The 134,032-nt window shown below is 40.7% G+C and overlaps 3 protein-coding genes across 4 annotated transcripts; 2 read left to right on the forward strand and 1 right to left on the reverse strand.

Annotated features, from left to right (window-relative positions):
- Positions 1 to 71,837: 71,837 nt before the first annotated feature.
- LOC134209980 (uncharacterized) lies at positions 71,838 to 85,881 on the reverse strand. The gene is made up of 6 exons (XM_062685999.1): positions 85,445 to 85,881; positions 85,192 to 85,358; positions 85,029 to 85,130; positions 72,284 to 72,713; positions 72,052 to 72,218; positions 71,838 to 71,992 (listed from the first exon to the last, which is right to left on the reverse strand). Exons 1-6 carry the CDS (start codon positions 85,824 to 85,826, stop codon positions 71,888 to 71,890), a joined length of 1,353 nt encoding a protein of 450 aa, XP_062541983.1. The 5' UTR covers positions 85,827 to 85,881; the 3' UTR covers positions 71,838 to 71,887.
- Positions 85,882 to 100,227: 14,346 nt separating this feature from the next.
- Positions 100,228 to 102,252, forward strand: LOC134209987 (uncharacterized). The gene has a single exon (XM_062686005.1). The coding sequence runs from the start codon at positions 100,228 to 100,230 to the stop codon at positions 102,250 to 102,252; it is 2,025 nt and encodes a 674-aa protein (XP_062541989.1).
- Positions 102,253 to 114,419: 12,167 nt separating this feature from the next.
- On the forward strand, positions 114,420 to 115,261 carry LOC134216962 (protein G12-like). Of its 2 annotated transcripts, none has more exons than XM_062695719.1 (3): positions 114,420 to 114,812; positions 114,879 to 115,045; positions 115,101 to 115,261. In XM_062695719.1, exons 1-3 carry the CDS (start codon positions 114,449 to 114,451, stop codon positions 115,203 to 115,205), a joined length of 636 nt encoding a protein of 211 aa, XP_062551703.1. In that variant the 5' UTR covers positions 114,420 to 114,448; the 3' UTR covers positions 115,206 to 115,261. The 2 variants fall into 2 exon arrangements, with proteins under 2 accessions (XP_062551703.1, XP_062551704.1); XM_062695720.1 differs by having other exon boundaries at positions 114,420 to 114,809.
- The last annotated feature ends 18,771 nt before the right edge of the window (positions 115,262 to 134,032 follow it).

A 134,032-nucleotide genomic window follows, 5' to 3' on the forward strand; every position in this document is an offset into this window, starting at 1 on the left:
TTAAAATGGTCAATTCGAATTTTCCGTAATCGTAATCGACGGGATTTTTTAAGAACCATTTTCTACCGAATCCTGAGCATGGAAACGAGGCTATGACCTACATACGGACCATTGTGTCCACTGGGTGGTCCATTGGATGATCCGGAACATTCGTAAAAATGGTTATTTCTAATATTCCGTTTCTGAAGAACCCGAAGTATGGAATTGATGCTTTGACCCACATGGTTTTGCAAAAATTTGTTTGATAAAAATGACGTCGCTTCAGTTTGCGAATTGACCATTTTTACGGGAATTCCGGATTATTGAGGGGACCTCCCAAAGGGCACAACGGTCCGTTTTTGAGTCAAAGAATTAATTTCATGCTCAAGGAGTAGCATCCATTGATATGTACAGTCAGTCTAAGCTAAGCTAAGCAAAGAATTAATTTCATGCTCAGGGTTTGGCAACAAATGGTTTAAAATAAAAACCTGACGCATCACGATGAAATTTACTAATTGACCATTTTTACGGATGTTCCGGATCTTCCAGGGGACCACCCAGTGGACACAATGGTCCGTAAGCAGGTTGAAGCATCAATAATTCTAAAAAAATCCCGTCGCTCTACGATGGAATTTACGAATTGACCATTTTTACGAATGTTCCGGATATCCCAGAGACCCAGTGGACACAATGATTCATACTCAGGGTTCTGCAAAAAAATAATTCTAAAAATGTCCCTTCGCTGTACGATGGAATTTACGAATTGACCATTTTTACGGATGTTCCGGATCTTCCAGGGGACCACCCAGTGGACACAATGGTCCGTAAGCAGGTCGAAGCATCAATTCCATACTCAGGGTTGGGAAAAAAATAATTCTAAAAAAATCCCGTCGCTCTACGATGGAATTTACGAATTGACCATTTTTACGAATGTTCCGGATATTCCAGGGGACCACCCAGTGGACACAATGGTACATACTCAGGGTTCTGCAAAAAAATAATTCTAAGAAAGTCCCGTCGCTGTACGATGGAATTTACGGATTGACCATTTTTACGGATGTTACGGATCTTCCAGGGGACCACCCAGTGGACACAATGGTCCGTATGTAGGTCGAAGCATCAATTCCATACTCAGGGTTGGGCAAAAAATAATTCTAAAAAAAATCCCGTCGCTGTACGATGGAATTTACGAATTGACCATTTTTACGGATGTTCCGGATCTTCCAGGGGACCACCCAGTGGACACAATGGTCCGTATGTAGGTCGAAGCATCAATTCCATACTCAGGGTTGGGAAAAAAATAATTCTTAAAAAATCCCGTCACTCTACGATGGAATTTATGAATTGACAATTTTTACGAATGTTACGGATCTTTCAGGGGACCACTCAGTAGACACAATGGTCCGTATGCAGGTCGAAGCATCAATTCCATACTCAGGGTTCAGCAAAAAAATAATTCTAAAAAAAATCCCGTCGCTGTACGATGGAATTTACGAATGTTCCGGATCTTCCAGGGGACCACCCAGTGGACACAATGGTCCATACTCAGGGTTCTGCAAAAAAAATAGTTTTACGGAAATTAAAAAAATAAAATATTTTTTACGGAAGTTCCCGATCTTCCGGGGGACCACACAGTGGACACAATGGTCCGTATGTAGGTCGAAGCATCAATTCCATACTCAGGGCTGGGAAAAAAATAATTCTAAAAAATCCTGTCGCTGTACGATGGAATTTATGAATTGACCATTTTACGGATGTTCCACACAGTGGACACAATGGTCCGTATGTAGGTCGAAGCATCAATTCCATACTCAGGGTTCAGCAAAAAATAATTCTTAAAAAAGTCCCGTCGCTGTACGATGGAATTTACGGATTGACCATTTTTACGGATGTTCCGGATCTTCCAGGGGACCACCCAGTGGACACAAAGGCCGGAAGTGGGTCAAAGCATCAATTCCTTACTCAGGGTTCAGCAAAAAATGGTTCTAAAAAAATCCCGTCGCTGTACGATGGAATTTACGAATTGACCATTTTTACGGATGTCCCGGATCTTCCAGGGGACCACCCAGTGGACACAATGGTCCGTATGTAGGTCTAAGCATCAATTCCATACTCAGGGTTCTGCAAAAAAATAATTCCAAAAAAGTCCCGTCGCTCTACGATGGAATTTACGGATTGACCATTTTTACGGATGTTCCGGATCTTCCAGGGGACCACTCAGTGGACACAATGGTCCATATGTAGGTCGAAGCATCAATTACATACTCAGGGTTGGGCAAAAAATAATTCTAAAAAAATCCCGTCGCTGTACGATGGAATTTACGGATTGACCATTTTTACGAATGTTCCGGATCTTCCAAGGGACCACCCAGTGGACAAAATGGTCCGTATGTAGGTCGGAGCATCAATTCCATACTCAGGGTTCGGCAAAAAATATTTCTAAAAAAATCCCGTCGCTTTACGATAGAATTTACGAATTGACCATTTTTACGGATATTTCGGATCTTCCAAGGGACCACCCAGTGGACACACAGGCCGGAAGTGGGTCAAAGCATCAATTCCTTACTCAGGGTTCAGTAGAAAATGGTTTTTAAAAAAAATCCCGTCGCTTTACGATGGAAATTACGAATTAACCATTTTTACGGATGTTCCGGTGGCCACCCGGTGGCCTCTAAAACAAACATATCTCTAAAAATTCATACATGCACTTGAGCACCCTTTGTCCCAGTGACATACGCAAAGATTCATATAATCAAACACTCATATAAATATACAGGCCCACTGTTATATGGTTGGGTACCCAGGTACCCCGTCACCCGTTTAAGGGGTATAAATAGTTTTCGACCCCTAATAAGCGCTGTAATCGACACCTGGACCTCAAACTTTGCCCATCGCTTCGTCTCAGCATTCTACGAGATGTCAGAAAGTTCCATAGTCCTTGAACCAAACTACAGCAAGTAATTTAACTCTCAATCTCAGAATGGGTAGTCGGGTACCCCGTCACTCGCATAAGGTTTAATCAAGAGAGATAACGTTCTCGGCGTAGCGTAGGGTACGTTGCAGAGTGTGAAATGTGACGTTTTTATCGATCATGCGAAGCACCTTGTTGAATGTTGAATTAATGGAACTGATAAAAATTACATAAAGCTTTACGTTTACTGATTTTATCTATTCAGCATTGTGTCAATCTGCAGGGACAGGTATTCATAAACTACCCTTCGACTACACATTCGTCGACAAATCAGTTAGATTGACTATCGACTAACATATTTTTGTTTATTTTGGAGAAGATTGTAGACCGATACAATACGAAATCAATGGTACACGCTGGGACTAGGTATTGCATAGATACTAAGCTGGGAGACTAAAAAATCTGGTTTGGTAATTAAGTGGAAGATGGGAAATAGGAGTTAACTAGAAAAGGCAAATGTATGTAAAAAATAGAATAAAGGAATTGAAAAAGTGGAGAAGGAGATGTTTATTAGGGGAACTGTTCCGTTTTCCATCTCACTGTACATATATTCATCTCATCGCGAAACAAAGAAATTCCGCACCAATTTCGTCGCTCCTTTTTGCTAACATGCATGCTCACTGCTGAAAAAATCACAAAAATAATAAACAAACAAAATACCTTTTTATTGCTTTGTTTTTCGTGAGACCAATATCGGAGCTATGAGATGAAGTCCAGGAGCAGTAACCCTATATAATGATAATAAAGTTTATTAAAACTAGGCTTATAGTTTGCAGTAATCATTGGACGCAATATGGCGTTTGGTGGATCGTGCGCTCGCTTCAGTCAAGACAATTGCGATGCTCCACAGCTTACAGTAGCTATCGAGAAGGCTATATGAAGTAAATTAATTACATACCCAATATTTTTTTTACACGGTTGGTATTCTTTAATTTCCCAGTTAACCTGATTTTTCACACCTTTTCAAATGCCCTTGTATTTCTTTTGTTTTTTTTATGAATTTTTTCATGGTTGACTCATAGTTTCATTAACACTAAACGTTTTAATCGACTGAAAATCACCAGTGTAAAAAAAGAACTGGGTGTATACTATGCAACAGTTCTTTTCTTGGCCGGTGAAATCCTAGCAGCACACATGTTCCTCATAGGTTACTGCAACTCATATGTGACCAGATTTAGTCACAATCAAGTTACTGCAACCATTTTTGTTCAACTTGTGCTGCTCGGGATACGTTAGGTGCGCGTACGCGTCGACATTGTTGTTTGATAAGCGTGAAAGTCGCAAACAGCAACGGGCCTCTAAGGTCATTTGGCCGAATAAGTAGGTAACTTGGCCGAATGGGTCGAATAGTTTGCAGTCGCCATCGAGCAAGTAAGGACAGTGCGTGTTCTGGTCGTCACGAAAATTGGAAAATATTTATTTGGTGTTTGGTGGCTCATGCGCATGTATTGCGCTTTGCTTCGGTCGAAACAAGCGCGATCTTCAATATTTTGAAATATCCTATGCAACTTACACAATACCACATCCCAAGACAATCGTGGAGATGCAGAGGTGTTCTCGCAACGCTCTGTTCTCTGTAACGCAAAAATAGCACTTTATGCCCCGCTCACTCACATGTCACACTTTTTGTATGAAGTATCTGCTCCTGATGCGATATATATCACAGACAAATTCTGGCTGATGCTTTCTGAAGCCTAATTATCATGCTAAGGATTCGCAACCTCGATTAGAATCGACTCCCAACTATCGGAACGACCATTCAAAATGCATTGGCTATGGAATTTTTTTATTCAATCTCGCAATATCAACTCTCATATATATAAACCTGAAACGACCTGTGCACGGTAAGCCCCTATTCAAACCAGCCCAAACCATCGGAAGACACCCAGAATATGAAACATATTCGACTGAGCGAGGCGGAGCAAAATAATTTTTGAGCCACCCTAAATATTAGTTTGCTGCTGCCGGTGCCGGTGTTTACACTCGCTCCACGATCCGTTTTTAGTGTTTTTTTTTTCGGTCAAAAATAGCAGTTTTTATTAAGTTTTCGCTTCAAACAAGTGACTGATTTCAAAAAGTGATGTTTAATTGGCATTCCATCAACATTTCGGGCTGCTCATGTGCGGAGAAGTGTGTGAAAACTTGTTTTTTTTTCAATGCCCTTTAAGAAGAAGTGAAGTACAGTGATAAGCCCACCAAATCATGAACGGCTATTAAATTGGCACGAAACTTTAAGCCGAAATGCATAGGACTCTTTGAAGAAAAATGTTCATTATCACGGGAATTAAATAAATATGCTGTGAGCAGGTTAGTAATTTGAATATCGAACTTTTGTTTAATGCTGTTCGATGCATTCGAATGGTGGGAGAGGAGTGTGGGAGGTGTGGTATTGACCCGTGGAAGGTCCAGTGCCATATTGAATGCCATTGTGGTACTCTTCCAACTTGGGTCTTGGGTCTTGATGGGCTACAGCTCTTCGATGAACTTACGCCGAATGGAGTATCCTTCTCCGCTGGACTCGATCATGGGCCAATCGCTTCCAGTCGCCCTGAACATTGAGCGCCCTCAGGTCCTTTTCAACTGCAAAAAGCCATCGTGTACGCGGCCTTCCACGAAGCCTGCGGCTTCTTCCAGGTTCTCTACTAAATATTATCTTCGCTTGACGTTCTTCCGGCATACGACAACGTGACCAGCCCACCGTAGTCTGCCGCGTTAAAAAAGCTTAATAATACCCAGCCGTTTATACACCTGGTACAATTCGTGATTCATGCGGCGCCTCCAGATACCGTTCTCCCGTTTACCGCCGAGTATTGTCCGCAGCACCTTACGCTCAAACAGTCCGAAAGCTCTCTGCTCAGCCTACTTTAACGTCCATGTTTCATGGCCGTATAAAGCCACCAGAAGAATCAGAGTAGTATACAGCGCTAGTTTTGTTTTCGTTTGCAGACTACGGGACTTAAGCTGGTTACGAAGTCCGTAATAAGCTCTATTTGCAGCTGCTATACGCCTTTTCGCCTTTCACCTCGCGGGTAACATAATTATCGCACGTCACTAATGTTCCAAGATACACAAATTCTTCTACCACTTCAAACTTTTCACCATCCAGCACCATTCCGCTACCACCACCACTAATGAACCCACGTTGATTGCCAGCGACCATATAGTTCGTTTTGCTTATATTGATCGTGAGTCCAATCCTCGCTGTCTCTCCCTTAAAAGGCTCAAAAGCCTCTTCCACGGCACGGCGATCAATCCTGATAATATCGATATTGTCCACAAATTCCAGGAGCATATGCGATTTTGTGATAATGGTACCGCTTCTTTGCACACCAGCTCTCCTAATCGCTCCCTCGAGCGCTATATTGAACAGTAGATTCGAGAGTGCATCACCCTGCTTTAATCCATCTAAGGTAACAAATGACGTCGATATTTCATCCGGAACCCTTACACTTAATTTCTATCCGTCCAACGTTATACGAATCAGCCGTATCAGTTTCGCCGGAAAACCATGTTCAAGCATAATTTGCCATAATTCATTCCGTTTCACTGAATCGTCTCAGGGTAAACATTTGATCCGTCGTTGATCGGCCCTCACGAAAACCTGCTTGGTATTCGCCGACGAAGGACTCTTCAAGCGGTCTCAATCTGTTGAACAGAATACGGTACATAATTTTGTACGCCGATTAAGGGAGGGTTATTCCTCGGTAATTGACGCACTTCACTCTGTGCCCTCTTCCAACTATATCCTTAAATACATGATCTTCTGAAACATATACATTAAGACTGGATAGCAAATCCCATGCTCCATTCACATGGTTCTCTGTACAATTTCACAAGTTACAGTCAGTCACGGAGTAGCAGCTACGAATTGTAAGACTCAGGCTTATGCTCATGCTCATAGGTCATTTGGTCGTGGAGAAATGTGGAGAGAAAAGTGAGAGCTCTAACTTTTCTTTACTTATTTCCCACTTCTCACGGTGAAAAGTGAGTAGTGCGAAGAGGTAGTGAGACGTCTCACTACTCACTTCGCGATTCTCATTTTCTACAATGAGATATGAGGAGTGAGAAGGGAGACGTCTAACTAATCACTTCTCACTTCTCACTCCTCATTTCTCACTTCTCACGTCCCACTCACTACTCACTTTTCACAGCAAGAAGTGAGAAATGAGGAGTGAAAAATAAGACGTCTCACTCCTCATGTCCCACTTCTCACTGTAAAAAGTGAGTAGTGTGAAATGAGAAGTGCGACGTCTCACTACTCACTTTTCACCGCGAAAAGTAAGAAGTGAGACATCTTACTACTCACTCCACGCTTCACACTTTTTACAGTGCGGAGTGAAAAATGCGGAGTGAGAAGTGAGTTGTTAGACGTCTCACTTCTCATTTCACACTATTCACTTTTTACAGTTGGAAGTGAGAAATAAGAAGTGAGAAGTGAGACGTCTGTAGTGTATAGTGAAAAGTGACTTAATTCGCTTAATTCGCGCTTTTCACTTTTCAGTGTAAGAATTGAGAAATGAAGAATGAGAAGTGAGACCAGGGATTGGAAAAATCTAATTTTCAAAAAATCGAGGATGATCAAAACTCACCCGCGGTCTTGCTTTTAAATTATCAAGTGATGAAAACTCGCCAGCATTTAAGAATTGTTTGAAAATCGTTTCTTGATTTGGAGGATTTACCGTTATATTTTGAACTATTTTTCCCTACTACCACGAAACCATAACGCTAAATAAAAGATACAACGGGACTGTTGACAATTTGCTGATATTAGTAAAGATTAATGTTTGAATGAAAATTCTGTGTTTACTATCGTTTGAGTACAAAATTCGAGAAGTTGTCGCCGGCGACAACTCTCCTACTGTTTTTACGTGAAAAGCTTTCACATGAAATTTCCAACCATTATCGTCTGATTATGATCCAGCATAAGACTGAGTGAGACGTCTCACTTTTTACACTTCATGTCTCACTTTTCAAATGATCTGTTCGGCCAAATAACCTATTCATCAGGTTCAGCCAAATGTCCTATTCGGCCAAATATCGTATTCGGTAATACGTCCTATTCGGCCTAATGGTCTATTCGACCAAATGATCTATTCGGCCAAATGACCTAATCGGCTAAATGTCCTTTTCGGCCCTCCTTAGCCGTGCGGTAAGATGCGCGGCTACAAAGCAAGACCATGCTGAGGTCCACTACGGGGCATCCCCATACAAGCGAGCGGTCAAAAATAAAATTGGACTTTTCAAGTGATTTTCCACTTTGCTTTAGCTGTGTATGGTCGAAATAGCATGAATATATAATTTCTAACACCCCCCCCCCCTTTAGGGATCGTCTATGAATTACGTAATATTTTTTTTCATAAATTCGATTAACGTGACAAAGCAATCCAATTTAGGAAGTTTAATTTTATATGTTTTCTTGAGGAGAAGGAAGGGGTTGTACAAAAACTAAGTACAGCAATTTATGGACATCATGAACCCTCCCCTTCTCCATCCTCATTTGTGGACTGTCGTCTATATATTTTGTATATTTTTTGCGGAAGGTAATCATTTTTGTGGGAAGAAAGTAACAAAACGCCTCCCCTACCAATAAATCTAATAACTTTTCATTGCTCTAAATCTGAAGTTGGCGGCGAGAGAACCGAATTAATGTTAAAAGACATTAATTTCATGACATTCAGTGATATTTTTGTTCTTACTCTCATGCCTCACAATTTGTATTTAGAACAATCTGTTTGACAAAGTACTAGGTTCTGAAGGATCCTAAAGCATTAAATGTTAATCAAAGAATCAGAAGTCAAGAACGAGTAAAGTACGAGACACTGAAGACGTCCTAACAGGTCGAAATACGTATATGTAGAACTAATACGAGTTGGTGGAATAAAATGGAATTTTACTAAACTCGTCTTATGACAGTGAAAACATTCCACTAAAAATAGTTAAACAATTTTCTTAAAGAATCAGAATTGGAAATAACTTTTTGAAAAGGGTATTAGCAAATTAGAAATCGCAATCCCATGACATTTGTACAAGTTATTCAAAAATAAATGAGAATAATATATTCTCAAAAAATGTGAACATTCATTCATTCCACAATGCTCCATTGTTCCGAAAAGCAAATTTCTTTCAATTTGAATAACAACACTATTTAAATTATTTTTGATTTGTTTTCATGATTTCTACAAGTTATATATAGCATCATTCTTTTTCTGTGTGAAGGTTTAAATCTTTAATGATATTTTCTTCAATTCCATCAACGATGGAAGATGACATGAATTCATCTAAAGTATCAGAGGATAAAGAACTTTTAAAAATCTTCAAATATTACAAAATTACGCATGGCATAAGAATAACTAAGTGAATTTTTTTCCAATGTCTCCTCGTTATCCAAATCGAGCTTAAAATAGATCTGATTCATGTAAGGCACGAAGAAAAATGTCAACATTTGCCTCTCTTGATCATTTTCTTGCATTATGAGTTCTAAATTTCTTCTTTTTTTATATTGACTTTCCGCTGGTTGTTCAGCCAGTGAACCTCAAAGTGTAGATGAGTGAATAAATATTTCCCTACCTTTAGCCAGACATTCATGAACACTAGCAAGAATTTCATACTCTCCGTACTAACTAAGATATTGTTCGTCTTTACTTTTGCAATAAACATGTCCAAAATTATTGATTCCATGAGATTTATAAATATTTACATACTATGAAACCTCATATTTAGTTCTCCATCAGTAGCTAATGAATAGCTCAGAAAAATAGGTTTAGGGAAATGACTCAAACCACTCAAGCCCCAAACGCAATTCAGCGGAATGGCGACGGAACCAGTAAAATTTGACAGGAAATATATAAATTCCGTTACCGTTACCGTTGTGCTGCATTGTATTGGGGGTTTTATTCATTCACTCCTTTGAAAAGTTAAAAAAATTGTTATAAATAAAGTCGAAGTTATTACCAATACATGTATTTTGACCATACCCTTTGAGCCCATAGTTCAGTCTGGCCCATTTTCAATAGGAAACGATGGGACTAGATTTCCCGTCGAATGAAACTTGTTGCGAGAAAATCGTACACAAATAAGCGTCTAAATGGCGATTTGCGCACATACATACAGACGCGCATGCACACACATACAGACATCACCTCAATTCTTCGAGCTGAGTTAGTTGATATATACCACTACGGATCTCCGGGCCTTCTATCAAACATTCGTTTTTGGAATGAGCATTAACCTTGGAGTACGAGAGAGGCAAAACACAGTAAAAAAATAAATGAAAAAAATCAAAGTGATTTAACTCTGTTAATTGCAAATACTGGCAAGAAATTATTTCAGGAAATTTTAGTCGAAGCTTCGTCCTTGATGTGCATCATAAAAGAACCCAGGGATTTCTGAGGAAAAAAGTTCTTCACTATCAAAGTTGAAAATAGCGTCGTTTTGGAAAAAATATTGTTTCCGCATTTTTTCATTTTTTTCACAATGTAACCATTAGTTTTTGCATACCATTTTAAAGCTTATACAATTACCTTTGTAGTGATGTATTAACATTAAAGAAAAACATTAAGAAAATATTTCAATAAATAGTTGAAAGTAAAATATTTTTTCAGGAAATTTGTTAACTTTTTACCCATTTCTGACTTTGACACCTTATATCTTTTGGAACTAGTGCACCTAGAGACTTCAAATTCAGAATTTCTCTTAATTAGAGTATTGACAATGGAGAAAATATTTTAAAATAATTCGGAAGACATGACATTTTCGATTAATGACCTTGAAATCCTATAGTGCGGTCTAGGCAATATTCGGTTTGAAAATTGTCTCGACTTTCCTGGACATTCCTCATGATATACGAATGCAGAAATGGTAATTAGGCTTAGAAACCTCGCAGTTAATAACTGTGGAAGTGCTTATTGAACACTAAACGGCGAGCCGGCGATGTCCCTGTGGGGGATGTAATGCCAATGATGAAGAAGAAGAAGTCCTATTCGGTCAAATGTCCTATTCGGCCAAATGTCCTATTCGGCCAAATTACCGATTCGGCCAGATGGGTTTCGGCCTAGTGGCACTCGGCCGAATGGGTTTCGGCCAAACGACCCTTCCCTTTCAGGTGATTTGAACAATCACCCGGCAGAAACATCTATTTTAAGAAAGCGTTACTTCTCCCTGCGCTTTGTACCGGACAGACGCGTTTTTTTTTAAAGAAGGCATTATCAACTCCTGTCGTTTTATACCGGGCAGATGGATCTATTTAAAGGAGGCATTACACCTCCCTTCACTTTATACCGAGAAAACGCATTCTTTTAAAGAAGGCATTATTAACTCCTTTCGATTTAAGCCGGGCAGATGCATCCATTCAAACAAGGCGTTACTCCTCCCTTCGCCTTATACCGGGCAGACGGCTCTTTTAAAGAAGGACTCCTTTAGCTTTATACCGGACAGGAGCAACTATTTGAGAAGGCGTTACTCTGTCATTCGCTTTAAATCGGGCGGACGCGTTCTTTTAAAGATGGCATTATCAACTCCTGCCGTCTTATACAGGGCAGATACATTCATTTAAAGAAGGCGTTACTCCTTCCTACGTCTTATACCGAGAAAACGCGTTCTTTAAGAAGAAAAAGGCTCGGGTCGGGTACGGGTTTATGAAATAAAACACTGAATATTATTTTATTCAGTTTTGTTAATTGTGAGGCTAGTTCGTTATTTGGGCATACATTTTTTTCAATTTAAAAAATAAACCGAAAATATATTTTTTTTGATGTTGTATTGTTTGTTTGAATTTTTGGGCAAAACTTTAGTGCTGGCTTAAATAATTAAATAGTGTCGGGTTTGGGTCGAGTACGGGTTTACGAATGCAAAAATTCTCGGGTACGGGTCGGGTTCGGGTTTGATAAAAACATTTATTCCGGGTTCGGTCGGGTCCGGGTTTGAAGAAAATTTACAAATCGGGTTCGGGTTTGTAAAATACGAAACCCGACCATCTCTAGGGCAGACGCATGCATTCAAAGTAGGCATTATCTTTTCCCTTTACCAGGCAGATGCGTTTATTCATAGAAGGGACTACCTCCTTTCTATTATTTATACCGAGCAAACGTGTTCATCTGAAAAAGCATTGTTCCCTCATTTTGCGTTATAACGACCGGATGCGGTCATTCGAAGAAGGCATTACCCTCTTTCATTGCATTAAATTAAATTACAATGTTTCGGAGAGTTGATACATTACGCGGAATGTCGTACCGCGAAAAAAATTCCGCGAAGTGTTTTTCGGCGGAATAGCATACAACCCTCTTTTCCTCAGCATTCACTAGAACATGGTCAGAATAGATTCTGGCTGTTGCTTGGATCTTGCTTCTATTTAAAAGATAGTGATTTGTTCCAAATCGTGATTTGGACATATGGGCTGGTCGAATTAAAGATTTGTTAAACAAATCAATTTGTTAAAAGCCATGATTTGTTATGATTCGGAATAGTTTTTGCTTCTCCTTTTCGAAAAAAAATTCTTCTAAAAATGTTGTCTCTGGTGGGGGTTTTTATGCCCAAAACCACCCCCGTGGCTACGCCACTGATTCAAAATAACTCAATAGAGCACACCAGAATGTATAATTTCGAAATTACGCCTGGTGAATGTATAGTATACTTTATTTCAATACTTTTCAGAACCATTATTTTATAGAAGAGAATGTTGAGACTAGACAAATTTTGTTCAAAATGTAAATCATAATCACTTGATGACAGCAGAAAGTTGCCGTCGGCAGCAGAATTACATGCGCGCGTCGGAAACAGACATTGTATACTTCCATCATCATAGACAATTCAGCAGAACAAAAATTAGTGTTTACATATTGTTTGAACAGCCAATAATAAAATTTATTTAAAATATATAACTTTTTGTGCAGCCTGTAGCAACCAGAAAATTTGAAAATATAAAGACCAGATCTTTTATGAATGGGGCACATTTGAGGGCAGCAGGGACTATGTCCAAGGGCTTGACGATCCCTCCCAGGCCATCTGCGAGTTGTGGCGCCTGCCTAGGATGTGGTGGGGTTTGACAGTGGGCCCTGTTAAACCTCTATAAAAAGCTGCATGTATCCGCAAGTAGGCTCCGCCAAAGCGACCGTGTGCCGCTCAAAGCGCACAAGCCCAAGTCCTGGTGTTAGGTGGGACGCTAAACAGCCCTGACACGATGGCCCTCCGGCGAGACAGGAGGTTTGCGCAGGCCCAATAAGCCGCCTTTAAAAACAACATATAGACGAACATATAGACAACGAACGACATAGAAGATAATACGACTCGATACAATCGGCAACGACCTAGGCGACGAATAAAGGATCACGATTGGAAGCTTGGAACATTTAAATGTGTGTAAACTTCGTTCAATCGAAAAAATTTCCAAAAATGGAACGAAGCCTATATTATTTTATTCCATATAAATAACTGAATTAAATCATGCATCGTTATTTCGAAGAAAGACTCGCCCTTTTCTGTTGATGCCGCTTGTCAGCCGGCGCACACCTTCTTTAGTCATGATTTTGGCTAGCTGTTTCCATAAATTCTTCATTTGACCAAATGTCACTTTTAACTGTTCCTTTTGTCTTAACTCTTAAGTAACTGAATTAAATCATGCATCGTTAATTCGAAGAAAGTCTCGACCTTTTCTGTTGATGCCGCTTGTCAGCCAGCACACACTTTATTTCAATACCAAATTTTCAAAACGACTCACATATCTGCTTTAGTAAACAAGTATTCAAACGTCGATTTGACGAATTTGAAAGCACTCCCATGTAAAACAACACCATTAATGTGAAGGTGAAGGCTTCTGCTATCTCGACGTTTGAATCCTTGTTTACAAAAGCAGATAAGTCGTTTTGAAAATTTGGTATTGATTTAGTCATGATTTAGGCTAGTTGTTGCCATAAATTCTTCATTTGACCAATGTCACTGATAACTGCTCCTTTTGTCTTAAGTTTCTGCTCAATTATCGTCCAAAATTTCTCTATTGGATAGAACTGAGGACAATTTGATGGATTCAGATTTTTTTTTGGGATGAACTGGACTCTACTGTTGTTTTACCATTGTAGCACTTCCTTGCTATAATGGCAGCTAGCAAAATCTACCCAAACGTAAATGAGCTATCATGGACTGAATGAAGGGTAAAATCTAGTTATTGACGCAGATGGATTTTGCAGGACTGTGCAAAATCATTTTTTTCTCTTCCTGCATAGTGAATATTTTGAAACCACTGATCATAAAACGCTGTGAAAAATTTGCATATCCGACAACTTGGAACGCCACTATCTCTAAAATGAAGTGCCTCATTTCTAAATGATCTTGCCTTTATTTGTACAAACATTTTTGTTAATATTTCAAATGAGTTAGATTGTTGACAATCTACAAATCGCCAATAATTTATGGATCGTACACGAAGGGAGTTGGGAAATAACGTGCTTCCGGTTAAGTCCGAGCCCACCTTCCTTATTTAGAGGATTCACAAATTCGATTATTTCGTCCGTGATTGCTCGAGAAGTTGAAACTGTCCAGTGTCCACTGTTCAGTTAATGTTTATGACGTGCATAAGTGTGTACTAGCCCTTGATGTAACGTTCGCTCATCACGCAAATTAATCAAAAATCAGCAATAAAACATCGTTTTGTATTGAGATATTTACTACTGCTTCTTTAGAAAAGTATATCAAGCATATTTTAGTTGCATTACGCTAGATTCATGTACTACTTCAACTGATGAACACAAAAATCACTTTGACTCATTTTTTTCAGTAACCACAGCAGGCAGGCTATGTAAGAGTTTTTTTTCTTTTGCTCAAAAAAGTAGTTTTCTGAAGCCCTACATATGTATACCTATATATTAAGTAGCTTTGAATCATTTTAGTTTTGGTTCTCAGCTTTGAATCAGATCGACTTTAATTTGGCACAAAAAATACATAAGAAATGCACAAAAGATCGTTTGAAGCACAAACCTTCCAGCCTATTGAGCTAAAGAAAACTTCTGGCTGATGCTGTTTTTGTAAATACATTATTACGAAAAGATGAAATGGCAAGTTTTCCCACTTTTCACCCACCAAAAGTAAACACCGGACAAGTGGTTTCCATCGCTGGTTTTGCGTTGGAGCTGACTAGCGATTCGTTAGAGAGACGGCGGTACTTCAAAGCGCCATCGCTTCGACCGATTCGTCGTCCAACGGCCTGCAGCCGCAGCAGCAGCAGCAGAAACGCGGTATATATTTATCTGGGGGACATCTGCGAACCACCAGGCAGTCCAACCATTTCACAGCTCATAGTGGAATGAGACCATGGTAATTTAATAGAAATTATTTACAAACCATTTGATACTTCTTGTTTCTATTTTTCCGATGGAGAATTTCCTGAAGCTGGGTCTCATGTTTGCGAAGGATGTTGGCGGTCGGAAGTAGCAGTCATCCGGAGACCAGTCGGAACGGGTGGCGCTACTGTCAACACGAGAGCTCGTTTAATGAATTGGTCGTCGAGAATAAATCAATAAAATATGTTGGTGATAAAAAGATGGACCGGAAATTCCGAATTCATCTGACGTGTGGCTGCTGTTTCGACGAGGACGGAGGCGAAGTCAGGGCAAAACCCGATGACAGAAACGAATAAATTGGGTCCGACATTCGATTCGATCAATGGTCAACGCATCCGTCAATTGCAGCCATCTGATTGCTCTAAAATCTACAGTTTTACAGTTGTCAGAACTTAGACTTTTTATCCCTCGAACTGGTTCGTGAGGAAGGGTTCTGTCATTATTCACTGCTTTGGATTTCGAATCAATTTAAGGTCCTATGTTCTTCGTACACTACTGCATAAAATAAATATAAATGAATTCCAACCAACACACCGAGCAAAGATAAAGTGGGGTGTTTATTTTAGGGAAAATTATTTGCTCTCTTATCTGCTGTGCCGTAAATAGACTTTGTCGAAATGGTGCGTCTGGCTATATTGGGAATCATCGGACCGTGTTTAAACCATTATAAAGTTATTGCTTTTATGGCTAATTTAATTTCAATAGAAGTACCGTCATTATAAATATTAGTCGAACCTATCTCATTTGCCCATCACTTTTATCATTTTTACCAGTTATCCTTGGAATAAAAAGTTTTTCAGATTACAAATAACTACTGATCACAGCTCGTCCGTAAATCAATCTGATCTGCATATAAATTCAACTCACAATCCTGGTTCTACAAATAAATCGTTTAATCGTGAACAGAGATTATCCCTTTTTATGTGAGTCCTGTTCTCTGAGTTCTCCGCCCAATTTCGATTTGTTTTAACGAGCATACTTCACCTGTTTGTCACAAACTGAATGTTGCAGTACGCGAATCGCGTCACAACTTCAGCCAACAAAAAATCCAACCAAACAAACTCCCTGCTCCAGCTTTGGGTGCGCTCATGTGGTACCTAGACGATATGGCATGACAGCAGGGAAAAAATCCTGACAATCTTTATTTATGACGACGGATTACAACTTTCCCAACAAGGACGACAACGACGACGACGCGAGATGACAAATTTCGTAATATGATTAAAAATTTCTTTTATTTTTCGGATTCGAAGTTGAAACGAATGACGCCGGCTTGTGCCATACCTCTAAACAGCTTGGTACGATGTGATAAAAATGTTTACTTGAATAAAATTTTCGCGAAATTTTTCGAATGGATGACGATGCCGCGGTAAAAAGTTGGCTGCTGCCGTTTGTCGTCTTCTTGATGCGTTCGAAGAAGAATGTTTGCTGTTGACTAATGTTTGAAAGGGATTTTAAATGAATTCTTTCGAGATAAGGAGCTGTAAACTTGGAGAAGGAGGAGTTGATTCGGAAATGTAAACGAAAGGATTAATTTTCATTCACGATAATTAGTTAAATTAGGTGTATCTGGATAAATCAGCAAACATGTTAGCTAGGAAAGAATGATACTGTATTCAATTTGCAGCCTAATGTATCAGATGGATTTCTGCCTATTTAGATACCAGCACAACCAGTGCCATGGGCAAGATTTGTTTTTGATCTAGCAAAATTTTGTTTGTTCCGTTGAAGATTCTAAAATACCTTCGTACTAGAACAAAACACCACACACAGAAAAAAAATATGAAAAATAAACAGCGCGTAAAACTTGACATGCAAAAATTTACGCCATTCTACGCAAAAATGCTCCTCTTGCTAACAAGATTGCTTACAACTTGCATGCAATATTGACGATTCACGTCGAATATTGTATACATTTAGGCTATATCCCGTATGAAATTACGCTAATAATGGCGTTCCATTTATGTGCATGATTTTTAGCGTAAATTTCAGTGGATTTTTCTATCTGTGCATAATCAAGCAATTTGACATTTAAAATTGCTAATGTCTGTTACTTTCATTTGACTCAGGGGCTGTCAAATGGACACATGGACAGTTAAGGGGAGAGGGGGGTATGGTGAATGTCCAAGATTCATACAAATCTTTGAAAGTATGGAAAGTATGGACAGCCGCTCATATGAATTTCAGAGATCACTTACTGGTAATTTTTTCCGCTCAAAATAATACAAACTTTTTGTGCACCAGGGCGTCGATACATAAATATTGTGTATTGTTGAGCTCCATAATCGTCGGTCTTGGGCGATGTTCCTCTAGTTTCCCCGAACGTTTAGGGTCCCCACCGCGTGCAACAAGCGTGTTCGTGGCTTTCCACGAAGTCGCCGGCCTCTATCTGATTCTCTGTTGAATATTTTTTACGCTTTTCTTTCTTCCGACATTCGCACTAAGTGCGCCCACTGAAGTCTGCCTTATTTTATGCGATTCACAATATTTTCTTATTTGTATACTTGATACAGCTCATGATTCATGCGTATGCGCCACACACCATTTTCTAGTTTCCCTCCAAGTATTGTACGCAGCACTTTTCGCTCGAAAATCCTGAAAGCTCTCCGGTCCGACTCTTTTAACGTCCATGCTTCATGTCCATAAAGGGCCACTGGTAGAATCAGAGTTTTTTATAGAGCAAATTCCGTTTCCGTCTGCATGTTGCGGGACCTAAGCTGGTTCCGTAATCCGTAAAAGGCCTTATTCGCGGCAGCAATACGTCTTTTCACTTCACGGAAAACGTCATCATCAAGCACCAACACCACTAGATGTTCCTCTATCTCTACCTGCCACCATGTATTTTGTCTTGGTAGAGTTAATGTATAAGCCTATCCTCGCCGTCTCCCTCTTCAGTGGGACCTCCACTACTGCTCTGCGATCGATTCCATTGAGGTCGTTGTCGTCCGCAAAGGCCAGGTGCAGATGCGACCGTGCGATGACAGTGTCGTTACTCTGCACGCCAAATCTCCTAATAGCGCCCTCGAGTGCAATGTTGAACAATAAATTTAAAAGTGCATCACTCTGCTTTAATCCGTCTAAGGTCACAAACGAGGTTGACACTTCATCTGCAACCGAATACTAATCAGTCTAATAAGGTTCACCGGAAAACCATGTTCGGACATTATCTGCCACAGCTCATTTTTTTGCACTGAATCGTACTTACTTTACTTATGGATCCTGTACACCTCCGGTGGTGCAAAGGGCCGACTTGAAAGATCTCCATCCTGAGCGTTGCCCGGCTAGATTTCGGTCGACTTCTTTTATTTCTTTATTGAGGCTTCGCCGCCATGAGCCTCTGGGTATGCCTCTGCTGCGATGTCCCGCTGGGTTCCAGTCTAATGCTTGTTTACAGATTTCGTTTCCGCCCTACGTAGAGTGTGGCCAACCCAGCCCCACTTCCGATCCCGAATTTCTGTTGCTATCGGCCTCTGGTGACAACGACGATGGAGCTCGTTGTTTGAGATCCAGTTGTGAGGCCACCAGGCCCGAATTATATACCGCAGGCATCTGTTAATGAACACCTGCAGCCGTTGAGTGTTCTCCACTGATACACACCATGTTTCGCTAGCGTATAACAGCACAGATTTCACGTTAGAGTTGAAAATTCGTATTTTGGTGCGTTCACTTATCTGCCTGTTTTTCCAGATATTTCTTAAACTTGCAAAGGCAGCCCTTGCTTTCTTGATCCGTGCGCCTATGTCGATCTTGGTACCGCCGTCTGACGCCATTTGGCTACCAAGATATTGAAAGCTTTCAACATTCTCCACTGGTTGCCCGGCTACTGTGAAACTGGAAGGAGTCACCGTGTTTACATCCAACGATTTGGTTTTGTTGACGTTGATGACTAAACCTGCCGAGGAGGAGCGCTCGGCAAGGTCGTTGAGCTTACTCTGCATATCAGAGCGCCGTTGCGCGAGGAGTGCAACGTCATCAGTCAATTCGAAGTCGTTTAGGTGCTCCATGGTTATAGGCTGCCATAACAGCCCGCGGTTTGGTTCACGGTCAATCGCATCTACCAGAATCTCATCGATTACGATGAGGAACAGTAACGGTGATAGAATACATCCTTGCCTCACACCAGTTACGACCCGGATAGGGTCGGACAGGACCCCATTGTGCAGCACTCTACACGAAAAGGCCTCGTACTGTGCCTCGATGAGGCCGATGATTTTCTCAGGTACCCCCTTGCGTCTCAGGGCGCCCCACATATTCTCGTGATTGAGACGGTCGAAAGCCTTTTCGTAGTCAATGAATACCAAGTAAAGGGACTCTTGGAATTCGTTGACCTGCTCCAGAATTATGCGGAGCGTGACAATATGGTCCACACAGGATCTTCCGGCACGGAATCCGGCCTGCTGCCGACGGAGAGTCGCATCGATCTTCTCCTGAATCCGGGCTAGGATAATTTTGCACAGAACTTTGAGAACGGTACACAGTAACATAATGCCTCGCCAGTTATCGCATACAGTCAGGTCACCCTTTTTGGGCACCTTCACTAAGATACCTTGCATCCAGTCGACCGGGAAAGTTGCGGTGTCCCAGATATTATGAAGTAAACGATGCAGTAGTTTTGCGGATGTCATGGGGTCAGCTTTGAGCATCTCGGCTGATATGCGGTCGACCCCTGGGGCTTTATTCGATTTCATGCTTTGGATGGCTGTTTGAATCTCTAGCAGTGATGGAGCTTCGGTATTGACGCGTGTTATACGTCGGATCCTAGGCAGATCATGCCGAGGTGGTGATGGCCTGGCTGGCACTTGAAAAAGTTGTTCGAAGTGCTCGAACCAGCGTTTCAGCTGGTCAGTTGGGTCGGTCAATAACTGATCATTCGAGTCTTTCACAGGCATCGTTGCATTCATCTTCGCCCCGCTTAAGCGTCGTGAGATATCGTAGAGGAGGCGAATGTCCCCGGTTGCGGCGGCTCTCTCTCCTTCGTCGGCCAGAGAGTCTGCCCACGCTCGCTTGTCCCGTCGACATGAGCGTTTTACTTCCTTCTCAAGAGCCGCGTATCGTTGACGGGCTAAGACTTTGGCTCCTCTGGTTTTTTATCACTCTATCGCGGCTTTGGCATTGTTTTCTCAGGATGCGCAGTTCGCCCAGATTATTCTCGCTGGTGGCGATGAAGGCATTCTTGATGGCGGTCCATTGGTCTTCCACGCTGCCACCTTCCGGAATATCTGCAGCACGCGTCTCCAGTTCTTCAACGAAGGACCGTTTCACCGTGGCATCTTCCAGTCGGCGTGTGTTGAATCGTCGTCCAACTCTTTCCTCCTGCCGACGAATCCGCGCAATGCGCAGGCGTATTTCGCCGATGAGGAGGTGATGATCAGACGCGATATCGGCACTACGTTTATTCCGTACATCAAGAAGGCTCCGTTTCCATTTTCGGCTGATGCAGATGTGGTCGATTTGATTTCTGTAAAGCCGTCACGGGAGACTCACGTGACCTTGTGAACCGGTCGATGAGGAAGAGCGATACCCCAATCACCATGTCGTTATTACCACAGAATTCTTCGAACAGCTCTCCGTTTTCGCTCATTTCTCCGAGACCATGGCGTCCCATAATACGCTCATGGTTCGAGTTGTCGGATCCGATCTTCGCATTGAAGTCGCCCAAACAGATCTTGATATCACCCTTCGGAATTCTATCTACGACGGCATTGAGTTGACTGTAGAAGTTCTCTTTGTCTTGCAGATCGGCAGCATCGGTTGGCGCATAACATTGGATTATAGTAAGGTTTCGGACCCGTGTTCTAAATCTGGCAACGATTATCCTTTCACTTATAGGTTCCCACTTCATAAGCGCAGAGTGTGCCTGAGCGCTTAGTAGGAAGCCAACTCCGCGATGCCGGGGAGCGTGTTCACCTCGTAAACCAGAGTATAGCAGAACTTGTCCCGACGGTGTTCTGTGTTCTCCAAAGTTTGGCCAACGGACTTCACTCAGTCCCAGGATCTCAAGCTTCATGCGGCGTGCCTCATTGGCAAGTTGTGCCAATTTACCCTGCTGGGCTAGGGTTAAAACGTTCCATGTTCCTATTCGTGTCCGTTGTTTCGCGCTTAGAGTCGTCGCCGTAAAATCAGTCCGTATTCTTTCATTATCGGATTCTCGAACAAATTGATATTTCGGGAACAGTAGGTTGTTGGCCCAAGGTTCCCTATCCACCGGGATGGGGCTGCCATCTTAGGTATAGCTTCCGGGGAATAGCATTTCGTACTCAGCCGCTGGATGCCAGAACAGACGCTATTGGAGCCGCACCTCCTTGGTGAACAGACGCTCGATCAGTCGGGTCAAATTTGTTTAAAGTCCCACCCAACACCAGGACTAGGCTAGTGCGCTTTGACCGGCACACGGTCGCTTTGATAGGGCCTGCTTGGGGACACATGCAGCTTTTTATAGAAGTTCAACAGAGCCCACTGTCGAACCCCACCACATCCTAGGCAGACTCCACAGGACGCACCCTCTCACTCTAGCTGATGTCAGAAGGACAACAGTGCCCAGGCTGCACTACCAGCTAAGTACGCAACCCTTAGCTGGCGGTCAATTGTTATCGGAAGACCCGTGGAAGCGTGAGTATTGGAACTTGTGAGGACCAGAGCTATGTTAGGCGCCCCTTCCCGGATGTCAACTCACCATTTCGCAGCCCAATCGTACGCTGCTTTGAAATCAATGAATAAATGGTGAGTCTACAATTTGTTCTCCCTAAATAAATCAAGGATCATCCGCAATTTCCCCTCTCGGTCATTGCACATGGCGGGAACTGGTGCAGTCTGAAATGGGCTATGACTTTTTTAACAGAAGCTGTGATAAATATCTTTAGACAAAACTGTGCATTATCACTGAATTATTGATTAATTTGTTTGATAAGCCAACTTTACATCTTTGGCTAATATTACCTCCGGTGACCCTATTAACTTTTAAATTTCCTTTTGACGTACGTAGTGTCTGATAGGCAGGCTCGGATACGAGGTGCAAAAAGGAAATTTCAAAATCGGAGACAGTCACGAAACCATGTAAGATTTCAAACGTCAATAGCTCCTTTATCTTTCGATGGATTTTTATGATTTATATGTCAATCGATTTGCAAACTTTCCACCAATTTGCCAATTGTATTAAACCTATTCATCATCAACGTCAAACTACTGAAAATTTTATTTCTTTCACGCACGGTAAACATTTCAGAATCAACCAATCCCGGTCATGCATCCGCAACACGGACATCAGATTGATGTAAGGTACGCACTTTTTTGCTCTCCGCTTTAATTTCTCTGTGCATAAAAATAGTATTGTCTTGTCCGCGTGCACGTCATTTTCGTCCGACATTTCGCGGCGAGCGGACTCGCTCCGTTGAAGCGTGGACCGTCTGGAAGCGGTATCAGTAACAACGCCTCGGACGCGTTGGTGATGTCTATGGCGTCGTGGTAGCAGCAGCAGTGCGTCATTTACGGTCGAAATTTCACGGAGCGTGTACTATCCGGCGTCCGTAGCAACGAATCATCAGATGGATTTTAAAAGGCGTTCCTTGGTCAGAACTATTACTATTCAAAGAAAAGGGTTTGATGTGCCGATTTTGAATTTGATGTTTGAATTTGCGATAATATTTTGACGTAAACTACGTCTAAGGGGAAGACTCGGATACAGGGTGACAAATGAAAATTTCCAAATTCGAGACCGTCTCGAAATTATGTAAGATTTCAAACGTTAATAGCTCCTTTATTTTTCAATGGATTGTCGAGATTTTATTATCAATCGAATCGGAAACTCTCCAGCATTTTTTTAGGCCCGTTGGAACTATTGATTATTAATGTAAAGACATTGAAAATTCCAATAGAGATGAGTGACGTTTAACGCTCGCACACTGATGTGCAATTCGGCATGTGTAAATACATGTTTGTTTTCCTTCTGCTCATAACCTCAAAATTGATCGAGTCATCCCAATGGTCGCGAAGGAGTCAAAAATATATGGAAATATACTCATTTTTAACCAAACTTTGCTGAGCAGCACTATCTAGGAGTGTTTGTTTTCCTTTTATCGCCACTCACACATTCGGACGAGAGAATCTCAATTCTTTACCAACCCAGTAAAATTTCAGAGTTTCGTTACGACCGCCGTTTGGTGCCGTTGGTTCTTGCGCTCTACTTTTGTGCGGTGATTCGCACAAAAAGTACAACAATAGAACCAGAGCAATGACCGCGGTCGCAGCAAAAAAAAAAAGTGTTTATGAAAAAGTGCTACAGATGCTGGACATGTTGATGTAAGCATGAGGTGATCATTAAAATTGATTATTGTATAAGACTATAAGACTATAAGATTATTCTACTATTTAGGCAGCACCCCTTTAAAATAACACTTCAAAAGTTACACAACAGTCGGAGAAAGTAAAGGCATCATCATCACTGCGGAATCATAAATTTGGGGTTTTTAAATGAAAATCTTAAATTTTCATATCCAACCATTTTCATATATTGAGTTACGCTAATTCGAAACACAAATGAATTGGTGTGAGATCGAACATGATTTGCGGAAAAACTACACATTACACGCGGCAGAACGAACCTCGCTACCTCCCGACTCCATATATCTAACATCCCAATTGGAAGTGCAGATGACTCGTCGGCCTCTATTAATAAGAGTATCCTGTCAACATATTCCTAACCATTCATTAATTGGCCCGCATTTGGACGACCGGCGCCGGTATTACTTAAATTTGGGTCACCCGTTTGTACACATTGAAGGTTATATTATTCTCAAATATCATCTGTTGGTTCTCTTTGTAATTACATCTGGCCTGGCAGAAACAGAGTAACAACCGTGGCAGTCAATCATGCTCATAAGAGTGGTTCAAATTTTAACTTTTTCGCTCCCCTATGCTTAAACCACCTTAAACGGTGACATCAGTTGTCTGTATAGAACTTCCCTAATTTTTAGCAGATTTGGTTGTAATTTGACTTAGCACGCGCGGATTGAAGTTTGAGAATTACTATGAAAACAGTAACTTTTTTGGAAAACCGTTTTGCAATGTTGCTCATTGATATATAAAAATATATGAGTACGTTGGCAACATAGGAAATTTAGCGAGCGAATGAATCGTTTTTGTTGCGAAACAATTTGCTGCTTGCAAGAAAAATTATTAAGGAAATACTAAACCGTGGGAAATTCAATTGAGCACGTAAAAGAATAACATATCAATAATGAGCATTTTTGTTTTCATTATAACTTTGCTTACAAAATCGATCGGTTCGCAACAACAACCGTCTTACAGATTAGGAAATATTCTTCGAAGTCTTCGGAACTATCCGGATTATGTTTCCTTTTAAACCTTATACATACAATATGGCCATTGATGATACAAGCTATATTTGATCATTTGAACACGTTTTACGACGATGAATTTTTGAGAAAAATTTCACGGTTCAGAAAAATGTCTTCTAGTACCGGACACTATTGCATCAAATGTTCAATTATTGTTCAAATGTGACTAAGTTCCTGTTACATGAGTAAAGGCATCATTCAGAATGATCTATTCTATTTTTCACGGCTTCAAGCTGTAAATATTAAAAATTGTTTCTGTGGCTTTCTCAGCAAGAAGAAACAATTCAATTGAAGTAAGTGTAACAAAACAGGTGTAAAAAATGGCTATGAAAAATCTCAATGTCCGAACACCACAATTACATGGTACATCTAACAAATCATCATCATCAAAACATCAATATTTTAAGCATTTTTATTCAATTTCAAATTTTGTACAAAGCTTACCACACCAAGATCTGATATCCCATGCCGTTAAAAGCCTTTTCAATAGCTTCTTTTTGTACTTAATAAGTTGAAGGAGGGAGCTCTGCAAGTATTTAATTATTATCTTTACGTAGTTTACGTCGGGCGGTCGTATCTTGTATAAAACCCTTCTGATTTTTTCTTTAGGGTTAGTGAATAGCTACAGATAATAGCGTGGCAACTAATTTTTATTGCAGCATCCACTGTTTCTGTAAAGAATATTCGCACACATCCATTGTCTTCCATTTGAAACGCTGATCCCGAAAAGGATCGGTTTATACGCCTCGATACACATCCGCTGACGATTGTTGCGGATGGCCACTCGATGCTTCACCACGATTTGCAGAAAATTTCACTTGAGTACTGCTGATGAAGGCCACGCGACGATGATTCTGCAGCAACACGCCGACGAGCACCACCGATGCCGATACTGGGACCGCAATCCGCTGGGCACAACGGACTCCGACGAGTGCCATTGATGCCGATACAGGGATCGCTGTCCTTACTTCATTAGAAACAGGAAGCAGTGGCTAGGAAGGGCCATTGAGAGGATTTTTTTTTCAGTGGCAGATGAGGTGCCGGTTGACGTAACAATGGACGGCCCTACTCGACCAAGGTCATACGCTCAGTGTTGACCAACCACGAGGATAGCGGAGGTCAGTCAATGGAAGTGATTACTGACGTTTCAGATGCAATCATGTCCTTTCTGGATACCCGCGTAAACTATAGTAAGGATCTGAAACAGGCCGTACTGACCCTCTGCGCTCTAGTCGTGGACGCGAAGTCGGAGGGGAATACTTTGCTAGATTAGCATTAGCATTAGCAATAGCATTGTTACGGTGTAATTCGTAGATTGGACACTAGTGATACTCATGTTTTACTTTTGAGATCCTTATCTAGAATGCTATCGGATATCAAGAAGGGGAGTAGTCCTTGATTCCATTCCAGAGTCGGAGGGGAATACTTTGCTAGAGGCCAGTAAGATAACGGAGCACAAGATTCGCATTCTTACTGAGGAGAAGGAGTCGACGGTGAGCCAGGCGGTGAAGGCCAGGAAGGAGGCCGAATCGGAGATTCGTCTCCTTACTGAGGGGAAGCTGCTTACTGCTTACTCTCCTTACTGAGGGGAAGGTCCTGAGAAATGGGGTTCAAATTAGAGCCCTGTTCCCAGTTTCGAACATCCAGTGCAAGGGCCTGGATGAGATTACCGAGGCCGGAGACCTGGTAGACGCACTGAGAGATCAGTGAAATGTATAGATCCAGGAATCCGCGATTCGGTTACGCAAAGGCTATGCGGGAATGCTGGTTGCCTCATCCCAAGTACCTGTGGCTGATGCCAAGAAGGTGCTGGATAAGGCAAAACTGAAAGTGGGCTGGTCGGTGTGTTCGTTGAGCACAAGTCAACAAATTCAGGCCTTTTACAGGTGCCTTGGTCACGGTCATAAATCCTATGACTGCAAGGGGCCTGACCGCACTAAGCTATGCCGTAGGTGTGGAGCTGAAACCCACCAAGCTTGCATCTGCCAGGCTGCACCAAGATGTCTGACACAGACAACAGGCATCTTACTGGGCACAGGCCTGTCCGGTCTCTAGAAGGGTCCATACATGCAAGTAACACAGATAAACTACTGCAAGGCAGCTCAACTGCTGCTACAACAGTCGATTATTGAGTGCAAAGCTGCTGTTGCTCTGCTGTCCTACCCATACCGCATCCTTGCTGGAAACAGAAGTTTGATAGCGGACAAGTACGGAATGGTGGGAATCTGGACTTGTGGGCGATACCTTATCCAGTAGATAATATCATCTCCTGACGATGAGTGTTTTATCATAGCAAAGGTAAACGGGGTTTACTTTTGTAGCGGCTACTTTTCTCCTAGATGGAGTATAGAGCAGTACACTAGGGTAGTCGATATTCTTGCGGCGAAACTAACTGGTTTTAAACCAGTAGTTGTAGCAGGTGGTTTTAATGCGTGGGCAGTGAACTGGGTTTCTCGGTTCACTAACGCTAGAGGTCATATCCTGCTAGAGTCTCTAGCGGTATTAAACGTAGTCCTGCTGAACGAAGGCCAAGTGCCAATGTTCAGAGTACCCAACGGTTATTCTGTATCGATGTGACCTTCTGCAGCGCGGGATGGTCGGTGGAGCCACTCTGGAAGGTTCATGAGGGGGATATTTCCAGTGGTCGGTTAAACCCCCAAAGGAACCACAAGGCGGGTCGGTGCTACTGATCCAGGATGGCACACCTCACAGTTTAACCCGGAACTGTTAGAGGAAACACTACAAAGGAAAACTCGGATTACAGGACTAAGCGGCGACGAATTAACCGAGGTACTAACACGTGCCTGCGACATAACGATGCCAAGAAGGACCAAACCTCCCGGTAATCGACAACCAGTGTACTGGTGGTTGAATACGTAGAACCTGTCTTAGAGCTAAAAAAAAGGTTGCGTCGTGCTAGAACAGACGCTGAAAGGGTCGATAGACGCCTGGTTTTCCAGTCAGCGAGCAGAGCTTTAAACTACGAGATAACATGTAGCAAGAGAGCCTGCTTTGAGCAGCTGTGCAGAATGGCCAATGCACTATGGTCCAGGATACAGTTTTACGCGGAAAGATGCGGAAAGAATTACGCCAAACTATATTAAAAAAAAACTGTTGTTTTACAAAATTGTCTGAAATAGTAAGGCCATCAGTATAGTGCTACCAAAAAATAGGGTGGCCCGTCACATAAAAAAAAATTAGAAAATATTTTTTTTATTTCTTGGAATATTGACATGTTATGTTCTACAAAGTTGTAGCGTAGCTTATTCCAATCAATTTTGCTAAAAAACTTTTTCTGTAGCTCTTAAGTTGGCTGATTTAGAGCAATTTTACCTAATTGGATTAGGGTGTACCTCAAAAAACAGTATTTTTGATCTAATTTTTTTGTTTTAGATTTCTCGAAAAAGTCGTCTTCAGGTGACTTTTAGAGCTCAAAAAAATGCAACTTTTGATGGGTAAATATGCACAATATCTTTTTCCGATCAAAAGTTATAATCGTTTTTCTGTCAAAATTACATTTTTTCATAAGTTGATATCTCCGGTTAGGGCAGACCAAAATAATATGTTCACACGGCATTTGAAAGATAAATTAATATTCTTTATTATGTCAAAAAATTGGGGGTATGTTATTTTTTTATCTCAAGTTTAACCAATTTTACTAAAATCATGTTTTTTAAATAAATTAATATAACTCGACAACGGAAAAAGATACAGACGATATTCTTATAGCAAAACACGCGTTTTGAAAAGCCCCAAAAGTCTTCAGAAGGTGATATTCGTGAAAAATGAAAAATAAAAAATCTACAGCTTTAACACTTTTTATAAGTTTTATCATCATCACCCTATTGCAAGATTAACGAGAAAAGATGTATTTTCGGCCTGAAGTATACTTTTAAGAAAAAAAACGTATTCTACAAAATTGTTCTGGATACTTGGGCCCTTGTTATAGAGCTACCAAGAAATAAGGTGGGTCATTTTTATAAAAATGTGATTTTTTTTTATTTTGCGGAATATTGACATAAAATGTTCTACAAAGTTTTAGCGCAGTTTTTTCGAATCAACTTTGCTATATAAACTTTATATGTAGCTCTTGAGCTCACTTGTTTAGAGTAATTTTACTTACCAGAATTAGGGTGTCCCTCGATCATTTCACTTTTTATTTTTCACGGATGTCACTCTCTGAAGACTTTTGGGGCTTTTCAAAATGCGTATTTTGCTATAAGAATATCGTCTGTATCTTCTTCCGTTGTCGAGTTATATCAATTTATTTGAAAAAACATGATTTTAGTAAAATTGGTGAAACTTGAGATAAAAAAATAACATATCCCCAATTTTTTGACATAATGAAGAATATAAATTTCTCTTTTAGATGCCGTGTAAACATATTTTTTTGGTCTGCCCTAACCGGAGAAATCAACTTATGAAAAAAATGTAATTTTGACAGAGAAATGATTATAACTTTTGATCAGAAAAAGATATTGTGCATATTTACCCATCAAAAGTTGCATTTTTTTGAGCTCTAAAAGTCACCTGAAGACGACTTTTTCGAGAAATCTGAAACAAAAAATTAGATCAAAAATACTATTTTTTGAGGTACACCTAATCCAATTAGGTAAAATTGCTCTAAATCAGCCAACTTAAGAGCTACAGAAAAGTTTTTTAGCAAAATTGATTGGAATTAGCTGCGCTATAACTTTGTAGAACATAACATGTCAATATTCTGAGAAATAAAAAAATATTTTCTAATTTTTTTATATGATGGGCCACCCTATTTTTGGTAAAACCATAATGATGGCCTTACTACTTCGAACAATTTTGTAGAACAACATTTTTTTCTAAAAAAATATAGTTTTGACGTAAAATTCATCTTCCCGCGTATAACTGTATCCTGGACCATTTTGCAATGACACCCCATGGGGAGATGCATACAGGTTAGCGATGGTTAGGACCAACAGCACGCCTCCTGAGAGATCCCCAGAGATGTTAGTCAGAATAGTGGAAGGATTGTTTCCGAAACATTGATCATCGAACTGGCCCGCTACACCGTACAAGTCAGTCGACGTGGTACCGCCAGTGACTAACGAGGAGCTTATCGTAGCTGCAAAAAAAACTTAAGCCCAATAAGACCCGGATGGTATTCCAAACCTGGTCCTTAAACACGCCATTATTGCTGATCCAAATATGTTTGAGGGCTGCGTCCAACGATGTCTGGATGAAGGAAACTTCCCAGACCGTTGAAAACGGCAGAAATTGGTGCTTTTGCCGAAGCCCGGCAAACCGCCGGGAGATAAAGTAAAAAGTCTAATAGTTTGAAAAACAATACATACTTCAATGTTCTCCACAAGCATTGAACCTGATTGGTTCTCTCTTAATCTTTTTATCAACTAATTTCTCTAACCTTGCAAAAGCACATCGTTGATTTGAATGTTATAAACTACAATTAGACATCTTTTCGTGAAATTCATAAATTGTTCCAATTTTCCATCATACCAGCATTCTGTTGGAGTCCAGTGACCAACAAACTAAACGACAATAAAATTTTACAATCGCCCCATAAATCATTCAAATCGGGTGCTAGCTACAAATGTACTACTTTCATCAACTTTTGTCCCCGGTATGAATTTCAATCACCATTCTTTGTGGTGCTTGCCGATATCTTCCACAATATGGAATGCATATAAGTCATAAAACGATTTGTAAGTCGACCAGCTCTACGCGAGTACAAATTGAGCTGTAAAATCGTTTTCGTCACTAGCGCCACTTGGTCCATCGATCCAACGTCAACGACGACTTCTCGACGGCTGACAGCCGGCGGTGCAATGCAGTGGTCTATTTTCGAATGACTTCAGCAGAAATGAGGTGCAACAACTGCGCGCTATGTCTAAGTCGTCGTTGCCGTGAAAGTGGATGTGAAAGAAGCGATGATGACAAGTCGTGAACTTTGGAGTAGGTTATGCCCTTAACGTTGCCGTCATTAAGACACATGCTCTTCGGAAGGCATCACCTATCATGTCGCCATCCGTAGCAGCCGTTTTACGGTCGCGAGTGCGCGTGGTCGTAAAAGTGTAAAGGTACATTAGAGTTTTGTCACGCCGCTACACTTTACATACGCATTTGAACTGCTGCAATGCACTGGAGGAGCTGTTCGCGACCTGCACCGGGCTCATGAGGATGAGTCAGGAATGAGCAATTAAGCGCCTCAGCTCGGCGACAAGGATGTATGAGAACTGGTGCATTAGGTAATCATTAATTGATGGCGACGATTACTTCCTAGAAAGCTGCCTCGATACAGCTAATGCAAGTCATGAGTTTGTTTTTACGACTCTGGAAATAGGTTTATGAGGTCTCAAAACCTATCAGTTCGGGTATATTGGTACTAAATAATTGATCGGACAAATCATATGTTTATTGAAAAGAGAAAATCATATTTTTTACTGCTGATGAAACAAACTTTATAATGTGAAAAGGTCGACATTTTATGAACATTGTTACTTGCTATTAGGAAAAGTACAAATCCATAATGCTCTAATTTTATGTAGATAATGTTTGGTAAATAACACACACCCATTACTTTGTATTTTAAACAAGGTGTTTTTCTTTATATAAACATATTTAAAAAATGCTACCATGTTTCATAATTTTCAATATTTCATATTTAACATGTTCGATAAAACTCAACCCTTGACTTACAGCCACGTGTTTGAACGAGTTTGGCAAACACATTCCAGAGCGTTCCCCACGCGCACCCTAGCCTGAGAAAAGGGTTACGGTTCGTCGTCGTGGGTGAATCGTCGATTTCCTTCCCGCCAATAAATCGCCTTCGGAAGTGTGCAATCATCGCGCGCCGACCGTCACCAGCCATAATTTTTGGTTTAATTTCGTTTCTCAACTGGAAGAGTATGATATTTCCGCTTGAACAGATTCGTCTTCCGGGTAGACATAGTTCTGCTGCGTTCGTAATGCGCCATTGGTGAGGGATCACGTACCTTTCTTTCAGTCCTTCGAGAGAAATCATATTCCCCCTTGTCGGCCGAGGTTGAAATATTCGTAGGGAAAATGATGGGTTAGCACATAATGAATTAAGATCGATTGATTTTGATAGGAAGGGATAGATTTGATTTATTGAAGTTTGGTGACTCTTTTAAAATATTGATTTTTTAGCTCAAAATCCCACTAAAACACAAGTGTCATGTACATTCATAACCTTTACTTGACAATTATTTCAAATGAAAACGACCCCTCTTGCTCCATCTCCGAGTAGAAACAAAAGCCCCAGTAGAAACCGATTTCATTCCGCCGAGATTGAATAAAATGAATAATGATCGTAATTATCTCATTCATTCCAGACGCTCGGGATCCGTCGTTGCTTCTGCAGGATAAACTCAGCCAACAGATTTTATTCCATTCTGGTTGGAAAGTCCTGAGAATTTTCCCATCTCCATCGCCGGAAAGAGAAAGGATACCATGAGAAATGACACTCGGTGGAGCAAGGAAGGCGGAAAGAATTAATTTCTATGCCAGCCAGGCCTTTTCTATACTCAGCTCAACATCATCTTATCCACAGCAAGACTCCTCGGCCAGCTGGCTGGTTGATGGTGCTGCAAATGAGGCGATGCGGTGTGATAATGGCGATAATCTTGGGTTGTCTAGAATACCTGACCGGTCGGTTGGTAGGCTGTTTTCCTGTGCCGGGCAACCACACTGCAAGTAGTATTAAAAAAGACCAGGTTTGTGGCCACGCCGGCAGGTAAGACGCCACTAGGATTGCTGAATGGATCATTATGAGGGTGTATCATTAGCATTATGCCACCTGATAAATGGGCTGATAAGGAAGCATAACCACGATGATGTTGGTAGGTGATTACGGATTCTTTTTAAGAGTCGATGAAATAATAAATACCAGATATGTTTTTGAATAGCTGAGATGCTTTACTGCTGTGTAATAGAAATTATAAACATTAAATCCTTGAAAATTGGGTTCGCTTCACTTGTTTTGAAATTTTATTCGCGGGCATTTGAGTGACGCAGGTGCATTTGTTTTCCAAATTTCGACCAAATGTGCTGCAGTTGATAATGATTTAATATGTATTACTGATTCTAACTAAATTTATGGAGTACAAATGGTAACGATATGTTGTATACAATTGCTTAGGAAAGCTAGAAATAACATGAATATCGTCAGGATTCGTCGGAGCCCACGGATACTCGCCGATTTATTTAAAGACCGAGGATTCGGCATCACAGCACTGCAGGAGGTTTAATGGAAGGCATCAATAATAGTAAGCATATGCGGTATTTCGAAAAATTTCGTTCCAGGTGGTTCGAAATTAATTCAATAAAAATTAAGCGGAAAAAAAATTCAAATTTCGTTTCGTTTCGTAAAATTTTGAATTTAATGAACCTTGATTTCGTATCGTTTTGAAGTATCGAAAGTTAAGTCGAAAGTTAATTTTTCGTTTCCTTTCGTTTCGAATCAACAAAGATATTTCTAATTTCGTTTCGTTTTGTTTCGTTAAGAAAAAGTGTGTTATCGCATACCCTTAAATAATAGTGCGCTTAGAGATTTATCAGACAATATATTTCAGGTGATTCGAAACGAATTTCCGCGGAATTTGATCATGGCACATGGTCATTACTACTTCCAAGGTCTCCAAACTCAATGGAATATAGCCCTTTGATCACCATTATCTCTTTACATTTCTTTTATCCATGGACGAATGTACATGTTTATTTTATTTATTACCAGTCTAAGGCCGGAGTGGCCTGTGCAAAACATAAAAGTATTCTCCATTCAGCTCGGTCCGTGACTACACGTCGCCAACCACGCAGTCTACGGATGGTCCGCAAATAATCTTTTACCTTGCCCGCTGCGCACCTCGCCTTCTTCTGCCCGTCGGATCGTTGTCGATAACCATTTTAACCGGGTTACTGGGTTGTAGGACAAAAGGTCGAAGGTCAAAATGTCGAAGGACTAAAGATCGAAGGTCAAAAGGTCGAAAGGACAAAAGGCCGAAGGGTCAAAAGGTCGAAGGGACAAAAGGTCGAAACAAAAAAACTGCGTCAAAAGGTTGAAGGACGAAAGGTCTTTCTTTTTTATTCCTTCTTTCTTATTTCTTCTTCTTTTTCCTTCTACTCTCTTCTTCCTTTTTCCTACTTACTTCATATGTTTATTTTTTTATTTTTTCTTACTTTTTTCTTCCTTCTTCCTTTCATATTTCATTTTCTTTATTTCTAACTTCTTTCTTTTTTCCTTTTTTCTTCCTTCCTTTCTTCATCTTTCTTCCTTAATTCTACTTTTTTTCTTCCTTATTTCTTCCTTCTTTTTCCCTTCTTCCTTCCTACTTGCTTTCTTTTTTCTTTCTTCTTTTTTCCTCCTTTCTTCCTTCTTTCTTCCTTATTTCTTCTCTCTTTCTTCTTTTTTTCCTCACCCTTTTTTCCTCCATTTTGTTTCCTTCATTCTTATTTTTTGCTTCTCTCTTCCTTTTTTTCTTTTTTCTTTCTTCTTTCATCCTTCCTTCTTCCTTTCTTTTCCCTTTCTTCCACATCTCTTCTTTCAGTTTCCTCCTTTTTTCCTTCTTTCTTTTCTCTTCCATCCTTCCTTCTTTTTTCTTCTTTCTTTTTTCTGTCTTCCTTCTTTCTTTCTTCGTTCTTCCTTCTTCCTTTCTTCCTTTTTTCTTCTTTCTTTCTTCCATCTTTATTCCTTCTTTCCACCTTCTTTCTTCCTCCTTTTTTCTTTCTTTTTTCCTACTTTCTTTCTTCTTTTTTTCTCCTTTCTTACTTCTTTCTTCTCTTTTTCTTCCTTATTCCTCCTTTCTTTCTTTCTTCTTCCTTCTTGTTTCCTGTTTTTCTTCCTACTTTCTTTTTTTCTTCTTTCTTTCTTCTGACATCATTTTTTCTTCCTTCTTTCGTCCTTCTTTCTTTCTTCTTTATTTATTTCTTCTTTATTCCTTATTTATTCCATCTTTCTTCTTAATTTCTTCTTTCTTCCTTCTTTCTCCCTTATTCCTCTGTTCTTTTTTCATCATTTCTTCCATCTTTCTTCTCTTTTCCTGTAACTTCTTGCTCCTTCTTTTGCTAAATTGTGTCTTCTCTCCTTCTTCTTCTTCGTTTCTTCTTTCTTCCTTCTTCTATTTTCCTTTTTTTCCTTATTCCTTCTATTTTCCTTTTTCCATCTTCCTTCTTCTTTCTTTCTTTGTTCCTTTTTCCTCTTCTATTCTTTTTCTTTCTTCCTCTCTCTTTCCTACTATATATGTTTCCTCCTTTCTTCTTTTTTTCCTTTTCACCTTTTCACTTCTTACTTCTCCGTTCCTCACTTCTCACATCACATTTTTTACTTGCCACTTTGTACTTCTTATTTCTTCCTTCTACTTCTTTGTACTTCTTTTTCTCACTTCTCACTTTTCACTTTTCACTTCTCACTTCTCATTTATCTATGCTCACTACTTCCATCTTGCATCTCACTCACAACTCCCATCTCATTTCTTGTCTTTTTGTTCTTTCGACCTTTTGTCCTTCGACCTTTTGACCTTCGACGTTATGACACATATTCGACCTTTTGACCCTTCGACCTTTTGTCCATTCGACCCTTTGTCCTTTCGACCTTTTGACCCTTCGACCTTTTGTCCTTTCGACCTTTTGTCCTTTGACCTTTTGACTTTCGACCTTTTGACCTTCGATCTTTTGACACAGATTCGGTTATTATCCGACATTCTGGCTACGTGCCTGGCCCACCGTAGTCGTCCGATTTTCGCGGTGTGAACGATGAATGGTTCTCCCAGCAGCTCATGCAACTCGTGGTTCATTCGCCTCCTCCACGTACCGTCCGCCATCTGCACCCCACCATAGATGGTACGCAGCACTTTCCTTTCGAAAACTCCAAGTGCGGGTTGGTCACCCACGAGCATCGTTCAGATCTCGTGTCCGTAGAGACTACCGGTTTGTAGCGTTTTGTAGATTGTCAGTTTGATGAACTCTATTCGGTCTTGCGGAGTCCAAAGTACGTACGATTTCCTGCCATGATACGTCTTTGAGTTTCTCTGCTGGTATCGTTATCGGAGGTCACCAGTGAGCCCAAGTACACGAATTCTTCAACCATCTTGATTTCGTCACCACCAATGCAAACTCGTGGTGGGTGTCTCACGTTGTCCTCTCTCGAGCCTCTTCCTATCATGTAATTCGTCTTCGAAGTGTTGATGACTAGTCCAATCCGTTTAGATTGGCTTTTCAGTCTGATGTAGGCTTCCTTCATACTCTCAAAGTTACGTGCCATAATATCTATGTCGTCGGCGAAACCAAATAACTGAACGAAAATCGTACCACTCGTGTCGATCCCTGCTCTTCGTATTAGCCCTTCTAAAGCGATGTTGAATAGCAGACACGACAGACCATCACTTTGCCGTAACCCTCTGCGCGTTTCGAAGGGACTCGAGAATGCCCCTGAAACTCGAACTACGCACATCACCCGATCCATCGTCGCCTTGATCAACCGTGTCAGTTTATCAGGAATTCCGTGTTCGTGCATTAGCTGCCATAGCTGGTCCGGATCAATTGCGGCTTTGAAGTCGATGAATAGATGATATGTGGACAAGGTATTTGCAGCATTTCTGCAATACTTGGCGAATGGCGAACACCTGGTCCGTGGTGGAGCGTTCGCCCATAAAACCCGCCCGGTACTGCCCCACGAACTCCCTTGCAATTGGTGCTAGTCAACGGCATAACATTTGGGAGAGTACCTTGTAAGTGGCGTTCAGCAATGTCATTGCGCGGTAGTTGCTACAATCTAGCTTATGGCCCTTTTTGTAGATGGGACACATGACACCTTCCATCCACTCCTGCGGTAAAACTTCCCCTCCCAAATCTTGGCAATGACCCAGTGCAGCGCTCTAGCCAGTGCCTAATCACCGTGTTTAAATAACTCTCCTGGTAGTTGGTCAACTTCAAGGGTTTTGTTGTTCTTCAGCCGGCCAATCTCCTCCTGGATTTCATGACGAGCCGGAGCCGGTAGAATTATGTCCTGCGCGCGTTCTCCCAGGTCCATCACCATAGCGCCACCTTCGTCTGCCAACTCGTTATTCAGGTGTTCTTCGTAGTGCAGCCGCCACCTTTGGATCACCTCACGCTCGTACGTTAGAAGGTTCCCGTTTATGTTCTTACACATATCAGGCTGTGGCACGTGACCTTTACGTGGACGGGTCAACTTCTCATAGAACTTTCGTGTGTTATCTTCAATCTCGCCCATACTGCATTCTTCTCTCTCACCAATGGCGGATTGAATATCTCTCCAGCCATCTTCAAGAGACGCTGCGCTTAGCTGTTCACTGGTAGGAGTGGCACTTCCAACTGCTGCGCGTATCCTTGGGCCAGTCTACCGTCTTGAAGCCGCCCAATGTTAAGCCGCAGCGTTCGTCTTCGACGCGTTTTGTACACCGTCGAGAGTTTTGAGCGCAGGCATACTGCAACGAGGTAGTGGTCGGATTCAATATTCGCACTGCGGTAAGTGTGGACGTTCGTGATGTCGGAGAAGAATTTACCGTCGATTAGAACGTGGTCGATTTGGTTTTCCGTTTCTTGGTTAGGTGGTCTCCATGTGGCCTTATTGATATTTTTGCGGGGAAAGAAGGTGCTTCGGACTACCATTCCGAGGGAGGCTGCGAAGTTTATGCATCGTTGGCCGTTATCATTCGATACGGTGTGCAGATTATCCGGTCCGATGACCGGTCTATACACTCCCTCCCTTCTTACCTGTGCGTTCATGTCGCCGATGACGATTCTGACGTCCTGCTATGGGCATCCATCGTATGTCTGCTCCAGCTGTGCGTAGAACGCTTCTTTCTCGTCGTCGGGTCTCCCTTCGTGTGGGCAGTGCACGTTGATGATGCTATAGTTGAAGAAACGGCCTTTTACCCTTAGCTTGCACATCCTTGCGTTGATTGGCTGCCACCCAATCACACGTTGGCGCATCTTACCCAGCACTATGAAGCCGGTACACAGCTTATTAATGGTGCCACAGCTTTGGTAGAAGGTAGCCGCTCGATGCTCGCTTTTCCACACTTTCTGTCCTGTCCAGCAAATCTCCTGCAGCGCCACGTCGTCGAAGTTGGGGGGACGTAATTCATTGTAGATCATCCTGTCGCAACCTGCGAAACCTAGCGACTTGCAGTTCCATGTTCCAAGCTTCCAATCGTGATCCGTCATTCGTCGCCTAGGTCTTTGCCGATTATATCGAGTCGTATTATCTCTTACAGTGACCTGCATAATAAAAAACCCGCTTGCCGTTTTTTATACAAAATGGTCAACTTTGGAGATCTAGATCTCGATTGCGTGTGAACCAATTTTGCTGAAAATTTGACCAGAGTTCAGATATAACTTGAATTTTACCAAACCTGAATTTCGATCATATTGATTCATAGGGTAAAAAATTATTTCGGTAATACCAAAACGTATATTGCTTGTAATTATTGGTTTTCCAGGCGGCCTATTGGGCCTGCGCAAACCTTCTATCTCGTCGGAGGGCCGTCGTGGCAGGTCTGTTTTGTGTCCCACCTAACACCAGGACTCGGGCTTGTGCGCTTTGAGCGTCACACGGTCGCTTTGGTGGGGCCTACTTGCGGATACATGCAGCTTTTTATAGGAATTTAACAGGGCCCACTGTCAAACCCCACCACATCCTAGGCAAGCACCACAACTCGCAGATGGCCTGGGGAGGGATCGTCAGGCCTTGGACATAGTCCTTGCTGTCCCTTAACAATACAAAGTGTCCTCTTTATAAACTGAAAAGTCCTTAGCTGTTGCCGGAACCATTTGAATTGATATAAATTGTGAACAAAAAAGATTATGAGAAAACATCAAGTGAGATAGATAACAGATTCGCAAATTAATTGAGTTAGCTCATACAGTTTTGTGGTGTTTTAAAGCACAAAATTGGAATCAGAAGAACATATTAATATATGTATGAAAGCTTAGAATGGTGGCACTTGGTGATAAACACAGACACTGACTTTTTTTTACATTCTAAATCCTTCATCAAACCACGAGTGCGCAACCCTTCACTAAACGGGCTCGCTGACAGTGCACACTGTACAATGTAATTAAAAGACTAATATTATTGTACGTTAAGATGAAGCACCCGATGATAGCGCTCATCCTTGTCCTCGAACGAAGGATAATACCGAAAGGACACAAACGTATCGTCACAGCGAGAGCGCAAAAAAAAAAAAAAAATAGAAACACACTCAGCTGATTCTCATAACCGGAGTGAATCATATTCGCCCACCGGGGGGTCCTTTTCAATAAAACGAGGGCACCACCCACCGACCGGCGTCGTCGTTGTTGTCGTGGAGAAGTATACCAACCAATAGGAGGGCGAGGGATTCTCGCAATCAATTTTGCGTTCTATCTCGCCGAATCAACCCACTCGAAGCCGTTGACAGCTTCGTACAGTCAGGTTCCATACAACATGCTTTTAGGACTATGACAAGTGTATCGATCGACAAGTGTATTGTTCGGATAGTCTTTAAAAGGCAAATTTGTTTTTTTTGGGGTAACATACCTAATAAGATGAAAGCTTTTCGGTATCGTGTTTAAGCAATCCGTGTAATGGGAGATTTGACTGTATAGTCGCAGCCGAGGTCATGTATTTACACTTTCACTTGTGCTTCCCCCCGTGGTGAGGTAATGTGTGCCTGGGCTTCCAGGACGAGTTATTAAAAAAGCAAAATTAATTTTTGTAAAGATTCCGTTCGTTGGACGAGGGTGGGTAAGCGTTTCCGTTGATTATCATACTTGATGGCGAAAAAAAGATAAGTTAGGGATGATCTGAACCAAATCCGTATGGATATGCTGAGATAATATTGTTTGGTCGTATCTTGAAACTTCATATTGCAATTTTATAATCAAGAAACTTGATGCTTGCGAAAATGTTTGTGTGAGCTATCCTTCGACCAACCCTACCAACTTCATTTGTGAGTCAGTGTAAAAAAATGTAATTCTTTCCGTCTGACGATGCATGAGAATCGATCCTTCCTTCCTGATGATAATGACGCCGTCGATGGTGACGGTTGTTCTGCTCTGCACGTACGTATCCGTCTCAAACCATCCTAACCGGAGGTCTGATGAAGCGTCAGATTGCAGAATACGACCGGTGTGATGGCCTCCGGCTATGCATGACACCATCCAGGATGCTGGAGAGCACCGGCAGTTTATTTGACGGAGCCGACTGCAGCAGGAAGGAAACTCAATAAAATTGCAATCATAATTTCGAAAAATTATTTCAGCTCCCGCAGCATCTTTCCTAAGAGGGGTGGGGGGATATCTGAATTGCAAAAACGTTATTGCGTTTTTTCCAGGAACCTTCAAAGATGCCACTTGGCATGAAGTGGCGCGGACAGTTTTACATTAAAGAAATGAAAGTAATAACCGTAGAAAAATGATCGAACTAATCGAAGCTTGAAATGTCTCTTTGTGTAATTGTTTCACTTGGAGGCTTGTGTCATGCTGTGGAACTTTGTGACGGCAGATGAGCCTCGGCTGTCGAGCGTTAAATTCAATTTGGAACCGAGCGCTTCAGCTCCGAAAAACGCCAAATAGAGGCCGTTCATGCATTCCCCATCTTTCTACCAGAATGTGCGTTGAAGGCTTTCATTAGATTTTATTGTGTTAAATAATTAGCAATTTGCGCGGGAATTTAGGCCACTTTGGGTTGTTTCATCCCCCAACAAGTAAGAGCATAGTGAACGGATCTATCTGGTCTTTCTGTTTGTGGTTTATGGTACCAATCTCGACGTTACACAGTCATCAAGAATCGAGTGTATGACGACTGTTGTGGGGGTAGCCAAATAAACATCATACACTCGGGAGCCGGCTGATATGGTTCTAGAAGCAACGAGCGTGGGAATTCGGGCAGATGGCTTAACGTTTATTTGGAGCCGTAAAAATGTCAGGTTTTAAGCATCGGGCATAAGCGCTTTAAGAGAAAAGGACTTGCATGGTAGACCAAAAGGTAAGAAAGATAGTAAAATACATTTTTCCGCTATCCAGGTTCATCGGATATTGGAGTGTTTGGAGTGTTTCCACTAGATAAAATGTTTTTTTTTTTAAACTGATACCTCGCCAATTTTGATAAATCCTGGAGAAACTTCTGAGAGAATTATTGGAGGAACTTTCGAAGGAATTCCTGAAAAACTTAAGAAGAAATTCTTGGAAGTATTTTCGAAGTAACTCCTACATATTTATTCGGCTTTTTCACTGGAAATTCTTTCGAAATGTTTCATTAATTTTTTTTTGAAAATCTTTTCAAGCTCGTCTTCATAAATTTATCCAAGAATTTATTCGTAAATTCATCCAGAAATTTATTTGAAAATTCTCCAACCAATTTTCCCGAAAATTTCTCAACATAATCTGCCAGAAATTCTTTCAGGGCTCCTTCAGGAACAATTTTAATGATTTCACCAGGAATTCCCTTGGATATTCTTTCCTTTGGAAAATCCTTTAGTAAACCATACAAAATTTCTTGAGAAATTCGTAGTTGCTAACGTAAAGTTGCTAACGTAAATTCCAAAGGTTTTTTCTCAAGGAACTTTTGAAGAACTCCCAAAGGAATTTCCAAATGAAATATTCGACGAAATTCTAAAAGGAATTTCGGAATGATTTCTGAGGAGATTTCTCGAAGGAATTCCTTAAGATTTCCTTACTGAACTAAATAGTTTTAGAAATTCCTGAGTTAATGGCTGAATTTTTTTTTGTTAAATGTCACATGTTTCAAAATGGACATATTGATATATGATTTGCGAAAAAGAATCCACTTGTCTTGGAGGGACTCGAACCCTCAACCTCCTACTCTCTAGATAGGCGTGATAACCCCTACACAACAAGACCACTTAAAGGTCACGTTTGCGGTAAAGCCATCAGAATCCGAGTACCAACCTACACCGCAGTTAGCTTTTTTTTGCAAATTGAATATCTTTCGGATGCTTGATTTGTCCAATCTTCACACATGTGCTTTACTGTTTTATATCCACAGTCAATCGAGCCCACCTTGTTTATTATCCGAGAACATCACACTCTATGGCCCTAACAACGAGCTGGGCGAGTTTGTATACCTTGATCTTAACACAATATCATTTTGGAAGACCTTAAGCATCCCATGTTCAAAGAAATTTTAATCATATTCTTGTATACTTGGTGATTGGGACATTTAAAAAGACGAATATCTGGGTCTTCAGGGTATAGTAATATTTGGCCTTCGATATTTTTCCCTGTAAAGCCAACATTCTGATTAACAACTTTGCTGAAGAAAGCGAGAACCTAGCTCTCATCTGTGATTTTACACAGCCGATCAAAAACGCTGGGCATTTATGGCCCATCCATCCCGGAAGGATTAAGATAGAATTACACGTAAAAAAATTAATGTTGTTTATTATTAATATTTCTAATACTTTTTGACAAAGCAAGCGCTTAATGACATGTATAAGAAAAACTTATACATCGCATTAGTCACATGCATTTGGAAACTTAGACTTTTCATTAACTTATGAATGTTATTAGCTTTTTGATATGGGATCACTCATTAGGTGGCATAATGAAGAGTATAAGTATTTTCGAATGGTTTTTGCCATAACATGTAAGGTTATTTTTTACGTTTAGGCTGTCCAGATCATTTCGAGGAAAAAACGGGACAAACACACTTGCAAAACGGGACATGTCAAACAACCTTGTAAATAGGGGTGATTCTTTCATCAGTGCTGCCACCTGTAACAATCCGAGAAAAAGTAGAATCATGGAAATTTGACATGGGATGATATAGGAAATGGGAATTAAAATGCCTCTAGAAAGTTATAAACAATCTTTAGTCAAACAATTTTCAGTTTATGGGGTTAGAAATTCAATAATGTTAAGTAATAACTGCTAATTATAAAAAAAATATATATAAAAATCGAGATATCATATCTATTTTGTGTGCTTTTACAATTTTAACCCCTTAAACCAATTTTTTTAAACGCCTTTAATTTTTTTTATAACAACAATATATTTACTTTCTTATACCACACCGTGTAAAATTTCCATGACTCTACTTTTCCACTTTTCAGCGGGCCTTATGTGTATTTTACATTCCAATGTACCAATACAAAAAAATCGACGAATGCATAAAACACAATAGGGATTATTGATTTCTCGTGCCAAATTCCTTGCCTTTCGAACTTTTATTTATCGCTTTAACGTGTTGCCAGGTTAGATGTCGGTCTACTTCTTTTATTTCTTCATTGAGGCTTCGCCGCCATGAGCCTCTGGGTATGCCTCTGCTGCGATGTCCTGCTGGGTTACAGTCTAATGCTTGATTACAGATTTTGTTGCCCCTACGTAGAGTGTGCCTGACCCAGTCGCACTTCCGATCCCTAATTTCTGTTGCTATCGGCCTCTGGTGACAACGACGATAGGGCTCGTTGTTTGAGATACAGTTGTGAGGCCACCAGGCCCAAATTATATACCACAGGCATCTGTTGATGAACACCTGCAGCCATTTGAGTGTTCTCCACTGATACACACCATGTTTCGCTAGCGTATAATAGCACGGATTTCACTTTAGAGTTGAAAATTCGTGTTTTGGTGCGTTAACTTATTTTCCTGTTTTCCAGATATTTCCTAAACTCGCAAAGACAGCCCTTGCTTTTATGATCCGTGGGACTATTTCGATATTGGTACCGCCGTCTGACGCCATTTGGCTACCAAGATATTGGAAGCTTCCAACAATCTCCACTGATTGCCCGGCTGCTGTGAAACTGGAAAGGGTCTCCGTGTTTACATCCAACGATTTGGTTTAGGGGCCATCCAGAAACCACGTGGTCATATTTTTGAAGATTTTTAACCCCCCTCCCCCCATGTGGCTTATCGTGGTCATTTGGCAGACCCCCCCCTCCCCCCCTTTGACCACCTGGTTTTTTTTAAGTAATTTTTTTTTTAAACCTTATATAACTAAAACATATGTACATTCAAAGTTAATTTGCCTATATGCCGGGTATTAAGCCACCCGGAGTGGAAATTAATTACTATGTCTGAAACTTGATTATGCATATGTACAACATGTGATAGATTTAGTTCGGAAAAGGTATTGGAGGTGAGGTTTGCTCCCACGACCCCAGTTCGCATGACAGGTGCTTTCCCTACTAAGCTACGAAGGACCTCCGTCGTCCACCGCAGCTTAGCAGGTACTGATGAAACCAAATTCGCATCATCAAGAACTAGTAACTCTCTCGCAATACATTTTCAGAACTAACTCTCTCAAATGTATTTTGTACACATCATGTCAACCAAGTAGGATGAGTATTTAGTATTGTCCGGCTCCTACACACTTGCTTCATCAGCAACGGCGCTCAATGAAGTAGGGTTGTGTGAGGTTATTGCCAGTTGGTCGTCAGATCCCAACACGACCACACAAGCGAAGAGATCGCCACTCGAGATCAGTACATTCCAAGTTAATTGCCTATATGCCGGGTATTAAGCCACCCGGAGTGGAAATTAATTACTATGTCTGAAACTTGATTATGCATATGAAACTTGATTATTGATTATGCATACACACAACCCTACTTCATTGAGCGCCGTTGCTGATGAAGCAAGTGTGTAGGAGCCGGACAATATTAAATACTCATCCTCATGACATGATGTGTAAAAATACATTTGAAGGATTATTCACAATGTATTGCGAGATTGGCTGGTACCTGGTGATGGGAATTTGATTCATCAGACGCTAAGCTGCATGGACGACGGAGGTCCTTCGTAAGCAAGTAGGGAAAGCACCTGTCATGCGAACTGGGGTCGTGGATCAAACCCACCGACGGTTACCCTCCATACCTTTTCCGAGCTAAATCTATCACATGTGTACATATGCATAATCAAGTTTCAGACATAGTGGTAATTCCACTCCGGGTGGCTTACCAACATAGGCAATGCTTTTTACTGATCTCAGTGGCGATCTCTCTTCGCTTGTGTGGTCGTGTTGGGATCTGACGACCAAACTGGCACAACCTCACACAACCCTACTTCATTGAGCGCCGTTGCTGATGAAGCAAGTGTGTAGGAGCCGGACAATACTAAATACTCATCCTACTTGGTTGACATGATGTGTACAAAAATACATTTGAGAGAGTTAGTTCTGAAAATGTATTGCGAGAGATTGGCTGGTACCTGGTGATGGGAATTTGGTTTCATCAGTACCCGCTAAGCTGCGGTGGACGACGGAGGTCCTTCGTAGCTTAGTAGGGAAAGCACCTGTCATGCGAACTGGGGTCGTGGGATCAAACCCCACCGAAGGGGCGGTTACCCTCCAATACCTTTTCCGAACTAAATCTATCACATGTTGTACATATGCATAATCAAGTTTCAGACATAGTAAAACATATGGTTAATCCGATCAATTTTGAAGATGGACAATTTTAACTGATTCAAAATCAAACTAAACCCAGCATGGAAATTATAAATTTTCATGAATTCGAAAATTTTGATTATGTTATCATATTGTAATGTGTATCAGGTATTAGTATATCTAGAACTCGCACACCTTCGATGCATCAGGAGGAAACAAAAAAATGTGGACTCGCAAATATGTTATAAAATTTTTTAATGGTTTAGAAATATTCCAAAATATCCGTATATATTTTTTTTATTTCTTTATTGGTGATTTTTTTAAAATAATTATGAAGTTCATCACTGAATATCCCTATAGATTCCTAAGAGTATTAGGGACATTCCGTAGCTCTGGAGGTACTGGAAATTCTTAAGATATATTAACCTCAGCGAAGCATCTGAACTGAACTGAAGGTTTTCTAAGGGCATCCAAGTTTTATTCAGAATCTCAAAACTCTCTTCATTATGCCAAGATTCTATGAATTATACAGTTTTGGCTTAAAATGCAAGGTTTCATTTTAAATCTACAGTCTTTAATATCTTTGGGTTCCTTTTGGTATTCTAGAATTTATTGTTATATTTTGGTATTTAACCCTCTCAGGACGATTTTTTTACATGGATTTAACGTACATATTTAGGGGTTTCCACTCGATCTTGCCAAAACTAGTATAGAAAGAACTAAAAACTCGTACTTTTTTCGGGTGTTATAGGCCAAACTGCTCTGAAGTACATATCCTCGAAAGTATCAAAATCATGTCAAGAAACAAAATGTCCTAAGACATGATATTACGGAGTTTTGAAACGACCCGATCAACCAAGTCCTGAACGATGTATCCGTGCATCGCTAAGCATCCAAGCAGGTCCATTGAGCCAATGCGATTTCATTTATTACTTTCAAGACCTTCCATGAGTCGATGTTCTAAGATACGATATCGACTGAAATGAAAATTCAGCCTAAAAAATTAAAAAAAAATTCCATAACAATTAGGTAATTTCCAATAAATAAATCATGGAATTAGCAATAAAAAAATATCAAATTTTCCACAAATAATGCAAAATTTGCATAAACAATTAAGAATTTTCCACACAAAAATAAATTAACACTATTAAAACCAAAAATTACAAACATAAAAGAAGAATTTTCCATAAAGAAATCAAAATCTTCCCCGGAAAAATACAAACATTCCATAAAAAAATCAATATTAGAAAAAAGATTACAAAATTTTCAACAAAATAAATATTTTTTAACCAATAATTAAAACCTTTCCACGAAAAAATCAATAAAGAGCATTGAAAAAAAGGAAATTTTCTATTGAAGAATATAAAAAAGCAATAAAATTAAGCATTTTTCCATAGATTACCCCTTCTTTAAAAGCGTTTGAAGCTCATGGAAAATGTTATCAATTTGGTTGCTTTTCTTGCTTATTTTCTTATTTTTTATTGCTCTTTATTGATGTGAAAGAAACCCAGCATTGTCCAGGTGTTGCAAATGTCACAATGAACTATTTGCAGTACCGCACTCTAGATCAATTTCCGTGCGTTTGTTTTCTTTTCCTCAACAGCTGACCAAAATTGTGTTTTAATGACTTTTACATTCACTAACTTTTTGTATATACAAACATTGCGGATCCCAAAACGAATCGATTAGGGGAAAATCTTGCAAATCGGTCAACCCGTTCGCGAGTTAAGTCAGGAAGGAAATCTCAACTCATTTTTATTATATAGAAATTATGTGTAGAAAAAAAAAATATTTTGTGAAAAATTTTGTAATTGTTTATTGCTAATATTGATTTATTCATGAAAATTTTGTATTTTTTTCGTGGAACATTTTGATTTCTTTATGGAAAATTCTTATTTTACAATTGCAGTTTTTGCTTTCAAAAGTGCTAATTTATTATTGTTGAAATTTTTTTCGGAATTTACGCTGGAGTTGTTTTTTTTTTTCATAAACAATTTGAAGCAAAATTTCCAAGCAAAATTTTGCACAGAGAATTGTTAAAAAATCATTCGGAATTATCAGGATTGTATGAAGTAAAGTCAAAGTTTTTACAGGCAATTTCTTTACTGGATTTTTCCTGAATATCCACAAGAAATTCTTTTGAAGTTTTTTTCTTGGATTATTGTAAAAACATGAACATTTTTCAAAATTGTAACTGCAGTCCGCTAATGCAAAAGTGTCGGCGGCGTGATGCCAAAAACCATCTGCGGCGGTGGCGCGGCGGATTTTTTCTTTATATTTTACCATTTTTCCTTTCCATTTTTTGTGGAAATTGAGACTGAATCGCAACCTGTTTTTCGTTTATTTTTTATGAAAATGGGCTATGGCTAAGATGGTCAAATAACGCAGATACGCATCGACGTTGCGACCGACGACGCTGCGTTACCGGTTATTTTCGATGCACACCTACGTGGGTATCGGTTCTAAGATGCGCTTTGCGTTTAAAGATTTGTATTTTTTACACTGCTATTGTTATTCACCAAAAACTTTTCGTATAAAAAAAGACCACGTGGTTCGAGAGCAACACCCCCCATGTGGCTTATCGTGGTCATTTTGCAAACCCCCCCCCTCCCCCCATATATGACCACGTGGTTTCTGGACGGCCCCTTTTGTTGACGTTGATGACCAAACCTGCCAAAGAGGAGCGCTCGGCAAGGTCTTACTCTGCATATCAGAGCGCCGTTGAGCGAGGAGTGGAATGTCATCAGCCAATTTGCAGTCTTTTAGGTGCTCCATGGTTATAGGCTGCCATAAGATCCCGCGGTTTAGTTCACGGTCATCGCACCTACCAGAATCTCGTCGATTACGATGAGAAACTGTAACGGTGATAGAATACATCCTTGCCTCACACCAGCTACGACCCGGATAGGGTCGGACAAGACCCCATTGTGCAGCACTCAACACGAGAAGGCCTCGTACTGTGCCTTGATGAGGCCGACGATTTTCTCAGGAATCCCCTTGTGTCTCAGTGCACCCCACATATTCTCGTGATTGAGACGGTCGAGAGCTTTCTCGTAGTCGATACATAAAGTGTACGTACCAAGTGAAAGGTAATTCGTTGACCTGCTCCATAATGATACGGAACGTGACAATATGCTAAATTAATGATTTCGTGCGTGTTACTTCTACGTGAAGTTAAACGATTTACAATGATATGGAAATGCTAATATCATCTTCCAAACTTGGACGTACATGTTCATGATAGAATTAGAGGCGAAAGTATAGAATTGATAGTTCCGTTAGGATACGGCAGGCATGAAGAATCTTATATATAAAAATGAAATGGTCTGTGTTCGTATCCGCATAACTCGAAAACGGCTGGATGGATTTTTTTCATTTCTTCAGCAGAAACATTCGTTATAGTTTCCGACGGGTTTATATGATATTTTCTAATGCAAAAATTACGAGTAAAGTTGAGCAAATCGTGAAAAACTAAAATATTGATTCCTATGCGAACTTTGCATGGGCAGTTCGGAACGCACATTCTCGCCTACTATGCAGGACAACGTCTGCCGGGTCGACTAAATATTTTTTATGAAGTCGATTTGAAAGCGAGCGGAGGCAATATTTGTGATGGCACATACCACGACCTTCCTTCTGGCAAGCTCCCGTATGAAGGGGAGGAAGAAGCTTGCCAGATGGAAGGCTATGCCATCACAAATATTGCCTCCGCTCGCTTTCAAATCGACTTCTATAAAAACATTCTTCATGCCTGCCGTATCCTAACGGAACTATCAATTCTATACTTTCGCCTCTAATTCTATCATGAACATGTACGTCCAAGTTTGGAAGATGATATTAGCATTTCCGTGACAATATGGTTTACACAGGATCTTCCGGTACGGAATCCGGCCTGCTGCCGTCGGAGGGTTGCATCGATCTTCTCCTGAATCCGGGCTAGGATAATTTTGCATTACGAGACGAGTCAGCATAGGGCTGAAAGTCTCGCTAATAAAGACAAAAAAAAACTTTGCGTAGAACTTTGAGAACAGTACACAGCAACATAATGCCTCGCCAGTTATCGCATACAGTCAGGTCATCCTTTTTGGGCACTTTCACTAAGATACCTTGCATCCAATCAACCGGAAAAGTGGCGGTGTCTCAGATATTACGAAATAAACTGGATGGCTGTTTGATTCTCTAGCAGTGATGGAGCTTCGGTAGTGACGCGTGTTATACGTCGGATCCTAGGCAGATCATGCCGAGGTGGTGGTGGATCATTCGCATCTTTCACAGGCATCGTTGCATTTTTCTTCGCCCCGCTTAAGCGTTGTGAGATATTGTAGGGAAGGCGACTGTTCCCGGTTTCTGCGGCTCTCTCTCTCTCGTTTGGCGCTTTTTGATTGCTCTATCGCGGCTTTGGCTTCTCTTCGCTCCTCTATCTTCCTCCAGATCTCATCATGATCCATTGTTTTCTCTGGGTGTGCAGTTCGTCCAGATTATTCTCGCTGGTGGCGATGAAGGCATCCTTGATGGCGGTCCACACGTTTCCACCTTCCGGAATATCTGCAGCACGTGTCTTCAGTTCTTCAACAAAGGACCATTTCACCGTGGCATCCTCCAGTCGGCGTGTGTTGAACGGTCGTCCAGCTCTCTCCTACTGCCGACTAATCCGCGCAATGCTCACGCGTATTTCGCCGATGAGAAGGTGATGATCAGACGCGATATCGGCACTACGTTTATTCCGTACATCAATAAGGCTCTGTTTCCATTTTCGGCTGATGCAGATGTGGTCGATTTGATTTTCTGTAAAGCTGTCACGGGAGACCCACGTGACCTTGTGAACCGGTCGATGAGGGAAGAGCGATCCGCCGATCACTATGTCATTATTACCACAGAATTCTGCGAACAGCTCTCCGTTTTCGCTCATTTCTCCGAGACCCATAATGCGCTTATGGTTCGAGTTGTCGGATCCGATCTTCGCATTGAAGTCGCCTAAACAGATCTTGATATTACTCTTCGGAATTCTATCCACGACGGCATTGAGTTGACTGTCTGGCAACGATTATCCTTTCACTTATATGTTCCCTCTTCGTAAGCACAGAGTGTGCGTTGGCACTTAGTAGGAAGCCGGGGAGCGTGTTCACCTCGTAAACCGGAGTATAGCAGAACTTGTACCGACGGCGTTCTGTGTTCTCCAAAGTTTGGCCAACGGACTTCCCTCAGTCCCAGGATCTCAAGCTTCATGCGGCGTGCCTCATTAGCAAGTTGTGCCAATTTACCCTGCTGGGCTAGGGTTAAAACGTTCCATGTTCCTATTCGTTTCCGTTGTGTCGCGCTAAGAGTCGTCGCTGTAAAATCAGTCCGTATTCTTTCATTATCGGATTCTCGAACAAATTGATGTTTCGAGAACAGTAGGTTGTTAGCCCAAGGCTCCCTATCCACCGGGTGGGGCTGCCATCTTAGGTATAACTTCCGGGGAATAGGATTTCATACTCAGCCGCTGGATGCCAGAACAGACGCTGTTGGAGCCACACCTCCTTGGTGAACTGACGCTCGATCAGTCGGGTCGAATTTGTTTAAAGACCCACCCAACTCCAGGGCTAGGCAAGTGTGCTTTGAGCGGCGCACGATCGCTTTGATAGGGCCTGCTTACGGACACAGGCAGCTTTTTATAGAAGTTCAACAGAGCCCACTGTCGAACCCCACCACATCATAGGCAGACCCCATAGGACGCACCCTCTCGCTCTAGCTCAGGGCTGCCCAACATACGGCCCGCTGGCCGGATGCGGCCCTTGGCTCCTTTTTTTGTGGCCCGCGTCGTTTAAGAAAATCAAACTCAGATTCGGCCCGCCAGCTTTTCCATCTGACTCGAGAAGCTCTTTTTTTATTCATTATTAAATGAGTTAGTTTTGAATCAAAGCTCGAAACGAAAAATAATAATTCACATAATTTGAAATGATTGTATTGAGCGACCCCAAGACACAAAAGGTTGATGTGGAGCATCGCGTTTTCAATATAGATTGGCCAGAGTAGTTACCGTTTAAACCTGCCTTCAGGAAGGATACTTTGGACTATTTTTTGTTATCTTCAATTGTTCAGAATAGGAAAGTTTTTGATATTGGTCAGTAATAAAATCCTTAGACCTTAATGCATGTTCAAGAGTGAATAACAATAAATTTTCAAAACCCCACTTTTTTTTTAAATATTGAAAATTGCGTAATTTTTTGTTCCTTCGTGTTTCTGTCCACGCTTCTTTCAAAAGGGAAATATTTGTTGTTCAGTATTTTTCCACAACTGACTTAATGCTTAGAAGTTTAGTTAAGGTACTTGATAGAAGATTCTGGTAGTGAAAAATTCACTCTAGAACTTTGCTCTAACTTCTTAAACGGAAAATGAAAATTAGGCCTCTAAATTTTGAAATTTCCCAGCTCAGTTTTGTCAAAGCAATTTTGTCACAAGGTTTTTGACATGTCCCGTTTTGCAAGTGCGTTTGTCCCGTTTTTCCACTGAAATGATTTGGTCAGCCTAGTCCTACTGGTCTCTGAAAGGTCAAGGGGGGGGGGGGATAATAAAAAATAAATATTAAAATGGAAAAAAATTATTAAAACTCCTCGGATTTGTTAAATAATGTTTTGGACATCCTCAAAATTGCCCAATATTTTTTTGTTGCCCCCTCAAAATATTATTTTTGGGCAAAAAAACGATTGTTTTTAAATATTTGTATCTGTCTTATTGATTCAAATTATTGGTACAGTAAACTATAGAAACAACAAACTCTCTTCACTCGAGCAAATACGAAAAAAGAAAATTCAGTACGGGCCAGTTTTGCTGTTAGTAAGATTTTGGCAAAACGAATGAAACCTTTCCAGGACGGAGAACTTATTGGACAGTATTTCGGTTGTTGTTTACATCGTGTGTCCTAAGGAAATAGCCTCCTTCAGTAACGTTAGTTTGCGTGGAACACGGTGAGGAGTAAAAGCTACGTTACTTAAAAAAGCCGCCTGCTTCATATTCTATTCTCTCGCAAACGATGAAAATACAGACGTGAAAAACGTGGCAAAGGTGGCTGTCTTTATATATTCCTCAAGTTTGACGCTTGTTAAAGACAATCAATTTTATCAACGTTATAAATGGTGTTGACGGAAATGAAAGCCGAATACGGAGCCCTGCTGTATTAGTGCGAAGTTGATTGACTAAGCCTTGGTACCATGCTTGTGATATTTTATTCTTTTCGAAAGGTAAATTGGTAATATTATTACAAGGTAAAGGAAAACCACTGCCTGAGCTGAATGATCCTTAAAGTTGGAAAATAAAATTTCCGTTCCGTGCCTTACTGCTTTATGTTCCAGTCATTGAGATGTTTGGTAATATCTACCAGAAAAGCTAAGTCACTCGCCCAGAAGTGTCACAATACCAGTGTTCTTTACCGTCATTGCCAGTGCCGGCCCCATTCGTTGTAAGGCTACTTAAGTTTTTAGAGGAGTGTCAAGCCCCTTCATATAGCTCCTGTCAGGTCCTTTTCGGTAGTCGTTCCACTCATTGGGATCAAAGCTACTAATTCCCCTGTGATTTGAAAATGATCGCCAACTACCCTTATAAAGACAGCTACTTGCACCATGTTTTCAACATTAGTATTGTTTTGTCATCGATTGCGAGAGAGTAGAATTTGAAGGATGGGACTAACGTAGTTTTCAAATCTTCTGCAAGAAGTTTTACTCACCGTGTTCCGAGGCAAACTAATGCTACTGAAGGAGACTTTTTCCTTAGGGCACACAATGCCGACAACAGCCGATGTGCATCCCTTAACAAGTGCTGCATTTTTACATCGTGTAAACCCAGTGTGTTTCATATCAACCTTTCGTTTTATTGGGTCACTCGGGTCAAACAATCCAACCATTTCCAAATATGAAACATATTATTCTTTTGTTTCAAAAACGAATAAAAAATTATAAGAACGCATAAATTAAAGGGCTAGATTACCAGATTTTTTAAAACCAGTGATTTCCTACAGTTTTTATTTAAAAAATATAAGAAAGAAGCTTCTCGAGCCACAAAGATAAACCTGTGGTCCGGTTATGATGTATTTTCTTCCACGCTGTGCGGGCCACAAAAAATGGAGCCGAGGGCCGCAGGCCGTACGTTGGGCAGCCCTGACGTAGCCCATGGTCAGCATAGAAAGAATGGACTTTCCGAAGAAATAACTGAATGAATTCCTGAAATAATTTGCGAAGAAATTTCTGTAGGAAATTGTTTAAGAATGCAAATATTATTTTTAAAGAATTTGCGGAAAAAATCCATAATATATGTTGATTTTATTTTTTTAATTTTGAGAATACGGGGAATTGACTGATATCCCATCATTATTAACTGGTTATGGAACAACTTCTCGCAAGAACAGCTATTGTATGATTGGCAATACGATCGTGTACTTAATGGAATAGTGTGGGTTCAAGTCCCACCGGCAGCCGAATCTTTTTTCGCAGTATCTCATAAAAGAAAACACCTTAAATGGCAAACTTAACTATGTGTATCAAAATTGAACAAGTTTTTCAAAAAAGCAAAAAAATTACTTCCCTCACAAGTCATTAATCAAGAAAAAGAGAAACGATGATACCCTGCAGTATCACACACCGTAATTGGTCGGACGCATGATGGCAAGCGAGCCTCTATTGTCGTTGCAAAAGCAAACTCGCCTCAATACGACAAGTAGAAGCACATTCAAACGCATCCGACTGTTGTTTTATTCTGATACACATAGTTGGGTATTTCTCTCTAGGTGTGAAATGTTGCCAAATCAGATACGATGGATACGGGGAATTGACTGATATCCCATCGTTATTAGCTGGTTATGGAACAATTTCTTACAAGGGCAGCTGTTGTATAATTGGTAATACGTCCGTGTACTTAATGGAATAGGGTGGGTTCAAGTCCCACCGGCAGCCGAATCTTTTCTCGCAATATCTCATAAAAAACACCTTAAATGGCAAACTTACCTATGTGTATCAAAATTGAACGTCTTTTCCAAAAAAGTAAAAATCACACTTCCCTCACAAGCAATCAACTGGTGGAATTAAATGGGATAGTTCGAATTCGTCTTTTGACTTTCTGGTATACTAAGTTTACGTAAAGGCTGTATGTTCGCTCCAGAAACAAACTTTTTGTAGGAGGCTTGGAAACCAATATTGTTACATATCAATCGACTCAATTGGACGAATTGGGGTTATGTCTGTGTGCATGTATATAGTATGTGTGTTAGGGTGGCTCATATTAGCATGGAAAGAACTTATTTCAAGCCGCCTTCTTATTGCGTTCTGTTTGATGCTCTGATGCTCTGGACAAAATTTCAGCCAAATCGGTCAACGTTTGAGCGGTGATTAACTTTTTGCGAGTTGATATGGAAATATGTATGGAAGAACATCAAAAAACAGTGATGTGCAGTTAGCATGTACCACTTACGACGATACTTACTCACTGTTGAGGTCTAAATACGTATCTGTGAAGGTAAAATCAAGGAAAGAACAAATGATTTTGACGTAGGACTACGTCTGTCTTTTCTATATTGGGGTACACTTTATGATTGCAAAAATCGGGGACCGTCACAAAAATATGATAGACTTTAAACTTTAATATCTCAGCCGTTTCTCGATGGATTTTCAATTTTTTCAGACCATTCGATCAAAGATGAGTCAACGCTTCTTTGTATTTATATGAAAATACTCATTTTTTAATTAATAATTATTGAAAATTGATAAAAAAAGTTTAGACATAGGTAAACCAACCAATCACGTACATGCATCACTAGCACAGACATCAAAAATCAATCACTTGCGGGTTTGGAGCTAATCCTCAGTTTGAACAAGATTTCACGCAGAGCGGACGCATCAAAGCGATCGCCTCGGAGAGGACACAGCATCACGGAGGCGCTGGTAATATTTTCAATAGAAATCCATCGCATTGGTGGTGGTCCTCGGTGTGTTGCTGCAGATCATTCAACCTCAACGAATCAGCATTTTATATGAAGAAAGGGTTGACTATAAAAATAGCACTGTTTCTATCCCGTGCCGCTAGTGGCGATGCTTTTATTACATTATTGGGAAAACGCATTGGGGAAAGAAAATTGATTCTTCTCAGAACTAGCATTTTCTGAACAGAAAGGTTTAATTGCGAAAATGGACTGTTTCGGTGGCATCGGCGTTTGGCGTGGAAGCTTGGTCTCTGCTTTCCGGTGCGCGACCCATTTTGATCGGGATTGCGCAAAGAGCGGTTTAACCATTTATAAGGCAGTGGTAAGTATATTGTTACCAACAAATTATATGTTTTTCTGTTTATTAACAAGAGCTCTACTTGTTTCCCATGCAGTGACTATATTTACTACCTAGTAATCCCCCAGATGAATTTGAGCCATAAAAATTGAAATGTCAATTTGAGAACGGTTTTTTACGAACAGATCGTAAGTTTCGTGTGGAAGATGGATTTTCAGTTATAATTCGTTGAAAAATGACCTGATATACTTTTCCCCATTGGTAATAATTATTTTGAATCTCATGTGTTAGATTATGGCGTTATTAGAGTGAAAAATACTTTGCCTTTCTTGTATATTTGGTTTTTGGATTTTTGACAAAATTGCTTGGGACAAAAAGAGCAAAACAATTTTTTTTCACTTATGATGCGTTTTCCAACTAGGACTTTTCGCTAAAAAATGTAACGTGCCTTGTTTTGAATTGTTTTACGTAAAACCTTTTTTTTAATCTCTTATTTAGTTTTATTGCATTTTTTCCCGCTTTCAAGGCAGTGGCAAATAATATTCTCCGACATTGTCTGCGGAATCCCGATCAAAATAGCTCGCGCCGGCTTTCTTATATTGAATGAAGTAATTCCATTAGCCCCGCCCCTTCATTAATCGTTATGACTGCACATAATATTTACACCCATATCAGATCACAAAGGGGCGGGGCTAACGGGCTTAATTTATTAAATACAGGAAAGCTGTCATTCGACGCGCGCGAGCCATTTTGATTGGGATTCCACAGAGAGTGGTTCGACATTCGATGCAGCGGAGCGGACACAGCAGCACGAAGGCGTGGGTGGCAGTGGCAATGCGGAAAATTTATTCCAAATTTTGGAGACTTAGCGAAAAATCATCAAGTGGCGGTCGGACAGTTGCAGTGCAAGGTGTCGACAAGCATTTGGATGCAGTTAGTTATTGGAAAGGCGTATTTGGAAATGAAAACTGGTTCTTTTCAGGACCAACATTTTATGGAAAGAAAGAGTCAATTGCGAAAATAGACTGTTTCGGTGGCATCGGGTTTGGCGTGGTAGCTTGGTTGCTGTTAGTGATTCCATCCATTCAAATTTACTGCATCATCTCCCGTGCTATGTTTTGTACTATGAAGAAAGATTATTTCAGATAGTCGGATCAACCTTCTTTTGTATAAAATGGTGGCTTTTGTATAAAATCAATGAAGACGCCACCTCAGTGGAAACTATCTACAGCAACCACCTATCGGTGAACGTCGCTCGGACAGACAGATGCCAAGAGATAATGTTTTGTAATATGAAGAAATTTTGTCTTTAGTAAAATTTCTGTTGTTATTCTTCGCTACAATACGCATCTTAGATAAACAACATTCATAACCAAATTCAGAATCTTGCGAGGATTCATAGAATCATAGGATTCTTAGAATTTGTCATTCTCCGAACGGTCCTTTGTCTGATGCGGAATCTCGATCAAAATGACTCGCGCGCGCCGAAAAGCAGCTGGTATTTTATGGAAAGAAAGAGTTAATTGCGAAAATGGATTGTTTCGGCAGCATCGGGTTTAGCGTGGTAGCTTGGTTGCTGTTAGTGATTCCATCCGTTTAAATTAATTGTATCATCTCCCTCCGCCGCGCTATCACATTTGCTAGTTACGATTGAGTTTTGCACTTTGAAGAAAGTTCATATAGGATTGTCGGATCAACCTTCTTTTGTATAAAGACCTTTTTGGAGGGCACCATCCTCGAAAATGGCCGAAATAAAGGAGAAATAAGCAGAATCAGAAGTGGCGTGGAACCAAACGGAAAAATATTTATTTGCAACGTTTGGTTTTCGCCCGCGATGTAAGCGTACGTGGCAAAGTAAGGATTGTGATGTCCCCGACTGAAAGCCAGTCGAGTGGCTTCAGCGGCCGATGAGTCATGTTAATTCCACGATAAGAGACTCAAAGTCCATCCAACTGGAAACAACTATTCGACTTCTTGATTCAGTTGGCCTCCGAACAGTTTGCTCAATGTTAATAAAACGACACAAATTATTATGGCAAATACCATCAATTTCGAACAGCTACGTAGTCTTACGTTACCTTTGCGTACAACCCGATTGGGCTGCACTTTTGAGTTTTTTTTTAATAATTCCGAGATCAGACATCACCTCGGTTCGTCGAGTTCCTTTGATCGGTATATAATACTATGGGTCTCCGGGTTTTCTATCAAAAGTTCATTTTTTGGAGTAGTATTATAGCCATTCGGTACAACTTTGTTGTACGAGAAAGGCAAAAGGATAGGAAAAGTCACTTTTTCGGCACTTATGCTCATCCGGTTTTTTTAGATTTTTCTTGTGTACTCTCAATCTTTTGAACGAACGAAAAAGGCATCATCACCACTAAGTGGAATTATTAGACATTTTATTATTTGGTCCAGAAAAACCCAACTTAATTCACCGAGTGGTGATACTGCCTTTCGCGCATTTAGCCAAGACACCAACCTTATATGACGCTTATATAGTTCGATTCCATTTTCTTAATAACTTTTAAACGCAATGGTTTATCGTTATCCAATTCAATAGTGATCAACAAGGCTTCGTCCCCTGTCGAATGCAACTTGTTGCGAGGAAATCGGTCAAGAATTACTATATGAAAAAGTGGCTAATGTTTTTCAGTTTTTGTGTGCACACACACACACACACACATACACACGGACAGACAGACATTTGTTCAGCTCGACGAGCTTAGTCGATTGGTATATAACATCATGGGTCTCCGAGACTTATATAAAAAGTTCGATTTTGGAGTGAAATGATAGCCTTTCGGTTCAACTTTGTTGTACGAGAAAGGCAAAATCATATGTATTTCCACGGTAAATTATTTTTAATTTCTATTTGAAATTATTCTGAACTCTTATAAAAAATTGCATAAATTTATCATTGAATGCATTCTAAATTTTCCCAATAAAATACCCACGTGAGTTTCCATTAATTTTAAAAAGGCCATATTTTAATTGTGTCGGGTTTGTTTTTAATTCCTATAGCTAAATTCTTCTGATTATCGTTGAAAAAATCTTTAAAATTACAAAGAGAGAATATTATTTATTTTCGAGGTATTTATTGAGCTGCAAAGAGAACACATATGCATTTATGACTGAAATTCTTCCAAGTAAACTCATTTGAGTCTACCCGGGAGAATCTTCTGAATTTACCAGGATTGTACTTCTTTATTTTACCAAGAAGATATTGAATTCTGGATTGAAAAACGATGAAAATGTACTACTAGCAAAAAAGATTGTTCAGTGATAGGTATCCAAATCGTTCTGTCTCCGTTTCGATTTTCTGTATTTCTCGGGTACTTATTCAAAAGGACGTATGTGATTTTGTAAACAAAAGTTGAAACGTCGATTTATCCGATCTGATGGCACTCCCACGCAAACCAACACCACCAACAGGTAGCCGAAGGCTTCTCCTACCTGTATGTGGTGATGGTTTGCGTGGGAGGGCTATCAGATTGGATAAATCGACGTTTTAATCTTTGTTTACAAAATCACATACGTCCTTTTGAATAAGTACCCGAGATTTCGTATCGTTTCGAATCGAGATAGAAAAATCCCACATCTTCTCCAACGCCCATATCCGCAACCAGTCCGACATGTGTTACAAGCTGCTGTACCTTCTTGTCATGTGATGTGCAACCGGAGAGCACCAGTTGACGGTGAAATGGAGACATTTTTCGTTGTCATCGCAATAGAGAGCACTTATCACTCGAAAAGTGCTTCAATTACGAGAGATTAAAAGCATTTTGATACACTTTGTTTCGCAGCCAGCCGGGTGGCACTTAAGCCGCTGATTCACTGTGACTGTGACATCGGCTTATGGAGAGGGGTGGCGCGGTGCTAGGTCTCAAGGGGGACATGAGAAATCTAAAACTAGCAATGACACGGCCATGGATTGGTGTACAGTAGTCAACGGATCCGAAGAGGATTTCCAGTGACGGCAATTAGAGAGCTCCTCGTATTGTCGAATCTATATTTCTTCTGTGTAGGAATAATCGCTGTGAGATTTTAATCCGGTCCAGTATAGGGGACAGTATTTTCAGATGGAACAACTAAAAACTGTTGAGTAGAGAGCATTTCAATTTAAAAAATCTTTTGATTTAGAATTTTGTTTGCGAAATTTTTGTGATTTTATATAATTCAACGGATGTAACTAGTGCACAGATTTGAAAAGGCAAAATTCTTTGAAACGACGAAATTTCATTTCATCTTCAAGGCTGCTGACGACAATAATTTATTAACACTTTTCAAAAATGTTTACTTTTCTGTATCTAAATTGGGTCCGATAAAATTTCGTATTTTAACGCAAAGGTTTTCCATCTAAATTGCAAAGGCTTACCTGTGAATAACGTGCCATTGTAGGCAACGACAAAAAGTCGATTGTCTGCTCAGTACTCACCAGCTGGATTATACTAAAGGTAAACAAACAAGCCGCTTGGAATCACTTGAAATAGGAACACACCTACTCGAATGAACTCAAAAGTAGTTCAACACAGTGAAATGTTGCATAATCGGCACCCTCCTGCTGTTCCCATGTGAACACCCATGCCTTGGGTGCCGCTTCATTGTGTTGAACATCATTTTGAATTTGATCTGAGGAAATGCAAATCCGAAGAAAATCCCGGATCTTAAATATCTGGTTCGTTCGTCGCAATGTATCTACTTCGAGAAATAATTCACATTCCAGACAGCTTTGCTCCCCTCCAAACCATTCCTTTTTTCACAAATCGTCTGTTCGTTCAAACATTTCGGCTGTAATTTAGATTGATACCTTCCGATAGAGCTGGCTGAAGTGCCTTTTTTGGCGCATTTGCACCTCCCATTCCCAAGTAGCGGCGACTATTTATCTTCAGCGGGACTTTTCACCTTGCTGTCCCGAAGTGAAACCGAATCCAACAATGGGCATCGTTCTGGGTGGGAACCAAGTTCTGGATAAGGTGAAAAATCAATTTAAAACGACCATAAATTTTCCTCCAAGTCAAACAGCTGCTGCTCTGCCGCCTAATACTGATGCTGTGCTGTCAGTTTTCTCCAGTCAAGTTTCCTCAATATCAGATTGAGACATTTATTACCATTTGAAAAGTTCTTTTGCCAATCGAAACAAACTAACGACGGACGAAACCGAGAGGGGGAGGTTTTCAAGAACACAAGAGTTTCATTTTGTGTTCTGTGTTTCCATACTCGCATTTGGGGGGAAGTTAATCTGATCCCAATGATATTTTTCAATTTAATTTAGCCTTACTCGGCTCCTTGGCTACATTGGGGATCGGTCGATAAGAAAATCGCACGGATTGCAACGACTGGCATTTCCTGTAAGATTGCTGTATTGGGGGAGTTGCTGATATTTTCTTGGTTTATCACTACTTCGAATGTACAAAGTAAATCTTTCTCTGACAAGACGTTAGGCAACGGATGGTGATTCAGTGCATAGGGTAAACTTTTCAGAAATCTACTTTATTTAAGAAAGCAACTGTTATCAAAAGTTTCAAAGATTTTGTTTTCTAGTTAGAATATGACATTTGAAATTTAAAAGTTTGGATGCTGTATTTTTATATTATTCCTTTCATTGGGATTTCACTAGAGTACATTTTATTTTTACAATGTGTTCATATTTTTTTTAAATAGTCCGATACTCTGCACCTGTCGATCGCAATCGAGAACCATTTCTACCGGATTGTTGTCAGTCATTCTGGCTCGGCCCACCACAGCTGTGTTGTGCACGCAGTCGAATATTTTGTACGACGGCGATGGCTATGAAAGAACTAACTATTGTGGCAGTAGGTTAAGGGACTTCATACGCTTTTCAGGAAGAGCATTTTCATGGTTAATTTCAGTTTAATCTAGTTTATTGTGAATTTAAAATCATTATCTGGAATGTGACCTTTGTAGGGAATACATGTTCTATGTGAGTTCATATACCAATAATCCACATTTAACAAAATTTTCGGCAAAGCTTTCAAACTAAAGACTGCTTATAATTGCAACTACAATTCAACTACAATGAAGCTGAATATTTTTTTAAATAGGTATCTACTTGCCTCAAGATTAAGGGAATGCGATAACATACTTTTTCCTAACGAAACGAAACGAAACAAAGTATAAAATGTCTATGTCATGGTTTCCCAAACTGTGGGTCCCGACCCCCAGGGGGGTCGCGAGCGGATTGTTGGTGGGTCGCGTAGAACAAATATTAATTGCAGCTCGAATGCCGAGCCTTTTGATCATTTTTTTTCAGGAACATAATTTCAAGTTCAAACCGCATTTTATTTAAAATATATTCATCACCAGGCTATTTTAGAAAACATTTATGCCTAAAAGCTGTCCCCTTAATGAAGTAAAATAAAAACATTTTGACAAACAATATCATGTTTGTCATTTTTTGCATTTGTACATAAAGGTAACGTGAATATTTTTGTAAAACTTGCCGAAACAGATGACATTCTGATTCAATTAATGCTTAATACTACTTGGTAAAATGCATTTTTTCATAGGTGGGTCGCGAGACATATAGAATTTTGCTAGGTGGGTCGCATACCCAAAAGTTTGGGAAGCTCTGGTCTATGTTGATTCGAAGCGGAACGAAATGAAATATAGATTTACTTTCAAGACTTCGAAACAAAATCAAGGTCCATTTAATTCGAGATTTTACGGAACGAAACGAAATTTAAATTTTTTTCCGCGGAATTTTTATTGAATTTTGAAATCACTTCTATAAGCAAAATTATTTTGCAGTTACTTGACTGTCAAACATTTCCCGCTCCTAGAATTTCTCTTTCCATGCTGCATGAGGTCGCACAAATGTGCGAGAATCTACATGACTTTACGATGGTTTGCATGCATTCCTGCTCCAATCAGCTGCTGAATCTCGTGAAAATTCGTAACGAGTGTTTTTAGTTGCATTTCTATTAATTTTCACTCGAAATATTAATGTGAAAATATTTGTTACAAATAATACAAAACTCAAACTAAGTTTATTCTTATTTTTTACACAAATAATAACAAAAAATCTCAATATAAGATCTAAAACGAACATAACCACAATCTTCAATGTTTAGCTCCGGCACAATAGAAAGCTTTGGCTTCATTTTGACAACTAAATCGGTTCTATTCGCACCAACCTTCATATATTGTACCGCGTGTAAAAAAAACCTATTCCTGCGCTTATTTTCAATCGTAACCAAAAATAAGAGCCAGTTAATTGCCTAAGGCAGAGCTTCCCAAACTTTTGGGTATGCGACCCACCTAGCAAAATTCTATATGTCTCGCGACCCACCTATGAAAAAATGCATTTTACCACTTAGTATTAAGCATTAATTGAATCAGAATGTCATCTGTTTCGGCAAGTTTTACAAAAATATTCATGTACAAATGCAAAAAATGACAAACATGATATTGTTTGTCAAAATGTCTTATTTTTTTTTTTTTTTTTTCACTTCATGAGGGGACAGCTTTTAGGCATAAATGTTTTCTAAAATAGCATGGTGATAAATATATTATAAATAAAATTCGGTTAGAACTCGAAATTATGTTCCTGAAAAAAATGATCAAAAGGTTCGACATTCGAGCTGCAAATAATATTTGCTCTACGTAACCCACCAACAATCCGCTCGCGACCCCCTGGGGGTCGGGACCCACAGTTTGGGAAACCATGATCTATGTCGTCGGCGAAGCCAAATAGCTGGTGGGAATTTGAGTTGAAAATTGTACCACTCGTGTTAATCCCTGCTCTTCGTATTACCCCTTCCAAAGCGATGTTGAATAGCAGACACGAAAGACCAAGATGAATACACTTCTAGGTGTTCCAATCTGCCAAATTCACGATTCAGCCATCTTGAATTTTAGTATGGAAGAGCCAGCCGGTTAGTTTATGTTTTGCACCGAAAATGAATTTTTCACCCCCGCCTTCTTCTCGTCCATAAACTGGGCAGATTGAAACACCTAGCTGTGTATTCATCTTGCGAAAGACCATCACCTTGCCGTAACCCTCTGCGGGTTTCGAAGAGACTCGAGAATGCCCCTGAAACTCGAACTACGCACATCACCCGATCCATCGACGCTTTGATCAACCGTGTCAGTTTATCCGGAAATCCGTGTTCGTGCATTAGCTGCCATAGCTGGTCCCGATCGATTGTATCATATGCGGCTTTGAAGTCGATGAATAGATGATGTGTGGGCACGTTGTATTCGCGGCATTTCTGCAATACTTGGCGAATGGCGAACACCTGGTCCGTGATTCTACTTTGGGACGCATTTATGTATTGTTTATTTATTGTTCTGCAAACAGAAACAAAACATGATTTTTGCCTTTCTCGTATACTAAGTATACGTAAAGGCTATATGATCACTCCAAAACCAAACTTTTGATAGAAGGCTCGGACACCCATAGTGTTATATACCAATCGACTCAGCTCGACGAATTGAGGTGATGTCTGTTTGTGTGTATGTATGTATGTGTGTATGTGTGCAAAATTTTGTAGACACACTTTTTGGAACTTAGCATTGGCCGAATTGCTCGGACTGAGAATCCTGTCCCATTGTTTGCTATTGAAAATTGGCCAGATTGGACTATGGGATCGGACGTTATGGCCAAAATACTATTTTCTATGCGCAAAACACGCTACAAATCACTTACTCATATTTTTTAGTTTTTTTTTGCACGAGAAAGGCACCAACACCGCTGGGTGGATTAATCAGGGTTTTTAAAGGTGATTTTACAATGAATTCAGTGGTAAATTTCAAATTCACCACATGATTTTCTACTCCCATTTCTAAAAGCTCTCATCTGGCGTAATATTTACCGTACCGCGCTGAAATTGAAGTCGATTGTTAAGCATAAGTGAACAAATAATCAGCGCCGTAGCGTGCGGTTGGCCAGGTTGGCCTCCGCCAAGGGCGCCAGCCTTTAGGGGGCGCCAAAATCAAGAATTACACTATAAGAACAATTATATTAGCTAAGGGGTTGATAAAAAAACAAATCGAGTCCAAAATCCAAAAGTTTGTGGTACAGATATTTTGAGCAATCTAAATCAAAAAAAAAAAATTTCTCAAGTGATGTTTGAAAATATCGTAAGTCCAAAAGAGAGACTATCTTTGTTTAATTTCTCTTTCGATTATAGCGAAGTCATACAAACATTTACATCGGATTTTTTCACAGAGATTTGAAGGAAATAGCTTTGTCTAGCGTGCTGAGGTGTAAATAGTGTAATTAATGAAAAACTAGCTTCGATATTAGTGATAGAGAGCGTAATGCAAGAGAGCATAATGAAAGAGAGTCTCTCATTTGGACATACGACATCATTGGCAAATCATGCTAGATTTCTTTTCTTTCACATCAACAGGTCATACGGATTGGTCTATGCTTCGAGATCTATTCAGGTTTCTCAAAAACTTTTGGAAGCAGTTACAAGGAATGGCTGATACCGGGAAGTAGTAATATGGGTTTTGTGTAAATTAAATTAAGATAAATTTGCTCGTTTTTCTTAGGAAAAACTCCATGTGGCTCGAAAAAAAAACCATTATGGCCGCATTGGGCCAAGCAAAATTTTCAATTGCTGCAGTCCCGAAACTTATGCCAGTGGCAACACAAAGCATAGCCGTTAAATATTATATGAGCAGCGATATACTTGTTTTACTTGGTATGAGGGTTGTGAATTTTAAATAATGATTTTCATCTGACAAATTTGCTGAATATGAATATCTGCAACGAGAAGTTTAAGCAACATCAGATTCGCTTTGCTAGAACTTTTAGGTTATTGATTGATTTATTATGGGAGACTTTCCTTAATGACTCTCGGTGTTCATAACAGGTTTATCTTCTATTATCAAGAATGAAATCAGATCAAGATTGGTTCGGAAGTCATCTAGAGCTGGGTTTCATTGAGCCATTTAGGTCACCATGTGTCTCTAAACTATTGACCTATCCACTCCAGGGCTAGATTTTCTTGATCCAATTAGGTATTGAATTTCATTGACGCGACTAAATCCAGTAATTCCTTCAAACCACCGATTAAGCCACACCAGCTTTGGATTTCTCTTGATCCGAATATGGTGCTACCGATAATCAACCAACCCACGCTAAAATCAAGATTCGACTCTGGACATGATCATCGACCATCTTTTTCCATACACTTATTGAACCAAGTAGTGGCTCCCAATCATCAACGGCCAACGCTAAAGTTGGATTTTTGTTGATTGGAATAATTCAAATAAGGGTCTGTTCACAAATTACGTAACGCGAAAATCCGAGTTTTTGACCCCCTCCCTCCCCCTCGTAACAAAAAGCACCCCCTACCTCCCCCATATAACGCGTATTAACTGAAAAAATTTTAAATCCATTTTTTTCGGTTTTGGTAGGTTTTGGTATTTATTGAAAACTGTAAGAACTGGAACGGAACATGATTAAAACCAAGGATATCAAATGCAGCTAGTAAAAACTAAAATAGAATTTGCGACCATGGCCATTCAAATTTTAGTTTAGCGGGACTGTTCTTTCGAGAAATAGGGACACGGCAGGTATTTTCGTCTGTTCGTCATAGTCTCGAAAACCAATAAAAGAGACGTTTTTTTGTAAATCTCATACGTACCGAATCGTAAGCTCAGGAGAAACGTTCTGCTATAGTGGAGTTCTAGCAAATGTACGTTGCTTTCGTTGGTTTTAGCCCCTACGACGATGGACGGAAATACCTGCCGTGTCCCTACGATATTCGCTTTGTTCTCTTACGCATAACGGTCCCGCTATGTGCTTGATTTCGGTAATGACTAAAACGATAACGATAGACAAATCATTTTTAAATTGAACTGTTTATGTGGTTGAGCTAAAAAGCAATTGCTTAGAATGAAAATGCCTCGAAATTTAGCAACAATTATTCGAACAAAACTCGCTGTCTTTTAGGATTCCCAAAAAAACATCAAAATAGCCTTCACTGATAAAAAGTAAAGAACTACAAAGACTAGCATGGGACAATTATGCGTAGTATAGTGAAGAGGAAAGGTTGGTACGTATTCATCATCGTGATTAAGACATATTAGCAATTACTTCAATCAGTGACTAAAAAAAACTTTTAGGATTAACTTTTATTCGCGTTATGCGTAACATTTGCTAGTACCCACCCCCTCCCCACGCAGGTTGGACCTCCCTCTCCCCCCAAAAGCGTTACGTAATTTGTGAATAGACCCTAAGTCCGTCAGCGATTCCAGGTGTAAAACGACAACTTTTGGAGTCGAATAATATTGTCCCATTTGACTGGTAACAAGATGGTATTTTCAAAATCTGAATTTATTTCGGATCTTTGGCTACAAAGCTTAAAAGATATTATGATGCCATCCTGAAATACATCATTCATTCTAGAACGTGAATCCATGCATTTTTTTTATTAATTTTTTATTTTTATTATTTTATTATTTAGGGGAACTGTTCCGATATCCATCTCATTGTACATATATCCATCTCATCGCTAAACAAAGAAATACGCACTAAATTCGTCGCTTCTTTTTGTCAACATGCGTGCTCACTGCTGAAAAAATCACAAAAAATAATCAACAAACCAAATTCCTTTCCATTGCTTCGTTTTTGATAGGATGGAAATAGGAGCTATGAAATGAAGTGGCGAACCGTTCCCCTAAATGGAATTTTCCAGAAATTTGATATAATTAGACATTTTTTTAGGAATTTTATGGATCTTTGACAATCTTTACTACTTTTATCATATTGAACATAGGTCATATAAGCTTACAGGAATCATAAATAATTCATTAATTTCTATGAACTTTTTGCCTGACTCTGTGAGGATCGTTAGTGGTTACATATTTTGCAAATAGGTAGTCAAAAATGACCACGAAGTTTTTAAATTTCTCAGAGGTTTTTTTGCAACCCAACAAACCACATTGCTCCTGCACATGAGTTGTTATTTGAAGCACCTTTGAACAATTAAACATTTTGATCTTATTTTTTCAAAGTAAGATCCAAATTTTTCTCTTAATATAAAATGCAAAAATATCATTTTCCTTAGTAAGTAAGGGGCGCCTAATAAAGGTTTCGCCAAGGGCGCTGATACCCACGCTACGGCTCTGCATAATCTATCATTGTTTAAGCTCTATGCGCGTTACGGTTCTTTCAACTCGTGCTCTTGAAAAATTACTAGAAAAAGCACGTGGTTTCCAAAATGGCCGATTCCTGGCGTTTATTTACTGGCATACTGGCATTTACCATGCAACTCCACTGCTTTGAGCTGAAAAAATCCGTGGGGTAACAGCAATGATGGCTATTTGAATGTCCTGCAAATTGTTTTATTCAGTTTATTTATAATTCATAATATTTCTTATTTTTGGCAGTTGAGTGTCTTTCATTGGGTTGCATATCATGCACTCGGAATAATAATTTCCACTATTTATATCTGGTTACAAATCAAAACATACAAAATAGGTGGTTTATTTCCATAAATATAGTTTAGGAGAAAAAAACGTACTTATGATTGCAATCTTTTTATGATATAAATAAATAAACAACATGAAAATGGTTGCTTAGGAACGAACAGCGTCGGATAGAAGTTTGGCGTCGAAAGCAGTTACTCTCAGATTAACTTATAGCAGCCGCCATTATTGTGAGCATGGAAAGCTGGATAGGTCAATTAACCGACAGCTCATTCGTCAATAAACTCTACAGGGTGTTTTCTTTTTGCAATTTGAAGACCATCACACGCGCATTCCATACTGCGAAAGATTGAATTTTTTTTTCTAGTTTCATGATGTTTTACATAACTTTCTAGGAGAGATCGACTGTGATGGTGATATTTGAGGTTATGGCTTTCAGTCTTCTTATGCTCAAAAACGGGTTTTACGTTTTTATCCGACGTTTCGGTTACATATATTGTACCTTTATCAAAGAGTTAACTAAGTCCCGGGAGTTAGAAGACTAAAAGCCATAACCTCAAATATGTTTTACATAACTTTTCCTAAGATATTTTAACATTGACATTTAGTACCTTGGCCAGATTTGAGTCAATCGCGGTATAAACATTTAGTTTTCACTTTTACTGGCTTCTTTCCTTAGCCGTGCAGTGTGATGCATGGCTAGAAACAATGTCCAACAGTGAGAAATAAATTAGTGCCCGAGGCATTTAGGGATTCGCCATGCAATAAGTTTGGCACGTGCCTGTCATTTGACCGATGCAGTCTGCGAAGTTATGGCGGTAAACCATGTTGTTAATTGTTAAGCAATCATTTTTTAAATTTATTAAAAACAATATTGGAATTAAAATATGTATAGAATTTTATTGTATTAGGTTAAATAAAATGAATTGTGAAAAATTATTAATTAAATGAATAAAAAGAAAAATAAATAAAACATTTGAGGTGTATTTTTTATCGTAGAAAATCACATTCATTTTTGATTTATTTTAATCATCCGTATATGTGCGTATACAGGGGATGTCAAAATAACTGGGATAGGTAAATTTTTGGGTATAATTCGATGTTTTGTAACTAAGTCAATTATTATCCGATTTGTACAATTCAGGGATGCCTGAACTAGAAATTTAATGTAGTTTCACCGTATGTTCATGGAACCGACCATGGTCATTGGATACCGGAGATATTCCGGGTTTTTTGAAGGTAGGCTCAGAACCTTTAATTTGTTGTGGGTGTTAGAATAAGTTGTGGTTGAAAACAGATTAATATTAGTAACCACAAATAAAGTAGGGCTCTTTTTGATAGGAACCATATGTTGAAATTCGAAATCGGACCCGAATCAAGTGAGATATGGCCATTTGTTCAGAATCGGTGCTGATCGGGAGTTTTAAAAGGGACCAGGCCACAAATTCATTTGAATTAAGCTTTTTGACCGATCTTCCATTATGATTACATTCCAGAAGTCTTCTGTCACGTTAAGAATGAAAAACCAACCAAAAAGACGGATTTTGAAGTCGCTGGGGTGCCCCCGGGGAACCCGTAGAGGGGACATTTCAGTTTTGGCACCAAAGCTAGCCATTAGACGGTTCGTTTTTCATGATTTTCTATCAGGAATCGAGGTATGAGTATAAAATGGACCATTGACGGCTTCGACCGCTTCCGAGACCTACGGATTGTCTCCGGGGAGCCCGTAGAAAAGGACATTCCGGTTTTAGCGCCAAACTGGTAATTAATAAATTTCTAGTTCAGGCATCTCTGAATTGAAAAATCGGATAATAATTGACATAGTTACAACACATCTAATTATGCCCAAAATTTGCCTATCCCAGTTATTTTGGACATCCCCTGTATGTATTTAACGGTGTCAGGCCATTAGGCCGAAGACCTTTAGGCCGAAAGCCATTTGGCCGAAGGTCAATAGGCCGAATGGACATTAGGACAACGGGCATTAGGCCGAATTTGGAGAAAGAAGCAGAAAGAAGTTCTCTCTTCACCCCTGCTTCCTTCTCCCTTCTTGCATCTTCCTTCTTCTTTCTTCCTTATTCCTTATTCTTTATTTCTTCTTCCTTTTTATTTTTTCTTCTTCCTTTTTCCTTCTTTCTTCTTCCTTTTTTCTTCTTCCCTCTTCCTTCTACCTTCTTTCTTCTTCCTTCTTTTTTATTGTTTCTTCTTTCTTCCGTTTTCTTCCTTCTTCCTTCTTTCTTCCTTCTTTCTTCTCCCTCCTTTCTTCTTATTTTCATCTTCCTTCTTCCCTCTTCCCTCTTCCCTCTTCCCTCTTCCCTCTTCCCTCTTCCCTCTTCCTTATTCCTTCTCCCTTCTTCTTTCTTCCTTCTCCCTTCTTCTTTCTTCCTTCTTCCTTCTTCCTTCTTCCTTCTTCCTTCTTCCTTCTTCCTTCTTCCTTCTTCCTTCTTTCTTCTTCCTTCTTCCTTCTTTCTTCTTCCTTCTTCCTTCTTCCTTCTTCTTTCTTCCTTCTTCCTTCTTCTTTCTTCCTTCTTCCTTCTTCCGTTTTCCTTCTTCCGTTTTCCTTCTTCTTTTTTCCTTCTTCCATCTTCCTTCTTCCTTCTTCCTTCATCCTTCTTCCTTCTTCCTTCTTCCTTCTTCGTTCTTCGTTCTTCGTTCTTCGTTCTTCGTTCTTCCTTCTTCCTTCTTCCTTCTTCCTTATTCCTTCTTCCTCCTTCATTCTTCCTTCTTTCTTCTAACTCTTGCTTCTTCCTTCTTCCTTCATGCTTCTTCCTTCTTCCGTCTTCCTTCTATCTTCTTCATTCTACCTTCTTCCTTCTTCTTTTTTCCTTCTTCCTCCTTCTTTCTTTCTTTTTCCTTCTTCCTTCTTCCTTCTCCCTTCTTAATTCTTCCTCCTTTTTCCTTCTTCCTTTCCTTTCCTTTCTACTTCTTCCTCATTGCGCACTACTCACTTCTCACTCCCCAGTTCTCATTCGGCCTAATGACCGTTCGGCCTAACGACCATTCGGCCTAATGACCGTTCGGCCTAATGGCCTTCGGCCTAATGGCCTTCGACCTAATGACCTTCGGCCTAGCGGCCTTCGGCCTAATGACCCAGCATCGTATTTACCATTACGCAGTGCATTAGGATTCCAATACTAGCGCCTATTCATTTGAGGCATTAAACTTTTTTGGGGGTTCTTAACGTTATGATAATACACAAAAGCATATGAGTCGGTATTGGCAAACCTATCAACAATCTAATTCGCCACATGTAACATGTGCTGGAAAATTGAATTTTCCCAAACATTGAACAAACATGGGTCGGGACGATGTGTAAATTGAGGTTTCCCGGACAAACACACACGTCGCTTCCGACTGTCCCTCGATTCGAAAGCGTTAATCTAATCTCGTAATCGGAATCGAATTCGTACCGTTCTAAAATGTCCCAAAGAAAAAAAAGTCTCACCATTCTCTTTGGTACCAGTAAAAATAGCACACCGACCTTTCGAGAACAAAACATGGTCTCATTTTTATGGTCTAGTGGATTTTGAAGGATTTCTTTCGTTGGTCGCCGTCGCATGTATTTGGAATTCCATCTTTCATCAAACTCAATCGGCTCGAGAATCGGTGCTGCTAATGCCGTTAGCCTTTGGTGGTTGGTCCTTTTCTCATTCATTCATTCATTATTTATTTATATTGTTCATCATCGGCCTAGGGGAAAGGGATTTCTTCGACAACGTGTGCGATCCGGAGATCGAAATAATTGATACTCTTCGGGGGTACTTTGGCATTGAATTTAGCGTCGTATAATGCACACAAAAAAATCTAACGACCACTAGAAGGGAAGTTTTGGTTGGATATGACTTGGGATTATAGGGCCAGCTGTGTTTTGAATTTTGCATTCACATGTCGTGCAATATTAATAAGTCATCAGCAAATCTGGGAAAATGTGAACAATGGGGCAGGGAGTTAATGGCACTGTTCAGAGGGAAAAACCTTGATTAGCCTGAGTGAAATTAACTGAGGGGAAATACGTGGCATGACGCTCATCCGTATTTGTACTCAACGTTTATCATCGCAGATTTTATACATTTGAGAGTTGAAATAAACAAGCTATGGTATTGATACTGTTAACAATTTTAGTGAACAGTAAGTAAGAAGTTTCACAATAAAAGGTTAAGTAACACTAGTATAAAATCGAAATACATAATAAGTTTCAATGAAAAATAGTTTATTTGCAGAATCACAAATACTTGTCACAGTTCAAATCATTTTTAAAATCCAAAACCAAAAAATCCTGCGACCAGTTCGAAGAACTTGTCTACATCTACTCCGTGGTCACGCAGCTTCTGAACCATGGCTTGAGCTTCCTTGGAGTTCTGAAAATGGAAACAAAATTTAGTACACTGCACTTCCCATAATATCATCCTCATCAAACCTGGTAGAAATCGACCAACTTTTGGAAATCCGAGCTAAACAGCTTATCGAACAATGCCTTGAATTCAGGGCTGGTCTTCAGCTTCTCCTCATACAGAGCTTTCAGTTCCTTCAGAGGCAGCAGGGCAAGAGCATCATCAACGAATCCGCTCAATCCACCAGCTCTTACTGAAAAACCCAAAAGCAAACCATTAATATTAGATAGGTTTTTAATTTCCTAGCAAATATCTTACGGCTCTTGACACCTTTCGGCGTGACGTGATTCAATCCCAGGAAATCGGCTACTTGGTTCAAAAGATCGTACACCGCCAGACCAGCTTCTTCCAAATAGTTCAGTACATCCTTGACTTCCTTCAAAGCGAAGAATTGATTCCAAACGGCGGCAAATTCGGCACCTTGCAGATAGGCGAACGCTTCCTGGAACTCCTTATCGGTGGTAAAGTAGCGAACAACCAGATCGGTGAGCTTATCCACTGGAAGCAGATTGAGGAAGTCCTGTAGGTCATCTTCGAGGGTACGGCTTGGTGGAGCAGCAGCTGGGATCGAGGAAGCGGTGGCGACTGCCACCAGGGCGGTAAGGACGAAAATGGCCTTCATGGTGGATTGAACACTATTTGGTGAAGTGCTGTAACAGGTTGATTGAAAGTGAAACTGATGCTTTGACTAACGATTTGTGTAGCTTATATATAGCACTTTGAGTCAAGTACTCAGAAGTTATGATAAGTGTTGAGCACTTGACGGGATTAGAAACAAGCTGCCGATGAAGCTTTACAACACTCGAAAAGTAAAATCCAAACGTTCGACTGCTTTTAGCTCTGGGGAAAATGACAATCTCACAATTTTAAAAGGCTTATCGCTTTCAAAAACACTAGATTTATATTAGCCCAAGAAACAATAAATCTGCGTATTTAAAGTTGTAATTTAAAATAATTTCTTCATAAAATATTGATTATTTGGGAAAGATTTACACGTAATAAAGTCCAAATTCAAACCAGTTTCTCATAATCACCCCCTTCTATACAGAATCCTTTGAAGTCACACCATTCTTGGCCAGAGTACCAATAAAAGCAATTTACAAACGTGATAATTTATCATCGGTTCAAAATCCGTTTTATTGATTCCAAAAACTGATTTATGGTGGCGGATTTCACACCTGAAGCAGAGACGATTCATGGCGAACACTGTTACGCTTTCAGTGGCAGCCAGTTGGGCAATAAAAAAGATATATCCTTCGCCGAGAAAGCTGTGTTCACGACGGTCGGTGAGGAGATCAAAGCAATTCCCTTTTTCTTCCCGAGAGGTACGACCTTTTTTTATTCGAAACAGCCACCGCTGCGCTGTCTTCCAAAGATGCCGAAGCTCAAATGAATATTTTTCTATGATTTACGTTAACTTTTATTCGAATGTCTGCTCTGGGAGCGGATCCTGCCTTGTACCTGTGTGGGGCGCAGGTGTCTCGTTCCCTGGATGGAGCTATCATCAGGAGCCTTCCATAGGGATTTACAAGTGTGGAAACACATTTTCCCTTTTCCACAGATCTGTCTGCACGCCAACCGAAGATTTTCACAAGGAGCTCCACCGGCAGTACACCAAATGCTTCACGCATATCATTTTCAGGGAAAGGATCCTTAGCGGGAAGCATGGTTTGGGTCGGGCGAACGTCATCGCCTGGTTTTTGAAATTACCCATAAATTCACCCCCACTGAGTGTTTAATGGTCATCACGTGCCTCGGTGATCTGGAGAGGATGGATCGCTCAAGTGAGGGCGAACTGGATTTGTGGACGGATGTGAATCAGAATGGTACTTTTACCATTACCAAACTACGCGTACTTTTGGAAAGAAGTAAATATTAAATGTACCATTTATGTTCTCAGTGACTCATAGGGAGATTTTGTGGAATACGTATTGGGAAAACAGCAAGAATGAAGGAGGCAACCTGAGTCAAACTGCACAAAATTGCGATTCTCGAGTGCTGAAACACTCATTGAGATATCAATAACAGATTCACTCTCGACTTTTCGACGTAGTTTCCAAAGAATCGTCCCCTAAATGCATAAATCCTTCAAGGGTAGCAATGTTAATGTGTGAAAATGATTGAATTTTTCTACGCTTGCCGAGAAGTCACATCAATTTACGACCATCCAGCGGGCACTCCCTGCCATTGCCAATATTCGCCGGCAGCTCGTCAGATTTAACACGCACTATCAAATCCAGGAAGCGGCAAAAACTGACACACACTATTCAGCGGCAGATTTGCGTGGTGACGTTTTCTTTCCTGGAATGGAAGGGTGCCACCAGGCTGCACATAAAACAGCATGGAAAGCTATTGCGACCCGTTTACTCTTTCGATGCGATTGTTCAATTATGCTAATGAGCATCTATTCAGTGGGAACAATTACACTGTCGATTGGGGTTTAGTGCGTTGCGTTAAATATAGTTCTAGAGGTTTTTTACATCAAAATTTCTAATAGATAGCAGAAAAAAGACGCTAAAAATCAATGGGTCGGAAATATTATTAGAGATTATCCATTGAGGTAATCACGCCTGAATTAAATTTTCAAATGACCGATTTTTAAGCTCGTGTTTGCACTTGGTTAGTTTTTAAAATTATTTTTTGCAATAGGGCACTGCAAGGACTGCTTTGTCTCTTTTTCGCAGCAAAGAAATTAGAAAACAACAAGGCCAGTAAACGTTAAAATTTATGAAGAACGAAAGAGAAAGAGATCTTTCCGCGCAGTGCCCTATTTCTGATCATAATATCTGGTTTACAGTTCGTCTTTGAGTGATAAAACGGCCTACTTTTCCATACCAACAAAATGGGTGCTTTAATGAACATTATGCAACTCAAATGGGTTGCATAATATCTATTATAGCACTCATTTGGGTGCTATAATGAAAACCAACATCGGAACAGTAGTTACATGACTACATTTTGCTGAATTAGCTTGGGATAGTGTTCAGATAGTTTATACTCTGCGTCGCGTAATAAATGGAATAGCACAGACAAACAGACATAACACATTGAACAATCACTCATCAAATTCATCGTCGTTCAAACACTAACGACATCTGATGATTTAAGTTAGTTGGGCAAATCGCGAACCAGATGGCGGTAGTGAGCAAACGTCAAACTCGAGCAAATCCGATGCGCGCGCCACGAGTGATCGATTGGCCAACTAATGATTATTTGAATTGACCAGTAAATTAGTAAACGATGGAAATTTGACAAGTGTTATGTCTGTTTGTCTGTGGAATTAGTTTGATGGACATAACATCAGAATTTTCCAAAGGCGACTTCATCTATCGCTTCAAGACATGCAGAGCTATGCGATGTGGCACGATAACATAGAATCTGATTTTTCTCTGCAGCTACATTATTTATTGGCAAGAGTTATCATGTGGAGTAAATATTCTTTACTATTTTGGTACAGATTTATCATAACAAAGCTAATTTTTCGTCATTGCAAAATATAGCGTGTGCAACTCGGCAAGCCTCGTTGGATAAACGTACAACTCGTGCTGAAAAAAACATCTTTTTGCAACTAGTTGCACAAACTACTATTTCTCGCCTGAAGGGTGAAAACAATCCTTTTGACGATAAGACTTTTAACACCAAAATACCTTAAAAGGAAGACCCCTTCAGAATTTTTTTGAGCATGCAAAATATTCAGGAAAATATAAAAGGGTTTTAAATTAAAAAGGCCGTTAAAAGTCAACAAATTGTATGGGTCTTCAGAACATATATAGGACATTAATTATTTCCTTTTAGGCGAATTCCAATATTGTTCTCAAGAAAAAATACAAATCTCACGTAAATCGAGCGTAAAATCTTTCGCTCTTTCTGAACTTATTTTTATCCAATTAGGTCCTATGGCGATTCCGGCCACCGACAACTCCCGAGTTGGATTTTTTTCTACCCGAATAATCTGGCCATCGACTAACTCACTCTTGAGTTAGATTTTCTTGCCCCAGATAGGCCCAATGACGAATCCGGCCATCGACCAACTCACTCCCGAGTTAGATTTTCTTTACCCAACTACGTCCGATCCCGAGTTGCACACATGTTGTACAGCAGTTTCTGTAACTTTGCGACCGAATTAGGTTACATATGAGTTGCAGCAACTAAATCACTCTGAATTGTGCTGCGAAGGATGACGATTCCGGTCATCGACCAACTCACTCTCGAGTTGGTTTATCTCGGCCCATTCAGGTCCGATAACGATTCCGGCCATCGATCAACTAACTCTTGAGTTGGATTTTCTCAACCCAACTACGTCCGAAGACGAATTCAGCCATCGACCAACTCACTCTCGAAATGGATTTTCTCGACCCAACTCACTCCTGAGTTGGATTTTCTCGACGGATCCGGCCATCGATCAACTCACTCTCGAGTTGAATTTTCTCGATCCAACTACGTTCCATGACGAATTCGACCAACTCACTTCCGAGTGGGATTCTCTCGTCCCAACTAGGTCCGATGACGATTCCGGCCATCCATTGTCCAACTCACTCCCGAGTTGGGGTTTCTTGACCCAACTACGCCAGATGACGATTCCGGCCATCGACCAACTCACTCCTTTGTTGGATTTCTCGACCGATCCGGCCATCGATCAACTCACTCCTGAGTTGGATTTTCTCGATCCAACTACGTCCGATGACGAATCCGGCCATCGACCAACTCACCCCCGCCCCGCGTTGTATTTTCTCGTCCCAACTAGGTCCGATGACGATTCCGGCCATCGACCAACTCACTCCCGAGTTGGATTTCCTCGGCCCAACTAGGTCCGATGACGATTCCGGCCATCGACCAACTCACTCCCGAGTTGGGTTTTCTCGACCCAACTACGCCTGATAACTCTCGAGTTGGATTTCCTCGGCCCAACTACGTCGGATGCAGGAAGATCGAGACCGTGAAGAGACGGAGCAACTGTACCGCGCTAATAACACACGAAAGTTCTATGAGAAGTTAAACCATTCACGTAAGGGACACGTGCCACAGCCTGATATGTGCAATAGACCTCTTCATGTTTTCAAAAAGTATCAAAAATTCAACCGGTCAGCCCAGCATCACAATTCTTATGCCAAAATAAGCCTCCTGTCAAATTTTCATCTAATTCGGATAAAATTTCGAGGTAGCTCAAGTCGATTTAGTGTTTTTTTTTTTTGCTATTTTCAATTTTGAAAAAAACCTAACGAAAGATATAAACGCTGAAAACCATCGCAACAACCTCTATATGGAAGCTTTTGGTGTGCTCTACAAGTCTTGTGAATATTGCGATTCGTTCCGTTCACGTTTTGGCCATGTTAAAGTGGTTTTCAAGCTTTAAAGTGCATAAAAACACTCTTCCCCCATAAAGTCGTTCTTTTACAAAATTCTTGAATTTATGACAAATCATTGCTAATTTATTATATTTATTTTCCTCTTTTTTCTTTGGATATTTGAGTAATATAACTTTTAATGTCCGATTTACCGTTAAATTCTTAAAAATCAGAAGCTGAACATTTGTCATAAATTTGCACGCTAGGATTTCCTTAAACAAGTTATTCGAACAAAACATAAATCAAATCATATGATAATTGATGCTTAAAACAAACGACTTCCAAATTTGGTTCATTTCACCATATGTCTGTATTCTTTTACCATTTGGTGCATTGTTTTAACAAGTGAAATTAAAGCTTCTTTGTTCGAACAACTTGTTTGACGAAATCCCTACGTGCAAATTTATGATTAATGTTACGCTTCTGATTTTTAAGAATTTAACGGTGAATCGGACATTAGAAGTTATATTACTCAAATGTCCAGGGAAAAAAGAGGAAAATAAATAATTCAAATTAGCAGTGATTTGTCATAAATTCAAGAATTTTGTAGAACAACGACTTTTAGTATAAACAGTGTTTATATGCACTTATAAGCTTGAAAATCACTTTAACATGGTCAAAACATGAACGGAACGAATCGCAATGTTCACAAGACTTGTAGAGCACACCAAAATCTTCCATATAGAGGTTGTTGCGATGGTTTTCGGCCTCAAAATTTTATCCGAATTAGCTGAAAATTTGACAGGAGGCTTATTTTGGCATAAGAACTATGATTCTGGGCTGACCGGTTGAATTTTTGAAAACATGAAGAGGTCTAATGTGCAAGGACATAAACGGGAACCTTCTTACGAACGAGCGTGAGGAGATCCAAAGGTGGCGGCAGCACCACGAAGAACATCTGAATGGCGATGTGGCAGACGGAGATGGCGGTATGGTGATGGACCTGGGAAAACGCGCGCAGGACATAAACTTACCGGCTCCGAATCTCCAGGAAATCCAGGAGGAGATTGGCCGGCTGAAGAACAACAAAGCCCCTGGGGTTGACCAACTACCAGGAGAGCTATTTAAACACGGTGGTGAGGCACTGGGTCATTATCAAGATTTGGGAGGAGGAAGTTTTGCCGCAGGAGTGGATGGAAGGTGTCGTGTGTCCCATTCACAAAAAGGGCGATAAGCTAGATTGTAGCAACTACCGCGTAATCACATTGCTGAACACCGCCTACAAGATACTCTCCCAAATTTTATGCCGTCGACTAGCACCAAGAGTTCGTGGGGCACTACCAGGCGGGTTTTATGGGCGAACGCTCCACCACGGACCAGGTGTTCGCCATTCGCCAAGTACTGCAGAAATGCCGCGAATGCAACGTGCCCACACATCATCTATTCATCGACTTCAAAGCCGCATATGATACAATCGATCGGGACCAGCTATGGCAGCTAATGCATGAACACGGTTTTCCGGATAAACTGACACGGTTGATCAAAGCGACGACGGATCGGGTGATGTGCGTAGTTAGAGTTTCAGGGGCATTCTCGAGTCCCTTAGAAACGAGCAGGGGGTTACGGCCAGGTGATAGTCTGTCGTGTCTGCTATTCAACATCGCTTTGGAAGGGGTAATACGAAGAGCCGGGATTAACACGAGTGGTACAATTTTCAATAAGTCCGTCCAGTTATTTGGCTTCGCCGACGACATAGATATTATGCACACTTAAAAATTTCCACCGATCTCGGCTGTGCAAGTCTCGGTTAAAGTTCGTTAACTGAAATATCGGCTGAATGGACGTATTATTACGGCGGCTCCTTTGAGTGCCGCTGTAAACAAATTGCTTTTTCAGCTGAGATATCAGCAAAAAGTCACGAACCGAGCGCTCAGCTGTGCGGATCTCGGCAAAAGAATAAAAAATGCCGAGCTGAACTAAGTGTGTGGCACGTAACTTTGAGAAGATGGAGGAAGCCTACATCAGACTGAAGAGGGAAGCTAAGCGGATCGGACTAGTCATCAACACGTCGAAGACAAAGTACATGATAGGAAGAGGTTCAAGAGACGACAATGTGAGCCACCCACCGCGAGTTTGCATCGGTGGTGACGAAATCGAGGTGGTAGAAGAATTTGTGTACTTGGGCTCACTGGTGACTGCCGAAAATGACACCAGCAGAGAAATTCGGAGACGCATAGTGGCTGGAAATCGTACGTACTTTGGACTCCGCAAGACGCTCCGATCGAATATAGTTCGCCGCCGTACCAAACTGACAATCTACAAAACGCTCATTAGACCGGTAGTCCTCTACGGACACGATACCTGGACGATGCTCGTGGAGGACCAACGCGCACTTGGAGTTTTTGAAAGAAAAGTGCTGCGTACCATCTATGGTGGGGTGCAGATGGCGGACGGTACGTGGAGGAGGCGAATGAACCACGAGTTGCATCAGCTGTTGGGAGAACCATCCATCGTTCACACCGCGAAAATCGGACGACTGCGGTGGGCCGGGCACGTAGCCAGAATGTCGGACAGTAACCCGGTGAAAATGGTTCTCGACAACGATCCGACGGGCACAAGAAGGCGAGGTGCGCAGCGGGCAAGGTGGATCGATCAGGTGGAAGATGATTTGCGGACCCTCCGTAGACTGCGTGGTTGGTGACGTGTAGCCATGGACCGAGCCGAATGGAGAAGACTCTTATATACCGCACAGGCCACTTCGGCCTTAGTCTGAATAAATAAATAAATAATAACTACGTCGGATGACGATTCCGGCCATCGAACAATTCACTCCCGAGTTGGAATTTCCCGACTACGTCCGTTGACTATTCTGGGAATCGAGCTGGATTTTCTCATCCCAACTAACTCCTGAGTTGGATTTTCTTGACCCAACTACGTCGGATGACGATTCCGGTCATCGACCAACTCACTCCCGAGTTGGATTTTCTTGACTCAACTACATCCGATGATGCTCCCGGAGTTGGATTTTCTTTGCTCAACTACTTCCGATGATGATTCCGGCCATCGAGCAACTTCTAAGACTGTAAGATCCTCTGAGAAATTCAATGGTGAGCAAGCTTCCATCGCGAAGTCGTTTTAAAGGTGGTTGGTGTGTGAGAATTCCCTCGACTCGGAGTTGAAAGAGTGAAGCCTTTCGACAACTGCGAGTGATCTGTTCTCCCTATTCAGTGTTCAACTATTTCCTCTTTGAGCTCAGAGTGGGCGATCATATGTCTCTCGGTAATCACCTCGATCGTGTTACCAAGCGAAGAAACAGTAGACTTGAATCGTGCATATTTTATAAGTAACGCAGAAGCGTCGCAAATCTAGAACAAGTTAGAATACGAGTTGAGAACATTCATGAAGGTCTTCGATAATTAACAACTCAATCATCCTGTCGCTGAATGCTATGCAAGAAATATACTTTTTAGACTAAAATAAAAGCTCCCCCTAAAAAAATCAGGAATTTGCCTAAAAATAAATCAGGGTATGAGCTGTGGGGTTTGAGTAAAATGCCTTCAGCGTGTTATTATAGCTTCCCACATCAGCGTGTCAATAGACGAATCCAAGTAAAAATAAGAAGAAGACACACGACGGTGTTAACTTTGACAGATCCTACAGCTCATCATAGGGAAATCATTTTAAAATGCTTATAATAAATTCTAGAGAAAATGTAATTAAAATCTGATTGATGTACGGTACGGAAAAGTTCTGAATTACATATTCGGAAGTTTATCTCAATTTTTTAAATATTTTCCATAAATATATCTATCATACAGTTCGGAACTTTTTCCGTATCATACATCAATCAGATTTTAATTATATTTTGTCTAGAATTTATTATAAGCATTTTAAAATGATCTCCCTATGATGAGCTGTAGGATCTGTCAAAGTTAACACCGTCGTGTGTCTTCTTCTTATTTTTACTTGGATTCGTCTATCGGCGAGCAGCAAGCCATGATTTTGCCTCTTCCAGTCAGACCTCCGCGGCGTGCACACTCATCCACGGGGAGTCGTCGTCATAACTTCGTTCCGGTCATTTAAGGGAACACATTTTGGCGATCCTGACAGTTTATTTTTTGGATCCTGTCGCTGATTTCATGAGGTGAGTTGAATTCATGTGGTTAAATTGTGACGAGTGATATATTTCAGTCTGCTAAATCACAAGACGTGTCTCGAAGACCGTCGGAAAATGGTTTGTGGTTTGCTAAATCACAAGACGCGTCTCGAAGACCGTCGGAAAATGGTTTGTGGTTTGCTAAATCACAAGACGCGTCTCGAAGACCGTCGGAAAATGGTTTGTGGTTTGCTAAATCACAAGACGTGTCTCGAAGACCGTCGGAAAATGGTTTGTGGTTTGCTAAATCACAAGACGCGTCTCGAAGACCGTCGGAAAATGGTTTGTGGTTTGCTAAATCACAAGACGCGTCTCGAAGACCGTCGGAAAATGTGGTGGCGCGTCTGAAAGACCGCTGGAAAAATGGTTTGGGGTTTGAAGAACATCAAAGCCTCGCCTGGAAGACCGTAAGAAATTGGCTTGTGGTTTGCAAAATTAAAATGCGCGTCTGGAAGATCGGTGGAAATGGTTTGTGGTTTAGAAAACTATGAGGCGTATCTAAAAGGTGGCCGAAAAATATGTATTGTAGTTTGTGAAACTACAAGGTGCGTATGGAAGACCAACGAAAAATGGTTTATGATCTAGAAAATTTCAAAGTACTGCGAGCATTGATTTTGATTAAAACAAATTTAGATTACATGAACCCACTTGGCAACGTACATGAGACTACCAGTCGAGCTATTATATAATGAAATCTGAGAGAAATGGAGAAATCTCGCTTAACTTTTCAAAAGGACCTAAGTAACATTTTTTTCATGAATTAATTTGAATAGCGCAATCAACAGAAAAACATGAAAGCTTTTGATTGCAGTACTCAAATTAATTCATGAAAAAAATGTTACTTAGGTCCTTTTGAAAAGTTAAGCGAGAAATATTCAATGCTGTACTGTTCGAAACTGTTCGGTAAGCCAAATATATTATCTAGAAATTTATCTTGGAATGTACTGACTTAGTAGCCATAGAGGGATTACCTGTAGGAGCAGATAACTTGGAATTTGAAAAGTTAATAAGATTGCCGGATTTTACAAAGCTATTCGGAAGTTCGAATTTATTATGCGTAAGATTAGTTTGGAGTTATTGGCTAGCAATACTAGTTGATGGTGTACTATACGCGAAACTAAAAGTCGGATTAAATGTACGGATTTGGAATGGATTTGAATTGGATTTGGATTGTATTTGGATTGGATTTGGATTAGATTTGGATTGGATTTAGATTCGATTTGGATTGGATTTGGATTGGATTCGGATTGGATTTGGATTGGATTTGGATTGGATTCGCATTAGATTTGGATTAGATTTAGTTTGGATTTGGATTAAGTTTTGGATTGCATTTGGGTAAGATTTGGAATGTTTTTCGGAAGAAATTGTCATTGTATTTGGCAAGCAAAAGAAGGCTTCGTGAATTTTATCTTTCGCGGCCCACAGTTTGGGAACCCACACTCTGAATCATTGTTCTGGCATTAAAACCATGATGTTGAGTCAAGTTTATTTTGGTGTGCAGTTTTCAATGGAGTTAACCGGTTGCTCAATTGCAACCGATGTTCACTTTTGTCTCATTTAAATAACCCAGGAGAAAAATAAGCATTGCATCCTATGCTAGAAGATTTTTTTTGCGTTTTTAATGAGAGAAGAAGGAAAATGTGGGGTTTGAGTAAAATGCCTTCAGCGTGTTATAATAGCTTCCCACATCAGCGTGTCAATCGGCGAGCAGCAAGCCATGATTTTGCCTCTTCCAGTAAGACCTCCGCGGCGTGCACACTCATCCACGGGGAGTCGCCGTCATAACTTTGTTCCGGCCATTTAGGGCCACACATGAGCAATAAATAAATATAACATTTCCACAAATAATGCCAAAGTTCCATAGACAATCAAGAAGTTTTCACAAAACAAAAATAAATTAGCACTTTTAAAAGCAAAAATTGCGATTATAAAAGAAGAATTTTCCATAAAAAAAATCAAAATGTTTTAGGAATAAAAATACAAATTTTTATAAATAAATCATTATTAGCAATAAACAATCACAAAATTTATGTTTCCATAAAAAAATAAAAATTTTCGACAAAAAAATCATAACAAGTAATAAAAAAAAGAAAATTTCCATAAAAATATGCAAAAAGAAATTCTTTATAGACTTTTTGTTTTGCTGCCGTATTCTCTATTATCTTTTACGGGCTTGGCACAAAGGTCGCAGGCTGATTCTATAATAAGTATTTCCTTGGTGTTATTCACTTTTATAAGCCAGCGGTGGAGATGCTTTAAGCACAGACAGTTCAAAATTATGATCTCTGGTGGCGTTTGTTTTACGGGCTTTTCCGATATATGATTTGTTTTTCAAGAAAATCTTCTAAATTTTCTTGAGAAGATTGACTTTTTTTCAGGAATTATTAACAATATTTTCCCCTGAAAATATTCCTTATTTTCCCAAGATGTATGTTTATCAAAAAATCCCCCGCAAAACTTCCTTTATAAAATCCCCAAACAAAATTGTTCTAAAATTTTCAAAAAATTGTGTGTGTGATTCTCAAAGAAATTGTTTTGAATTCCCAAGGAACTTTTTCTGAATTTCTCCGGAAAATGCTTCTGGAACTCCAGAAGCCGATCTTTGTTCTTCTTCTTCTTCTTCTTATTGGCATTACATCCCCATACTGGGACAGAGCCGCCTCGCAGCTTAGTGTTCATTAAGCACTTCCACAGTTATTAACTGCGAGGTTTCTAAGTTAGGTTACCATTTTTGCATTCGTATATCATGAGGCTAGCACGATGATACTTTTATGCCCAGGGAAGTCGAGACAATTTCCAATCCGAAAATTGCCTAGACCGGCACCGGGAATCGAACCCAGCCACCCTCAGGAGGCTAAGGAGGGCCCCTAAATATCTTTATTTATCTTTTTGGTTATTTGATGATTTTTGGACAGGTGATCTCAGTCTCAGGATACTAACATTAGCAAGTAAAGGAAGAAGAAAAAGAAGAGTCGAATGATGATACTCGGAGAAAATTGCACGGGGAAGCATTCGGAAACATGTTTAAAACACTTTTCGAAAATTCTAGAAGCAATTTAATTTAAAACGGTTTGCAGTACGGGGTTGAATTTTTCTTATATTATGTAATAAACACATCATTTCCATTTTGAATTTTGTTTTGTGATATGGCACTTAATACATAGTATATGAATACCCCATACTGCTAACTGTTTTTATATAAAATGATTCTAGAACTTTCAAGAAGAGTTTTAAACTTTTTTCCGTATGCAGCCTTTATTCGCCAATAACAACTCTATGAATTAAAACAATATCCATGAATTATAACAACATTTTCCACTGAGAAATCGTTTTGCGGGGAAGAAGTTTTTTATTCGTATATCATCGGGATAACACGGTATTACTTATTGGAAGTCTATTGAGAAATCTGTTTCGGATTTTGAGAAAATGAATAGGTTGTAGTTAGGAAGATAACATCAGTGAAGCTTGACTTGACAAATCTTATTTATTCGCAGTTAATCGAAATACCTTAACTCAAAAATCCAAATGCGTATATTTAGTTCGAGCAGTACGTATGCATTCAAAATCCGAATCCGAAGAATCCAGCAACCAGCTCGAAGAACTTGTCCACGTCGACTCCATGGTCACGCAGCTTCTGAACCATGGCTTGAGCTTCTTTGGAGTTCTGAAAGAAGAAACAATGCTTAGTACGTTGAGTTTTGCAACTACGCCCTCTATCAACAAACCTGGTAGAAATCGACCAACTTCTGGAAATCAGAGCTGAACAGCTTGTCAAACAGAGCCTTGAACTCAGGACTGGTCTTCAACTTCTCTTCATACAGCGCCTTCAGTTCCTCCAGAGGCAGCAGGGCAAGAGCATCGTCAACGAATCCGCTCAATCCACCAGCTCTCACTGAAACAAGCAATAATGGAATTATAATGGTGTACATGATCAATTTCTGCGATTCTCGAACAACAATTTCTTCACTAAAAACTTACAGCTTTTAACACCTTTCGGCTTGACGTGATTCAGCCCCAAGAAATCGGCGACTTCATTCAGAAGATCGTACACCGCCAGTCCGCCTTCCTCCAGGTAGTTCAGCACATCCTTGACTTCCTTGAGCGCGAAGAACTGATCCCAAACGGCGGCAAATTCGGCACCCTGCAGGTAGGCAAACGCTTCCTGGAATTCCTTATCGGTGGTGAAGTAGCGAACAACCAGATCGGTAAGCTTATCCACCGGGAGCAGGTCGAAAAAGTCCTGCAGGTCATCCTCAAGGGTTCGGCTGGGTGATGCTGCTGCAGGGATGTTCGATGCGGTTGCGATTGCCACTAGGGCGACGGTCAGAACGAAAATAGCCTTCATGATAAATAACTTCATTCAATTAGTGCTCTGCAATTGTAAGCTGAGTCCAAGTGCAACTGATAGTTGATTCATTGAAATATGTTCATATTTATAGCAGTTTTGGTCAAGTGCTGGGAGCCAACAATACCGTGAAAGGCACTTCAAGAGATTAGTTTCTAGATGGCGTTCACAAAGTTGCAGTACTCGTTCACTAATTTTGTGTTAGTGATAGCTGAAACCAATGGAATTAAGGAACACTCGAGATTATCCTCTTGACAGCGATGGGAAAAACTTAAAATCCTAAAATTCATGAATGATTCAAACCAAGTATGAGTTGAAACTTGCCGAAATCATCCACCAAATAATCGAGCATGATTTGACTCATCCGGTTGAAGTATTGGTCTGATGTTCCAGATTTGAGAAAGATTGTATCATTACTTCCTCCAAGATAAGCCACACTGATAATGTTAAAAAAGGTTCTTGATTTACTTAAGTAATCATCTGTAATTATTGCTCACAGACGACACAAACTGATACTTTCAAAAGAATCCCGTTTGTTCGAATCGTTTCCTTATTTGATTTAGCTGGGATAAACGAAATGCAGAATTAGGTAGATTTTCGGTTAATTTCCAAAGATTTTTTTTGAAATTCCGAAAATATTCCCGTTGAAATCTCGAGTAAATTTCCGTGAACATTAAAAAAATGTGCACATTCTGGAAAATTTCCGAAGAAAATCAAAAAAATAGATAAAATTAAGAATTGAAAATGCCAATGAATTTCTTGTGGAATCTTAAAGAATTTTTAAACAAAAATTTTACGATTGCCGATAATCCAACAGCTGAGATCTCGGCAATGGTCTCGACGATTTTCGGTGAAAAATTTACCAAATCATTGGAATTCATCACCGAGATCTCGGTAAAAAATCAATTTTGCCGTGCTTCGGTAAAAATTAGGTGGAACTTCGGCCAAAGAGTTACCAAATTTTGAGTGTTGGAATCTCTGTTTGACAAAATATATTATCCAAACGGCCATTTAACCGAACAAACCGACAATTTGACCGGATCAGCAAATGAGTTTTTCGGCCGTATGACCTTTTCGGCCAAATGACATTTTCAACTAAATGATCCTTCCCGCCAAACGGCTTTCTCTGTCAAATGACCTGTGAGAGCAAACTAATTTTCTGTCAAATTACCAGTTCAGCCGTGTGTCTTGGTATGTCTCTGTCAACCCCATGGCGCTATTGGTATAATGAAATTTCCAACCATTTTCCCCCTGATAACCATTTAAGCAAAACGATCGATTCGTCCAAATCGAGTTCGGCTAGATGACTTTTGGCTTATCGTGTTATTCGACCAAGTTGCATTTGAACAAATGGCTTTCCTCCGAATGACTTTCGGTCAAACGACAGGAAGGGCCGTTTGGTCAGAAGCACCATGGCCGAAAGTTGTTTGGCCGAACAAGCTATACTTGTCGAAAATATCGTTTGGTCGAAAAGGACACGAATAGTTAGAAAAAATATTTAAAGCTCTTTTTAGTGCAATGTATTCAACCGTCTAAGACGAGTTAAGTAACCTCTATTTAATTCCACCAATTATTTCGATATCTTTACAGATACGTATTTCGACCACAACTGTGTGGTCGAAATACGTATCTGCAAAGATATCGAAATAATTGGTGGAATTAAATGAAGGTTACTTAACTTGTCTTAGACGGAAGAATAGTTAATCAAGTCGAAAATGCCGTTCAGTAAATGACATTTTTTTCCCGAATGACCCGTTCGACCAAAAGACATTTTCATGACATTTCAGTTCGGTTCAACAACACTTTTGGCCTTTTGGTCTTTTCAGTTAAACGACTATTCCAAATTACCAGTTCGGCTGTGAATCGTTTTTGACCAAATGACATTTTCGACCAAATTGTGTTCGATCTAATAAACATTTAAACCAAACTCTTAATTCGGTGAGAAAACTTTCGATTTAAGGTGTTATTCGGTCAAACGACACTTCGCTTTTGGGCAATCTTCCGTGGAATTTACAAATAATTCGGCACCAACATTTCAAAAGGACGAAACTGCTTTTGTAAACAATAGCTTCTCACGTCGCTGGTGGGCTAATTAGTGCCCGCTCACGCAATCCATAGAGCAAAATATAGAATTTGCTGACGATTGATCGTATTTCTTTTCTAAGCGCGTACTACCTAGATTGGATTTCATCGGGTAACGTTTCCCGAAACGGGGACAACAAACTACCCCATTTTTTCACGTCTCATCTGAGTTACCAATGGCACCATAAATAATTCCAATGGTGAAAAGATGTAAAACGAGCAAAGGCAAAGACAATATCTTGTGCAAGTTGCATTCCGTAGATGTAAGTACTTGAAAATTCTTAACCGGAGAAGTGCGAAGTGAGTTGTGAGAAATGAAAAGTAAGAAAGGAGGGCGGAGAAAAGAGAAGTGCGAAATGAGACGCCATATGACCCACTGTAAAAATTCTGTAGTGCGTAGTGAGAAGTGTGATGTATCATCATTACTCACTTCGAACTTTTAACTTTTCACGGTAAAAAGTGACAGAGAACAGAGAAGTGAGAAGTGAGACGACTCTGAGATCACTTCGAACTTTTAACTTTTCACGGTAAAAAGTGACAGAGAACAGAGAAGTGAGAAGTGAGACGACTCTGAGATCATCCCGAGAAAGAATGAGTGAGATGAGAAACGTTTTGCTCCTCACTCCATATTTCTCACTTCCCAATTCTCACTGTGGAAAGTGAGAAGATCGAAGTGAGAAGTATGTCGCTTCACTTTTCACTCACCATTTCTCATTTCTCACTTCTCACCATTTCTCATTCCTCACTTCTCACTATGACTCTCAACAGCTCCGACAATGCTTGTCCCGAATTGACTGGAATGTTTTAGACCGCCTGAACATCGAATCAGCTGTAGACCGCTTCAACTGTCTGCTACGTGACTGCGTTTCGGCCACTGTACCGAAGCGAAAGCCTCCGAGAAACCATCGTGGACTAATGCTCTATTACGCAACCTGAAAAGAGTGCGCGCTAGAGCTCTTCGCGTTTATACCTATCGACGGTGTGCCTTCACTAAACGGAACTTCAACATTGGCAGCAATGATTTTCGGCGATATAACAAACCTCGTTACAAACATTATGTTCATCTCACGCAAAAAATTCTCCGACGACACCCTAAGAAGTTTTGGTCTTTCATGAATTCTAAAAGGAAGGAAACTGGACTGTGCAGTTGAAATGCTTTACTATGTTCCCAGTTTTCAAGAAAGGCGACAAATGTGATGTGAGAAACCACCGTGGCCTAACATTACTCATAGTGTAGTCGAAAGTGTTCGAGTTGCTATTGAACGATAGAACGTTCGCTTCCTCCAAGAATTACATCAGCCCCTATCAGCATGGTTTCTTTCACGGCCGCTCTGTGGAAACGATTCTTACCAGTTTTACTTCGTTTTGTATTGAGAACATGTATAAAAAAATCCAAATAGATGTCGTTTACACCGATCTCAGATCTGCCTTTGACAAAGTTAATCATGAGTTGCTGCTTGCAAAGCTAGAAAAAAATGGGCTATTATTTTGCTTTATGCACTCGATTCAGATCATATCTGGTTGGAAGCCAAATGTCATCCAGTATTGGAAACAGTTCGTCCGACTGTTGCTATTCTCGCTTTTCATAAACGATGTAACCCTTATTCTGCGACGTGGAGGTATGCTGCTGTTGTTTGCCGATGACCTTAAAATGTATGTAGTTGTCCGAGATCTCACTGACTGCTATGAGCTACAGAACCTTCTCGAAATCTTCTATGAGTGGTGTACTCGGAATATGATGGTTCTGAGCATTCCGAAGTGCTGTGTCATAAGTTTCCGACGTGTGACTAATTTCATCCACCTTGACTACAGTATTGCTGGTTCTCAACTTCAACGGGTTGATCATGTTAAAGATCTAGGAGTAGTTTTGGATGAAAACCTTACCTACAGCCGGCACTTCTTAAATAGAATCGATAGAGCCAATCGCCAGCTTGGGTTCATGCTTGAAATCTCCAATGAGTTCCAAGATCCGTACTGCTGTACTGCTGCTTACGCTGATCGCTGTCGTTAGCGAGCCACAAGCCATGATCCATCGCTTCAGCGAAGTGTCCAATGAGTTTGATTCCAACATCTCTACATCCAGATTTTGCTGCCGCTTGCTGAGCCGTCTTTAATGTTATTATTGTTTGACCATCATTCGATTTAAGAATTTCATGTAGACAACACAGTCCTATGAATAAAATACAAATACAAAAACAAATGAAAAGAAAGAAGAACGAATTGAGAATTGAAATATAAAAATTGAGAAATGATGAGTGAGAAGTGAAAAGTGAGTAGTCTCACTTCTAACTTCGCAATTCTCACTTTTCTCAGTAAGAAGTGAAAAATGAGAAGTGAGAAGTGAGACGTCACATTATTTCTCACTACTTAATTCTCTCAGTAAAAAGTGAGCAAAGTGAAGTGAAATGCTCATTCATCGCCTCACTTCTCATTCCTCATTTCTCACTTCTCACTTCTAACTGTAGAAAGGGAGAAGAGCAAAGTGAATAATGAGACACCTTACTTCCCACTCCTCTTTTCTCTTTTCTCACTTTCCGCAGTGGTGCTCTCTGCCAAACAACCATTTAGACCAAACGGCGTTTTCGGCCAAATGACCTCCCAACAAACATTGGAAGCTAATAGAGCACCTATTCAACTAAAAATAGGCTTCTTCGTCTAGAAACATAGCTTACTCAGCTAAAATTGTTTGTTGGTTGTTCGGTCAAATGAAGCTCGTGAATGAACGTGTTTCATATCGGACGCCGATACGGGTGTTTGTTCCTGTTTTGTGCGGTCGGAAAGTAAATAAATTGGTTGGCGATCGAACGTATTCCATATCGGACGCAAATCCGGGTGTTCAGTTCATTTGTGTGGTCGAAACATAAATAAATTAGCTCGTGATTGCACCTGACGAACTGGGTGGGCAAGTGACTCCCGCTTCTGCCTTGATTACTTATCCCAGGCTCGTCTCTATAGAATAATGAGGCATGGACTACAACACTTTCCCAGGTAAATCCGTGATCTATGCTTCTGTTCATCAACCCTACCCTATCAATAGCACTTTATTTCCGTAGCATTGTGGGGATGCAGAGGTATTCTTGGTCTCAAAGTAGAAGCAACAATAACATGAACATTCTTCTCCTTTCCCAAATGACTGTAAGGACTTGGCCGGCACTGTTAATAATCTACATTTGTGAGCTGCTGAAACATGTTTTTCAAGAATAGGTGGTAAATCTCAACCTCTTTTCACTTGGATCGTAGCCAAATGGTGTATTCAGTATTCGATCTATGACACGTTCGGCTAAATGGTTTGTTTGGCCAAATTGCTTTCGGTCGATTGCGTTCCGGCCAAACGACCCTTCCCCCTATGGATACTTGGAAGTAGTGCTTAACGGGGTAAATCCGGCTATATCGCCAGGCTTAGTACAACACTGAAGCTAACAATATGACGTCCCTAACCCCGAATCCCAAGGTGTCAGGCAACCCGTGCCGAGGGGATGAATGTCCTGGGGGGTGAAAGAATTAGCCAGGTCGTTAACGGAGCCTGTGGAGGTTTCACATAGTAAGGGCTGTTTAGGCGGCAAGCGGGTGGCAATGGGTGGTACCCACACACCACCAAGTGGTGCACATATGGTGCAAGCGAATGGGAGCTGGGGGTATTACTCGTAATACCCCCACAGAGTGTGGGACCGAGTGTATGGGTGAGCACACAAGTAAGACTCGCATGGTACGCATGGTCGGTAGTGTTAGAATGACTGAAGTCTGGTGAGGCCTGGCAGGAGTGTCGGGGGCAGATACCTCTGCGGCACCTCAGAATTAGTGGAAACGAAAGTCTCGCTATGCCTGGCAGGAGTGTCGGGGGGTTGATGCTTCTGCGGCACCTCAGAAATTGGAGACATGTAAGGTAAGTGGTGCCACTCCGTTGCAGGATGGGGAGACCACTACACTGACTGAGGACTATCTGGGTTTTGAAATATCAATAGGGGGGTACTGCCTGCAAAGTACCTGACGGATACCCTGTTGGCAGTATCAAAGCCCGGGTAGGTGAGTGTTAGGCACGCGTGACGTGCCGGGTGTTCCACGCCCAAACGATGCACAGAGTGAATACAAATGGGAGATGGAGGTATTTAAACCCCCACTGAGTGAGTGCCTGAATGTCAAGAGAGTGGTGCAAGCGATACGGACTGAATGTATGAGCGAGCACACAAGTTAGACTCGCATGGTACGTGTGGTCAGAGTGACTGCTTAGGCAGTAGTGTGATCCGGCTGCCAGGGACGGATTGAATGCAGTCTCGCAAGGCCTGGCAGGCAGGAGAGTGTTGGGGCACATGTGGTGTCAGTGTGTCTTGTGCAAATGTGTTGCATGGGGAGTGTAGGAGAGTTGAGGCGCATACGTGCACTTGTGTACGTCATGTAGGGGGCACAATGCCCAATAGTCATCCCCCGAAGTATTGCCTAATTTCGGGCCGAAGGAATAACTGGAGAGGAAGGAGTTGGTTTTAGTGGGTCGGGAGTGGTGATCCCATCCCCACACTACCTGGGTTTGCCTCCCCAGGTGTCTGGTTGAAGATTTCCATTACCTTCGTTAAAAAAACGGCCTTTCTCCCAATGCTGCACCTTCTGATATTGATGTGGTTGATCGATGTTGTACGAATACGTCGTTTACGGACAAGAAGGCAAACACTGGCAAGTTACTGTTTAACGTAACGCTCACTTTATTTCACTATACTTTACTTTTTACAAACTTATTAAACATCACTTCACTTACGTACGTTACGCGGGATAAAATTATAACTGAAGCTACACGCGCAACGCGCGCATATTTATATCTCCACGCTTCATGTTCCAGAAGCACGTGGAATGTTCTGGCACAGCGTAGCTCATTCTAGGCGTGCATGATGATGATGATGACGATGATGATGATGATGATGATGATGATGATGATGATGACGATGATGATGATGATGTGATGATGATGATGATGATGATGGTAGTCCATACTCATCTCGCCTCCTATGCTCTCTCATCGCTGATTGTTGCCGATGTGCACTGTGTATGCCGTTGTTGGTGCTATTTGCAATCGAGGAGCGCGAACACTTCGCGCTATCGGCGTTGGGCATGAATTCGTTCCCTTTCTTTCTGAACATACCGCCGGCCTTGAAGGCTCGCCTTCAACAATCTGATTCTTGACTATTCTTCTCCGTATGTCAGTTCTTGGGACTACCTTGAAGATGCGTGATGGATACTCTGGATAGTACCCTCTATGTGATACAGAGCTTCTGCTGTTCAACTCTGCTGAACATTCTTGGTGTTTTCCTTTTATCCGCTGAATTGGATCTGCTCTGATATCGTTCGACCGATGCAACAAGCTATTATGTCTTCCGTTGCAAGTTTTACAGCCTCTAGAACTACATCTTTCCATTTCATGCTTTGGAGAAAGGCAGTTGAAGCACAACTTCAGCTTTCTAACCTTTCGTTTCTTAGCTGTATAGCTCATCGCGATGAACCTCTTGCATTTCCATATGGGATGATAACGTTTGCTTTTACATACCTTGCAACCCACTGAGATCGTTGACATAAACGACACTTGTGGATTAGAATGCATAAGTCTGTGATGTTCACTTTTCGCTGTCATCAATATTTCCAACATATGGCATCTTTTGGTGATGAATTGAATGATCTGTTCGTATGTCGGCGAATCGTCGTCCTGGGTCTGGTTTTCCCAATCTTGTCTTGATGCTCTATCAAGCTTGCTGGTGATCATGTATACCAGAATTGTACTCCATTGATCAGTGGGTTCACCAAGTTGCTTCAGTGCATTAACGTTCCGCTGGCACTCAGTTAGCAAACGACGCAATTCCTTTGACGAATCTTCAGGCACCTGCTTGATTGAGAACAGTGCCTTCAAATGTTTCTGTTTGACTAGTCGTAGATTTTCAAACCTCTCCACAAGTAGGTCCCATGCTATGCGGTAGTTATGATCGGTAATGTCCATAGCATCCAACATGTTCGCTGCCTCACCTTGCAGGGGTTGATTTCAGGTAAAGTAGCTTTTGCACGTTTGATAGCTGTCCGTTTTATCGATGAGCGCATCAAACGTGTCTCGGAATGTCGGCCAATCAGTGTATTCACCGCTGAACGTTGGCAACTCTAATGTGGGCAGTTGCACAGCTATTTTTTGTGGTTCCACTGCAGGTTGCTGGTATTGAGAATGCCTGCTGCCCGCGATCATTTGTCCTGATCCTTGCAATCTTTCGATGATTGAATGCAATGCAGCTCTTGCATTCATACATCTATCTTCGAAGATTGCGCGTTTCTCTTCTTCTTCTTCCTTGTTTAAGTCTTCTTCTGCGTCGATGGCAGTTTGTACTGAGTCATAATCTGTCCAGCATTGGTCGACGACTTCTAATCGCGCTCGAACCAATGCTGCTGTAATCCCAGGCTTGGATTCGATGTCTCGGATAAACACTTCGATCCGTGTCAGGCGTCCAAGAATAACCACACGCTGCTGATTTAACTGAACCATGCTAAACGATTTGTGGATTCGTTTTTCTGTCGAAAATTGATGTGCCGTTGCCCGGTGACGTCGTTGAAATAATCAGCTGCTCGTGTCTGAATTAAATTACAATCGACGACTGACGCGCGCCAAAGCACTGTATCGGATACTGTAGCTGCGTTGCTACCGTTAAAACCGACGAACTACTAAAATAGTGAACTACTCGAAACCAACAGTCTCCCTAACAGCGACGGAGACTGTTACCACGGTCCCGTGACTATCACTTTCGCGCACACTAACCGACCCGCTACGCGATTCTTCACAGTGCGACCGTACACGATTTCGCGAAACTTGCCTTGCCTTCTGGATTGCTGGATTCACGCTATCCGGTTCGAAGGACCAAATGTACGAAAACGTCTTTTTCGGACAAGAAGGCAAACACTGGCAAGTTACTGTTTAACGTAACGCTCACTTTATTTCACTATACTTTACTTTTTACAAACTTATTAAACATCACTTCACTTACGTACGTTACGCGGGATAAAATTATAACTGAAGCTACACGCGCAACGCGCGCATATTTATATCTCCACGCTTCATGTTCCAGAAGCACGTGGAATGTTCTGGCACAGCGTAGCTCATTCTAGGCGTGCATGATGATGATGATGATGATGATGATGATGATGATGATGATGATGATAATGATGATGATGATGATGTGATGATGATGATGATGATGATGATGATGATGATGGTAGTCCATACTCATCTCGCCTCCTATGCTCTCTCATCGCTGATTGTTGCCGATGTGCACTGTGTATGCCGTTGTTGGTGCTATTTGCAATCGAGGAGCGCGAACACTTCGCGCTATCGGCGTTGGGCATGAATTCGTTCCCTTTCTTTCTGAACAGATGTCAATCCCTCACGTTAGTAGATCGCTGATGGCAGCGTATAAGGAGAGCAAAGGAGAAGAATGAGTACGTGATTCTTTGCTACTATACGTGTGTAGGTTTGCTCATGGATGGAGACGGATATGTCTGGTAGACCTGCGAAACTGGAGATGTTTAGTGAAAGGTTCCCTCGGTTGGTTTAGCAGTATTACCAAGCTATTATACTAACACCTAAAGACGTAATTATCTCAGCAAAATATTGAAAATGTTCTTGATACCAATTGTTTGTCATTTCTGGACCTTTCTTGGCCGTGTGATAAGATGCGCGGCTATACAGCAGTTAGTTGAAGGTGGCTGGGTTCTGTTCGGTCCAGGAAATTTTGGAATAACAATTCACATAGGGGAAAAGACGGCTTTGGCAGGTTTTGCTCTATTATTGTCAGGGGTTTTTCTATGAAATTTGGCCACAATATTCTTTGATATACAAAGAATATTTAGGCCAAATTTGAGCATAATCAGTCATAAAAAAACCCCTCAGACCTTTCGTTTTTTCGTCATTGGGTGTTTCAATCACTGCGATCATTTGTTCAATCTATTGTGATATATGCTCCATTTGATGTAGCTTTGTCAAGTTAACGCTTTATTACTATGTAGTCACATCGCCTTGACTATCAACGTTATCCCAATGCGGTATTATGGTTCTGATGAATCGTACTACCGTATTGCGATTTGTTTTCCAAACTTCAGAGGGTTCTATCAGCACTCTGTTATCACGTTTCAAAAATTGCCGGACAATGACATGAAAAGTGTTCCGAGTCCTCTATATGTATGCCGCAGAAACGACATGCATCATCTTGAAGTTAGCTTGAAGTGGAATCAACTCGGCAATGGCCTGTTAAAACACCAGTTATATATGCTTAGATCTTTTTTAAAAGATCTAGAATTTCGTGATTAGTAAATACGTTAGGTGTAATGAACCGTTTTGACTGCCCCGCAATTAAGGTTTTTTTCAAATGTCTTCTATTTTCGAATGCTCCCAAGATTTTAGTTTCGTTCTAAGAGAGCGCGCAGATAACCAAAAAATTGTTCCAAGCCCACGAATTGTCGAGTTGAACCAAGTCTTGCCAGCATGTCGGTTTGTTCGTTGCCTTCAATGCCAAAATGACCAGGAGCCCTTCACTTTGTTTACTGTGGTATTCTAGAATAACAGTGTAGATCAGGAAGTGAGGAGTTTGAAATAGGCGTGCATTCAGTGTCAATATAGAGTGAAGATAAAGAGCAGTAGTTTTGGTGACTATTGGTGGAACTTATTATTAATAATGGTAATCTTTATTATTGATTATTGAATATCACATTGGCGATCCTAGCCATGAAAGGGTGTGCTGAAGAAATTGTAATTGGTTTTGTGATTGAAGTGTTTTGTTTTGCCAAATGGTAAGTTTTTGTTTTCTTATCGCGCTGGGTGGAGACATCCACTCCAAATAATCTAAACGTTGTTTCCACCTGAATTTTCAGGTACATTTCACGTGCACACGTAACTGCAAATGCTTCAGAAAATTCAGGTGAAACTTACGTATCCGGTGAACTCTATCCAAAACTCAGGTAGAACTTACCTGATTTTCACGTAGAATGAAAATTCTATCGAAAAATCAGGTAAAAGTTACGTGAATTTCAGGTGGAAAAGATCTACGTACTTTTTCAGGTGGAAATAACGTGCAGATTTTTTTGGGTGTCATGATGCGATGATTGTGAGATTGTGACCAGGGGGGTAATATGCGGTGCATCGCGCCTCCTCTGCATGTAGTATGAAGCAAATGTAAATAAACAATCCCACAATTTTTTCGTTAGTCAGCAGTAGTGTAGGTTAACCAATATCCTACAAGATTCCAGTTCGAAAAATGTTACACTTGCCAAGCGGGGTGGCCCAGGGTGGCCCGCCTTTCCCAAGCGGCGAGGCCCGGATAATACATCTTAGGTAGGCTTGATTTGTTCGTGGATGACAGGCTTACCCCTCCCCTGATTGTGACAGGAGAATTTAGGCATGGTGATTTCTTTTATATGCCCTGTTACTTCTTTGAAAATACACGGTTAAGTAAATGAACTCAATCAAAAAAAAATTAAATTAAAGTTCGTTTAAGTTGACGGTAAATATATTATTACTCAAAATAAATTTAATCATTATACTTTTTTTTCACTGTTGATTTTATTGAGAGGTTGGATTCATTGAATGACTTTTTGAGAAAATGTGGATTTGCGGAGCAATACCAAGCAAAATTTCGCATGATTAGCTTCGATTAGCTCGAGAGTAACTTTTAAGAGAGGTGTATGATTTTTTTTGTGATCACTTATTTCGGAAAACTATAACTCGGAAACTGTTAGAAAAAAAAAAATGCGAGAAATGAGAAATCAATCGGGTTTTGTTTAGTTGAATAAAAAGATTTTTGACAGTAAAAATGCATGAATTTATTACAGTGGAATGATTCAAATCTGAAAATATCTATCTTCAAGAACTCATAGATAGCAAAAGCGTTCGAGTGTTGCGTTGGGTGTTGTTGGAGTAGATGTGACGAGATAGATGAGTCGGGTTAAGCCCAAGGCCATCTGGTGTGGTTGCATAGATGGAAGAGATGAGTCGGGTTAAGCCCATGGCCATCTGGTGTGGTTGCATAGATGGAAGAGATGAGTCGGGTTAAGCCCATGGCCATCTGGTGTCGTTACACAGATAGAAGAGATGAGTCGGGTTAAGCCCAAGGCCATCTGGTGTTTGTTTTCACAGCGGAAATAGATGAGTCGGGTTAAGCCCAAGGCCATCTGGTGTCGTTGCATAGATGGAAGAGATGAGTCGGGTTAAGCCCAAGGCCATCTGGTGTTTGTTTACACAGTGGAGATAGATGAGTCGGGTTAAGCCCATGGCCATCTGGTGTTCGTCACATAGTTGGAACATATGAATCGGATTAAGCCTAAGGTCATGCAGTGATTGTTTTTATAGTGTGAATATAAAAATCGGATAAAGCCTTAAGTCATCTGGTGTTGGTAAGACGACCAAGATTCAATGTTCGAAGTTGAACCCAAGGCCAGTTTAATCGTTGTGAGAAGTTAAACCCAAGGCCAGTTTCATCGATGGTTCTTTGAAATCTTTGAAATAATTATTCAAAAATGAAAACAGAATTAGCGACGGTGGTGCCTTTCTCGTGTATTATAAAATGTAACTAGAAAAGCACATAAGAGTGGTCAAAATTGCACTTTATGGAGATAGATTCACTTATTTGATCTTTTAAGCTCTATGTTTAGTATTGCGCTACAGAATACTTCTAACGCTAGAGTCTCATTTTTTGGAGTTAGATTCAATTAAATTGTTGAAAAATATTGGAGAAATGACTCAACATAACACCAGGCTGATACGTAAACCGAAAAAAATAGATAATTATGGAAGTGATCAGAACTAAAAATTCGATAGATAATTATGTTGAAAGCGATAGAACTTGCACAGATTTCTGATAGGTAATCGGAAAAGTTAAATTCATGGTATTGTCTTGTAAGTGTCTAAAACGCTTCGAGTTGAAGAAACCAGAAGATGTTAGTATGATATAAGAAACGTTGGGCACTATTTACTAAGCTTTGAGAAAAATAGATTCCAATTCAATTCAGAGAAAAAAATCGAAATAAAATGCTGGTGGCCTTTTCGTTTATTAAAAAAAGTGGAAAGCGTATATGAAAATTAAATTGTTATTTTTAATAAGATATAGATATTATAATACTTATAACTATTTTGTATGTATGTTCGTTTACAAACGAATGATTATTTTTTGTTATTTTTAATTTTATTATCCTTTCCCATCGATGTCTTATTCATAGTATTAAGTCCATTTGTCTGTGAATCAAATTGTAATCCCTTCCTTCCTTCCCCAATCCCTCAATCATTCAATCATGACAACGGTCATTACTACACGATCACAGTAGCCTCCTCCCAACCAAACACAATGTTCCTTTTTGTTATTTTTGTTTGTTGTTCCTTCGAATATGGGAGGAGCTAAGTCACGCAAATAAGCTGTTGCATCACAGAAAATATGTGTATAAAAAAGAAGCACGTCGCGCAGAGCGATTCATTGTTTTTGTATATTTCAAACGAAGAATAGAAGGAGTTAAACGTTCCGAGTCGTTTTCCTGCCACCGAAAGAGAACCATTGCCATTCCTCACTGCCGGTGTGAAGTCACCGATCGCTGCTGCTGCTCCAATCTGCCGATACAGTCCATCGTTGGTTGCTCATCCGAGCTCATCTAGTCAAATAGTGCTGTCCCCTCGTTCCGATCCATTACCTGATCCCTCCAGTGGTAGTCAGTTTGGACACCGGTTCGACTGCACTGCACGGACAGGCTATTTGCACGGCGTCAATTGTTCCTGGAGCACTGACAAAGGAATTCAGTGTTTGTTCCATCAGTCCGATCCACTCTCAGACCCTTCCGGTAATCTGTTGTGGACACCGGACTGACTTGCACACGGACAACCTGTTTTCCTTGGCCTGTTAGTGTTAGCCAGAGATGCAAATTGATTGTCCACCCCCAAAGAAGAAGAGATTGAGTATTTGTCGCCTTCCGTTCCCCCACATTGTGCACCGCACATTTTGGTCCGAAATCGAACCGGATAGCAGCATCGGGCCTCCCTGAAGGCAGTTGAAGGTTGTTTGTTTGGCTCTGGTGGTGAAACGAAAATACCGTCGTGACAATTCCGTTTCCCGTGTTCCTCGCCATCGCGTTGCGAAAGTACAGTTCGCGCGAGTGCTAAGTGAATCCTGTTGAAACAGGTCCGAACAAGTTTCGGTATAGACAGCTCAGTAGTGTTTGTGCCCTTTTTGGGTAAGAAGAAAGAACAGTGTTGTAGTGTGTGTGAACGATTGGACTGAAAAAGTGGTGAATTCTATTCACATCAATGTCGCTGACGCATACACCTTTAAAAAGTGCTGCAGATAAAATGGGCGAGCTGAAGACGCTCGTACATCTTCGTGGCCAAGCGAAGGCCAAAGTGACAAGGATCCGGAAAACCATCGAAGAAATTTCGAAAGCTGGCATTGTTCAATTAACATTGTCCCAACTGAAAGTGTATTCGAAAAATCTGGATGCTCACTTCCAAGAATATTTGAGTTTCCACTACCAAATCACCGCTTTATTGCCAGCGGAGAAATTGGATGATAACGATGAAATGTATCTGCAGTTCGAGACCCATCATACCGAAACCGCAATGCTAGTAGAAGCATTAATCCAGGATGCTACCCCGCCACCTACCCCCGCAGTCGTACCCGCTACCGTGCCCGGTGTCCCACATGCACAAGTAGTCGTGCAGCAGCAACCGCTGCCGGTCCCAATCCCCTCGTTTGATGGGAAACCGGAGAACTGGCCGAGATTCCAGCAAGTGTTTATGGATATAATGTCAAGGTCCAAGGATTCTGACGCCATCAAGCTACATCATCTTGAGAAAGCTCTAGCAAGTGGTTCTGCCTCCAAGATCATCGACCCGAGAACGCTCAGCGAAGGTAATTTCGCCCACGCTTGGGATCTACTGCTTGACGTTTATGAAGCTGAAAGAAAGGCAGTAGACTCCCACATCCACGGCCTGCTAAGTTTGAAGCGAATGCAAGGAGAATGTACCAAACAAATTAGAAGCCTACTGAACGAGACAACCCGACACGTTGAAGGTTTGAAGCTTCTAGGACAGGATCTAGAAGGAGTGTCCGAAAGATTTGTCGTCGTCGTCCTATCTGATGCCTTTGACCCAGAGACCAGGAAGCAGTGGGAAGCTACCATTCCTCACAAGGAAATTTCAATATATGAAGACACCGTTAAGTTTTTGAAGGAGCGCTGCTCACTATTGGAGCGTTGTGAAGCCAGTCGTCCAAAATCGTCAACCAAGGAATCCAGCCAGAAACCAACCTCGAAGCCCACGCCGATGAAGTCGTTCGCTGTGGCTGCACCCGTAGCCAACAGTGACGCGAAATGTGAGATCTGCGATGCGAATCATCCCAACTTTAAGTGCGACAGGTTTGTGTCTTTAACGGTACCCCAACGAAGAGTTAAGGTAAGAGAACTTAACCTTTGTTTTAATTGCTTGAGGAAAGGTCACCTATCCTCAAAATGCCCTTCGACTAAATCATGCCAGGAGTGCCAGGGTAGGCACAATACGTTACTCCATGAGCCCAAAACTACAAGGCACGTTCCAAAACCCGTTGATAGTCCAAATCCCCAACCAGAAATACCCCAAGTCGTTTGTTCCAAGGTGCCTCCCTCAGGAAGTATTTCGTCTTTGTCCAATTCCGTCCATAAGGTACCACGATCAGATGGTACCCTATTGCTTACGGCCATGGTTGATGTATTAGACAAATCTGGAAATTATCACCCTTGCCGTGCATTCCTTGATTGTGGTTCCCAGCCACATTTGGTTTCCAGTTCACTTGTTGAGAGTTTGGGAATCGATCAGGTATCTACCCACGTTGAAGTTGTAGGAGCAACCGGTAAAGGATCGGTGCTTAACAGAAAGGCTACGCTCTCTTTTCGTTCCCGTTGTACGGATTATCAGGCCCGAATTGAATGTTTGGTCACCGATGTGGTGACAGGTCCCCTTCCCGGTCGTAAATTGGATCCACGCTATTGGAATATTCTCAAGGAAACCCTCCTAGGGTGGGTTGTTGCAGGCGGAGCTGATGATGCTAGTGAGAATCAACATTGCTATACTGCCAGTCTACGTCCGCTGACAGAGTGCATAGAGAAGTTTTGGTCTGTGGAATCGATTGAGGCTCATGATCCCGCATCTAAGGAAGAGCAAGTTTGTGAACAGATTTATAGTTCAACTACCGTTAGAAACCCAGATGGTCTGTACACTGTTCATTTACCATTGACCGAATCTATAAGTGAGTTGAGCTGTAATCGATCTTTGGCCCTGAAGCGATTCCACATTCCAGCAACGTCTACTCAAGAATGCCGAAATGAAGATGGCTTACGTTGATTTCATTAATGAGTATAAGCTACTGATTCGTTGTAAAAATGTATCAGAGTCCGATGATACACCGGGGAAGTTGGTCCATTATTTACCCCATCACGCAGTTTTGAAACCAAGCAGATCCACTACCCGTCTGAGGGTTGTTTTCGATGCCTCAGCAAGAACATCTGGTCCTTCGCTGAACGAAGTCTTGATGACTGGTCCTACTGTTCAAGATGATATTTTTGCCATTGTCCTTAGATTTCGGAAGTATCGTTTTGCGATCACGGCTGACATTTCAAAAATGTACAGGAGAATCCGTGTCGATGAAGTTCACTCCGGCCTCCAGCGCATATTCTGGAGAGAAAATCCTTCTGATCCGCTTCAAATATTACAACTAACAACTGTCACCTATACTGCCTATAACCGCATATGAGTCCCATATGAAAAAATAGCAAATCGAGAAAACGACCATTTAAAAGATTATCAATATTTTCTTCAGCGTTGCTTGATTGAAATGTTTTTCAAACATTTTTCACGCCAGTGTGGTGTAAAAATATGTATATTTTACTATGCCTTGCATTATTAAAATGATTTTTGCTTATTTTTACGAAAATAATCCATGGGACAGTATATGCGGTTACTTTGCCTGTTGGAAGAGAAAGTAATCGCATATCCTGTCCAACTACGTTGAATTCTGTAGGAAATTACATCAAGAATTACAAATCGTGAATTTCGCATTACCGTCGTATACACCGAAACGATTGTAATTGTTATCATACTATCCTGTACTAAGAGTTCTAGACTAGTTTTATAGCCAAATTATAAAAATGTTCATTTTTATCGTGAAATGAGAACACGAAAGTTGTGAAACATGTGATTCGACAGAGCAAACCAAACATCGTCTGGACATTCAAAATTCATCCTAAATGTTTACCGAATTTCAGAGACCGTCTGATTTTTCTTTATTTATGATTTAAACATGTTCCAAATGTGTTGGTGGGAAATTGAAGTTACACGTTCAAAATGATGGGTACATGTTCTGCCCATGATTTCATAGTTGACGTATCAACCATTTAGAATTTCAGCAAATTTTTCAAATTACGCGTAAACTACAGTAATTCAACTGCTGCAACATCGATACGTTAAATGTTCCAAATCTCATTTGAGTGTTTACGGGTTGAAATGTTTTAAATTTGCGACATTTGTCCTAAAATAATTCGAAATGCATGCGAAAGTACAATGGTTGTTACGTCAACTATGAAATCATGGGCAGTGTTGGTCACGCAACCGAGTGAAAATTAAGAATAGCAGATTATTGCTAAATAAAAACAGATACATCTTAATGCTAAATTAGTATATCCACAAAAGATAATGTGACATTGTCGCAACGTGTTTGTATAGAGTTCTGGTAGATCAAACCTTTAGTAAACTTTTGGGAAATAATATCCAATGGGTTTCTACTCCATTCAATCTCAATTTGGTATGACCGGGCCTTAAACATCATCCGTTCTTCTTCTTCTTATTGGCATTACATCCCCACACTGGGACAGAGCCGCCTCGCAGCTTAGTGTTCATTATGAACATCCACAGTTGTTAACTGCAAGGTTTCTAAGCCAAGTTACCATTTCTGCATTCGTATATCATGAGGCTAACACGATGATACTTTTATGCCCAGGGAAGTCGAGACAATTTCCAATCCGAAAATTGCCTAGACCGGCTCCGGGAATCGAACCCAGCCACCCTCAGCATGGTCTTGCTTTGTAGCCGCGCGTCTTACCGCACGGCTAAGGAGGGCCCACAAACATCATCCGTTGGCCGAGATAAAGTTCTAAGAATAATTATCATAATAAAAACAAGAAAAGAAAATCTTCCTGAACCAAAGTCAGTTAAAATTCATGTTTATGGGACATATTATACGATTACATTCACAATGGGACTCAAATGCGGTTACTTTCAAGATGGGACAAATCGACTTGGTATTTTTTTCGAAATTTTTAGAACAAATTACATAGTTTTATTTAAAAGCATACAAATATAAACCAAAATATAACCATTCGTCATCAAAACTCAAAAATGATGAAAAGTCATATGGGACAGTTATGCGATTACAGGCAGTATGGGACATCCAGCGCCCCTTTCTTGGCCACTCGAACATTGTTGCAGTTAGCCCGCGATGAGTACCAGCGTTTTCCAACAGCGTCTAAGGTGGTAGAAGAGGACGTCTATGTAGATGATGTGGTATCAGGAGCTGATACGATTGAGCAAGCCATGCAACTTGTTTCTGATTTGACAAGTTTGTTGAATTCCGGTGGATTTCCAGTCCATAAATGGTGTGCGAATGATACAGCCATTCTTGAAACCGTTCCCGAAACCGACCGTGAGAAATATTTGGAATTCGAAAACTCTGACATCAATAAGGTTATCAAAACCCTAGGCCTACTGTGGGATCCTGCAGAAGATAATTTTCGTTTTCATTGTCAATTGAACTTCCAACCATTGGCGAGGCCAACTAAGCGCATCGTCCTCTCCGAAATAGCACGATTGTTTGACCCGTTGGGATTAGTTGCTCCGGTGATAGTTTTGGCCAAGGAGATAATGCAACTTTTGTGGAAGGATGGAGTGGGATGGGATGATGCTTTGGAAGGTGACATTCTGCAGGCTTGGATTACGTTCAGAGAGTCTTTAAAATTTGTGGATTCTATCAAAATACCACGCTTCGTTGGATTACCGAACATCGAATTCTATGAAATACACGGATTTGCTGACGCTTCGAATCGTGCTTACGAAACTGTTGTTTACCTGAGAGCAGTTTCCGGTACAGATGTTAAGGTTTCACTGCTTTGTAGTAAGTCAAGAATTGCTCCCCTAAAACCCTTGACGATCCCAAAAATGGAATTGTGTGCGGCTTTGTTGTTATCAAGGTTGATCCCCAAATGTATTGCTTCGCTGAAAATTGAAATCTATCGCGTCTGTCTATGGTCCGACAGCCAAATTGTTCTGGCATGGTTAAAGAAATCTCCCAGTCAGCTCGAAGTCTTTGTCCGTAACCGTGTGACGGAAATAACTACCACAACCAACCAATTTTACTGGTTTTATGTCCGCTCCGAAGACAACCCAGCTGATGTTGTGTCCCGCGGACAATTACCTCAGATTCTTGTAAACAACATGCTGTGGTGGAATGGTCCGTCGTTTTTGAAAACCCTGCAATATGAAATGGTTAACATTGAACTACCTCCAGAAATTGAGTTACCTGAAACCGTTTCCACTATGCCAGTTATATCCACCACCATTGATCCACAAGACGTTACATTCCTCGAGGCCTTCGGATCGTTTCGAAAACTACAAAGGATTGTGGGATACGTTTTACGCTTTGCAACGAACTGCCGATCGAATCGTAATGATCGTGTATCAAACAAAGGCTTGACAGTCTCCGAATTACGTAAGTCGATGATAACTATAATTGGATTGGTCCAGCGCCTTGAAATGGCCGATGAAATCAGTTTGATCTCCGCGGGAAAACCTAGTCGTCGCTTCGCTGCGTTAGATCCAAGAGTGGTGGATGGCCTGTTGAGAGTAGGAGGTAGACTCGATAATGCTCGCTTGCCCTACGATGCTCGCCACCAATTATTACTACCTAATAAAAGCCCAGTTTGTTAGCTCCTCATCCGCGATATGCATCTAGAAAATCTACATCTTGGACCGTCCGGATTAATGTCGTTGTTGCGACAACGATTTTGGTTGATAAACGCCAAATCAGCCATTCGTAAAGTATTGAGAAGGTGTATTACATGTTTTCGAAATCGCCCTCGCTGTCTTCAACCCATGATGGGCCGATTGCCCGAGGCTCGTGTTGTTCCGTCCATTCCATTCTCTCGAACCGGTGAAGACTTCGCGGGACCGGTGTATATAAAGGTTGGTCTGCGTAAGACCGTTCGAGTAAAGGCATACATCTGTATATTCGTGTGTCTTGCCGTTAAGGCTATTCATTTGGAATTGGTTTCCGACCTGTCATCCGCAGCCTTCATTGCAGCTTTACAGCGATTTGTCAGCCGCCGGGGCTTAGTCGAAGAAATTCACTCCGATCACGGGACAAACTTTGCAGGTGCAAAGTCGGATCTCCATGAACTGTTCGTAATGTTCCAAGATGATCAGTCGAAGGGAAAAATTGATGACTTCTGTTCCGCCCGAGAAATAGTGTGGAAATTCATCCCTCCTCGTTCTCCGAACTTTGGAGGACTATGGGAGGCAGGGGTGAAAAGTACAAAAACTCATTTGCGTAAAGTGTTGGCTAATGCCTGTCTGAATTTCGAAGAGTTTTATACCGTTCTTACGCAAATTGAAGCAGTGCTCAACTCCCGTCCCCTCATTGCTAACTCTCTGGACACTCATGAACCATCTGTCTTAACACCAGGCCATTTTCTCATTGGTCGAGAGTTGGTAGCCATACCCGAACCTACACTTGCGAATATCCCTGAGAACCGTTTGACAAGATGGAAGTATCTGCAGGCTCTACGAGAACATTTCTGGAGACGTTGGTCAAACGAGTACCTACATACGCTACAAGCTCGCTCTAAATGGACTAAGGGTTCACCGAACGTTGTGCCTGGACTAATTGTCCTAATCAAGGAAGACAATCTTCCTCCGCTTTCATGGAAAATGGGCAAGATTATTACTGTTTATCCTGGTACTGATTTAGTGGTAAGGGTGGTAGACGTACAGACATCTACTGGGGTTTACCGTCGTTCTGTTTCAAGACTCGCACCTCTACCAATATCAGATAATGATGAAGCATTCGCATCTGCAGATCCACAATCTAGCCGGGCGGGAGAATGTTCGTTTACAAACGAATGATTATTTTTTGTTATTCTTAATTTTATTATCCTTTCCCATCGATGTCTTATTCATAGTATTAAGTCCATTTGTCTGTGAATCAAATTGTAATCCCTTCCTTCCTTCCCCAATCCCTCAATCATTCAATCATGACAACGGTCATTACTACACGATCACAGTAGCCTCCTCCCAACCAAACACAATGTTCCTTTTTGTTATTTTTGTTTGTTGTTCCTTCGAATATGGGAGGAGCTAAGTCACGCAAATAAGCTGTTGCATCACAGAAAATATGTGTATAAAAAAGAAGCACGTCGCGCAGAGCGATTCATGCTGCTTCAACGGTCGTCAGAGATTCCAGTTCGAGACAGCAACACGTACGGACGTGTTTTTTTTTTTTGCTCGCGCATTTTTCGAAGTGTTTTTCTCGTTCTTTCGCTGTTTACGTTTTCGCCTGTCGCGTTGGCGTTATTTTCTCCCGGACCCGTCATGGGAGACTCGGTGGCCGATTCGGTCGCTGGAAAAGTGCCTAAGCGCACTGCTCTTGGAGGCGCAGGTAACCCTCCAAGCAGCTTTTGCAGAGCAACGTGTTTTCGCCGTTGCCGCTTGATGACGCCGGCAATCCGCCGAAAAGAGGAAGAAGCAGCAATCGCAGCTGCCGCAGGTGCAACCGGAGCGGAAGGAGAAGTGCCCGCCCGTGTTTGTGAAGGGCGATCCGCCGGATTTACGCCCAAAAATTCGCCAGCTGATCGCTAAGGGGCTGAAATGTACTTTTCGGCTCTGCAGCGAGGGCGTGAAAGTGATGCCGGCCAACAGGGACCATCATCAATCCGTCGTGGAGTTCCTCGAGGTCCACAAGTATGAGTACTACACTCATGACCACCCCGGCACGAAGCCGCTCAAGGCTTTGCTGCGAGGACTTCACGACATGAAGGAGGAAGAGCTCCAAGCAGAGCTTGAAAGTTGCGGACTGAAGCCAGTAGCCGTCCACAAGATCGCTCGTCACGACAAGGCGAGGAAATATCGCGACCAGCTTTACCTGATCCATCTGGAGCACGGCTCCACTACCTGGAAGGACCTGAAGCTGGTTGGCGTTATAAATTACACCGTCGTTGACTGGGAGCGATATCGGCCAGTGCACCGCGATGTCACGCAATGCACCAACTGCTTCAATTTCGGGCACGGCACCAGGAACTGCCGCATGAAGCCGCGCTGCAACAAGTGTGGCGAACCCCATCCGACGGACGAGTGCGACAAAATGGAGGTGGCCGATCCCAAGTGCGCCAACTGTGGCGACAAACATCACGACACCACAAAGGGCTGCCCAAAGCGAGCCGAGTTCCTGGAAATCCGGAAGAAGGCTTCCACCAGGACTATTCCGAAGAAGAACCGTGTTCCTGTAATCAACGAGGTGAACTTTCCAGCCATCCCGGCTCCCCGTCGTGTGATTCCAATACTCCCACCGCTACAGCCGCACAAGCGACTGGCAGCGGCAGCTGCATCGGTCCAAGCTCCAGCATCGTCGGCACCATCCACCAGCGAATGGCCCCGCTTCCTCCTCCTGGGTTCCGTCGGCAGTCGGAGAACGAAGCCGTCCCACCGGAAGAATCTGCCCCGCTGTACACTCCGGAGCAACTGATGCCGATCTTCGCGCAGCTCGCCACTCGACTGCGCGGCTGCAAACCGATTCGACCAGGTCTTCACACTTGGCATGTTCATCATTGAAAATGGCTGCTAGGGTGGGCCTGGTCAACTGGAACTGCTTGCTCGCTAAAGAGCAAATCAATCGAGCTGAAGGATTTCCTTGAGGAGAAGGAAATAGACGTGGCGTTCATCACCGAAACGCACCTAAAACCGGAGGTGAACGTCAACATCCCGGACTTCCGCATCGTGCGACTCGACCGGCCGACCAGGGGAGGTGGTGTGGCCATCGCTCTTCGCTACAACATCAACTGTCGTCTGCTTCCAAGCTTCCAGCTCAATGTCATCGAGGCCATCGGTGTCGAAATCACCACTTCGGTCGGCACAATCGCGCTCATCGCGGCGTACTGTCCAACGCAGGCCAAAGCCGGCGATGGATCATCGGCTGCCCTTCGGAGGACATCGTCAAGCTGACGCGGAGGCAAGGCCAGTATATCATTGCCGGCGACTTGAATGCCAAACATCAAGCCTGGGGCAACAGTCGCGGCAATCGAAACGGCACCATCTGGAGCAACGACATGGAGGAAGGCCACTACACGATCCTGAGCCCGGATTCCCCCACTCGGCTGAGTCGGTCCGGTGCCCACGCAACGCTCGACCTCTACGTAACAAACCTGAGTGACCACGTCTCGCAGCCGGTTGTATACCAGGAGCTCAGTTCGGATCACTATCCGGTGGTGGCGGAACTGGGCTCCTCGGTCAATCGGCACCAACAGTTACGGCGGAACTACCACCGAGTGAACTGGCAGCGTTTCCAGCAGTGCGTCGATAACACCGTCGACTACGAGGTGCGTCCGGAGACGCCGGAAAGTATCGACCGCCAGCTGTGCGCTATCGAGGAGGCGATCACGGCGGCCCGAGAGCAACACGTACCGACGGCTCGGCAGGTAAGCAACTCCTTAAACATCGATACACTCACCAAAGATTTGATTCGATTGCGGAATGTCACTCGCAGGCAGTTTCAGCGTACTGGACTGCCTGAGCTTAAGGCACGCTGCAATCGAATCACAAAATTATCAAGTCCAGAATGGTGGACCTCAGAAATAACGACTTCTCGAATAAGATCCGCACTCTCCCAGATTATGCTAAGCCGTTCTGGAAAATGACCAAAATTCTAAAATCCAAGCCTCGGCCCATTCCACCTTTGATCCCACTAGACAATAATGGCTCTAAGGATCGCTTGATAACTCCTGCAGAGAAGGTCGCTGAAATAGGTCGTCACTTCGTCAGCTCACACAATCTTGGGCAGAACATCGTCAGTCCACACGAAGCAGCCGTCAACGAGCATGCTAACAACATCCATTTGATTCCCAACGACTTCTCGGAGGAGTTGGAGATCTCAACTGACGAATTGACGGCCTATATCAAATCGTCGAAGAACATGAAGGCCCCAGGCTTCGACAGCATCCTGAATCTCGAGCTCAAACACATGAGTGCTCCGTTCTTTGAGCACCTCTCGCTGATCTTTAATCAGTGTCTCCGGCTTAGCTACTTCCCATCGTCCTGGAAGTCAGCGAAAGTCATCCCCATCCGGAAGCCTGGGAAGGATCCTTCCTCTCCCAAAAGTTATCGACCCATCAGCCTTCTCTCAGGGTTATCCAAGCTGTTCGAAAAAGCTATTCATCATCGGTTACTAGAGTCTGCCGAAAATCTCAACATCTTGCTCGAGGAACAGTTTGGTTTCCGACGCGGTCGGTCAACTGTACACCAACTGACCCGAGTTACCAACGTCCTCAGACGGAACAAGTTTGTCTCGAAAACATCCGCCATGGCCTTACTCGATGTCGAGAAGGCATTTGACAATGTATGGCATGATGGCCTGGTGTACAAACTACAACGCTACAATCTTCCCAGCTACCTGGTGAAAATCATCAACAATTACCTGTCGGCAAGGACATTCCGGGTCTCAATCAGCGGAGCGAGTTCCAATGCGCACAACATCGTCGCAGGCGTCCCCAGGGCAGTATCCTCGGGCCCCTGCTTTTCAATCTGTTCACCTCCGACATGCCAGAACCTCCAGAAGGCGGCATTCTGTCTCTGTTCGCAGATGACACATCCATCGTCTACAACGGTAGAGTGATCAGAGCGCTAGTGGCAAAACTCCAACGAGGCCTGGATGCCCTGACAGAGTACCTCACCAGCTGGAAGATCTGTATCAACGCGGCGATGACCCAGGTCATCATTTTCCCCACTCCAAATCCCTAAACTTGTTCCGCCTGGGGACTGTAAAATCATCCTCAATGGCACAACTGTGGAATGGGCCAATGAGGCCGGCTACCTTGGCTTGACCCTCGACAGCAAGCTTATTTTCAGGCAACAGGTTGACAAAACGGTGACAAAGTGTAACGTCTTGTTGAAACTACTGTACCCTTTGATCAACCGCCGGTCGTCAAATAAACTTGCTGTCTACAAGCAAATCATCCTCCCTGTGATCGAATATGGCATGCCGGTCTGGGAGAGCTGCGCTAAAACCCACCACCTCAAACTTCAACGGGTCCAAAACAAATTCCTGAGGATGATCCTCAACACCCCTCCCAGGACAAGAACATCCGAGGTCCACCGTCTGGCCGGAATAAAAACCTTACATGAACGCTTTGGTGAGTGTAAAGAAAAGTTTAGGGTCCGTTGCTTGCATTCGGATCAGGCTCCAATTAGGGCGCTAGTTCCAATCTAGGTTATCAAATTTTTTATTGTAAATATTAGTGTACATAGTAGTTAGGTTATCAAATTTAAAAAAAACACACCAGCGCCTCCTAAAGGCCGTCATGATACATTATATTTTAAAAATTAAGTAATAGCATAATAATAATAATAATAACAATAATTGAAATTGAAGTTGGAGGGCCATGCCGGCCGATCACTGTACATGTATAAAATGATTGTAGAACAAAAAATGATTTAAATAAAGAAGAATTTTACTACTACTACTTACTGCAGAGCGATTCATTGTTTTTGTATATTTCAAACGAAGAATAGAAGGAGTTAAACGTTTCCGAGTCGTTTTCCTGCCACCGAAAGAGAACCATTACCATTCCTCACTGCCGGTGTGAAGTCACCGATCGCTGCTGCTGCTCCAATCTGCCGATACAGTCCATCGTTGGTTGCTCATCCGAGCTCATCTAGTCAAATAGTGCTGTCCCCTCGTTCCGATCCATTACCTGATCCCTCCAGTGGTAGTCAGTTTTGGACACCGGTTCGACTGCACACGGACAGGCTATTTGCACGGCGTCAATTGTTCCTGGAGCACTGACAAAGGAATTCAGTGTTTGTTCCATCAGTCCGATCCACTCTCAGACCCTTCCGGTAATCTGTTGTGGACACCGGACTGACTTGCACACGGACAACCTGTTTTCCTTGGCCTGTTAGTGTTAGCCAGAGATGCAAATTGATTGTCCACCCCCGAAGAAGAAGTGATTGAGTATTTGTCGCCTTCCGTTCCCCCACATTGTGCACCGCACAATGTAAATGATTACAATATTATTTTTATTTATATTGGATATTTTACCACAAATAAAAAAAGAAGCGTTAATTCTATTCGCTTTTTTTTAACAACAAGTGCTATTATGTAAAACAAATTTTGTCATAGCTTCGGAACGTAACTATCAATCATGTTGTAATTAGCATCATAATATAAATGTTGTGTAACTACGAGTTTCGTACTAGAATAACTTCTTGACTACAAACAGACGTCATCACTCTAGTATATCTACTTATAATTATGAAAATTGTATTCCATTCAGTATATCCGATGTAACGAAATAAATCAGGAAGCATGGCCTTACTCCTGTTTGCTTTGTTTTGTTAATGTTATTTTATAATCTATTTTCAAGGTTAACAGCAATCAGTTAAGATTTGGGATGATATTCGTTTAGACTCATCATCTGTTTGTGGATTTAGAGGCAGCCTGCGACTTTCTATCATTGCTGATTAAATTGTTTCGTGCAACGCTGGATGGGTCAAAATCGAGCTTCGGAACGAACAGTGAGACGTCCGATTCTTTCGTGACATTAGATGGATTAAATCAGGACGATACACTCTCCAAACTGCTGTTCAACATAGACTTCGAAGATGCAAGGGAACTGTTTTAGCAACAAATAATACATACTAATTTTGGCTTGGCGGATGACATCGAGTACTGGGAATATCTTTCATGCCTTGCAAATGGGAGAAAAATATAATAGGGCTGATCTTAAACTATGTTGAAACCAAGTATATGGACAAGTAACAAGGCACTTCGAATGATTTATGATTATCGACGAGCTCATTTGTTTTGCAACGATATTTACTGATTTCTTTATTCTACTTGATCTGGTTAATACTTAGTAAAGTATTATAATAATAACAGCTGGCTTGTTGCGATTGACACGAACATTGATACGACATATATAGCACTGTGCACATCGTTCATTCGTCCAGCGACCCTATACGGTCATGGAGCTTGAAAAAAGAAGAAGAAAAACTATCTAACTCCCAAAGTATTTGAGCGAAAGAAAAAGCCGCACATGGTATCTTGTGCTAAATGGAGAATGGCACAGACGCATTAATCATGAGCTGTACTTAGTAGACACAAATATAAACAGGCCTACAAAATATGGCAAATTACAGTGGCCTGGACATGTAGTTTATTTGCCAGAGGAGAGAGCTGAGAAAATGTGTTTTGCAGAGTTTCCTGAGCTCATTGGCTGATGATTGGCAGTCAAAGAACAAGCACCCTGGGAAACGGGTTGTTTAACCCTCAAAGAGATAAGTAGGAAGCTGCTCAGAATGCTAATGAAAACAAAATGCAGGTCGCTTATTAATCGTACTGAATGAATCGACCGGCTTCAACACCTACCGTACACACAACGTCAACCAAGTTCTAACCTCGTCTGCCGATTGCATTTTTCTGTAACATTAATAGTTTGGTACATTCCTTTTTCTGTCAGGGGAGGATGTGGTATTCTAGAATAACAGTGTAGATCAGGAAGTGAGGAGTTTGAAATAGGCGTGCATTCAGTGTCAATATAGAGTGAAAATAAAGAGCAGTAGTTTTGGTGACTATTGGTGGAACTTATTATTAATAATGGTAATGTTTATTATTGATTATGGAATATCACATTTACGACAATCCAAGGTTTGGAGTGACTGAACACATTCCCAAACGAGTTTAGATGTGCACATTCCTGATTCAAAAGCATTCAATGCTGTTTGACCGTCAGACATTATGCAAATATCAGAATGTCTGTAATTTCGGCGTAAGCATAAATTAGAGGATTGTATAATAGCTTGAACTCCAGCTTGGAAAACAGTTGGCCACTTAACCATGAAAATCAAAATATTTATCCCTGAGTCAATCACGCCTGCTCCAACTTTATTATTCAGCTTGTGAACTATCGGTGTAGAATACAATTGATCCTGAGCGAAGATTTGATACACAATTTGTCCAAACCTTTAGTTAGCCAACCACAGTTATTATTTCTTGCTGAAAAACAAGTGGTGTTGCTTGGGCAGTGCTTGAGTACTGTGTATTTCTATTATTGTCCCTCACCAGTAAGGTTCATAATCGCCAACCCTCAATTTCTTATCTAATCCCTAGCATCTACCTACTTGAAATTTTCTCAGGTTAGCTATAAATATGTTCCTTCAACAGTGATGTTGAAGTTTTATTTTAATCGATCCAAGCACCAGTGTGCTCGACGGAGCTCGATTCAACATGAAGGCGATTTTTATTATCACCACCCTGGTGGCAATTGCTGCTGCCTCCCATATTCCAGCTTCCTCGCCGGCCCGAAGTCTCAAAGAAGACCTACTGGAATTTGTCGATCTGCTCCCGTTGGATGAGCTCACAGATCTGGTCGTTCGTTATATAACATCCGACAAGGAGTTCCAGAAAGCATTCCTTTACCTACAAGGTGAGGAATTCTCCGCCGTTTGGGATCAATTCTTTGCGGTGAAAGAGGTCAAGGATGTGCTAAACCATGTACAGGATACAGGACTGCAGGTGTACGAGCTTTTGAATGAGGTTGCCGATTTCCTGGGACTGAATCACGTCGAGTCAGTTCGAGTGATGAAACGTGGTGAGATATTTTCTTTTATAATAAATATAAGTGAGTGCGAGTAATCTTACAATTCTGTGATTTCAGTAAGATCAAGTGGATTGAGTGGATTCTTTGACGAAGTTCTTGAACTACTGCCCGTAGAAGAACTAAAGGCTCTGTATGAACAGAAGTTGAAATCAAGCCCGGAATTCAAGGCTTTTTTCGACAAAGTATTGAGTTTGGATTTCCAGAAATTAGTAGATTTTTATCAGGTACGAAATGGCAGCTGAATGTGAAGATCGTAAACTTTATCGTTTTTATTTTTAGAGCTCCAAGGAAACTCAGGCCATGGTTCAGAAGCTACGCGATCATGGAGTCGATGTTGATAAGTTCTTTGACATGGTTGCTGGATTTTTTGGATATTCCTCCTAGGCCTCTTCTAGAAAACATAAATTTTCAAAATTGAATCAATTTTTTCAACTTATAAGATGTTTAATTGACATAAACATATTACATATAATTCTTAACTCATCTTTCAATTTAATCTAATAGCTTTCAATTATAATTCAGCTGATATTTATGCTCACATGTTCTATCTTCTAACGATTCAATTTGCCCTTTAGCAAAATCTCGAACCATAAAGCAAATATCTCAAATTGCAATTACGGACCAACTTCCAAGGCATATGCGCTTCCGAAGCATCCAGTTTCAAATTACTTTCCCTTTATTTCATTTGTTGTAAGGTGCCCTCAATGGTGTTGATCTGGGGTTAAAAGTTAAAATAAGTGTTCGTTCGGGGTATGTTCAGCTGGAGGCTATTTTTTCAAATCAAATTTTTGGACCAGTCCTCTTTCGTTTGCTCAAGTGTCCTGGCTGCTTATTGTCGGCATCACATAAATAATTCGTCACCCAGGCGCAATGCAGTGGAGAGCTAATGACAGAAGCGTGCGCTCTTTGTAGCAATGCAAATTTATCTGTTTCCAGGAGTCACAGCGTGCGCATTCACAATGATTGAGCAGTATGGGGAGCAGAGGTTCCTAAACAGATGAACTGTTTTATAAATAAATTCATTTTCATTTTCGTGGTCCAAGGTCCCATAGTAGACACAGAAAAGAGAATCACCGAGGAGCAAAATATGAAAAATCAAATGCGAAAATATTGCTCTAATTAGCACAAATATTTCTCAGTTTGGAATACCAACACCAACGAACGGACGTAACATCTCAAAGAAAATAAATGAAATTCTTCGTACACGATGCACAATGGCGGAAACCAGGATAAAACCTCAAAAAAAAATTCGTTGGTATTTGCCTTAGATCCGATCCAACCTCGGATTTTTTCATGTTCCAATTTACACTTACTTTCAAAATGTAATCCGCTGAAAACTTCATAGCAGTAATAAAATATTCCAAGAAAAAGCTACATATAATTGAAGACATCCGCTTGGGAACCTCTGCACTTTATTCTTGATGAATTTCACTCATGTGCATTCGGGAACGAGCGACCAACCGCCACCAACGCCACTGCCGCCGCCGTCGTCCCATCCGGTTGCGATAAAAATTTGAAACAGTAGAGTGCGTTTGCGTTCCAAATAAAATCTAAATCAAACGAACCGACCGACCGACCGTTTCGGTGCCTTGCCCAGAGGAGTACCCTCTTCAGCCGATGCGATGCGATGACAACGTTTTAATTACAGGAGCCGCCTGCACAGATTTCGTTTGATATCGCCACTCGGCGAAGACAATTCTTTTAATTCGAGTTCAAGTCAAAGGATGGATGCTGGTTCTGGAAACCTTGCTTGTCTTGTACCGTGACCTGAGTCAGATTGATGTTGGCTTGATTTAGAGAAAAACTTAATTATTTTGTTTTTCATTTTCACTAGTGCAAGACTCAGTGCATTACTCGTTTTTAGGTGGTAAGAAGTAAGATGTTATTTAAATTTGCTTCCAAAGAAACGAAATGTACCTTTTCCAAGTCAAATACTTACCTACAATAAAATAATTATTTGAAGAAGTTTAAAAGCCAGAAAATAATCCTTCCAAAAAAATGTAAAAAAGTACTGAATCATAGTTATTATTTATTTCTGAAGGATTGGTTTTGTGTTGCTTACCAAAATTAAGATAATAATGCGTGGATGTTTATACTTGTACAGTTCTTTACTAATAAATGTTCTTCTAATGTTCATTTCGCCACCAGCTTACGGTACGTCGCGTCCCGCAAAAAGGGATTGCGACTTTATTGCCGCAGCATTCGGCTCTGAAGGAAGCGTGGATTTGTAACAACCGTAAACACCGATGCATACACGAGAGATTTGGCATTTGCTTCGCAATCGGATGCCGCTCCTGTCGCATCATCGCCGCCCATTCCCACTCGGAGTGTGTGTGTCCCTTGCATGGATTAAGATTACTCAAAGTAGTAATTTGTTGCCGGCAGAGCCACGTGTTTCGATCGTTATCATTCGAAAACGGGCGGCGGCGGTCGGCGTGGTTGGTGTCGGATGCACGTTTGGCAATGATTAGACCGTAGGATTTGGTGAAAAATGAGAATGTTACTTTGTGACGATGCCCGACGATGTGGGAGGGTGTATGAAGTGCGTGATGGTGCAGCTGTAATTCGAGGATTTGCACCCAGTTCTTTGAAGTTTTGAACATACAATGGATATAGTTCATACTTGGAAAAGTCTGGGATCTTCTGTTATTTCATACATGTTTATACACCCAACTGGTGATTGTTAGATTTTCCATTAATTCTGTATAGAATCAACCAAAACTTGTATAAGAACTAGGCATTTGCGAGAATGCTAGATTTTTATACAAATATTGTATGAGACTTCAAAATTTTGCAAACTTTTCTTGCAATATTTGTTTGTGAGCTTACATTTCTGTATAATAGCCTATTCAGATTACGCCATTAATGACATAATAATTGGCGTTTCAGGGTAAATACGCTTTATGATGTCATTATTTACGTAATATTCCATACATTTTGCGCTGTCAAAAGATACCCGCTAAAAAGAGTCAGAAAGAATTTATTACGAACAATTATTACGAGAGAGCTTTCGTTCTAACTGGGATGCATGGAGAAATTCAACAAAACAAAACTGACAAGCGTCACGCTCTCTTTACCAGAGAGAAAATTCTCTCTGTTTTCATTTCGTTTCGTAGTTGACAGTCATGCTCTTTCTGTCGCAGCAGGGTCGAATGCATGTTAGATGGAAATCTTCTGAGCGCTGAAGAATAACTCGGATTGTGATGGTTTTGTGGAAAGCATTTTATATGATGAAAAATAATGATGATAATTATTTATTCTCCACTTATTCAACATGAATTGTTTAAAAACAGATGCTCTCTAGAATTAACATGAAGTATTTAACTTAAACCTAGATTTAATAGAACAAATCGAATAAATTTTCAAAGTTCAAGGAACAAAGCGGAAGACAATTAAAAACGTAGGAATGGTTGTAAAACGAATATATTTGATGAATAAACATGATTTCATAAATTGTTTCAATTCTGCTCCTTGAATGGCTTAATATACTTTGGATTTCAACATATTTCACGTGGGACAACTGTACGATTTGAATGGGATGTATATATAAAGTAGAATAACCTTAAATAAAACATGGATTGGTAATGCATTATTTCATCCAAAATCCAGTTTAAATTATATCACATTCACACGATTCGATTTTGTTAGAAGCTGTATCATTGATTGTCGAGTAGAACGCAATGGTTCAGTTTCCATTTTTGAAAAAAAAAAAATTGCTGAGATGCCCTTCATACATGGAGATACTGGTGGAAATACATTTTAGTTCGATAATATTTCTTGAAAATAAGTCCAATCGTCCTTTTTTTATTTATTTGTGAGAATTCCCAGAGGTATCTAAATTTTTCTATCAAATCTCCGTTCGATCATAGTACAGAATCAAAATATTTTTTAAACTTAAAAATAAATTGAGGAATAGTCTGATTCCCCGAAGAACGGCGCACCCAACTAATGAATGAAGCTTCGCTCATTATCCTTAATGAGAGCTTCAAATATTCTTCGAAAATCCCTTTTCATATTTTTTTTTATATTTTTTTTTCGTAGAAACTTTGTTCAGAAAAAAATGTTCGATTGTCGCCACACAAATGCTTGATTTCGCAAATTAAATTTTAAAACTCTCCTTGAATTCAACCCTGTATTAGCGTGCAAATGAGAAAACATGGAAACGTCAATATATATTATCTTGCTGCAGTCTGAACACCTCGTAATAATTGGATACCCTCTCACTTAACAAAGTCATAAATAGCCCAATCTGAATAGGCTATAAGAATCTAACAATTTCGTGCATGCCCAGATCTTATACAGGGTTTGGTAGGTTATTATACGTAATTGTTAGAAAATCTAACAGTCGCTGGGTAGTTGTTTCAATCACGTTTTGAACTCGTACTTATTATTAAATCTACGTTTGTTTTGATGTACCATCGTCGGGGGTAACAATGGATTTCTTATAATTCAGTTTTCTTGTCCTCAGATACATTAAATCTATTCCAAAAGCATTATATGTAGTTGAAACAGTGACCCATTCTCACAACCCCTCCCCCACCCCTTTGTCACCACCGAAGACTATACTTATTTGGAACATGATTCATTTATCATTTATTTAGTTTATGTCTAAACAATTTGACGCCACAATACACTATTTTAGGCCATAGCTCTCCATCCTCGGTTGCGCCCCATATGCTCACCAAGTCGTTTGGTACTTGGTCAGTCCACCTCGCTCGGTATGCTACCCGCGTACTTGTATCTGTCGGATTGGAAGCGAGCACCATTTTCTCGAATTCCACGATCGATTTCAATAAACATTGGAGATCGAGCCCTCCTACCGAGAGCGTAAGACCAAATTTCCAAAGGATTTTCCGATGGAATTCCCAAAAGAAATTATCAAAATATTTCGTTAAAGAAATTTTGAATGATCCTCTGGAGGAATTTCAGCAGGAATTTTCGAAGGAAGCTTGGAAGTAATTTCCAAATAAATTCTCATGACGCAAGTATTTCTGAAGTATTTTCCAATGTTTTCCTATATAATTATTTAATGGAATATCTTGATGCATTTCAAAAGAGTTTCTGGATCTATTTCCAAAGTAATTTCCTTATATTTTTTCGAAAAAACTGGAGGAAATTTCGAAGGCATTCTTGTAGGAATGGTCAAAGAATTTCGGAAATTTCTTCCGGAATTCGTTCAAAAATTCCTGAAGGGAAATCCAACGGAATTGCAGGAGCCAGCGAAATTGCAGGAGCCGAGGGAATGGAGTTTTTGGAAGAATGAATACTGGAGAAATTTCCGAAGAAGTAAATTCTCAAGGATTTCTTGAGAATATACGAAGAAATATGATGATGGATCAACTGTTCCGAAACTTTTGGGTTTTCATATCTGGCATGAAGTCTTAATTCCAAATTCTAAACAGGATTTGGTTTTATTACTGTTCGGATTTTCGAAGGAATTCCTGTAGAAATTCCTCGAAGAATTCCCTGAAGGAATTCTTGCAGGATTTTCTGAAGTAATTTCCGAATGAATTCCTTCAGAAATCTAGAAACTTATATGAAAATTCCAATAAGTATTTGTTTGAAAATGCTATTGCGATTTTTTTTTTGAGGATTTCTTTAATTCTTACTTTCTTTGATAATAATTCTTTAATAATACCTCCAGAAATACATTTATAAATTGCTCCAGGAATTTCTAACGGAAATTCAAACGGATTTCCTGAAAAGAATTTCTAAAGAAACTTCGAAGGAATTCCCAAAACATTTCCTTAATGAAATTTATGGAGGATTTCTAATATAATGAGGATGTTCTGACGAGATTCCCGGAAGGATACTCAAATGGAAGTCCGTGTGAATTATTAAAGGAATCTTCCAAGGTCTGAAGGAATTTCTGGAAGCGCTGCTAGAAAAGATCCAGAGGAATGATCGAGGGTATTCCTATAAGAACTTCAGAAGGAATTCCAAGAATTTATTCCTAGAGCTTCCGAAGGGGTTACTTAAGAAAGTACTGGTAGAATTCTTAATGTATGTTCCGAAGAAAATTCTAAATCAATTTCCGAAGAAATTCCAAAAGGAATTTCCAAAGGCATTCAGAAAGAAATTTTGGAAGTATTTCTCCTAAAGGAATTTTCGAAGGTATTCCTGAAACAATTTCATAGCATAGCATAGCATATGTGATTGTACAAATCGTGGGTGGCATGGCTTTACAATGCTCAATTGAGCAATCTACTGCATTTTGTAGTTGCTACTCCGTGATCGACCAGAAAAATCGCAATTGCATAGGGAACCAATGGATTGAAGCATGGGATTTGCTCTCCACCCTCACTGTGCACAGTCCGAGAGCTCTAGTATTTTGGATAGTCGATAACGGTGCTGGCCACATTCTCACGGTCAACGGGGATGGGAAGGAATTGATGATGCAGTAACTCGCAAACTGCAAGCCGAGAACACCTCTGCACTCGCCACAAGTTCCTGCGGAATTTTATTGGAATCTTGGGGTTAAGGTTTTATGGCAGAGTTTCGTCTTGGTTAACGGGTTGCCATTGTGATAGTTATGAAAGGGTGGTGTAGTATTTGTTGCGTTCACCGCAATAGAGTATGCAAATTTATTAACACTACACCTAAATAATTGTAAGTCCATAACGCACTTTGCACCCTACACTCCATTCTCAAGCTTCAAACGATATTCCCACACGACACACAATAGCCAGTAATCAATAGAAAACCCCGAAATAGCCACTCTGCATTACACATCTTGATGACCAGTCAGTTTGTTACCGTCCATCTGCACCGAATACACGCGATCGTTTGAACAGTACGCAGTGAAGTGTTCTATCTCTCCCCGACCGAAATCCCCCAGTGAAGTGTTTCAGCTAGTGACCAGTGACCTAATTCCGGATCAGTCCGTTCAGCCGTTGTAGGCATAGAGCCGTCGGAGAGGATTCCGAGGCGCGGACATCTTTTTGGTCCGTTCGAAGCGGATAATCGTTCCGTTTGAAAAGGAACCAAGCGGGCTTTGATAGTGCAATTGTCGTCGCATGTGCGATACCACCATAGTGAAGTGGAACAGTGCGATTGATTGCCCATTGTGGGGCAATTAATTCTCCGTTAAGTGATCAGTGCTGGGAACTTGGTGTGATTTGGTTTGTGGAGATTTGGAATTTCGTCGCATTCCGGGTCGCGTGTGATCATTGTCAGATTGTCGTGTGTGTGTGATGAATTTGGTGAACTGTATGGACTCTGGACTGGACAATTGAACAATTGAACCAGAAAGAAAGCGCAGTACACAGTGGACCGTAAAGGATATTTTATGGTGGAAAAGCGCTAGTGCGTACAATCGTTTACGGGTAAAGCGATAAAACCCGCACTATTAGTGCATCCGTTTTCTGGTTTGTCGTTCAAACTAGAAACAACCGTTTCCAGGTTTGTTCGTTAGAACCTGTGCCAGCTCGTTTCTAGGTTTGGGCGTCAGAACCTGTGCCATCGTAAGCAGGGTGTGTCGGTATTGGGTCGGTGCGACTACGGTGAGTAATCCATAGTAGAGTAGGCAACATTTTTGGAATTTGGCTTGGTGGAGTGGATCGGCATCTTGTTTTCGGAATTGTTTGAATTGTGGTGGTTTTGATAGTTCGTGGCGTTCTGAGCAAGCAAAATGGCGCTTCGAGAACACTCGAAATTGATGAGTGTCACTGTGGACGCCATCAAATCTATCGAAACATTCGTCAAGGAATATGATGCCGAGGTCGATCAGAGTAAGATCGACTCAAGATTAATGAGGTTGGATCAATTATACGATCGTTTTGTAAATGTGTCGATTGAAGTGGAATTGCTTATGGAGGAGCAGGGCGAAACGAAGGCAACGTTTGTAAAGAAGCGCAGTGAAATGGAGGACTTGTATTACAAGCTCCGGGATTTCCTCACGTTGAATAAGCAGAATAGTACGCCTTCTATCCAAGCCTCTCACGTTTCTTCCTCTGTCGTTCGACTACCGAAGATAGATCTGCCCACATTCGATGGTGATATGGATAATTGGATTCCGTTCTACGACGCCTATCGTAGTTTAATCCATAATAATAAGGATTTGGCAGCTGTTGACAAATTCCACTACTTGTTGGCGGCGCTCAAGGATCCAGTCAAGCGTCTGCTGGATACCACGAGCATAACCGGGGGCAACTATAAGATTGCGTGGGATCTTCTGGTTAGTCGTTACGACAACAAGCGCTTGTTGATCAAAAATCATATCAGCTCGCTCTTTAATTTTGAGCCCGTGAGAAAAGAATCTTCTGCTGCTATTCTAGCCCTTGTCGACCATTTCGAGCGCCACGTGAAGATTTTAACGACGTTGGGGGAGCCGACCATGCAATGGAGCTCGTTGCTAGTGCACATGGTGTGCAGTAGGGCAGTTCACATTTCAAAAATGTTCGAAAATTCCAACTCCCATATGTCTATTAGCATCATTTTGATAATACAGTCAAACCTCCATGAGTCGATGTTCTATGACTCGATATCGACTCATGGAATCAAAATATGCCATATTAAAGAATATTTTCTGGGTTACTGCGATGGTCCCTCCAAACAGCTTTTCAAAGATTCCCCATTCCACATCTCGATATTTCTATGAGTCGATGGTCCCTTCAATATCGACTCATGGAGGTTCGACTGTATAGGAGTCCCGGAAAAATTTCAGGCAATTCGGTGGCCATTTAGGGGTGGCGCGAAGTCAATTTATGTTTATATGGAAATTTGAATGGGAAAAACTTAAAATTTATATGGGAAAAACTTAAAATTTATTCAAGTCTCCCTACAACTGTCAAATCGTAATGAATTCAAATAAACACCCCCAACCTCCCTTTTTGGAATCTTTATAAATGAGACCTCATGATAACACATTAGTTATGAGTGAATTGAACAGTTCTATTGACAGTGTGAATATGAGATAAATGGCTAAAATGGTGTATTTAGCCTCAACGTATAGCAGTGGAAACATAAATCGAAATTAATGAGTTACCTATTGGTTGAGCTCAAATAGAAAATGACCTTTTGACCCTCTTTCTAACGATTCCTCCCCCTGTGCGTCTTAGGGAAAATGTTACACGGCTTGAAAAATTATCTTCCTTTTACTTCCACTAATTTGTGTTTTCGTGTCTACACAAATACGTATTTCGTCCACTACTGTGTATCGATAAATAACACACTGAAGATGTCCACAAGTAGTGGACGAAATACGTATTTGTGTAGACACGAAAACACAACACACTAGAAGATATTTTATCAAAACGTTTGTTTTTACTTGAAAATAAATGTAGATTATTTTTAAAAAAAATGAGGGGTTTTGTTTTTAATGATTAGTATATAGTCTAGTCTAGACACAGTGTTTCACTAAAATTTAGAACTTTAGAATTTTCACGAAAAATGTTTGGTTTTACAACGGAAATTTTTTCGGAAGGTATTTTTTTTGAGTTTTTACGGGAAGTTTTTTGTATTGTCCGTAAGAAATTCTTCAAAAGTTCCATAGGACAATATCTAAAACGGGAAAGGGTCAACCAAATGAGATTTTCGGCTTTCGGCCAAATTACTACCTGCCAAACTACCCTCCTAGTTTTAAAAATTCTATTTCATCAAGAAATTCTTCGGAATTACCTCTTTTTATGGAGAGATTATCGGAATTTCAACGGTATTTATCAAGGAAATCATTGGAATTTTCACGAAAAATCACCTGAAGATACAACGTAGATACATTCATGAAATTCTAAGGAGATTCGACTAAATATTTGAAATTTCTACGAAAAATTCTGCGGACTTCTTCAAATAAGAATCGGCGTGGAATAATATAAATCAGCGGCGTGACAAATTTTAAACGGCGGTGCGGCGTGTCGCGGCGGCGCGCACCTCTATGTCGTACACTAATTATGTATAAGCACTTTCTTAGGTCATTTTCTTACGCTTCATAGAAACAAAATATAATTTGTATGGGTAAAATCTTACAAGGGGGAGAGGAGGGTTCTTACGTAATTCATGTACGACCCCTATCAAGTTCACTTGATGCTAAACGGTATACTGTTAGGCACTACTCGAATATTGATTCCCTGACTTTGTGATTTTTGTCACTATTATACTGATTTTAGGCTGATGTTAAGTTCATCACGAGCCTGACTTTGTGACATAGGTAAAATCCTAAGGGACCAGTAAATTAAAATAGGGATGAACGGGTTTCAGTTATATTAGTGCAAGCATTCCATGTTGACGTCCTACTGTTTTGTGAATTATTAAAATAACAAAACAATAAAAAGCAACTTTATTACTGCAACGTAGTTCATATCTTAATGACTTGCACCACGAACGTTTATGTCAATCACTTATATCTACGAGTAACCTTCTTCGCACTTATATCCTTCGCTGTTTATGACTTATTTTACCCCAGAGTGAAAGCAGCTAAAAAGTCCTACTCATATATTCACTCTGAGGGTTGCTTCCGTTCATGCATGCAATCCATTCCCATAAATCATTGAACCTACATCGACCCACAGAGGACACATTTTTTAGAACATAAAATTGTCACATTAATCGTTCGTCTCCTAATCCAATCCGGAGCCGAACTGCGCAGTGCACAAATGCTCTCGCCGACTTCCCCCATCCACGGTTTCATCCGGCAAGGCATCGGTTCCATGATTAGCCCGATAACATGCAACAAACACACAATGCAGCGGTAATTGAACATGAGGGTCGCACGCGCTCAAAGCAAAACTTCCCTTTTTTCCTTTTTAATACACAATGTTCGACTGAGTGCATTTTACCCCCCTCGCTTGCGCACCCCATCGACGATGACGACGGCGGCGACCCATTCACCAGTTGATGTTGATCCTGGCACGCATGCTGCGAAGATCACAGTCGTCATGCCAGCCGTTTTCGTCATCTGTTCCGATCCGTCATAGTCGGCACAGTGGATGTAGATACAATTTCTGGTCAACATCAGATTAATACTTCCGCCTTAGTAATTAATGTTCAAGCAATACTTAGTCAAATGTATTTTAAATTTCGATCATCTTGGTAGCTTGTCTAATAAATTAAATTAACTAAAGAGTATAAAAATTTTAACAATTCAAAAACAAATTTTCAAAACGACTTATCTGCTTTCGTAAACAAACATTCAAACGTCGATTTGTCGAATCTGATAGCACTTCCACGCAAACCAGCACCATCAACCCATAGGTGAAGGCTTCGGCTGCCTGTTGATGGTGTTGGTTTGCGTGGGAGTGCTATCACATTCAACAAATCGACGTTTGAATCTTTGTTTTCAAAAGCAGATAAGTCGTTTTGAAAATTTGGTATTGAATTAATATATATACAACAGAAAAAGTATTTGGACATGTTTTGGCCATCTGCCAGAACAAAAGATCCCCATGGTGCACTATCGTCGCAGGCGACTGACTGCAATCGCGCTGTTTGAACAAGGGGATTTTGGTAGGCTTACGCGCGCTTCCCTCTGTCGCACAAAATCGGGAAGATTGAATCTGTTTGCGCGAAAATTCGGTCGGTGCTTTGAAGGGATTCCTTTGCGTCGTGCTACGTCATTGATCTCGATCTGAATTCCCAGAATCCCTAAAAATAAACATCGACCCGCGGTCTGGACCCACCGAACAATGCTTTCTCATCATCGCTGAGAGCGGCCATTAAGGGTGAACAATAGGGAAGCAGCACTCGTCAAAATCAATATCGATTATCGATTTCACCCACCCCGAATTCGCCATCCCGGAAGCTTCCCACACAAAGCCGGCCAACCGAATGGCATCGATGGATGTAATTCGAGTGTGATCAGAACTGCATTTACGTATTCATCGACGAGACGACCTTGTAATTATATTTGTTTCCTACCGCTGCCACTCACACCGATCGAATGACCGTTCATCCTTCAGTAACGGTGGCATTGTGGGACCTTGATCGAAGCGAGGGAGTGCTCGAGGGTGCCAATTTATTCCGCATTTGGTTCTCGTTGCATCATTCATAGTCACCCGTCGTGCGACCCAGTTCTCGGAGAGGGTACTTTCATTGTGAGGCGATTCTCGTCATTATGAGCAGAGCCTCATCAACGATGGGAACCCAAATGATTTTCAAAAACAAACTTGTAACGGTCCTTTGTATATTATTACGAGTGGTTCGAATCGATGTTTCAAGGGACCCACTTGAAAACTGTTTCAAGAATTTAATCCCTGCAAACAAACAGCTTTTGTCCGTTGCCAAATGACGCTACTCGGTGAGATGTGAATACAATTCCAAGTGACGAGCTGCACATGTTGCTATACGATTAATTCGGATGGTTCCTGCTGAGATTTGCGTTCGGGATGGGGTCATTTGATACGGAGAGAACTGGCTTGAGTGTAGTCCACCTCGTTTACCAACAACAATTTGTTGACTCAGTGGTAGTTATTAGTGACGGAATAAGGAACGCTGTCGAATTTATTTCTCCTTGATAAAGTTTTTACCGGAAGCAATACATTTTTTTTAAATTTCATTAGGGTAGTGAGCTAACTCCCGTCGTAGTAGGTAGTGCTTGGTTTTCAAATCTAATATAAACGCTAGCCCAACTACTGACACTAACTAATTTGTGTAGCACGTTTTTTAGAGTTCCTAGTTTTCATTGTGTACTATTAGCGCATTGAACAAATCATAGTTTATTGAGAATCGGCAATCAAAAATACCCTTTGATTTTTGAGAATTTTCATTCGTTCATTCTAAAATTCGGTAGATTGCTGTCAAATAAATCTGTTAGTATTGGTGAGCGATTTAAACAAGTACACCAAATTAGTTTTTCATGCGGTATGTTACCATGTTAAATAAAAATAACATAAATTCAATTAATATTGACCTGTTCTGAATATGGAATAGAATATGTGTATGGTGGATGTTAGCGGTTTTCCAAGAAATTCCTGAAGTGAAGGCCTTCAAAACTACACGCGTAACAAATGATCTACAGGCCTGTTTTGTAAATGTAATGTACCCATTGTGGTAGATCGAAAGGCCTTATTTCAGGGATTTCTTGGATGACCAAGAACAAATGCTGTCTATTATATCCTTTCTCTGTACCACAAGTGTAGAGCTCAAGCCTTTTCTTGGATAACTTGACGACTTATCTGCGACTTTATGCAAAATAACTATCATTTCAGTCAACTTTGAAAGTCAAATTAAATGTTTATTTTCGGTTCCAGTTAACAAAAATTTCCTAGTGCAATCTTATTTCGACCGCATAAAAATGGTTTTGATTGTGCTGCCATTCAGTTAAATGCCTCAGCCTGTCAAACAACTAACACACATGCTTAACATGCACGTAGATAGTGCTGCCAACTAATTTCTATTATTGAATTATTTCTCCTGTTTCAAACTTTTGGAATAGTAGAAAATTTTATTATGAATGACGAGTGTGTATGAAAAATATATAATTGGAAGACTTTACCTTTATTACGCTAGTGGAAAATAATTGAAAAACCCACTTTTATTGACTGCATGATGTATTATCAGATGTGTAACATAAAGTTATTTCAGTTCAAATCGCCGGTTTGGCAACGCGTTTGTCGACTGTAAACAAGGCGGCGAAGAAAAATAATCTCAAATTGAAACTTAAGATTTAAAAAAACAGATCATTTTAACGCCTTTCGGCAGTTTTTTCCTATTATAGTTCATTGCGCGCGGCAAACCTAACCTCACTATTCTGACAGGTACTGGTCCTGTTGTTTACGTTTCGGACTTAGAATTTTTTTTATCAAAATTTAATCTGCATATTGCACGATGTTGAAGACATTATGTACATTCCGCATTCAAATATTGGTTATTATCGATAAGTTTAGGTAATTATCGATCAAAAAATCCAAAGAATCATAGAAGAATCTCAAAATTAAAATAAAGTCGTATGTAAACAACAGGACCAGTACCTGTCAAAAGTCGTGCGTGACGTCACTGTGCAATGGAGTATAGTCGAGCAATAAATATTCTTTTTATTTAGTGTGCAGTGGGAAATTTATGAGAAAAAGTGCGGTGAAAATCAGTGATTTACTTTGATTTTGGTGACGTTGCTACGCAATTTATACAGCAGTGAACCAACTGGATTTTCCTTCGTCGCACGGATAACGTAGGAAATTGTGCAAAAAGTCTTAGTTGCAAAGTTAAATTGTACTGCATTTCAAGTAAGTAACACCGGAATGTAATTTAAATGACTGAATATCGTAGTGTACATTTTTTTCAATCTCGCCAGATGATTAGTTTATTATTTCAGTTTATGATTTGCGAGAATTTAGTGATTTAGAATTTGATTTGACGGATACTAGCGCCATGGACGAATTAGCGCGTAACCCTATTGCCCTTTCAAATTATTTTTTTTTACTAATAAAATCCAAGCATGGAGAGAAAGAGAGACACATAGGGTTACTGCTTCGTAATTCCAGGGCTGGTAGCGACCGATGCCGCTCAAAATAGTGACTTTAGTGACCAAAGCTGACGAAAAAAGGGACCAAAAAGTGACTTTCAGTTGCCGAAAAAGTGACCAAATAGTGACTTTTAGTTTCAGTTGCAAGTTCGATTAGACAAAACCAAGCGTTTTTGGGATGAAGGAGAATCTTTTTTTCGTAATTTGTGGCGGAAAACATCTTTCAATCATCACTCTTTTCTTTTAGAGCGAACTCAGAAGAGAAACGAAAATCGTACACGCCAACTTTTATCTACTCAAAGACTAAGTAAAATAGTATTGCCCTCTCTTTTAATCCCGCGAAAATTTTACTCAATATCAGTCAAAAGCAGGACTACTAAACACTATGAGTAGTCTTGCGAGCAAAACAAATTTTTACGCCACTGGAAGTGAGCGAAACATGGTTATGGAAAAAATAGAAAACGGAAAAATGATTTCTCAGCGAAAATCTACGTGAATGAGCATTGTCTTCTCGTGAGAATGAGTGAAAATTACGATCACTGTGAATTCATGAACGATATTTGCTATGGAATTCAACAGCGCATGCAATCTCCAAAATTGGGGAGACTTGATCTCCTTTCTATGATATCTACTCAATATTGAGGCAACAACTTAAAATCCAAATATCCTGAAATTGTGGTGGAATGTTGGCATTTTTATCAGTGAAGATCATTTAGTATATGTATGGCTTTGTGCTGTGAAAAAATGGTAGCATTTGGTCAGACCGCATCGTGCTTTCGTGCTGTGCGGTTCTTTCTCTCTTTGCGGAAGGAAGTTTTTAATACTACCCGAAGCTATTTTAATTTCAACGGTGCTTCTTAGCGCTATTTGTACCCATTGATCCCGTTACGATCTTTGCAAGGACCCGTGCCTTCGTTTTACGTTGGACCCGTTTGCGGAAGTAAAATTCCGGCAAGCGGTGGTAATCCTGCAGGGACACCGTTCTGGGAAAAAAACCTCTTAGAAGGTCACGTCTCCACGCTCAGCCATGAGCATTAATAAAAACAAGAGGAAAGGGGAGTCTCTGAATTCTCCACTTCCTTCAAAGAAACAAGGTTTCAAGACCGTCCTGCCAAAGCGCGGAAAAAATAGAAGGAAGCTGGAGAATTCAGATATTCCTTCTAACTCTAATATCGGAAATAATTCTTCTCCAATCGAACTGAGCAATCAGTTCGATTTGATAAATGATGAAATTGAGCAAATCGAATATACCTCTAGCCCAGGTGATTCGATTCATGCGAAAAAGCAAAGGATTCCGCCAATTGTGGTATCTGTTGCCGAGTTTTCTGGCTTCCGGAATGAGATTTTGAGTAACCTTCAGGGGATCAAGGTTTCATTTCAGATTGCTAGGAAGGGTGACTGCCGCGTTTTGCCGGGATCCTTTGACGATCGCAAACGTCTTCTTCAGTATTTAACTGAGAAGCGCCATAAATTCTTCACATACGACGACAAAACTGAGCGATTGTTCAAAGTCGTCTTGAAAGGTCTCCCAGTGATGATAAATCACTGGATGAGATTAAATTGAAATTTCTCAATTACTTGGATTTTCACCAGTCCAAGTAATTAAGATGAAAAAGAAATCCCACTCCGGTACTTCCCAGAGGGCATTTCTCAAGAATTTTATTTAGTTCATTTTAACAAAAGTGAACTAAATAATATGAAAAGTTTGGAAAAGGCCTGTATTATGTCTCATGTCCGTGTTACATGGGAACATTTCCGCAGGCCTGGGGAAATTTCCAAAACCCCACCCAGTGCCGTAAGTGCCAAAGTGGGGTCATGGAACCAAACATTGTCACATGGATGCTAAATGCATGATTTGTGGTGGAACCTCTCACGCCAAGGACGCATGTCCTGTGAGAGAAGATTCCAATAAATTTAAATGTGCTAATTGTGGGGAATCATAAATCCAATTTCTGGGAATGCCCTTCACGCAAAAAGTTTTGAATTCCCGTGCAAAATTGATGACGGGAAATTCCAATCGGATCCCAGATTCGACGGGTAGAAATTTTTCAAACGCTCAAATTCCGAAACCGGTTACCGGTCGAGCAATTCATACCCACCACAATTCACAAACAAATTTTGCCGCTCGTCGACGGGTAGCAAGCACTTCAGTAAATTCCAATTTTTCGAATGTACCTACGTATGCAAACATCGCTGCTGGTAGACAAAATTTGTCTTCTCAAAATGAGGTTTATACCCATGTCCCAACGGAAAATAATGGTCATGTTGCCGATTCAGGTAGCATGACTGCTTCCGATTTTGATTTTTAACTGAACAATTGCATCACATGATTGATGCAATGTTCAAAGCAAATACCATTCCTGAAGCTGTTCAGGTTGTTATAAAGTACACACAAAAATTGTTATCGGACTCCGTTTCAATGGATCCAAATAATTGTGTGAAAGTTCTAAATTGGAATGCCCGCTCTCTAAAGGGTAAGGAAGATGAATTATTCAACTTCCTAAAAGTTCATAATGTGCATATTGCCATTATAACAGAAACTTATTTAAAACCAGGACTCTCCATTAAAAGAGATCCAAATTATTTTATCTACAGAAATGATCGTCTTGACAGCGCCTGTGGTGGGGTCGCCATTGTCATTAATAGACGTATCAAACATAAATTATTTTCTTCGTTTGAAACCAAAGTTTTTGAAACCTTGGGAGTTTCTGTTGAAACAAGTTTTGGACAATTTTCCTTCATTGCAGCCTACTTGCCTTTTCAATGCAATGGGCTGCAAAAGAATTTGTTGAAAGCTGATCTTCAAATTCTGACTCGCAACAAATCAAAATTCTTCGTAATTGGTGACTTCAATGCCAAACACCGTTCATGGAATAATGCTCAAAGCAATTCCAATGGTAAAATTTTATTTGAAGATTGTTCTGCGGGATATTATACTATTCAATATCCCAATGGACCAACTTGTTTTCTTCCAGTCGAAATCCTTCTACAATTGATTTAGTTTTAACGGATTCAAGTCAGCTTTGTGGCCGATTGGTAACTCATGCTGACTTTGACTCTGATCACCTTCCTGTGACATTTGAAATCTCTCAAGAAGCCATTTATAATCCAATCAGCTCTACTTTTAATTATCATAGAGCTGATTGGGATTTATAAAACGTATATCGATAGGAATTTTGATGTTGATATTCCTCTCGATACCAAAAGTGATATTGATAATGCTCTCGTATCTTTGACAAATTTAATTGTCGAAGCCAGAGGCATTACAATTCGAAATGTGAAGTTAAATTCAACTCCATTATTATTGACGACGATCTTCAGCTACTGATCCGTCTTAAAATGTGAGAAGAAGGCAATACCAAAAGAACTCGCGATCCCGCGTTGAAAGTTATTTGGCGAGATTTGCAAAATGAAATTAAAAACGTTTCGCTATTCTGAGAAATACCAACTTTGAGAATAATGTCTCGAAGTTGGATCCCAGTTCGAAACCCTTTTGGAAATTAACAAAATTCTTAAGAAACCTCAAAAGCCAATTCCAGCGCTAAAAGTGTATTAACAAATGGCGAAAAGGCTCAAAAACTCAGCAGTTCGAGAGTGCCCATAATTTTAGTCTAGGTCTCACTAGTCCAATTGAGGATCAGGTTACACGGAGCTTCGAAGACATTCTCAATCAAGAGAATGTTTTCGACCCTTCGTTGGGAACTAATTTGGATGAAGTGAGATCTATTACTAGAAAATTTAAAAATATGAAAGCACCGGGTAATGATGGTATTTTCTACATTCTTATCAAAAAACTTCCCGAGAGCTCTTTATCCTTTTTGGTTAATTTATTCAACAATATTTTCAATTGGCATACTTCCCAGATAAATGGAAAAACGCCAAAGTTGTTCCTATTTTGAAGCCGGACAAAAATCCAGCTGAGGCTTCTAGTTATCGCCCAATCAGTTTGCTTTCTTCAATAAGCAAACTGTTTGAAAAGATTATTTTAAATAGAATGATGGTTCATATTAATGACAATTCTATTTTTGCTGATGAGCAATTTGGTTTTCGCCATGGGCATTCAACCACTCATCAGTTATTAAGAGTTACGAACTTAATTCGGCTCAACAAATCTGAAGGATATTCGACTGGAGTTGCTCTTCTTGATATAGAGAAAGCATTTGACAGTGTTTGGCATGAAGGTTTGATTGTAAAATTGATGAATTTTAATTTTCCTCTGTACATCATTAAACTGATCCAAAATTATTTATCAGATCGCTCACTGCAGGTAAACTACCAGAATACTAAATCTGATAGATTATCTGTAAGGGCTGGTGTCCCCCAAGGCAGCATACTGGGGCCCATATTGTATAACATTTTTACTTCTGACTTACCTGATTTACCACCAGGTGTCAAAAATCTTTGTTTGCAGATGACACGGGCCTTTCAGCCAAAGGGCGAAGCCTTCGTGTCATTTGTAGTAGATTGCAAAAAGTTTGGATATTTTCTCCACTTACTTGCAAAATGGAAAATTTCCCGAATGCTTCCAAAACTCAGCTTATAATTTTCCCACATAAGCCGAGAGCTTCTTATTTGAAACCTTCTAGCAGACATATTGTCACTATGAATGGGGTTCCAATTAATTGGTCTAGCGAAGCTAAATATTTAGGACTTCTGCTAGATCAAAATTAACTTTAAAAATCATATTGAAGGCCTTCAAGCCAAATGTAACAAATATATTAAGTGTCTATATCCACTTATAAACAGAAAATCAAAACTTTGTCTTAAGAACAAACTTTTGATTTACAAACAAATTTTAGACCTGCCATGTTGTATGCTG

The sequence above is a fragment of the Armigeres subalbatus genome, chromosome 2 (genome assembly GCF_024139115.2).
Source record: "Armigeres subalbatus isolate Guangzhou_Male chromosome 2, GZ_Asu_2, whole genome shotgun sequence".
Lineage (NCBI taxonomy): Eukaryota > Metazoa > Arthropoda > Insecta > Diptera > Culicidae > Armigeres > Armigeres subalbatus.

Excerpts from the sequence above, each read along its gene's own strand:
- LOC134209987 (XM_062686005.1), top strand. The coding sequence starts at position 100,228 with ATGGGCGAGCTGAAGACGCTCGTACATCTTCGTGGCCAAGCGAAGGCC.
- LOC134209980 (XM_062685999.1), bottom strand. The coding sequence starts at position 85,826 with ATGAAGTTATTTATCATGAAGGCTATTTTCGTTCTGACCGTCGCCCTA. Across the intron at positions 85,359-85,444 it reads GCCGAAAGGTGTTAAAAGCT|TGAGAGCTGGTGGATTGAGC; the intron begins GTAAGTTTTTAG and ends TGCTTGTTTCAG. Across the intron at positions 85,131-85,191 it reads AGTTGGTCGATTTCTACCAG|AACTCCAAAGAAGCTCAAGC; the intron begins GTTTGTTGATAG and ends TTCTTCTTTCAG.
- LOC134216962 (XM_062695719.1), top strand. The coding sequence starts at position 114,449 with ATGAAGGCGATTTTTATTATCACCACCCTGGTGGCAATTGCTGCTGCC. Across the intron at positions 114,813-114,878 it reads AGTTCGAGTGATGAAACGTG|TAAGATCAAGTGGATTGAGT; the intron begins GTGAGATATTTT and ends CTGTGATTTCAG. Across the intron at positions 115,046-115,100 it reads AATTAGTAGATTTTTATCAG|AGCTCCAAGGAAACTCAGGC; the intron begins GTACGAAATGGC and ends TTTTATTTTTAG.